We start from the raw sequence: 112,772 nt of genomic DNA, 5'->3' as shown, positions 1-112,772 counted from the left end.
AATGCGAATTGCTAGCAGAGTATCACTTTTATGTGTTTCATTGGGGACTTCAAATGGCTGTATAAATAGAAGTGATACACCGCTACTATTGCACTTATGTCAACGCGCCTTAAGCAGCAAGTTCCCCTTCTTTCAATGAGGGTTTCTTTTTATTTCTAACCATTGGATTACCTCCATCTGCAGTGACTTGAAGAACAGGATCCCCTCTGGGCCCCAGGAGTTAGGTGAGCAGTCAATTTGTGTGTGTCTCTAAGGGGGTGTTTATTATTTGTAATACAATTATTTTTAACATTTATTTTTTTTCTCAGCTTCATTCCAAGTTGCACTACAGCCATGGCCAAAAGTTTTGAGAATGACACAAGTAGTGGTTTTCACAAAGTTTGCTGCTTCAATGTTTTTAGACTTTTTTTGTTAGATGTTACTATGGTATACTGAAGTATAATTACTAGCATTTCATAAGTGTCAAAGGCTTTTATTGACAATTACATTAAGTTTATGCAAAGCGTCAATATTTGCAGTGTTGACCCTTCTTTTTCAAGACCTCTGCAGCAATTCGCCCTGACATACTGTCAATTAACTTCTGGACCACATACTGACTGATGGCCACCCATTCTTGCCTAATCAATGCTTGGAGTTTGTCAGAATTTGTGGGTTTTTGTTTGTCCACCCGCCTCTTGAGGATTGACCACAAGTTCTCAATGGGATTAAGGTCTGGGGAGTTTCCTGGCCATCGACTCAAAATTTCGATGTTTTCCGAGCCACTTAGTTATCACTTTTGCCTTATGGCAAGGTGCTCCATCATGCTGGAAAAGGCATTGTTCGTCACCAAACTGTTCTTGGATGGTTGGGAGAAGTTGCTCTTGGAGGATGTTTTGGTACCATTCTTTATTCATGGCTGTGTTCCAAAATTGTGAGTGATCCCACTCCCTTGGCTGAGAAGTAACCCCACACATGAATGGTCTCAGGATGCTTTACTGTTGGCATGACACAGAACGAAGACTTTTGGAGGATGGCCTGGTGTCAAGAAGGGCAGCAAAGAGGCCACTTCTCTCCAGGAAAAATATCAGGGACAGACTGATATTCAGCAAAAGGTACAGGGATTGGTCTGCTGAGGACTGGGGTATAGTTATTTTCTCTGATGAATTCTCTTTCAGATTGTTTGGGGCATCTGGAAAAACGCTTGTCTGGAGAAGGAAAGGTGAGTGCTACCATCAGTCCTGTGTCATGTCAACAGTAAAGCATCCACTGCAGATTAACAACTAGGCGTTTCCATGTTGTAGGGATGGTCATTAGTGGGATGTCCATCGATAGCACAAAAGCCATCTTTGCTGAACAGTCATTGGTTTGCTCCCCCTCGATGGGCACCGCTGCTGGGGGCACGGTGGGCCGCGGCCAATCAAAAATGGGGGTGGGGATAAGCAGCTGCGGGGGGCGGGGCTAGAACCATTGGTTCTCTGCCATCTATGGCAAAACTAGTTAACATTGGACGGCCGCCATCAATATTTTTAAAACATCGATGGACGATGGCCATCCCTACCCTGTTGAGTCTGGTGAAGATGTTGGCAGTTACTTAAAATATGGCACTTCACTGCCACAAACAATATTCAGCTCTAAGTTCCAACAGATAGGAAGGGTTATATAAAACTGGACTCTCTTATGGTTGCAGTCTTTGCAGAACACTCATTTCCTCTAAGATCAGACTCTATAATTGTGCAGTCCTTCACCTGACATGTATTACGATGCAAAGGGTACCTGACCAGATGGTAGCACTTGTATTTCAGCAATCATCACTTGATCTGCACAGCCTCTCCTCTCCTTTGGTGCTGCTGTAAGCTCACTGAAACTGAGTACTTTCAAGCGCTCTTGTCTTGCAGCCTGTCATGGAGGGGGTCTCCACCTCACAGCTGCTGGTCCCTGCTTTCTGTGCCCTCAGTCACTGCACACTGCAGCACACACACTCCTGGCAGTTGCTTCTTTCCGTCGGAACACAACACACAGCATCTGTTACACTCCACATGGCTGCTTCTCCTCTGCCTCTTCTAGGGTTGGCCATCGATGATTCTAAATCCTTGATGGTTTATTGCCGATGTTGAATACTTTTACCATCGATGACAGAGAACCAATGGTTCATTGCCATCAATGGACGTGCAGGAGCCAAGTTTTTCTTCTCCAGGACGGGACTGACGCCCACTAAGCTCCGCCCCTTTATTAATTGGGTTACGGTCCCCAGCTCCCCACCTCAGTGGTGGCCATCGAGGGGTACAAACAATCGATGGTTCACCATAGATGGTTTGTGTGCCATCGATGGTAACCACCGATGGACACCCCTCCTATGGCCATCCCTAGCCTCTTCTAGTTTCACTTTCAAATCTTGGGCTGTGCAGGGCTGCTCATAGTTGCCTGCTCCTGGGTCCTAGAGTGAATCCACTATAGTGTTTTTGTGATTTTTTTTTTCACCATTTTCTGACACCCCACCTCCTATATTTTTATTATTTTCTAATCACTCCCTAAATATTTTGTCATCTTATTTTATTTGATTTGTTTCATTAATCTCTCCTCTTCTTCTGTTCTTCTAATTCTTCTTCGCCTCCCCTGTCCTCCCTAGGCTGCATCTCTTCATGGCTGCTCTTGACTCTCAGCATAAAGACTTCATGGCGTCTTGTGCACTGCAACGTAAGCAGCTGGGAGCATGAAGAAAATGGAGGATGGTGCAAGCCGACCACTTGGTATCCTTCATTGCACGAATTCCAAATGGGTAACAATATCGTCAAGGCAGGGGCTGTGCCACTGCCAGGGCATCGTGCCCTGGGTGACTGCACCGGCCACCCTGCCCTTGGTTTGATCGGTAATGTCCTGACTTTTGGCACTTATGCTGATGCCCCCCCCCTTCATCATGCGCTCTCCGTCAGTGGATTTGGCTGTTTGCCCTAGTCAGTCGAACAGTCGTACCTGTACAATTTGGTTGCACATTCATACACCATTATCCGAATCAAACAGTGGGGGTGATGTATCAAAGCTTCTAAAGAGTGAACAAGTGGAGAAGTTGCCATAGCCTTCACTGGGATGTAGTCGGCATCCCGGCGTGCGGGATGCTAACTGTCTAAATACCGGCGCGGAAATCCCGACAGCGGTATCCTAACCGTCGGCATTCTGAAAGGAGGTATCCCCAGTTAGGCACTGGGGAGGGTTAGGGTTAGTGGTAGGATATACCCACCTATGGGTGTCGGGATTCTGACTGTCGGTATTCTGACCAGCAGTATCTTGACTGCCGGCAATCCATACCCAACCCCCTTCACTTCCATCAATCGTTCATACCGGTTCTTTATGACACTGTTGAATGCTCATGGTGAACAGATCCCCCTAAATCCAGTAGACTCTGCTGGTGGTGCATATAATATTTACTGCATTACTTTCAGTCATACATATATTGTACAATTTACTACTACATTTAAGCTTGGAAAACTACCAAGGCACGTGAAGCGGGCATGCATCCCATTTCCAAATGTTAAGCCAGAGAGGTGTGTTCATATTCTGGCATAATAATAAGGATAGATTCACGGTATTCAGTCTCTGTGTTATATAAACAGAAGTGACACCGTGGCACCTGAGGGAACTATAGGTGAGTACACACAGATATATAGGCACAATTACTCTGCAGCATGTGTTTCTCTTACATTCACTAAGGGCCTGATTCAGAGATGCATGCTAACCCGCTTGCAGTGTCTCTCAACTGTAGCCTGATTGGCAGGCTGCTACATTTTTGGGGGGCGTCACAGGGATGTTCCTGGGCAGCGTTCCCAGAAACGGAGGTATGGTGCCCCCCATTTTCTGGAAGGGACGAGGCCAGGGTGTGAATTGGGCCCTAATTGTTATTAGATTGGAATGTAAAGTTGGAAGCCTTAAAGATAGTGTCACAAATGTATTAAAATATGTTTGTGATATTGTGAAAGGGTGACGATATTGTAAAATCACTGTATATTATTAACTGTTTAGAAATGTGCTCTACTAAACTTTTTTGTTTTGTAAAATCAATCAACTAAGTTGATTTCTCACAAGTGGGAGAGATAAAGGACCTCATCAGAGTCTCTCGCTAGGGCACGCTCGCTCGCTGGGAGCGATAATCGCACATCTGTGCATGCATATAATTCGCAGTGCGCGTGCGCAAGTCACTCGTTGCGATCTGATTTTTCTAGCTCGCAAGCCACTTTCAGGTCGCTGCTTTGAGTGACAGTACCATTTGTGGGTGGTAACGGGAAGGTGCTTGTGAACGGGGGTGTGGATGTGCGAACGTAGGCGTGCACGACCGTCAGAACGGCGTTTAAGGGGTGTGCATAATTAGCAAATTAGCGTCATTGCACATGTGACTTGGTTGTTTTTTAGCCTGAACTGCTCACAATGCTTGGGGTAGGTTAGGTCAACCCCAAGCACTGTGAGCAGCTCCGATGGCCCTCGATGTTCACGATTAATCAGACTCTTCCCGGAGACGACGTGTGCTGCGAGTGACAGGTGGGAGATTTTATAGTCCAGCGTACGCTAACTGCCGTCGCTCACTAAGACATAGAGGGTGTCCTTACAGCACAAAGAGCGATCGCTTGATTTGCATAAATGGCCCCTTTTTGCAAGCGAGCGATTGCATCTTGCAAGAGACTCTGAATGAGGTCCAAAGTACCAACCAATTTGCTCCTTACTGTCATATTTCAAACACTGCCTGTAAAATGACAGAAGCTGATTAGAACTTTACCTCTCTCCACTTTATCTCTTCCCAAGGTTTTCTTACTCTCACCCTTGGGCAACCTAGGTAATTGTTTAACTTCAGCTTCCTACATGCTCTGCCAGTCAGCTATGTAACTGGAGGAACATATGTTCTATAGCCCTGTGTATAGTCTATGAACTCTCTCAAGTTCTCAGAAGCTCTTGTACATTGTAATGTTTGTCTATTACAGCACGTATTGCACTGTAGAGTCTGGTGATACTCACCTAGTTTTCATACCTTGCTTCTGAGAGGTGCAAAAAGAAGCAGTGGGCATGACTTTAAGAAGTCATTAATGTCATCAGATCAGCAGGGCAAGACACACAAAGAACACTCATTTCACTGCCACATCCTTGCCCGCTCAGTGATGTAGGTGGGGCTTGATGATGCCAATTGAGTCATAGAGTGGGAGTGACAAGGTGAATCATGACACAGTTTGCATTGTCCTAGCATGTTGCACTCATCTTAAAGGAGGTAAGTACCCTTGCAGGACAATTGCCTGCTCTCTTGCGATTCTTACCCTAACATGGGAGTCTTTCAGACATTCTAGAAGAGTAGGAAACTATGGGCCTGATTCAGGGATGTACTCAATGTCGATAATTATGCAGTTGAGTGATTATCGGTGAACTGTGCAGGCACCTAAGTCGCACATCCTGGTAAAGTACTTGATGCCTCAATGAAGAAGCAACATGGAGACTGCACAGTGGTGGTCTCCAGTTTTCAACAGTAGCAACCGTTATTGGGTCAACACTGCATGCAGTGGAAAAAACTATTTGCAGTCAAAGCTGCAAATATCCCGGCACTCAATACAAAGATTGTTTAATTGTAATCAGTGCCAGCTGCAAGTAATAAAGGTTTGGTCAGAAACCTAGAGACAAAGGCCCTCATTCAGAGCCGTACGCTCTGAGCAGAGCGCACGCTCTGAATGGGGGCCGCCCTCCATAATTATGGAGCGTCCTCCTGGACGCTCGTATAGCTGTGGGTCACCACCCACAGCCTATACGAGCGTGCAGTTTGATGGCCGCGATGGTCTTGACCATCGCCACTGCGAGCCGGAGCCTGCGGTTGAGGTTTTCAACCGCAAGGCCCGGAGTGATTTTGGCTCTATCAGAGCCAAAATCACTCCCACTGACATCACTAGTGATGTCAGTGGGCCGGCTTCTGACGGTCGGCGTTCCCTTGGGAACGCCCCCATCAGGGAGGCACGCCCACCAAAGGGGGCGTGCTGTCAATCAACATCGACAGCACGCCCCCTTTGATCAGACACAACAAGCGAAGGAAAGTCCTTCGCTCGTCGCGTCTGGCGCATGTGCACGACGGAGCTCCCGCCGTCGTGCGCATGCGCAGTGCACAACATCGACCCACTTGCGAGCGGACAGCCGCTCGCGAGTGGGTCTGAATCAGGCCCAAAGGTCTCCACAAAAACAGAAAAATATAGAATTTTTTACTGCGCTATGCACTGTTGGATTTTCAAATTGAAAAAACTGTATAAGGTTTGCTGTCTGTTTAATTAAACAGGAGGCTTTAAATAAAATAAATCTGATGTTTTAATACAATATAATCCACAAATAAACACTAATACTTGCAATCAAATGTACATAATTAAAATCAATCATATAAAAAATGTCAATAATATATAGAAATGCAGAGATCATATAACTCTCTAACTTTGATGCATTGATGAGAGAGTGTGACTTCATACTATATCACTGAGGTTTCTACAGCACAGCGTTCTAATGTTCCACTCCTGCACCAATGTGGCTATAAATGTAACAAATTTGTTTCCAATGGTCAGGCAGCTCAATTCCACTGCTTGAATTGCAATCACTACTGGCGTCCCAGTGTGAAATGCAGTCACGCTGGAGAATGTATAGGTGGGTATGGACAACTGGAGTATCTCACCCCTGTAAATCTGTGATCACACTCGTGTCCGTCCCAGCTCAGCCCGTCTGGACGCTGTGATGCCGCGGCTGGATGGAGCCAACTGCCGTGCAGCCGGAGACCAATGCTGCTAGTGGAGCGGTAGCTGTGTGTCGGCTGGCGGTAGGCTCACTGGATGAATCGGCATCTGTCACCTTGCAGAGATCCTCCAAAATAGCGTGCGGCAGGTGGTAATGTGCTGTGAAACAATCTCAGGTGCCTGGGTGATGACGTCAAAGCGTTTCGTCCCGTGGAAACCGGGACTTTCTCAAGACTGTCAGTCTTGAGAAAGTCCCAATTTCCACGGCATGAAACGCGTTGACGCGTTATTTAAAGCCTCCTGTTTAATTAAACAGACAGCAAACCTTATATAGAGTTTTCAATTTGAGAATCCAACAGTGCATAGCGCAGTAAAAAATTCTATAATTTTTTCATCACTGCATCCAGCTGCGATCCCGTAGTCAATAAAAATGTCTGTTGTCTCAGTTCCCTCTGCCATTCTCAGCAGCCATAAGGTTACTCAGAACTGCAATAATGACCTGCGCCCGATGCTGCGTCTTTGTACGCAGATGCTTGGATTTGCAAAGCCGCAGGTTGGCGTCTCCATACATTCCTCAGCGTCTCCGACATTTCCATATTTTTGCACAGCTTATAGATGCGTACATCTTTGAAACAGGCTCTATGTTGAGAATAATAAGAGCAAATTTGTGTATAGGGATTAGTGTTATCCATATGTACGCAGGGACAGGGGGGGGACTACGGGTACACCCGTACCAAGCCCCGAGGTCCAGAGGGGCCCCGATGTCCATACGGGCACAAAGCGGGCCGCGGACGGCAGATAGCTCCGGCCAGCGTGCCAGGACCGCCATTATTCGCCGCCCAGCTTCCTTGTAGGCTGGCCCAGGCAGCGTTGGGCTCTTCCATGTGGCTCAGATGTGGCCCAGGCCGGACATGACCTTCAGCAACGCGGCGGCGTCACGTCATGGGTCACGTAGCCGCACATCGTCCCCACCTGTCAAGTAGGCTGCAGTGGAGAGGGGAAGGGGGCAGGGGTTTAGGGCTGAAGAAAGTGAAGGAGGTTGGGGGCTGGGGAAGGTGATAGGAGTCATGGGACTAGGGGATGGTGATAGGAGTCATGGAAGTAAAGGCTGGGGAAGGTGAAGGTTGTTGGGGGCTAAGGAAGGTGATGGTGGTCTGAGGAAGGTTATGAGTAGCTTTTGGGCTGAGAATGGTGATGAGAGGCTGAATTTGAGGAAGGTGATAAGGGGCTGAGGACTGAGGATGGCTGGCTGCAGACACCATCCCTCCTACCCCTGAGGCATCCACAGCACTGTCATCGAGAAGACCATGGAAGAGACGGCATACAAGAAATACAGCTGCATCATCAGTGACAGTGTGGTAAGACATAGTGTATGTTTACTATTTATTTAAAGGCTGGTATATCTTTCAGTTAACATTATCTTGCTTCACATATCACACATGCAGGGGAGGTATGTACGAGATCTGGGGTGGTGGTGAGAAAGTGGGGCCCCCAGAGACATCAGTGTACCGGGCCCCGAGATTTCTGTTGCCGGCACTGTATGTACGTACAGTTGTCTTTGTTAAAAAAATCTTGTTCCTGCCATACGGTTAATCACTATAATCAAACACCTGAATTGTTATATGATTGTGTATGTAATGCACTCAGTGGTGAGTTTGATGTGAATATTTGTAACCTAGTGCCACAGAAAGTGGCACATAAAGCTAATATAGCATAAATCTCCTCAAACTTATTTTATGATTATCTTTTATTTATACAGTACTATGCCACAAGCATTCTGTAGCGCACCACATAGGGTAATAAAAAGTAATTTGACTTTATACTGAATGTCATACTCCGGAGATTTCATATAAAAATGATTCGAATAATACAAAGAAGATATTTATAACTTATAAACATCATCTTTATTGTCATTTTTATAGTTCAATGCCCCCCACACGGAGCGATATAGAGGATGATCCGATGGTTTGGAGTGATATCGCAGCTATATTGTTCAGCGTGTGGGCATGATATTGGCCACTGCACACTCCCATGAGATTGTCTGTCGCTTCTCCAGATCTTTCTGCATGCAAAAGAGGTCTGGAGAATCGACAGACGATGTCATGCTAGTCTATGCAGGGAGGGGGAGGGGGGGTAGGCGGCATGTCGGGCAGCGGATCGCTCTTCCTGTGAATCCGCCCCTGATATGTTGGATCGTGCATTGCATCGCTGGGTGCACATCGCACCGTGTATAGAGATGAGGCAGCAACAGCTCAGCGCCACTTCTGTATAGTCGGGCACTGTTTGCAGAGCTGGGACAGAAAGCTGCAAAGAAAGAGAGCTAATAGAAGCATGCCTCTGAGTATGTGGGTGTGCCTTGAACACTGATGGACACTTTGGATGTGTCAGGTGACCATGAAGTGCACGGCAGTATTTAGAGATCGGAACTCAGTTAGCAGTAGCAGGAGAAGACACAGTGGTACAGGTAGGAGTATCAATGGACACTGAAGCTTAGTGTAGCATACTTGCCTACCTTTTTTTTCTCCTCCACGGGAGAAGCCCGGGGAGGAGAAGCAGGTGGCATGCGACGGGGACGGGGCATGACGGTTCGCATCATTAAGCCCCACCCCCTTAACAGTAAATTGGTGCGATTTGTGCAAAATGAAATGGGGGCAGGGCTAAATGACACGATTCATGAAGAATCACATCATTAAGCCCCGCCCCCTACACGGGGACCCGCGATCGCTGTAGAAATTCTCCCCATTCTGCCCACTTCACTAGGAAGTGGGCAGAATGCGGGAGAAGTGCCTACCCTTCGGGGGGTGCAGGGGGTTACCCGAAAAATCGGGAGCCTCCTGCAAATTCCGGAAGGGTAGACAAGTATGTAGTGTAGTGAGATGAGTTACAGTGAGCAGAGGGTGAGACATGCTCCCAGCACTCAGACCCATCTCCATGTGTGCCTCCCCAGCCATTCACCTCACCGCACATCACTGCTTACCTGTGACCAAACTACTACTGATAATCTCTCTGCACTGTTTCCTTCCTGTACACAGTGAGTTCATTGTCTGCTCTCGCACCATTAGAACAATCTCACACAATTTGAATTGCAGGAAAAGTAAAATGCAGATGCACACTCTACGCACTAACTTAATTAGACTCTATTAGGGGTATTCAATATGGGAGCGAAAACATCGTTTTTGCGTTAATATCGCACTTTTGACGTCATTATCGCAGGTTTTACTTTTACACTGTATTCAATTTCAAAGACTTATCGCAGGTTCGAAAAGTCTTTGATAAAAAACGGGGATAACTTTTCACCATTGAATAGGTGTTGAAAAAAAGTGCAGAATTGGGGTTTAGGGGTGCAGGCTTAAAAAAAATAGCCTGCACCCCTGGGAATGACATTTAAAAAAGAACTGTGTCAAAAAAAGTTTAAAAAAAAAAAATAGGGACACCCCAAAAAATTAATTAAAAAATTGGGGTGAAAAAAAAAAAGTGGGAAAAAATTGTTTAACAATAGGGAAATAAGGGCCTGATTCAGAGCTGAACGCTCTGACCAGAGCGCTCGCTCTGAATCAGTGCCCTCCTACCTGAAAATGGAGTGGCCTCCTGGCCGCTCGCATAGCTGTGGGTGACCACCCACAGCATGTACGAGCAGCCAAAATGATGGTCGCGATGGTCTTTGACCATCGCGACCATCGGGCTTGCGACGAGACCCTGCGGTAGGGTCTCGCTGCCGCAAGCCCAGGAGTGATTTTGGCTCTATCAGAGCCAAAATCACTCCCACTGACATCACTAGTGATGTCAGTGGGGCCGGCTTCAGACGGTAGGCGTTCCCATGGGATCGCCTCCATCTGGCAGCCACGCCCCTGGCATGCCCACCAAAGGGGGCGTGCTATCAATCAACATCGACAGCACGCCCCCTTTGGTGCGAGACCCGGAGCGACGGAGAGCCCGTCGCTATCCGGGTCTCGCGCATGCGCACGACGGAGCTCCCTCCGTCGTGCGCATGCGCAGTGGGGCAACATCGACCCGCTTGCGAGCGTCCTTTGCTCGCGAGCGGGTCTGAATGACCCCTTAAGTTCAGGGCTATTCTGCAAGTATGCGGCAGGTGTTTTCTAGAATAGATTTATAGCGGCAGGTGCACAATTGCAGAATTTTAAAAAACTTACTTTAGGGACTTAAAAATATGCTAGTACCCATTTTCATGTACCCCAAATTTGATGGGACCACTTAAAAAAATGAAAAAAATAACCTAAGTGCTCTTCTGCAACACTTCTTCAATGTCGGGAAAAAACACCTGCTGCGGCTATTTAAATCCCCGACTTTCATTTAAAGGCTAAAACGGGAGTACCCATAGTGATCCCCCATGTTTTTACAACTTTAGGGGGGTCCTACAATTTTTTTAAGGAAAAATTCGTAACTTTACGCAAATCCAACTTCGCAGGCTCCCGTTTTCGTTAATTTCATATTGAATACGGGAATAAGCAGGCGCGCGCCCAATACTTTAACATAGGTAAAATCTCCGATATGAAACGTAAACTTCGACAGCGAAGTTTACGTTTCATATTGAATTCCCCTCTTTGTATGTAGTGGATGTACAAAAATATGCAAATGCGTAGATGCCACCAACTGCTTCCCAAATTTAAGCGTCCGCATCGAAAGACGCAGCATCAGTCACAAATCCTTCGATAATCAACCTTCTGAATAACCTGTGAACTAAGGGCCTGATTCAGACCCAGTCGCAAGGCTGCGTTCGCACGCAGCCTGTCGATGTTTGCATACCGCACAGGCTTATGCATCGCAGTGTGCGTGTGCAAACCGGCGGCTGCGATCGGGAATCGACCGCAGCGAGCACGCAGAGGCTTCATACAGTGATTGACAGGAAGTGACTGTTTGAGGGTGGTGACGGGGTGGTCAGAGAAATCAGGCATTTCAGGGGCGTGCATAATTAGGCCCCAGTGACAGCTTACGCATCCTAATGTCTACAGTAGTTACACACACAAACATTAGCAATGTCTGCGGTAGGGTCAGATCAACCACAAATTGTGCGTATGGTTCCCGATGTTTTCTCTGTCTTGCCAGAACGTAAGTGAAGGAAAGTAGGCGGCATTACGTATTGTCGGGTGTCTACTTATTGTTCTGTGGTCATTAGCATATTTTCGCCTCGACAGGCTGTGTGTGACCAGGTTTGAATCAGGCCCTAAAATGCCAGAGCCATGTTTTCTGCGTATAGGATCACTGTTGCTGTCTCCGACATGCCCCAAAACCGGTAGCAACTCCCCTGTTACCTCCCGCAAATACTCCCTGACTGTCAAACACACTGCAGGAAGAAAGCCGCTGTGACCGCCCACGATAATGTACCTGGTCTATTATGGCATTGTGAGGCGGCGCAGGACTGTATTAACCGACAGACGTAAAAGAATTAAAGATAGAGATTTAATGACATGTCATTAATGTAGTTTGTTATAGGGCTAATAAAGAAGCAATGTTCCACATGATAAATACAGGATGCAGAAATACTGTGATCTGCTGAATGTGTTATTATTTCATTGCTGATACCATAAGAAAATATATTAAGCAAGTCATCATTATTATGAACATAGTTGAAGACTAAGGCCCTGATTCAGAGCCGCTCGTAAGCAGCTGCTCGTTCGTTCTGACCGATGTTCGCACATCTGCGCATGCGTACGGATTTTAATACGCATGCGCGAACCAGTCAGTGCGGCCGAAAATCGTTTGTTCGCTATATAGCGAATGCCTGCTATTTTGAGTGACAGAAGGAGGCGTATGTGGGTGGTAACAGGGGAAGGTGTTTGAAAACGGGGGTGTGGAATTAGATCGCAGGCGTGCTTAAAGGTCAAAACGGGCGTTTTAAGGGAGTGCATAATTAATACAGCAGTGTCATTGACCACGTCACTTGGTTTTTTTTTACTCCGAACTGCTCGCAAAATAGCGGTTGAAAAAACCAGCCACAAGAATAGCGAGCATTTCATACGCTGTTCGATGTACTCGATTAATGTAATAAATAGCGGACATGACGTATGGTGCGAGCGGCAAGGGGGCGTATTTTCCCTAATTACAAACGCAAGTTTTGCTCGCACGTTCAGACTTAGAGGCGTGAACAGACCGCAATTAGCGAACAGTTCATTTGAATAGCCACCCCTTGTTTTAGAACGAACGACCGCAAATAGCGAGCGGCTCTGAATGAGGGCCTAAGTTCACCCTTTCCTTCTAAATAAAGCTGTTGGCAAACTATTTGACAGGTTGAGGAGATGCAAATATACCACAGTGAGCATACTAGCAGCTGTACAGGGAGGTGACTCTGTAAGGTAATTTCAGTTGTGAAACTGATTTATTTACTTCCCTATGCAGGAATGCATTTCTGTACAAATGAGAGGTCTAGATATACTTTATGTATTAATAACCTCATCACGTGTAGAAAATTATATTTTGCCAGAAAATAATCTTATATGTCAAAGAGGTTCCTAGAATTTTGGGGTTCCCTGATTACACATTTTGCAGTTATACTGGTTGGAATGTGCTGTATGTCTCTCTGTAGAGGTGGTGACTGGCCATACATCGGCCTATCCTACTCTGCTTGAGTGGCAAATAGCAGAACAGGGTTGCCGACTTTTAGCTCCCTTCCGGGCTTAATCATCGGGGGGGCGTGGGCGGGTAAATTACACGAAAATGGGGGTGGAGCTTAGGCGTGACAGCGTGATCGCGGCCCCGCTCCCTCTTCACAATGCCAAGAATAATGACATTGTGAAGCAGGGGGCGGGGGCCACAATGAGGCGATTCAGCGCAAATTGCGTCACCGGCCCCTCCGCTGCTGGGGTTTATATGGTAATTGTGTGGGGGGGAGAGACCAGACAGGTTGGCAATTCTCGGAAGGCTCCTGGCCGAATCGGGAGGGTAGGCAAGTATGCAGCAGAATTACTTTCAGGCATCATTGTGGCTGGATCAATTTCAATTAGAGATGAGCGAGTCCAGTTCTCAGAGAACCAGACCCACCTGAACTTCCAGATCCGAGGCAAGAACTGAGCTAGGCTCGGGTTTTCCCGCTTGACTCGGATCTCAAAACGAGGCAAAACATCATCCTCCCGCTGTTGGATTCTCGCGGGTTTTGGATTATATAAAGGTCCCCGCGATCGGCGCCATTTTCACTCCGGCTGTGGAGAGTGTAGTGATCGGATGTGCTGGGTCCATCCAAGAGCTGCTGTATCTGTCCAGGGCAGTAGCTGCTGTGTCCATCCAGGGGCAGTAGCTGCTGTGTCCATCCAGGGCAGTAGCTGCTGTGTCCATCCAGGGGCTGCTATGTCCATCCAGGGGTTGCTGTGTCCATCCAGGGGCAGTGCCTGCTGTGTCCATCCAGGGGTTGCTGTGTCTACCAGTGTACTATATTATATATTTTTTTTACTGTGACGCTACCGGTCAGATCCATATTGTTTGTGACACTAAGTGGTAGCGCAGTGTATAATAAATATTGTGACACCGTTAGTGGATATGCAGTGTATTCGTAAAAAATATTGCAACACTGTTAGTGGAAACGCAGTGTATTTGTTTATGTTCGTAAAAAATATTGTGACACTGTAAGTGGCACCACAGTGTTTTATACTTATTGATAAATAATTTCGGGGCAGAAGTGGGAATTCAGGTAAGTGTTTTTTTTTTACATGTGTGTTTGTCTGCACTGCTGGGGGGACGGACTACTGCTGGGGGCACTGCATCTGGGGGATGACTACTACTTGGGACACTGGTGGGGGGCACTACTTGGGGCACTGCATCAGGGGATTACTACTGGGGAGCACTGCATCAGGGGGGACCACTAGTTGGGGCACTACATCGTGGGACTACTACTGGGGGCACTGTATAGGGGGGGCTACTGCTGAGGGCACTATGTAAAGGGCACTACTGGGGGCACTGCATAGGGGGGGACCACTACTGAGGGCACTGCATAGGGGGTGTACTGAATAGGGAGGACCACTACAGGGGGAACTGCATAGGGGAGACCACTACTGGGGGCACTGTATAATGGGCACTGCATAGGAGGCATCACTACTGGGGGCCTGCATAAGGGGGACCACTACTGGGGGCACTGCATAAGGGGGACCACTACTTGGGACACTGCATAGGGGGGACTACTACTGGGGGCATTATATAAGGGGCAGTGCATAGGGGGGATTACTACTGGGGGTGCAGCAGGGGGGACTACTACTGGGGGAACTGCATAATAGGGACCACTACTGGGGGCGCTGTATAAGGGGCACTACTGAGAGCACTGCAGAGGGGGGCAGTTATGGGACATAATGAAAATTGTAGGAGGGAGCAGTTATGGGTCATAATTGTGTGAGGAGGGGGCAGAGTTTAAATACTGCAGTATAGCTTAGTGGCCCTCGGCTTCATTGAATTTTGTAATGTGGCCCACACTGCCTTAAAGGTTGAAGACCCCTGCTATAAGTGGTAGTGCAGTGTATTCTTATTCATAAATAATCTTGTGACACTGTAAGTGGTAGTGCACTGTTATTTTTTCCTATTCATAAATAATCTTGTGACACTGTAAGTGGCAGTGCAGTGTGTTATTCTTTTCTTATTCATAAAAAATCTTATGACACTGTAGGTCATTGATATTTAAAATTGGCACAAATTGACGTGTGTGCTGTACCCCACTTCATTTGTATTTGTTCATATGGAGAATGATCAGTTGAGACTTGAAAAGAGAGCAGGAACTACTAGTGTTGGAGCTGCTGCCAGTGCCACCAGTCATGACGATACTAGTCCATCTACATCATCTACTAAAGCCGATGCCCAAGGGCATACAGGGCTTAAGTTAGGGCATCTAAAATCAAGAACCAATCTTTTACAGTGGTAAAGAAGAAACAGCAAATGGAAAGTTAGCTGCAGAAAGTCATAAAATTGGCAATATGCCATTTTCACCACATTAAGTGGCAAGGAAAGGCTAAGGCCTTGGCCTTTTATTTATGACTGGTGGTTCTGCCTCTTCTGATGATGTAAGCACAAGTGAACATGCTGACATAGAAATCGAGGATGCTTCTGTGGAAGTGCACCAGGATGAGGATATTTGTGTAGCTGACGCTAATGAGGATGTTGTTTGTGTAAATTAGGCACCAGTGGATGAATCAGTTGTTGCCCATTGTCATGCCTGGGCACAAGACAAAAAAAATTGGTTATGTTGAGTCATCTGCATAACCAGTGTTTTTTTTGGGGAAAGTTTTGTTTTTTCTCGGCAGATGCACTTGCTGGCAAAACTGAAGTAGAATCCACCACTGCATCATGTGCCATTTGAGCTGACAATTTGCCTACCAAAAGCTCTTTTCATCTCTTCAGATCTGTGTCCATTGGAAAGAAAGACACAATGCATTCATCCCTTCTGGGATGAAAATCCACTCCCATCAGCAGCAGCAGGCATAGCGCTCAAGGATTCTCAAGAAAGACACAATGTAAGACTTAAACCTTAAACCTTAAATCTTGCATTTGCTCTGTTCGGCTTGTCCACATATCTGTGGTTAAGTGGACAGTGGGTACAACGGCATTTTGGAGGCCACTAATTACGTTTTTTTTAATGTCCCTGTATAGGTTGGGAAATGCTTTTCTAGTAAAGTGGAATCTTTGCAAAGGATTGTTTAACAGTCAATTGTTTTTGAAAACACTAGTAGTAGTCTTCCTGGACCTTTTCTGCAATAAAAATCCACTCCCAGCAGCAGTAGGCATAGCACTGAAGGATTCTTCTGGGGCAAGGAATGTGAATGAGAAAAATATTTTTTGTAAATGCCTGCCCTACTAAATTTACTTCAGAATCAAATTTTTTTTATTAAATTTACTACCAATCAACCCTTCCTGTCCCTGCCTTCCACTAAATACATACTCCAACTCCCTTGGGCCTCTTGAATAATAAAAACATTTGTTTCCTGATGTGCCATGTTGGAAGTTGAACTGCAACGTGGTTGTGCCGCCCATTGCTGCCACTTAGCTTAGTCAGCCAGCAAGCTTGGTGCAAATTTTGGCACTAAACCAGATGAAAATAATATTGTGAGGTGGTCAAAATTGCCTGGAAACGAGTGGAAAATGTTATTGAAGTTAATAATACAGTAGGAACAAAACAAAAAAAAACAATTATGTGATTTTAGCAGATTTTATAAGTTAAAAAATTAAAAATACAGATCCAAAACCAAATCACGCCAGGGGCGGTTTTGGCAAAACCAAATCCAGATCCAAAACACAAGGAGATACAGATCCAAAACCAAAACACGGGGATCGGCTCACATCTCTAGTTTCAATATGATCATTATTGGGCATCACTTGTTTGTTAGTCCATACATGATGCGATGTCGGCTTTATCCCTAACCCAATGTCCTTGGAAGACAAGAAAATATTTGATTCAAAGAGTAAGGGGCCTATTCATCATATGAAAAATGGCCCGTTAACCATGCAGAAACTTTAGTTTCCACATATTTAAGTTACCGGGTCATTAATCATCAGGGGTCCGAATAGGACCATGTGATATTCAGCAAACTCTGAAAACTGAAAGTTTTAGGAGTTTGCCTGCGAGGACAAGCACCATCTTCCTATCGGAAGGAGTTCCAGGGATGCAAAGAGGGGTCCAAGTGGATCCCTACGCCGCCTCCTCACTGGCTCCCCGGCTGCTTTGGGCTTGCGAGACCACAGGTCACGAATGCGCAGAAGCCGGCCTCTGGGACAGGTAAATAATGCAGCTACTTTTGGAGCTGCGCTACTAATCCTGGGCACAGCTGCTTTTCAGAGCAACTGTCTCCGCACCTGAGCAATGATGAATTGCTCCGGGGTCAAGTATCTCCCGCGGCCCCGATGATGAATAGGCCCCTATGTCTCCTCTTTTAACTTGCTTGGAAACGATGATCCTAATGGACCACATTATCTTGCTTCTCCAAACCCTAGAAATGTAAGCAGCAATGTAAGGATTGATATTCTGTTCTGCGCTCTTAAGAAAAATGTAATGAATGTTTATATTGTATTCAAGGAAAATATATAACCCTTGGTTATGTAATTTCCTTGAATAGGTAAATACCCCCTAAACTACCAATCAGCTTCAAACTGTCATTTTTCAAACGCAGCCTGTAAAACAACAGTTAGAAGCTGATTGGTTGGTACTTTAGATCTCTCCACTTTATCTTTCTCCAAGGCTTAGTACATCTCCCCCCTTAATCACAGATGTGGTTTCCTAGAACACATCCTAGTGATGTTAGAATTTACATGTAAATCACGAAAGGTATTGGGCAAATGAGAAGGACTACAATGGTTGCACTATACAAAAAAAAATACAGGTTAGCCCAAATATACTTAAAAGTTCACATATCAAGTTAGATAAAAATATGAATTCAAATATAAATATATATCTAAAATCTAATAGTAATAACAAGAACATATCCTGAGGTGTTTGCATTGCAGGGCCCTGTATTTGTTATTTGACTCACTGGGCCCTTTCTACCAGGAACAAGCAGCACCCTCGATTACAGACCTAACGTAAATATATTTTGTTCTGACAAGTTCATGCAACAGACCTACATTACTGAGCTTATTATGCAGCTGTATGTAGTTGTATGTCTCCTTTAAGCCATTTTACGCTAAACTGCATAATTTCAAAATTCTCAATGACCGTTGACCTGAATTGCTCCATTTATCTATTAATCAATAATGTTCCCAGCATTGCTGTGCATTACACTATATGCAGAAGATTGAGATCTTTCATAAAAAGACGTTCTCCGATCCAACAACACTGTGAGATGCATGTGGTCACATTAAATAAATTTATTTACTTTTCAGTCTGTCTGTGTTTACAATGTGTTACAACAGGGCAGACTTTAGTCTCTGAGGTATAGAATGCCGACACTCCTACTGTTCCCTACTGAGCTGATCAGTTACTAGGAGTGACAGCACTTACCCCAGGGATCCATTTCCAGAGAAGCTAAACAGTCTAATGCTGGGTACACACTTAAAAATGTGTATACCCAGCCAGGGCCGGTTCTAGACATTTTGGAGCTCAGGGTGAAAGTTTCCAGTTGCGCCCTCCCCCAAAAATAAAGAAATAACTTTTTTTAGATGGCGTTCCTCTGCGCGCGCTGAAAGCACGCACGCTTCCGGAAAGGGGGCGTGTCCTTGTGGAACATCCCCAATTCATCACACTGTGGGGCGTGCCTGGCACTTACGAAAGTGCTGGGCTTCCCCCAAGCTCTCCCCTTGTGGCGAATAATTGCCATGTGCAGTAATGCGCCTTAAACAGTAATGCCTTTTATAACACATTATGCGACACACATTAATGCCCTTTATAACACATTTATAATACCTTATGCCACATGCAGTAATGCCCTGTATAACACATTATGCCACACGCAGTAATGCCCTGTATAACACATTGGGGCAGATGTATGAAGCTCTGAGAAGTGATAAAGTGCAGAGTGATAAACGACCAACCAATTAGCTTTCATCTGTCATTTTTCAAACACAGCCTGTAACATGACAGTTAGAAGCTGAGTGGCTGAACGTTTATCAAGCTCTAATTTATCACTTTCCAGAGCTTCATACATCTGCCCCATTATGCCATACGCAGTATTGCCCTGTATAACACATTATGCTACATGAAGTAATAACCTGTATAACACATTATGACACATACAGTAATGTCCTATATAATACATTATGCCACACGCAGTAATGCCTTGTATTATACATTGTGCCACACACAGTAATTCTCTTTATAATACATTATCCCCAATTCAAATTACGCCACACAGCAGTCCCTTATTCACGTTATGACACACAGTGGTGCCCCTTTTACACAATGCCCAAATTAGTGCCCCTTATACTCAAGGCCCACAGTAGTAGTGCCCCTTATACAATAACCACAGCAGTGGTGCCCCTTACACAATGGCCCCGGTAGTGGTGCCCCCCATGCAGTGCCCTCATTAGTAATGCCCCCAGTGGTAATGCCCACAGTAGTAGTACCCCATTGGTAATGTCCCCTATAGTAGTGACCACATTGGTAGTGCCCACAGTAGTAGTGCCTCCAGGAGTAATGCTCCCTATAGTAGTGCCCACAGTAGTAATGCCCCGAGTTGTAATGCCCCCATTAGTAGTGCCCCAAGTAGTAATGCTCCCTATAGTAGTGTCCACAGTAGTAATGCCCCCTATAGTAGTGCACCCAGTAGTAATGCCTCCTATAGTAGTGCCCCCATTAGTAGTGCCACAAGTTGTAATGCCCCCATTATTAGTGCCCCCAGTAGTAATGCCCCCCTATAGTAATGCCCCCCTATAGTAGTGCTGTAGCTTCTGAAAAAAAAAATACAATTAAAATACAAACACAATACTTACCTTAAGCGCCGGTCCTGCGTCCAGTCCGACACCAGCTCCATGGATCTATGGGAGAGACATCATGATGTCCTTCCCATAGTGCTCTTTGCGGGAGCCGGAGCTCAAGCTTCCCCAACCTTTTTCCTGTTATTATTATCTTTCTCCATCATATGGTTTTCACTGCCATTCCCATCTGTCCTTTGGTTTTATGACTATCATAAGGTATATTCTTGGAATGTCATGGGTGTAAATTCCCCCATAAAAAGAAAATGTATACTAACATTTTTGAATAAAGCCTGCGCAGATGTTGCTCTCCTACAAGAAACTCATCTTACTGAAGCTGAGCATGCTAAACTGGGGATGCTTAGGCATAAGGTTTTAGCTTCAGCATCATACTCTTCCAAATGAAGGGGTGTAGCTATATTGGCCCGTAAAGACCTACCAGTCGAGGTCCACCACACTACAGTGGACCCAGAAGGCAGGTTTGTTTTACTAGATGCTACACTTGCCAGTCATCGATATGTTATCGCAAATGTTTATGCCCCTAATTCATACTCTAAATCCTATTTCTTGAAACTTATTAATAACCTACTGTATATCCTCATGTGGGATCTCATATTTTTTGGGAGGTGATTTTAATATAGTGGCATCTAAAACTATAGATAGGAAATCCACTGTTTCCCTCCTGAACCACTCCTATAAAATTGGCATTCAGTATATTTGTGATCAATTGTCTCTGATTGATGTGTGGAGACTACACCACCCTACAGACAGGGAATACACCTTTTTCTCCACCCCTCACCTCTCTTTCTCCAGACTTGACTATTTACTTTTCTCCAATACATTAATGTCCCAAGTACTCGGTACTGGCATTGCACCCATATCGGTCTCCGAACATGACCCCATCTGTATGACTTTACAAAATTTTAGTAATGTGGGGTCTTACAAGCAGTGGCATTTCCCTTCTTCCTTAGCCAACTCACAAAAGTTTAGGGATATGTTAACAGAAGCTTGGGATGACTTTGCTTTCACAAACTCATCTCATGCTGAGGACCCGATATTATTCTGGCAGAAGGCTAAGGCTGCCATTAGAGGCACCATTATCACTTATACATCTAAATTAAAAAAAGAGCTAGCAGCCACCCTTATAGAGTCCCAACAAATTTTAACATCTGCATATCAGACTATGAAGTCTTGTTCGTCTCCCTCTAATGTACAGGCCTATAACTCAGTAAAAACCCATTATGATAATATCCTTACTTAAATCAGCGATCGACATGTAAATAAACTAGAACAGCAAAATTGTGAACATCAACACGTGCGCTAAGCAGCCAATGGATTCTTAAAGGTGTCGAAGTGACACCTCACACTCCCCAGCATGTAAATACAAAAATATATCACCAAATAAATCCTGCGGCGCTAGATTACAACAAATGGCTGGGGTTTCTTCTTATCCAGATGTTCTACACCTTTCTCCTTTACCCTGAGTACCCTCAATGAAAAGAAACAAACACAATGGTGTGGTATTGTCTGATTTATAAGTGCTGGTGAAACTTGAATTAAGGATCTCCTACCAGAAGGAATGGTCTACATTCAAAGGTAGACATTCAGGCATGTGAGGTTTGAGCGTCTTGTACCATTTCCTGTCACGTTGTGCAACCCTTTCTCAATCACCCAATTCGTCATCGATCCGGTGAATATGTAAATAAATATATAATGTTCAATAGTGTAATACTGTATTTTATTTACATCGAACAACAACACATAAAAACAAATAGGTAAAGAGAAGGTGGACTCTCACCAGATGGTGTTGTCTACCTGATAAAATAGTAGACAGGCAACGCATTAAACAGACCATTGTAGCTAGTAAAAGAGTTAGTGATACGACACAAATATTGGCCAAGAAGGAAATTAATTTTATATATAATCATAAGACCCTTATACTGTCAGGTCTTAATAAACACTTTGAGGTTAAGTGGTTTTTATGATTTTTTATTCTCCTTTTTATGTTTTTTTATTCTCTTTTTTGTTTTGTATCCACAAACTGATCCTGTGTGTTATATTTATATATTGATTAGGTGTTGTCTTTAACTCTATTCGATTTTAATTGTGAATATTGTTTTTTTACATTTATCAGTTCCAATTACATATGGACATTACACAGTTCTACGACAAAATGGCCCCCGTTAACCACAAAAGTCTTTCCCAAAATGGTGGCTTGAAACACTTCCGCTTTTAGAAAGGAGAGGAAATTAATGCTAAAAACTATTCATTATTTATTTATTACCAGGTATTTATATAGCACACACATATTCCGCAGCGCTTTACAGAGAATAGTTGGCCATATGTTCCCTATCACATGCACACACACATACACACTAGGGTTAATTTTTGTTGGTAGTCAATTAACCTACCAGTATATTTTTGGAGTGTGGGAGGAAACCGGAGTACCCGGAGGAAACCCACGCAAGCACAGGGAGAATATACAAACTCCACTCGTGAGAATGGATCCATTATAAAGTTTACTACAGCGACATATGGAAGGATTTCATGATTGGCTGATAATTTCCCCGAACCAGAGATACGTACTTTTTAACTTCCGGTATGGGCTGTGGTACACATAGAGGAACCCCGTGTTACACAACGTCACTTCCGACGGAAGTGACATATGACTACTCGAGAACGGAATAGGGAAAGCATGGAAGGAAGAACCTCTTTCTGAGTTACACGCGCACCACTTCCGACGGAAGTGACATAGGATTATTTAAGAGTGGGAACACGTGATAAACCAGCAATAACGGAATGGTACAAATGGATCAAGAACATTGTATGTATCTGTATGGATAGGAAAGTAGTTGGTCTATGTCTGGTATTAGGGATTATCTATATCTAATTGAAAGGGGTATAAATAATAGCCCCCAGTACACCACCTTAGATGCCTTGAGGAAGATGTACACTTATATAACGAAATGCGTTTGCAGAGAAGGAGGATGGAGGTGAAGGGGATTCCGGGACACTATCCAGTGGTGGAACGAGTTTTATCGCTTGGGGATGCCTATTGCTTGGTAAAACTTGCGTTGCCTGTCTACTATTTCATCAGGTAGACAACAACATGTGGTGAGAGTCCACCTTCTCTTTACCTATTTGTTTTTCTGTGTTGTTGTTCGATATAAATAAAATACAGTATTACACTATCGAACATTATATATTTATTTACATATTCAATGGATGGATGACGAATTGGGCGATTGAGAAAGGGTTGCACAATGTGACAGGAAACGGTACAAGCCGCTCAAACCTCACATGCCTGAATGTCTACCTTTGAATGTAGAACATTCCTTCTGGTAGGAGATTTTGTGAAAATCTCTCCTTACCCCAGATCACGCCTGAACAGATCGCCTCATTGCTTACTCCTGTGACCTCTGAAGAAGTTGAGGCAATTATCAAAGCCGCAAAAACTCTTAAGGCCCCTGGTCCAGATGGACTGACTAACGAGTTTTATAAATTACTATTGTCAAAAATATCACCTACTCTCACATCATTCTTTAATAATAATCTCTCTCTTCATTTTAACACTGCCGTGACATAGATAATTCTTAAGCCCAGTTGTGACCCTCTACTGCCCTCCTCATATAGACCAATATCATTGCTTAACATGGATTACAAATTCTTTACAAAAATCCTCGCTGAGCGTTTGAAACACATCCTCCCTAGTATTGTACACAGGGATCAAACAGGGTTTATATGGGGAAGGCACTCAGTCACTAATACCTGTAAGGTTTTGGCAGCTGTGTCTCATATAGGCAGCTCTTGTGGGGTGTTCCCAGGTTTTTATTATCACTCGATGCAGAAAAAGCTTTTGACCTGGTGACCTGGGATCACCTCTATGAGACTCTTCGGAGATTTGGCTTCCCCGTCCAATTTATTAATTTGATACAATCTCTCTACGCGTCCCCTTCATCTTATGTCTTAGCCAATGGTTTCTTATCTTCCTCTTTCCTCATACAGAGGGGGACTAGGCAGGGATGTCCCCTTTCCCCCTTACTGTTTGCTTTAGCACTAGAACCCCTTGCAGTAACCTTACGCAACCTTCCTTTGTACTCAGGGATACGTATCAGGCAGTTGGAGCTAAAGGTTTCGTTATTTGCTGACAATATGATGTTAGTCATATCAAATCCAGCTACGTCTATTCCTGTTATAATGGAATCTATTGCCATATTTAGCTCTTTTTCTGGGTACCATATTAATATACAAAAATCTGAGATACTCCCACTATCCCCCTCTTGTCAACCACTCTTGTCGCTACCTGTCCTATCACAATTTCATATTGCACGTCAATCTATCAAATACTTGGGCATTCATATCTCCGCCTCTTTACCTCAGCTTTATAATCTAAACTTCTCACTGGTTGTCAGGAAGATATTAACCCAATTGGAGAACTGGCTACATTTACCTCTTTCACTGCTTAGGAGAATTGCTCTGATTAAAAGTGTAATATTTCCCAAACTCTCCTACTGTATTCAGATGCTACCACTAGCTTTGTCTAAAGGTCCCCATACACGATGCGGTGGCAACTGCGAGGCAACAGGGGATCCGTCGTCTCACATATCGGGCGGTCCACACACATGGTGCGATTGGGTGGCCGACCGCCCGATATGCCAGCTGCCCCCTCCCTCACCCGCATAGCAATCTTGGGATTGCACATCACATCCCCTGATCAATTGGTCCTGCAGAAAGATCAGGGGATGCGATGTACGATCCCACGGGGGCTCGCGCAGCCCGACATCAGGGCTGTACATGGTGTGATATAGCAGGTAAATCGCACCAATCTTTAGGCAGACATTAATATATGCTCCAAAGCGTTCACTAAAGTTATCTGGCAATATAAAAAACATAAGATTTCCTGGCTTCGTTTGATTCAAACACTGAAATCTGGGGGCTTGGGTCTTCCTGACATCCGCGCACTTTCACAGGCAGCTTTTTTCCGTTATGTGTCTGATTGGCTTCTAAACTGTGAACATTTTAAAATTTGCTCATTAGACGAAGCCTTATTGCTCCCTTTGCCCCTTTCCCCCTATGCCTAACCCTAACCTCCCCCCGGAGGTGCCTAACCCTAACCCCCCCTTCCCCTAGCCTAAACCCCACCCTCCCGGGGGGTGCCTAACCCTGAGTCCCCCCCGGGAGCCCCTAACCTAACCCTCCCCCCCTTGCGACTGTCTGCGCCCAGCTTACCTTTGATCGGTAAGCCGGGTGTCGGGCTCCCGGCATAGGTAAAAAGATAGGCGTTGGGATCTCGACACCTGTCATTTAACCCTTGCCGGGATTAGACAGTCGGGATTTCGTCTGTCAGCTTCCCGTTACTGTCTCATATGGACAGTTCTCCTGTCTTTTTCTCTTCCACGGCCCAAGTCCCTGTTCTTCCAGCCACTTTATGTGTATTTATCCTCCATACTGCCCTCTTTATTTCTGTAATCCTACGTTATGAATTTTCATTCCTAAATTACTCATCCCTTCCAGTACTTCTGCTAATTATGTGTTCTTGTACATACGTATATTACCTGTCCTATCTTGTCCTGCCTTTCACCCTAATATCTAATATACTGCACTCTGCTTTCCTTACCCACCTCCATCATACCCTGCTATGTAGGACTTACCTTCCTCCTTCCTGGCTGGTAACTGGAGACTGCAACAACTGTAGATAGAATGTTACAGGATGAAGCACTGTGATGTCACAGGATAGGTGTATGATGTCACCGCAACCATAGCAATGCTGCTGTGATACAGCTATCATACATATACATTTTATACATCAATTATAACTGGGTTTACATGAACTTGTAGTAACATAAAGTGTCTCAATATAGGAAAGGAAAGGAAAAATATAAGTGAAATAAACATCTAGATTATATCACTACTTATTTAAGAAGAAAATAAAGCTATTTATTTAACAGGTTGAGTGAATCATTTTGCATTTATATATACTATATATATATATATATATATATATATATATACATGTAATTTATTTATTTCACCTGTATGATGGGGTTTACAAAATAAGGAGATGCTAGAGAATTGCTTTACCTCTGTGTTACCCTGCAGCCGTGGATGCGTGGTATCAGTTAATACCTCACTATTGCAAACTTTTACTTTACATGTGAGTCTGACGACAGCTATCTCATAAGAGATGAGATCCCACTAAAATAAGGCCATTTTGGAATGGAGAGTATAGGCCAGTGCCATTTATAATAAAGTAAATTTTCCGCCTCCTTCGCCTGTTTCAGAGCCAAAAACTCGCCTTGTGCGTCCCCGCTTTTCTCCGTATTCAATTCCTAAACAGGCAAAAATGGAAAGCGGCAAATGTGGAAGAAGCGGAAAGTACTGTCAGAATTGGGGAAATCAGTCTGTACCCCCCAAAAAGATGCACTAACATAGAGAATTAATCTAGATGTGTACTAATAGCCCTAATAAGAGTGTTTGGGGTATTTAAGTAGTTTAAATTAAATAAGTAGTCCTGTCAAATTTGGGGTGCTTGAAAATGGGTGCTAGGATATTTTTTGTCTCTAAAGTGAACTTTTTAAAAATGTGAAAAACCACCCTCATACATGTACCTGCAATTCAAAAAACACTTGGCCCCTCCTTACAGTACCCCAAGAAGTCTATTTCGCTAGTTTTTATAGTTGTCCCCCCACTTTTTCGCCCCCACAACGAAAGTACTTTTTTGGGGTTTTTTGAGGTTTTATTTTTTGGTTGATTTGTCTTTTGGGGGGCTGTCCCAAGGGTTCTGAGTTGTTTTCCAATGTTTGCACCCCAAAACAACGATTTTGCACTTTTTTTCTCCTGCTATTCATAGGAGATACCTTTCCGCCTATTACAATGCATTGACTTTCCGCTTAGGCGAAATCATCCTGGAATTGAATATGGAGATACTTTGAAAACAGGCGGAATGTCCGAATCAGTGGGAACTTTTCTCCAAATGGCACTTTTCACCTGTAATTGAATCCGGCCCTAAGCTGTGCCTACCTTCCAGAGGTATTTAGATATTTAGATCCTGCATCAGATTTAGAGGGGTATTTATGGAAGCTTGGAGAGAGAGAAAATTGTGAAAGATAAAGTACCAACCAATCAGCTCCTATCATTTTTCAAACATAGGGGCTTATGTAAGCAGTGAAAAGTGAGGAGAAGTAGACCAGTGGAAAAGTTGCCCATATAATATCTGCGGTCCCATACCTAGGACTGCAGATATTATAGTCAATGTTAATTAAGTCTGTAGGAATATTGTTATTTTAGATTGATTGTGCAGAACCAGATAATTCATAATTAAAGTGACATTGTGCGTATAAAAACTTGTATTGAACGTTATGTGTGAACTACTTATCATTGAATAATTTAAGTCAAATCAGAGCCAGCCCTAGGCATAGACAAATTGTGCAAATGCCTAGGGGCATACATTCCAAGCCTAGGGCCAACTCAGCTTGACAGCGGGCAATGATGAGACCGGGACAGGCGGACGCACCTCTGCTCTTGCTGTCCTAGCACGATCGGTGGTCTCAGCTCAGCTCTGATCGGGCGGCAGCTCATACAGCCAGCAACAGCGGGACTGGGGAGCAGAGACTGCGGGCAGTAACAAAAATTGCCACTAGAGTAGGGCTGTTGGGCATGCCCAGCCACAGCAGCTCCTCCTCTCATGGACCTTTGCGGAGTCCAGTAGGCTGGGCCTGTCTTCTGAAAGACAAACAGGGGGGTGGGGGCGCCAATGCTCTTGCTGGCACAGGGCACTAAAATGTCGTTACAGCTCTGTGGATTGCAATGAGTGAGGGGTGTTGGATGTTGCTGGCAGCTGCTGTGATCTGTACTGCTGGTTTATTGGTGCTATGCTTGGAGAGGGTTGCTGGGTCAGAGGCGGAACTAGCGATGGTGCTAGGGGCACCACCCAAAATCTTGCCTAGGGCATCAAACTGGTTCGGGCCAGCTATGAGTCAAATTGACCCATTCCAATAATCATTTGGTGTCATTATTAATAATTACCAAAACCCTCCTCAGTCATCTTTCCTGCTGTCTCCCTTGACCACACCCCCTGCTCTACCCCCAACTCCGACGTCACAGGGTCGTACCTGCGACTCCCCACAGGTCGTCAGTTGAAACATGCGAAAATGATCAGGCGATTTGGGCCAGGGGAAACAAGTTTCTTCTCTGCCCAGTGGCACTGGTGAGCCCCTGAGTGACTTGCTGCACTACCAGTAGCTCTGCCCGTGATAGTGGTAGCTGGGATGCTTTGTGTATTGTATTGAATATCTGTCACTAGAATGGTAGACAGATGCATTATCATTTTACATTTATACTGCAGGGAAAAATATGAAACAAGTGGGTGCTTAAAAGTGGATGAGACCCCAGTAAGAATGATCTATGTTATGGTGACAGGGCTTCATCCAGGGCTTTTTCTATTAGCATTAAAATGTGTGCACACCCCCTGATGTACTGATTCCGCCTACCATGTTGCACTGGTTTCAGCCATACTAATTACTTACATCTTGGGCTGCTAAGCCAGGGCTGCGTTTGCAAGAGTACTTAATGTTGAAGTGCTTAATTTAAAGTGTAAGTAGAATTTTTAAATTGAAGCCGGAGTTATTCAGAAGTTAAACAGGAGGAGAACAGTAGGAGAAACTAACTAATCAACTATTCCTGCTATTAAGGACTGTTTTTAAAAACCAACATGCCTATGGGTTGTGCCTGTACCTGGATCCACAATGTTGCTCACATCCCTCCTGACCTCCTCATGCAATCTGCTTATCCACTCCAACTATGCCATACCAAACGACGCAGCAAGTTGACCCCTCTAATGGACCTTGGTTGTGCCCCCAAAATCTTGAGGCTTGGTGAAATTTGCATCAACTCATTCTCCTTTCCTCTTAAGTCTAAACTAACCTTTCCATAAATGTTATATTACTGTCACCCTTGTATCCAGCCCATCTGTGTCACCCCTGTCTGTCTGCCCCCTCCCCTTAGAATGTAAGCTCTCACAAGCAGGGCCCTCTTCCCTCATGTGCTTCTCCTTCACTTGATTATACTTTAATATACAACAGTACCCCACCCTTGGTTGCCGACACCATGCTGCTTATCTAAGTGTTATTCAGCAATGTATTAATTATGTATCTCTCCTGCATTGTTTGTACTGTTAACAACTGTTTTCTTGTGTGTTCATTTGTTTATGTACATTGTAAGGCGCTGCGGAACCCTTGTGGCGCCATATAAATAAAGGATAATAATAATTGCCCTTGCTTACTGCCATTGTGGCTAGGGCTAACGATTTACCTACTTTGTGTTGGGACAGGCCAACAGCCTGCAGCAACAGGAGAAATGCGGTCAAACCGCATTTCTCATATGCACCAAGCCCCGGAATGCTATACACCCCGGGCCGTGGACGCGGTGGGTAACGCCATCGTTTGATGGTGTTAACCTATAGAAGCCTTTGGGCTTCTATTTGGAGAGTGCTGCGAGAGGAATCCAAAATGAATCCCTCCCAGCACCTCCTGCACATGCAGAATCCCAGCATCAAGTAGCTTTCTCGTGTGAACGTCACCGATAAAGCCATCACTCAAGCTTGACAATGAAAATCACCTTCAATTAGTTTTTCTAGCAGAACAAGACATGTCTCACAGGAACATTACAAAGAAAATGAGTTAGACTCAATCTACAGTGTTCATGGGATCTCACATGATCAAGATCAACTTCTTCAGCGCATTTTGCGGAGGTGCACCTCACTTCCCCTGAACTTCTGTCACAATATACAAAGGAAACTACTGATGTCTGCACGTGTCAATCAATCACGCCGTAACATCTGTAACGTAACATCTGTTATGACTCTGAATAGCTTTTTTCCACAGCTATAAAATATTGTTAGACCCCTAAATGTTCGTTTATATCCCTGAGACTTTGGAATAGGAGGGCGTTTGCAATTTTTATGTTTATGTAGAAATGGGCAAAGTTGCTGCTGAATTATTTCAAATTTGAGTTGGAACATGACGTTATACAGAGGTGTCAAATCCAGCATTATTGACTGTACTCGTAAGTTCTACATTCTGCAGAAGTTGTAGTCTATAAATAGAGCAGCAGTGACAATGGCGTGGAATAATTCTGCTCTACGCTGTGATTGAGATATATAATAAGGGAAAAGTCTGGTGGAACCAAAGTGTTAAGCAGAATCCTGTACAGAGTATTTAAGGTAAAATTCTACATGATAAATAGTAAGGCAAATGCTCCACAGAACAGTTTGGCAAATTTTGTTGATGTCAAGTGTACAATGGGCTTAGAAAATCTATAAAATCTAAAACTAATGCATTAGTTTCTGAGAAAAATATATTCAAAATCATATCTGTCTTACAGCAAATCAGACATAATTTAGAGGCATATATAGGCATATAGGTATCTATCACAATCCGTAAAAAGTTTGGTGGGTGCTGGGTGCCCTAATAGGCTGACAGTTACGATTGATTCCATTCAGGAGCTGCTTTGTGGGTGAAGTCACCTACTTCACAAATGGATAAATAAAATTATATTCAGAGTTCCCCTATAGTGGAGTGTAAGGGTATATGTCCGTATTTATGGGGTGAGACGTCTAATGCCAAACTTATAGCTGCAAATGACCTTAATTGTTCAGTAATTAATTATGCTGATCCCCAAAATGTGTGTGTGTCAGTATTAGGGGTGTGCACCGGCCACTTTTCGTGTTTTGGTTTTGGATCTGGATCTTTCTTCGTGTTTTGGATCTGGATTGGTTTTGCCAAAAACACCCTTCGGTGTTTTGGGTTCTGGGTTTTGTGTTTTGGATCTGTATTTTTTTTTAAAAAAGCATAAAAACAGCTAAAATCACAGAATGTGTTGATTTCTCTGCTCCTATGCTATTATTAACCTCAAAAACCTTAATTTCCACTCATTTCCAGTTTATTCTGAACACCTCACAATAGTGTTTTTATGTCCAAAAGGTTGCACCGAGGTAGATGGATGACTATGCTAAGCGACACGAGTGGGCGGCACAAACACGTGGCCCATCTAGGAGTGATACTGCAGTGGCAGACAGGATGGCAGTTTGAAAAACTAGGCCCCAAACAGTACATAATGCAAAGAAAAAAAAGAGGTGCAAGATGGAATTGTCCTTGGGCCCTCCCTCCCACCCTTATGTTGTATAAACAGGACATGCACACTTTAACAAAGCAATCATTTCAGCGCCAGGGTCTGCCACACGACTGTGGCTGAAATGATTGGTTCGTTTGGGCCCCCACAAAACAAGCTGGCAATTAATCTGGCCCTGCACAAACTGGCTCTACGGAGGCAAGATGTCATCCTCATCCTCCTCATTCACCGATTCCTCACCCTCTTCAGTGTTGTGTACATCCTCATCCTCACAGAGTATTAATTCGTCCCCGCTGGAATCCACCACCACAGGTCCCTCTGTACGTTCTGGAGGCTGGTCTCCCTGGAAAAGTTGATAATTCATTTTTATGAACATCATCTTCTCCACATTTTGTGGAAGCAACCTCATACGTCTTTTGCTGACAAGGTTCCCGGCTGCACTAAACACTCTTTCGAAGTGCACACTGGAGGGGGGGCAAAGCAGGTAAAATAGAGCCAGTTTGTACAGGGGCCTCCAAATTGCCTCTTTTTCCTGCCAGTACATGTACGGACTGTCTGACATGCCTACTTGGATGCTGTCACCGATGTAATCCTTTAACAGACAGACGCACGCTTGTCGCTGCTGCTTTGAGGATGCAGGTGCGGCTACAGCCCACACAATTCACAAAGACAGGAAAAAAAATAATTTTTTTATTGTTTGTGGAGCTCACTTTGAGGGTTACACCACCCTTTAATAGACAGATGCACGCTTGTCGCTGCTGCTTTGAGGACAGTATCATATGCAGTGACAGTAGACTTGTCAGAAATTGTTGGCATGTCCTTCAGTCCGGACCAGATGTCCAAACCGGCCCTTGACTTATGACACAGGCGCACGCTTGGTGCTGCAACTGTGTTGATGCACGTGCGGCTACATCGCACACAAGTCACAAACACATAAAAAAAATAGTTTTTTATTTTTTGGAGCACTTTGAGGGTTACACCACCCTTTAACAGACAGATGCACGCTTGTCGCTGCTGCTTTGAGGATGCAGGTGGAATCTAGACGGGATTTGGAACCGGGGACACACTACCTCCATCAATTGTCTAAATCCCACTGCACTAATGGTGGATACCGGATGCACTTCTAACACCAACATAGCAGTCAAGGCCTCAGTTATACGTTTTGCTTCAGGATGACTGCTGTCGTACTTCATCCTCATCGCTAGGGACTGTTGGAGGGTCAATTGTTTAGTAAAAGTAGTGGTGTTCCTACTTCCTCTCTGGGATGATGAACAACTCCCAGCAGCAGCAACAGCACTAGGAGGAAGTGGTTCTTGATCTTTCCCTATTTTATTTTTATCGGAGAAAGTTTGGTCCTCCATTTATGTTATATTGATATATACGTGCGGCTAAGGCGCACACAAACACAGAAAATATTTTTTTATTTTTGCTGGAGAGTAGGGCACTTTGTGGGTTACACCACCCTTTAAGAAATGAGCCAGCCGGCCCTTTACTTATGACACAGGCGCACGCTTGGCACTACTTTGTTGATGCACGTGCGGCTACTGCGCACACAATTCACAAACACAGAAAATATTTTTTTATTTGGTTTGGAGTGTACTTTGGGGGTTACATCACCCTTTAACGGTCAAGCCAGCCGGCCCTTTACATATGACACAGGCGCACGCTTGGCACTACTTTGTTGATGCACGTGCGGCTACTGCGCACACAATTCACAAAGACAGAAAATATTTTTGTATTTGGTTTGGAGTGTACTTTGGGGGTTACAGCACCCTTTAACGGTCAAGCCAGCCGGCCCTTTACTTATGACACAGGCGCACGCTTGGCACTACTTTGTTGATGCACGTGCGGCTACTGAGCACACAATTCACAAACACAGAAAATATTTTTTTATTTGGTTTGGAGTGTACTTTGGGGGTTACAGCACCCTTTAACGGTCAAGCCAGCCGGCCCTTTACTTATGACACAGGCGCACGCTTGGCACTACTTTGTTGATGCACGTGCGGCTACTGCGCACACAATTCACAAACACAGAAAATATTTTTTTATTTGGTTTGGAGTGTACTTTGGGGGTTACAGCACCCTTTAACGGTCAAGCCAGCCGGCCCTTTACTTATGACACAGGCGCACGCTTGGCACTACTTTGTTGATGCACGTGCGGCTACTGTTCACACAATTCACAAACACAGAAAAAATATATATTTTTTTAGCACTTGGGGGGAGCACCCCTGACGGACAGAGCACCCCCTGGACAACACTACAGCACCCCTTTAGGACTGGGACACTGCACAGGACTTTGGAGTGGACACAGCCCCTATGGACAACTGACTGCACAACACAGTCCAGCCAGCCCCTATGGACTTTGAAGTAGTGGACACAGCCCCTATGGACAACAGCAGCACAGCACAACACAGCCAGCCCCTATGGACTTTGAAGTAGTGGACACAGCCCCTATGGACAACAGCAGCGCAGCACAGCACAGCACAGCACAACACTACTCTGCACTACACTACACTACACTACACAGCCCAGCAGGCCCTAACTCCCACCCTCTCTCTTCACTGTCCACAGCCGAGTGAGAAAATGGCGCCGACGCGGGTACCTTATATAGGATCCAAAACCCGCGAGACCCGGAAGGCGGGATGATGACGTTTTTGCCTCGATTTCATATCCGAGTCAGGCGGGAAAAGTCGAGCCTGGCTCGGATCGGCCTCGGATTGGCGGGGCTTGGGGGGGTTCGGATTTCAGAAATCCGAACCCGCTCACCCCTAGTCAGTATGTGGCTAGATGACAGTATTCCAATTAAAGGCAGTTGATAATAATAGTAAATGCTTTATTGAAATAGAAAATAAAAATAGAGAGAAGATGAAAGTGAATTGTAAGATTGATTCTTATCAGTGGCACTGAATGACTAATACTAAACAGCATCAGTTATTACAAACAATATATTCTCAAGACAGACACTGGATGGGGAGGTGAAGGAGGTGCGCTTGAGAAGAGAGTCCGCTGGTATGAGTATTAGTTCACTTGGGTGGGTAGCTTTTTCAAATGTTGTTTTGCTGCCCTCTAGGGATGAAGTGGTATCAGTGCAGCATATGTCCTTCCAGAAATGGATAGGTCTCCTAGGCAGCTCTGCAGTAGCCGCAGGGACCTCTCTGCTATACCGGTGATCCCGGCAGGTGACAAGCTCAGTAAATCTGACAGCTTTGCAGCCCCCATAGAAACCTATGAGGGATGACGTTGCTGTTGGATATGAAAGGATCGCAGCAGTTATCTGCTGCAGTCCCCCCATGGTACATTTGGGGGTTACTGAATATTTACAGGTATCCCCCGAAAATGGCTGTTTTTGGGGGGGACTATTCTGCAAATATTATTTGATACATAGGCCCCTTAGTCCTATTTAAGATCATAATAATTAGCTGCTTATGTTTTAATTTGCATAAAAGGCTCAACTGATCCCTTCAGCTGAATAATAAAAATTATGATCTAGAAACTATATCTACACCCCAGCAAGCAAATGACAATATACAAACAACATATGTTTGTCTGCCATAGTTAGTTTTGGCAGTGTCCCCAGGGAGAAGCAAAATAAAAAAAAAGTTCATTTTCGCTTGAATGATAACATGGCCAAAGTTCAGAACAAAGTCTCTCTTCACTTTCTCCATTTGCACAGTGTTGGTCCTAGGCGAGTGAGTGGCTGCAGCACCAATGGCACAACAACGAGAATATGAGGAGCCTGTGGAGAGGAAAGGGGTGAGTGACGGCAGAACAGGGGGTGCTCCCAATTCTGGTGTCTGTATATCTATTGTACTATACCAACCAGCATGATCCAGTTCACCCAGTACGCAATTCTCCGTATCCGTTCTCCCAATTCGTTTCCACTCACCTGTTCTGGTATAAAAACAAAGTTGATTCTAATATCCATTAATTCATTCTGTTGTGTAGTTGCAAACCAAACAAAAACAGCGCTGCATTCTCTATAAGGTGAAGGTGAAACGCTATTACAAATTCCAAAAAACAGCACTTGCTAATAACAAAAAAGTCTATATAGTCCAGTGACAGATAACATTGTAAAGTTACTTTTGTTGCAACACGTGGCATTGCACTGACCACTTCCAGCCCTGGGTAAATATAAACAATATATATATATATATATATATATATAGGCTGCAGGTAAACAACGGACAGATACAAGGGAAGATTGGGGTAACTGCTGCAGCTGCTTAAATAGTGATCATATAAGGCCTGATTCTGACTCGTACGTAATGTAAACGCATCTCTGGCTGCCTGAAGCAAACGGAATGCTACTGCGACTATTTGCACATCCAAATGCAAATCCAATGTATCCCTCTCCATCCCCCTGATGATTGGGCATGCGCAGGCCAATGGCTGTGCAGGTGTAATAGGACTCCTGGGTCATAAACCCGGAAGTCTTTACATCGCAAGGGACAGATCTTGTCGGCAATCACTGTAGCAAATACAGAATGTGAAAACCTTAGGCAGCAGCAGCAGCAGCCATTCTAATGATAGTAATAGCATCAGTGACCAATCAGAAGCGGCTCATAATAAGTGTGGGTTGTGCACCACAGGAGAAGAGCTGCACATTATATACCTCCTGACATGCACCTATGTGTCTTTGCCTGAACACGCCTGGTCAGTATAAGTTACAGTTTGAGAACACTGGGCTTGATTCAGAGATGGACGCTAATGCAATTTTCACCCAGATTGAGCGATTGTTTCCATTGCGCATGTCAATGCACTGCACTGCGCGTGCGCTGCAATCGCATTGCGATCACGCATGCATAAAGGAATCCATCGCTAAGTGAGCGACCGACTGCCAGCGTTTGGGTGTGGTATTGGTGAGTGGTCACAAAAACGCAGCATACTTTTGCAGCTGCATTGCGTGCGAAAACGCAGTTTGCAATTGCAGTTGTGTCCATTTCTAAATCAGGCCCACTGTACTTAGCTTACCCTTGCAGACCCCCTCTCTCCTCTGTCCGTCTCCCTAAATGAGTAATGAGTCGTGAGCGCAAGACACGATCTGAATCTGCATATGGAGGGAAGTATAATACTTTTTTGTGTCTGTGCACAGTACAAAGATGTCTATTTTACACAAAACAAAGATGCAAATATCCAATTCTATAGCCCCATAGTATGTAACTTTAATCTAAAAGTACAGGAGTAGTAAATGTTTTATTGACACCTGGCTCATTTTACATTTTGAGCCATTTATAAATTGCTAATTCGCCTTACAATACTGTAACATAACTGTCTAAGCTTAGCTTCTAACAATGCCTGCTCCATGCAGATGTTTTTCATATGTCACGTCTTCTATTTGTTCCTCTCTTCCCTATCCCCCTTGTGTAGCCACTTTGGGCTAAATGTACTAAGCCTTGGTGAGAGATAAAGTGGACGTAGATAAAGCACCAATCGACCAGATCCTATCTCATTTTCAAATACTGCTTGTGAAGTGACAGTTAGGCAGTGATATGCGGGCAGGCAGAGCCTTTCCTGTCATACTTAGGTATACTCCAAAGTTCTGACTGTAAAATGATAAGAAAAAATATATATATATATTATTAATGTCTTCTCTGTATTACTCTAATTATTTTTATAGTCAAAACTCTGAAGTAAAAAGTGTATGGCAGGTGAGGCACTGCCTCCCCTGTCTACCTTTTACACACACTCCTGATCAAAACACACCAAATTTCCAGCACTATATACTGCTGCACCTTTATATAATGTATAATGAAAACATGAACCCTCGGGTTCATATATGTATCTGTAAAATCTGTCTCTGAAACTAGCCAGTGCCTCCCCAACCATTTACCTACACCCTACGTCACTGCAGTTAGGAGCTGATTGGTTGGTACTTTATCTCTCTCCAAGGCTTAGTACATCTCCCCCAATTTTAGGTGGTAATACAGCTTTAAATGCTTAATCCAGAGCACACATATCAAGCCCGGGGCTATTGGAGACTTTCCTGCTCTGGATTAATCTATCAATTTTTCTTTCATTTTGTTGAAATACATTTGATTTAAGATCATCGGATGTTTCTTAAATTTCTTCAAAGGAAGGCGTATATTGCCTTTTATTACCTATAGGAAACAGAGGACCTCATTCAGAGCCGGACGCTATTTGCGCTCGCTCGTTCAGAAAAAAGGGGTGGCTATTCAAATGAACCGTTCGCTCTTTGCGGTCTGTTCACGCCTCTAGGTCTGAACGAGCGAACCAAACATGCGGTCGTTTTTTGGAAAACTACGCCCCCTGGCCGCTCGCATCCTACGTCATGTCCGCTATTTATTAGATTAATCGAGTACATTGACCAGCGTATGAACTGCTAGCTATTCTTGTGGTTGGTTTTTCCTACCGCAATCTTGCGAGCAGTTCTGACTATAAAATAACCCAGTGACGTGGTCAATGACGCTGCTGTATTAATTATGCACACCCATAAAACGCCCGTTTTGACCTTTAAGCACGCCTGCGTTCGGATCTCCACTCCCCGTTTTCAAGCACCTTCCCCTGTTACCATCCACATACGCCTCCTCCTGTCACTGAAAATAGCAGGCATTCGCTATTTAGCGAACAAACGATTTTCGGCCGCAATGACTGGTTTGCGCATGCGTATTACGATCCGTACGCATGTGCAGTTGTGCAAACATCTTCGAAACGAACGAGCGGCCGCTTACGAGCGGCTCTGAATCAGGCCCAGAGGTGGAACACAACTTCTCCGGCCTCATAGTAGCCACACCCCCTGTACCCCTTATATTTCCGCAAATGCTTGTGTCACAATCACTTATTGGCGACAGGCAAACATACTGAATAAATCCTCCTTAATCCCATCAGTTACTGGCAACTGCATATGTGTAATGTCATGTAGCCCAGCTCGAATGACGCAGAAAATATTAGGGTCACTGTTCTGTTTGGGATAACATTGATCACTATATTTATTCTCACTGGTTTACAGCGATTGACAGCAACACTCGTTCTGGTGACTTTGGTGGCCACCATTGGGTCATCATTCCAGTATGGATACAATGTGGCATCAGTCAACTCTCCTACCATTGTAAGTACCATATGTAGCATTGCAGGTACAGGTTGAGTCTCCCATATCCAAATTTTTCGAAATACGGATTTTTCGTGACTGAGATAGAAAACCCTTTGCTCTTTGACGGTTCAATGTAAACAAACTTTGTTTAAGGCACAACATTAGGGCTGTGCGCCGACCACCATATTTTGGTTTTGGGTCTGGATCTGTATCTCCTTCAAGGTTTTGGATCTGGATTTGGTTTTGCAAAACCACCCTCAAGAGTTTGGGTTTGGGTTTTGGATCTAGATTAAAAAAAAAAATAATAGATAAGTTTTAAAAACAGCTAAAATCATGTAATTTATGCAATCCAAAACCCGAAATTCGGATTTAAAATATGAATTCTGAACCACAAAAAGATCAGAAACGCGACCCGGATTTACCCAAATCTCCTCAGGAAATCACAACCGCGACTAGGATTTATCCGGATTCACGAAATTTGGGTGGATTCGGATTTCTGAAAATCCGAACTGCACATCTCTATTAAAAATATTGTATAAAATTACCTTCAGGCTTTGTGTATAGGGTGTATATAAACCATAAATGTATTCTGTGTTTAGATTGGGTCCCATTCCCAAGATATCTCATTATGGTATGCAAATATTCCAAAATACGGAATATTCCCGAAATCCAAAATACCCCTGGTCCCAAGTATTTTGGATATGGGAGACTCAAACTGTACTCCTGTCATACATACATGTGATTTTTTTTTTTTTTTTTTTTTTTTTTTGGGGGGGGATATGTTTTGCTTTAAATGACTCTTATTTCTCTTTGAAAAATTATTTAGTATACATTAAATAGTGAGCAAAAACCTGTTCTGTCCAATTAGCAAATGGGATGTAAATAACATTATTTAGAGATTTCTGTATTAGGGAGCATACTGTATGAGAGAGATGTCAGGAGAGTAGCTATTTTAGTTATGGTCTACTGAAATCTGGCAGAAGAGGAGTTATTAAGTGCATGGCATTGCTCCAGATTCATGTATATTACACTGAGACATATAGGAGGAAAGAGTGTTCCAGCCTAATTTTCATCATCTTCATCCACCGAGCACTTGTCCTTTTAAAAAGTGCTTTTTAAAAAAAAAAATCTTCTGTCTCCTCCAAACTTTCCCATACATTATTCCCTCATATAGGGATCTATTCATGATGTTAATTATTTATTATTCATTTTAATAATTTACAATCTAACTCTACGCAATTGCCACATTGCTTCGGCACGGAGACAGCTGATCCAAAAATCAGTTGTCTTCCCAAAGTGTTTCACAAGTGAATCTTTTCACTGCTCCTATCGGAGCAGTGAGACAAGAGCCCCGACGTCCAGTGGAAGGAGCCGGACAGGGGCGGAGTGATCCAAAATGAAGATGGCGAATGCTAGTGTATCTGTGATATCTCCTGCTTTACCTTATCGATGAATGGTCCGATAACTTAATTTCTACAACTGCAGATGAAAAAATTCATTTTCACCTGCTTTTGTAGAAATTGAGTGATGATGAATAGTCCCCATACAGTCTAGCACAGTGGTGCCCCATTTGTGCTTCCAGGTCTGAAGAAGAGCAGATGGGTCAGCAGATGGGTCAGCATCACTGGGCCTGCTCACCCCCAGGCAGGGCCGGTTCTGCCCCACTTGCTTGCTGGATTGATAGCCAGCTCAGATACTGCCCCACTTCCTGGCTAAACAGAAGGCCCCCACAGTAACAAACAAGTGGTCGCCATGCACCCTTCCTTTACTGAGGAAGGGATCTGCTATGCCCTCCAGTTTCATGCCGCCTGGCATGCTGACGTGGCCGGCAAGTCACTCTGCACCTATGTTTCTATATGAAATATCCGTGCAGCGTGACTTTCAACCTTATCACACTATCAGGGTTTGGGCAGCAGGGGACTGAGAAATGTGGTGAGAACTGTGGGGGTCATTCAGACCCGCTCGCGAGTGCAGGACGCTCGCAAGCGGGTCGATATTCCCCCACTGCGCATGAGCACGTCGGAGGGAGCTCCGTCGTGCGCATGCGCGAGACCCGGCGAGCGACGGGCTCTCCATCGCTGCGGGTCTCGCACCAAAGGGGGCGTGCTGTGGATGTTGATTGACAGCACGCCCCCTTTGGTGGGCATGCTGGGGGCGTGCCTGCCAGACGGAGGCATTCCCATGGGAACGCCTACCGTCTGAAGCCGGCCCCACTGACATCACTAGTGAAGTCAGTGGGAGTGATTTTGGCTCTGATAGAGCCAAAATCACTCCAGGGCTTGCGGCAGCGAGACCCTACCGCAGGGTCTCCGTCGCAAGCCCGATGGTCGCGATGGTGAAGACCATCGCGACCATCATCATGGACGCTCGCATATGCTGTGGGTGGTCACCTACAGCTATGTGAGCGGCCAGGAGGCCGCTCCATTTTCATGGAGGAGGGCCCTGATTCAGAGCGAGCGCTCTGGTCAGAGCGTTCGGCTCTGAATCAGGCCCTGTGTGTGTATATATATTATGTATGTATGTATATACTGTATATATACATATATATATATATATATATATATATATATATACATACATACACTGTATTTATTTATTTTCTTGAAAATCCATGGAGTTCCATTCATTACAGCTTTATTGTTAAGATACCTGCGGGTTTTCTCCAGAATGTGAACCCTGGCATGTGAAATCTATTTGGAGTGCCGGTCCCTCTCTCAGTTATATATACACATAAATATATATATATATATATATATATATATATAATACATACACACTAATATACTGTGTATATATGTACATACTAGGGGTGTGCACCGGCCACTTTTCGTGTTTTGGTTTTGGATCTGGATCTTTCTTCGTGTTTTGGATCTGGATTGGTTTTGCCAAAACCACCCTTCCGTGTTTTGGGTTCTGGGTTTTGTGTTTTGGATCTGTATTTTTTTGAAAAAAAGCATAAAAACAGCTAAAATCACAGAATTTGTAGGTTTTTCTGCTCCTATGCTATTATTAACCTCAATAACCTTAATTTCCACTCATTTCCAGTCTATTCTGAACACCTCACACCTCACAATAGTGTTTTTATGTCCAAAAGGTTGCACCGAGGTAGCTGGATGACTATGCTAAGCGACACGAGTGGGCGGCACAAACACGTGACCCATCTAGGAGTGACACTGCAGTGGCAGACAGGATGGCAGTTAGAAAAACTAGGCCCCAAACTGTACATAATGCAAAGAAAAAAAAGAGGTGCAAGATGGAATTGTCCTTTTCTGAAATCCGAACCCCCCCCCGATCCGAGGCAGATCCGAGTCAGACTCGACTTTTCCCGCCTGACTCGTATCTGAAATCGAGGCAAAAATGTCATCATCCCGCCTTCCGAGTGTCGTGGGTTTTGGATTCTATATAAGGTACCCGCGTCGGCGCCATTTTCTCACTCGGCTATGGACAGTGAAGAGGGAGGGTGGAAGTTAGGGCTGGCTGGGCTGTGTAGTGTAGTGTAGTGTTGTGCTGTGTTGCTGTTGTCCATAGGGGCTGTGTCCACTCCTCCAAAGTCCATAGGGGCTGGCTGTGTTGTGCTGCTGTTGTCCATAGGGGCTGTGTCCACTCCTCCAAAGTCCATAGGGGCTGGTTGTGTTGTGCTGTGCTGCTGTTGTCCATAGGGGCTGTATCCACTCCTCCAAAGTCCATAGGGGCTGGCTGGACTGTGTTGTGCAGTCAGTTGTCCATAGGGGCTGTGTCCACTCCAAAGTCCTGTGCAGTGTCCCAAAGGGGTGCTGTAGTGTTTTTTTTTTTTGAGTGCTCTGTTCATCAGGGGTGCTCCCCCCAAGTGCAAAAAAAATTAATATTTTTTCTGTTTTGTGAATTGTGTGCGCAGTAGCCGCACGTGCATCAACAAAGTAGTGCCAATCGTGTGCCTGTGTCATAAGTAAAGGGCCAGCTGGCTTGACTGTTAAAGGGTGCTGTAACCCCCAAAGTGTACTCCAAACCAAATAAAAAATATTTTCTGTTTTTGTGAATTGTGTACACTGTGACTGCACGTGCATCAACAAAGGAGCAGCGCCAAGCGTGCACCTGTGTCCAGTAAGTAAAGGGCCAGCTGGCTTGTCCGTTAAAGGGTGCTGTAACCCCCAAAGTGCACTCCAAAAAAAAAATATATATATTTTTTTGTGTTTGTGAATTGTGTGCGCAGTAGCCGCACATGCATCAACAAAGTAGTGCCAAGCATGCGCCTGTGTCATAGGTAAAGGGCCAGATGGCTTGACCATTAAAGGGTGCTGTAACCCCCAAAGTGCACTCCAAAAAACCAAAATATATATATTTTTTTGTGTTTGTGAATTGTGTGCGCAGTAGCCGCACGTGCATCAACAAAGGAGCAGCGCCAAGCGTGCGCCTGTGTCCCATAAGTAAAGGGCCGGCTGGCTTGTCTGTTAAAGGGTGCTGTAATCCCCAAAGTGCACTCCAAAAAATAAAAAATATCTTTTCTTTTGTGTTTGTGAATAGTGTGCGCAGTAGCTGCACGTGCATCTACAAAGTAGCGCCAAGCGTGCGCCTGTGTCATAAGTAAAGAGCCGGCTGGCTTGACCATTAAAGGGTGGTGTAACCCTCAAAGTGCGCTCCACAAAAAATTAAAAATTCTCCTTTTTTTTCTGTCTTTGTGAATTGTGTGAGATGTAGCTGCACCTGCATCCTCAAACCAGCAGCAACAAGCGTGCATCTGTCTGTTAAAGGTTGGTGTAACCCCCAAAGTGCACTCCAACAAAAATAAAATATTTTCTTCTGTGTTTGTGAAATGTCTGCACTGTACGTGCATCCTGAAAGCAGCAGCGCCAAGCATGCGTCTGTCTGTTAAAGGGTGGTGTAACCCTCAAAGTGCACTCCAACAAAAATAAAACATTTTCTTCTGTGTTTGTGAATTGCCTGCACTGTACGTGCATCCTCAAAGCAGCAGCGCCAAGCGTGCGTCTGTCTGTTAAAGGGTGGTGTAACTCCCAAAGTGCACTCCAAACCAAATAAAGAAATATTTTCTGTGTTTGTGAATTGTGTGCACTGTGGCTGCACATGCATCAACAAAGGAGCAGTGCCAAGCGTGCGCCTGTGTCCCATAAGTAAAGGGCCGGCTGGATTGTCCGTTAAAGGGTGCTGTAACCCCCAAAGTGCACTCCAAAAAAATAAAAAATATATATTTTTTTGTGTTTGTGAATAGTGGGCCTGATTGAGACCCGCTCATGAGCGCAGGATGCTCGCAAGCGGGTCGATGGTGCCCTACTGCTCATGCGCACGATGGAGGGAGCTCCGTTGTGCGATTGCGCGAGACCCGGCGAGCAATGGGCTCTCCATCGCTCCGGGTCTCGCACCAAAGGGGGCGTGCTGTCCATGTTGATTGACAGCACGCCACCTTTGGTGGGCATGCCAGGGGCGTGGCTGCCAGACAGAGGAGTTCCCATGGGAACGCCTACCGTCTGAAGCCGGCCCCACTGACATCAGTAGTGATGTCAGTGGGAGTGATTTTGGCTCTGATAGAGCCAAAATCACTCCAGGGCTTGCGGCAGCGAGACCCTACCGCAGGGTCTCAGTCGCAAGCCTGATGGTCGCAATGGTCTTGACCATCGCGACCATCATCATGGACGCTCGCATAAGCTGTGGGTGGTAACCCACAGCTATGCGAGTGTCCATCAGGCCGCTCCAAGTTGAGGGAGGAGGGTCCTGATTCAGAGCGAGCGCTCTGGACAGAGCGGTCGGCTCTGAATCAGGCCCAGTGTGCGCTGTAGCCGCATGTGCATCTACAAAGTAGCGCCAAGCGTGCGCCTGTGTCATAGGTAAAGGGCCGGCTGGCTTGACCATTAAAGGGTGCTGTAACCTCCAAAGTGCAGTCCAAAAAAAATAAAAAAATATATTTTTTTGTGTTTGTGAATTGTGTGCGCAGTAGCCGCACGTGCATCAACAAAGTAGCGCCAAGCGTGCGCCTGTTTCATAAGTAAAGGGCCGGATGGCTTGACCATTAAAGGGTGCTGTAACCCCCAAAGTGCGCTCCAAACCAAATAAAAAAATATTTTCTGTGTTTGTGAATTGTGTGCACTGTGGCTGCACGTGCATCAACAAAGGAGCAGCACCAAGCGTGTGCCTGTGTCCCATAAGTAAAGGGCCGGCAGGATTGTCCGTTAAAGGGTGCTGTAACCCCCAAATTGCACTCCAAAAAAAAATAAAAAATATATATTTTTTTGTGTTTGTGAATAGTGGGCCTGATTCAGACCCGCTCGCGAGCGCAGGACGCTCGCAAGCGGGTCGATGGTGCCCTACTGCGCATGTGCTCTCCATCGCTCCGGGTCTCGCACCAAAGGGGGCGTGCTGTCCATGTTGATTGACAGGACGCCACCTTTGGTGGGCGTGCCAGGGGCGTGGCTGCCAGACGGAGGAGTTCCCATGGGAACGCCTACCGTCTGAAGCCGGCCCCACTGACATCAGGAGTGATGTCAGTGGGAGTAATTTTGGCTCTGATAGAGCCAAAATCACTCCAGGGCTTGCGGCAGTGAGACCCTACCGCAGGGTCTCCGTCGCAAGCCTGATGGTTGCAATGGTCTTGACCATCGCGACCATCATCATGGACGCTCGCTATAGCTGTGGGTGGTAACCCACAGCTATGCGAGCGTCCATGAGGCCACTCCAAGTTGAGGGAGGAGGGTCCTGATTCAGAGCGAGCGCTCTGGACAGAGCGTTCGGCTCTGAATCAGGCCCAGTGTGCGCTGTAGCCGCACGTGCATCTACAAAGTAGCGCCAATCGTGCGCCTGTGTCATAAGTAAAGGGCCGGCTGGCTTGACCATTAAAGGTTGGTGTAACCCTCAAAGTGCGCTCCACAAAAAATTAAAAATTCTCCTTTTTTTTCTGTCTTTGTGAATTGTGTGGGCTGTAGCTGCACCTGCATCCTCAAAGCAGTAGCGACAAGCATGCATCTGTCTGTTAAAGGGTGGTGTAGCCCCCAGAGTGCACTCCAACAAAAATAAAACATTTTCTTCTGTGTTTGTGAATTGTCTGCACTGTACGTGCATCCTCAAAGCAGCAGCGCCAAGCGTGCGTCTGTCTGTTAAAGGGTGGTGTAACCCCCAAAGTGCACTCCAACAAAAATAAAACATTTTCTTCTGTGTTTGTGAATTGTCTGCACTGTACGTGCATCCTCAAAGCAGCAGCGCCAAGCGTGCATCTGTCTGTTAAAGGGTGGTGTAACCCTCAAAGTGTGCTCCACAAAGAATAAAAAATTCTTCTTTTTTTTTCTGTCTTTGTGAATTGTGTGGGCTGTAGCTGCACGTGCATCAACAAAGGAGCAGCGCCAAACGTGCGCCTGTGTCCCATAAGTAAAGAGCCGGCTGGCTCATTTCTTAAAGGGTGGTGTAACCCACAAAGTGCACGAGTCTCCAACAAAAATAAAAAATTATTTTCTGTTTGTGTGCGCCTTAGTTGCACATATATATCAATATAACATAGATGGAGGACCAAACTTTCTCCGATAAAAATAAAATAGGGAAAGATCAAGAACCACTTCCTCCTAGTGCTGAAGCTTCTGCTACTGGTCATGACATAGACGATAACATGCCATCAACGTCGTCTGCCAAGGCCGATGCCCAATGTCATAGTAGAGGGCACATGCAATCCCAAATGACAAAGTTCAGGAAAATGACCTTAAAAAAAACATTTAAATCATCTGAAGAGAAACGTAAACTTGCCAATATGCCATTTACGACACGGAGTGGCAAGGAACGGCTAAGGTCTTTCCCTATGTTCATGACTAGTGGTTCAGCTTCACATGACGATGGAAGCCCTCCTCCCGCTAAAAAAATCAAACGAGTTAAGCTGGCAAAAGCACAGCAAAGAACTGTGCGTTCTAAGAAGATATCACAAATCCCCAAGGAGAATCCAAGTGTGGTGGCGGTTGTGATGCCTGACCTTCCCAGCACTGAACGGGAAGAGGTGGCTCTTTCCACTATTTGCACGCCACCTGCAAGTGCTGAAAGGAGCACCCACAGTCCACTTGCTGATATGCAAATTGAAGATGTCACTGTTGAAGTACAACAGGATGAGGATACTGGTGTAGCTGGCGCTGAGGAGGAAGTTGGCGAGGAGGATTCTGATGGTGATGTGGTTTGTTTAAATCAGGCTCCGGGGGAGACAGTTGTTGTCCGTTGGATGAAAAAGCCCATCACGGTCATGCCTGGGCAGAAGACCAAACATTCCACCTCTTTGGTCTGGCAATATTTCTATCCAAATCCGGACAACAACTGTCTTGCCATATGTACCATATGTAAAGGTGAAATAAGTAGGGGTAGGGACATTAACCACCTAGCAACATCCTCCCTTATACGGCACCTGCAGCGCGTTCATAAAAAGTTACTGTCAAGTTCAGAAACTTTGGCATTTGACCGTAAGCAGTCCAGGGACACCTAAATCCCGTTGCCCTGTTGTATCCAAGCGCCTGCAAACCACACCGTCAACTCCCTCCTCATCAATTTCCTCCTTAGTCAGGATCAGAAGTAGTCCTGCAGGCCATGTCACTGGCATGACTGACGCTCCTATCCGGGATTCCTCCGGAGGATCCTGCATTGCTACGCCTACTGCTGCCACTGCTGCTGTTGCTGCTGCTGGGAGTCGTTCATCATCCCAGAGAGGAAGTAGGAACACCACTACTTTTACTAAACAATTGACCCTCCAACAGTCCTTAGCGAGGAGGATGAAGTACGACAGCAGTCATCCTGAAGCAAAACGTATAACTGAGGCCTTGACTGCTATGTTGGTGTTAGATTTGCGTCCGGTATCCGCCATTAGTGCAGTGGGATTTAGACAATTGATGGAGGTAGTGTGTCCCGGGTTCCAAATCCCGTCTAGATTCCACTTCACTAGGCAGGCGATACCGAGACTGTACAGAAACGTCAGAAAAAGTGTCCTCAGTGTCCTGAAAAATGCGGTTTTACCCACTGTCCACTTAACCACGGACATGTGGACAAGTGGAACAGGGCAGACTAAGGACTATATGACTGTGACAGCCCACTGGGTAGATGTACCACCTTATGCAGCAACAACAGCAGCGTCACCAGTAGCAGCATCTCAGAAACGCCAGCTCGTTCCAAGGCAGACTGTGTATCACCAGTTTCAGTAAGAGGCACACCGCCGACAACCTCTTAGAGAAACTGAGGGAAATCATCGCCCAGTGGCTTACCCCACTTAGACTCTCCTGGGGATTTGTGATATCTGACAACGCCACCAATATTGTGTGGGCATTACATCTGGGCAAATTCCAGCACGTCCCATGTTTTGCTCACACAATAAACTTGGTGGTGCAGAATTTTATGAAAAGCGACAGGGGCGTGCAGGAGACGCTTTGGGTGGCCCGAAAAATTTCTGGCCACTTTCGCCATTCAGCGACTGCCTGCCGAAGACTGGAGCGCCAGCGGTGCAGAATTTTATGAAAAGCGACAGGGGCGTGCAGGAGACGCTTTGGGTGGCCCGAAAAATTTCTGGCCACTTTCGCCATTCAGCGACTGCCTGCCGAAGACTGGAGCGCCAGCAAACACTCTTGAACCTGCCCTGCCATCACCTGAAGCAAGAGGTTGTGACGCGGTGGAACTCAACGCTCTATATGCTTCAGGGGATTGAGGAGCAGCAAAAGGCCATTCAAGCCTATACATTGACCTATGACATAGGCAAAGGAGGGGGGTATGCACCTGACTCAAGCGCAGTGGAGAATGATTTCCATGTTGTGCAAGGTTCTCCAGCCCTTCGAACTTGCCACACGTGAAGTCAGTTGAGACACTGCCAGCTTGAGTCAGGTCATTCCCCTCATCAGGCTTTTGCAGAAGCAGCTGGAGAAAGTGAAGGAGGAGCTAAGATGGAGCGATTCCGCTCGGCATGTGGGACTTGTGGATGAAGCCCTTCATTCGCTTTGCCAGGATTCCAGGGTGGTCAATCTGTTGAAATCAGACCTCTACATCTTGGCCACCGTGCTCGATCCTAGGTTTAAAGCCTATGTGGTGTCTCTCTTTCCAGCCAACACTAGCCTGCAGAGGTGCAAAGACCTGCTGGTGAAAACACTGTCAGCTGAAGCGGAACGTGATACGTCAACAGCTCCTTCATTTTCTCCCGCAACTGGGGCTGCCAGGAAAAAACTTAGGTATCCTAAGCAACCCGCTGGCGGTGATGCAGGGCAGGCAGGACCAAGTTTGGACATCTGGTCCGGACTGAAGTACCTGGCAACAATTTCTGACATGTCTACTGTCACTGCATATGATACTGTCACCATTGACAGAATGGTGGAGGATTACATCGGTGACAGCATCCAAGTAGGCATGTCAGACAGTCCGTACCTGTACTGGCAGGAAAAAGAGGCAATTTGGAGGACCCTGTACAAACTGGCTGTATTTTACCTGAGTTGCCCCCCCCTCCAGTTTGTACTCCGAAAGAGTGTTTAGTGCAGCCGGGAACCTTGTCAGCGAAAGGCGTAGGATGTTGCTTCCACAAAATGTGGAGAAGATGATGTTCATAAAAATGAATTATCAACTCTTCCAGGGAGACAAGCCTCCAGAACATACAGAGGGACCTGTGGTGGTGGATTCCAGCGGGGACGAATTAATACTGTGTGAGGATGAGGATGTACACAACAGGGTGAGGAATCGGTGGATGAGGAGGATGAGGACGACATCTTGCCTCTGTAGAGCCAGTTTGTGCAGGGACAGATTAATTGCCAGCTTGTTTTGTGGGGGCCCAAACGAACCAATCATTTCTTGTGGCAGACCCTGGCGCTGAAATGATTGGTTTGTTAAAGTGTGCATGTCCTGTTTATACAACATAAGGGTGGGTGGGAGGGCCCAAGTAAAATTCCATCTTGCACCTCTTTTTTTACTTTGCATTATGTACTGTTTGGGGCCTAGTTTTTCAAACTGCCATCCTGTCTGCCACTGCAGTGTCACTCCTAGATGGGCCACGTGTTTGTGCCGCCCACTCGTGTCGCTTAGCATAGTCATCCAGCTACCTCGGTGCAACCTTTTGGACATAAAAACACTATTGTGAGGTGTGAGGTGTTCAGAATAGACTGGAAATGAGTGGAAATTAAGGTTATTGAGGTTAATAATAGCATAGGAGCAGAAAAACCCACAAATTCTGTGATTTTAGCTGTTTTTATGCTTTTTTTCAAAAAAATACAGATCCAAAACACAAAACCCAGAACCCAAAACACGGAAGGGTGGTTTTGGCAAAACCAATCCAGATCCAAAACACGAAGAAAGATCCAGATCCAAAACCAAAACACAAAACACGAAAAGTGGCCGTTGCACACCCCTAATATATATATACACACACACACATATACACAGTATATAGTAGTAGTAGTAGTAGTAGTGTGTAGGGGTGCAGGGGCGTCTTAAGAGAGGAGGGTGCCCGTGTGCACTCACCGTGCGGGGCCCCCTCCTCTCTCTCTGGTAGACTCCGGGCAATAGAGTGTGCTTGGAGTCTACTGCGCATGCGCAGAACGCCGGAAAAGACCGCGGCGGACATTTTTCGGTGTTCTACCCAGCGCTGACACCCGACGCGGGACCACGGACAGGTAAGTTTATAAAAAAAATGGGTGCAGTGTGTGCGGTGAGGGGCCCCCCTGGACCCGGGGGCCTGTGTGCCCCACACACACTGCACCCGTTATAAATATGCCACTGTGTGTGTGTATATATATATCTTTTTCAAGATCATACATTAACATATTTATCACAAAAAAAAGGTTAGGGAGCTAAAAAAAAATGTAAAACTTATTTAAATATACTAGTATGGTGATGTTAGAGGCAGTCTTTTACACCTACATGCCTCTTAACAACTATGTTTTTTCACAAATTAATGATGAAATATAGACATTTCTACCATTTACAAATTAAAAACAATGCATCCATCTCCCCCTCCCCTGCTGGCGGAAGCATCAAAAATGTACTTACTAACAACAATATTCTGATCTTTAACCTGGCTAACAGCCCCCCTCCTCTGCATCAGGCAGCTGTCTGCCTTACTCCGCCGGACATTGGGGAACAGCTCCTCCATCGCTCATCTCAGGCAGCGGCACAGAAAGGGAGGGCGCGTGCGGCGTGGCGTCATGACATCATGTCCCGCACATACCATGTGATATTTCTCATTGCTCCGACCAAGTCCGAAGACAGAGGAGGCGGAGCTAAGCAATAATAGTAGGAAGACCAGGTCCTCCCATGGCGGAGTCACCACATTACTGTCTTTAACGGTGCTGCGGGCAAGAGAGGGCAGGCGCCATCAAATTAGATGGTGCCGGCGGGGTTACTGTGGTGGCGCCCTCAGGCCACAGTGCCCCCGGGCAATAGCCCTGCTTGCCCGCTCCTAGAACCGCCACTGCCCCCAGGCCTCATAGCTGTTATAGCCCCTGCAACAACTATAGTTCCGAGTCAGACCCTCTCTCTACTCTTTGAATCTCATTTAAATGTCACAATACATGTGTTTGTAAAACAGGGTTGGACAAACCCTTGTTGCTGACTGAAATCAGCAAATGCGTTGCAGAGAAAGGAGAAACATTTGGGTGCCACAGTCTGGAACTGTATGCCAGTGGCATCATGAGGGGAGTGAAGGTGGTGCGCGCATCAGAGACTAGGCCAGTGTACTACTGCAGGTGTACTAATCATGCAGTGTGCTATAGCAGGTCACAGACTGGTGTATTGTCCTAAGGCAGCATAGGCTAGGCCAGTGTACTATTGCAGGTGTACAAATCATGCAGTATGTTATGGAGCCAGTATCTGATGCAGTGTGCTATAGCAGGTCACAGACTATTGTATTGTACTAAGACAGCAGAGGCTAGGCCAGTGTACTATTGCAGGTGTACAGTACAACTCATGCAGTATGTTATGGAGGACACTAACTGATGCAGTGTGCTATAGCAAGTCACAGATTGGTGTATTGTCCTAAGGCAGCAGATGTTAGGCCAGTGTACTATTGCATGTGTACAAATTAGGGGTGAGCGGGTTCGGATTTCTGAAATCCGAACCCCCCCGAGCCCCCCCGATCCGAGTCCGATCCGAGTCAGGCTCGACTTTTCCCGCCTGACTCGGATCTGAAATCGAGGCAAAACGTCATCTTCCCGCCTTCCGAGTCTCGCGGGTTTTGGATCCTATATAAGGTACACACGTCGGCGCCATTTTCTCACTCGGCTGTGGACAGTGAAGAGGGAGGGTGGGAGTTAGGGCTGTGTAGTGTAGTGTAGTGTAGTGCTGCTGTTGTCCACTACTTCAAAGTCCATAGGGGCTGGCTGTGTTGTGCTGTGCTGCTGTTGTTAATAGGGGCTGTGTCCACTACTTCAAAGTCCATAGGGGCTGGCTGGACTGTGTTGTGCAGTCAGTTCTCCATAGGGGCTGTGTCCACTCCAAAGTCCTGTGCAGTGTCCCAGTCCTAAAGGAGTGCTGTAGTGTTGTCCAGGGGGTGCTCTGTCCATCAGGGGTGCTCCCCCCAAGTGCTAAAAAAATAATATATTTTCTGTGTTTGTGAATTGTGTGCGCAGTAGCCGCACGTGCATCAACAAAGTAGTGCCAAGCGTGCGCCTGTGTCATAAGTAAAGGGCCGGCTGGCTTGACCGTTAAGGGTGCTGTAACCCCCGAAAGTACACTCCAGTCCAAACCAAAAAAAAAATTATTTTCTGTGTTTGTGAATTGTGTGCGCAGTAGCCGCACGTGCATCAACAAAGTAGTGCCAAGCGTGCGCCTGTGTCATAAGTAAAGGGCCGGCTGGCTTGACCGTTAAGGGTGCTGTAACCCCCGAAAGTACACTCCAGTCCAAACCAAAAAAAAAATTATTTTCTGTGTTTGTGAATTGTGTGCGCAGTAGCCGCACGTGCATCAACAAAGTAGTGCCAAGCGTGCGCCTGTGTCATAAGTAAAGGGCCGGCTGGCTTGACCGTTAAGGGTGCTGTAACCCCCGAAAGTACACTCCAGTCCAAACCAAAAAAAATATTATTTTCTGTGCTTGTGAATTGTGTGCGCAGTAGTCGCACGTGCATCAACAAAGTAGTGCCAAGCGTGCGCCTGTGTCATAAGTAAAGGGCCGGCTGGCTTGACCGTTAAGGGTGCTGTAACCCCCGAAAGTACACTCCAGTCCAAACCAAAAAAAAAATTATTTTCTGTGTTTGTGAATTGTGTGCGCAGTAGTCGCACGTGCATCAACAAAGTAGTGCCAAGCGTGCGCCTGTGTCATAAGTAAAGGGCCGGCTGGCTTGACCGTTAAGGGTGCTGTAACCCCCGAAAGTACACTCCAGTCCAAACCAAAAAAAAAATTATTTTCTGTGTTTGTGAATTGTGTGCGCAGTAGCCGCACGTGCATCAACAAAGTAGTGCCAAGCGTGCGCCTGTGTCATAAGTAAAGGGCCGGCTGGCTTGACCGTTAAGGGTGCTGTAACCCCCGAAAGTACACTCCAGTCCAAACCAAAAAAAATATTATTTTCTGTGTTTGTGAATTGTGTGCGCAGTAGTCGCACGTGCATCAACAAAGTAGTGCCAAGCGTGCGCCTGTGTCATAAGTAAAGGGCCGGCTGGCTTGACCGTTAAGGGTGCTGTAACCCCCGAAAGTACACTCCAGTCCAAACCAAAAAAAAAATTATTTTCTGTGTTTGTGAATTGTGTGCGCAGTAGCCGCACGTGCATCAACAAAGTAGTGCCAAGCGTGCGCCTGTGTCATAAGTAAAGGGCCGGCTGGCTTGACCGTTAAGGGTGCTGTAACCCCCGAAAGTACACTCCAGTCCAAACCAAAAAAAATATTATTTTCTGTGTTTGTGAATTGTGTGCGCAGTAGTCGCACGTGCATCAACAAAGTAGTGCCAAGCGTGCGCCTGTGTCATAAGTAAAGGGCCGGCTGGCTTGACCGTTAAAGGGTGCTGTAACCCCCAAGTACACTCCAGTCCAAACCAAAAAAAAAATTATTTTCTGTGTTTGTGAATTGTGTGCGCAGTAGCCGCACGTGCATCAACAAAGTAGTGCCAAGCGTGCGCCTGTGTCATAAGTAAAGGGCCGGCTGGCTTGACCGTTAAGGGTGCTGTAACCCCCGAAAGTACACTCCAGTCCAAACCAAAAAAAAAATTATTTTCTGTGTTTGTGAATTGTGTGCGCAGTAGCCGCACGTGCATCAACAAAGTAGTGCCAAGCGTGCGCCTGTGTCATAAGTAAAGGGCCGGCTGGCTTGACCGTTAAAGGGTGCTGTAACCCCCGAAAGTACACTCCAGTCCTAACCAAAAAAAAATTATTTTCTGTGTTTGTGAATTGTGTGCGCAGTAGCCGCACGTGCATCAACAAAGTAGTGCCAAGCGTGCGCCTGTGTCATAAGTAAAGGGCCGGCTGGCTTGACCGTTAAGGGTGCTGTAACCCCCGAAAGTACACTCCAGTCCAAACCAAAAAAAAAATTATTTTCTGTGTTTGTGAATTGTGTGCGCAGTAGCCGCACGTGCATCAACAAAGTAGTGCCAAGCGTGCGCCTGTGTCATAAGTAAAGGGCCGGCTGGCTTGACCGTTAAGGGTGCTGTAACCCCCGAAAGTACACTCCAGTCCAAACCAAAAAAAATATTATTTTCTGTGTTTGTGAATTGTGTGCGCAGTAGTCGCACGTGCATCAACAAAGTAGTGCCAAGCGTGCGCCTGTGTCATAAGTAAAGGGCCGGCTGGCTTGACCGTTAAGGGTGCTGTAACCCCCGAAAGTACACTCCAGTCCAAACCAAAAAAAAAATTATTTTCTGTGTTTGTGAATTGTGTGCGCAGTAGCCGCACGTGCATCAACAAAGTAGTGCCAAGCGTGCGCCTGTGTCATAAGTAAAGGGCCGGCTGGCTTGACCGTTAAGGGTGCTGTAACCCCCGAAAGTACACTCCAGTCCAAACCAAAAAAAATATTATTTTCTGTGTTTGTGAATTGTGTGCGCAGTAGCCGCACGTGCATCAACAAAGTAGTGCCAAGCGTGCGCCTGTGTCATAAGTAAAGGGCCGGCTGGCTTGACCGTTAAGGGTGCTGTAACCCCCGAAAGTACACTCCAGTCCAAACCAAAAAAAAAATTATTTTCTGTGTTTGTGAATTGTGTGCGCAGTAGCCGCACGTGCATCAACAAAGTAGTGCCAAGCGTGCGCCTGTGTCATAAGTAAAGGGCCGGCTGGCTTGACCGTTAAGGGTGCTGTAACCCCCGAAAGTACACTCCAGTCCAAACCAAAAAAAATATTATTTTCTGTGTTTGTGAATTGTGTGCGCAGTAGTCGCACGTGCATCAACAAAGTAGTGCCAAGCGTGCGCCTGTGTCATAAGTAAAGGGCCGGCTGGCTTGACCGTTAAGGGTGCTGTAACCCCCGAAAGTACACTCCAGTCCAAACCAAAAAAAAAATTATTTTCTGTGTTTGTGAATTGTGTGCGCAGTAGCCGCACGTGCATCAACAAAGTAGTGCCAAGCGTGCGCCTGTGTCATAAGTAAAGGGCCGGCTGGCTTGACCGTTAAGGGTGCTGTAACCCCCGAAAGTACACTCCAGTCCAAACCAAAAAAAATATTATTTTCTGTGTTTGTGAATTGTGTGCGCAGTAGTCGCACGTGCATCAACAAAGTAGTGCCAAGCGTGCGCCTGTGTCATAAGTAAAGGGCCGGCTGGCTTGACCGTTAAGGGTGCTGTAACCCCCGAAAGTACACTCCAGTCCAAACCAAAAAAAAAATTATTTTCTGTGTTTGTGAATTGTGTGCGCAGTAGCCGCACGTGCATCAACAAAGTAGTGCCAAGCGTGCGCCTGTGTCATAAGTAAAGGGCCGGCTGGCTTGACCGTTAAGGGTGCTGTAACCCCCGAAAGTACACTCCAGTCCAAACCAAAAAAAATATTATTTTCTGTGTTTGTGAATTGTGTGCGCAGTAGTCGCACGTGCATCAACAAAGTAGTGCCAAGCGTGCGCCTGTGTCATAAGTAAAGGGCCGGCTGGCTTGACCGTTAAAGGGTGCTGTAACCCCCAAGTACACTCCAGTCCAAACCAAAAAAAAAATTATTTTCTGTGTTTGTGAATTGTGTGCGCAGTAGCCGCACGTGCATCAACAAAGTAGTGCCAAGCGTGCGCCTGTGTCATAAGTAAAGGGCCGGCTGGCTTGACCGTTAAGGGTGCTGTAACCCCCGAAAGTACACTCCAGTCCAAACCAAAAAAAATATTATTTTCTGTGTTTGTGAATTGTGTGCGCAGTAGCCGCACGTGCATCAACAAAGTAGTGCCAAGCGTGCGCCTGTGTCATAAGTAAAGGGCCGGCTGGCTTGACCGTTAAAGGGTGCTGTAACCCCCGAAAGTACACTCCAGTCCTAACCAAAAAAAAATTATTTTCTGTGTTTGTGAATTGTGTGCGCAGTAGCCGCACGTGCATCAACAAAGTAGTGCCAAGCGTGCGCCTGTGTCATAAGTAAAGGGCCGGCTGGCTTGACCGTTAAGGGTGCTGTAACCCCCGAAAGTACACTCCAGTCCAAACCAAAAAAAAAATTATTTTCTGTGTTTGTGAATTGTGTGCGCAGTAGCCGCACGTGCATCAACAAAGTAGTGCCAAGCGTGCGCCTGTGTCATAAGTAAAGGGCCGGCTGGCTTGACCGTTAAGGGTGCTGTAACCCCCGAAAGTACACTCCAGTCCAAACCAAAAAAAATATTATTTTCTGTGTTTGTGAATTGTGTGCGCAGTAGTCGCACGTGCATCAACAAAGTAGTGCCAAGCGTGCGCCTGTGTCATAAGTAAAGGGCCGGCTGGCTTGACCGTTAAGGGTGCTGTAACCCCCGAAAGTACACTCCAGTCCAAACCAAAAAAAAAATTATTTTCTGTGTTTGTGAATTGTGTGCGCAGTAGCCGCACGTGCATCAACAAAGTAGTGCCAAGCGTGCGCCTGTGTCATAAGTAAAGGGCCGGCTGGCTTGACCGTTAAGGGTGCTGTAACCCCCGAAAGTACACTCCAGTCCAAACCAAAAAAAATATTATTTTCTGTGTTTGTGAATTGTGTGCGCAGTAGCCGCACGTGCATCAACAAAGTAGTGCCAAGCGTGCGCCTGTGTCATAAGTAAAGGGCCGGCTGGCTTGACCGTTAAAGGGTGCTGTAACCCCCGAAAGTACACTCCAGTCCAAACCAAAAAAAAATTATTTTCTGTGTTTGTGAATTGTGTGCGCAGTAGCCGCACGTGCATCAACAACAAAAGCACAGCGAAGAACTGTGCTTTCTAAGAAGATATCACAAATCCCCAAGGAGAGTCCAAGTGTGGTGGTGGTTGCGATGCCTGACCTTCCCAGCACTGGACGGGAAGAGGTGGCTCTTTCCACCATTTGCACGCCCCCTGCAAGTGCTGAAAGGAGCACCCACAGTCCACTTGCTGATATGCAAATTGAAGATGTCACTGTTGAAGTACAACAGGATGAGGATACTGGTGTAGCTGGCGCTGAGGAGGAAGTTGGCGAGGAGGATTCTGATGGTGATGTGGTTTGTTTAAATCAGGCTCCGGGGGAGACAGTTGTTGTCTGTGGGATGAAAAAGCCCATCACGGTCATGCCTGGGCAGAAGACCAAACATTCCACCTCTTTGGTCTGGCAATATTTCTATCCAAATCCGGACAACAACTGTCTTGCCATATGTACCATATGTAAAGGTGAAATAAGTAGGGGTAGGGACGTCAACCACCTAGGAACATCCTCCCTTATACGGCACCTGCAGCGCGTTCATAAAAAGTTACTGTCAAGTTCAGAAACTTTGGCTCAGACCGTAAGCAGTCCAGGGACACCTAAATCCCGTTGTCCTGTTGTATCCAAGCGCCTGCAAACCACACCGTCAACTCCCTCCTCGTCAATTTCCTCCTTAGTCAGGATCGGAAGTAGTCCTGCAGGCCATATCACTGGCATGACTGACTCTCCTATCCGGGATTCCTCCGGAGGATCCTGCATTGCTACGCCTACTGCTGCCGCTGCTGCTGTTGCTGCTGCTGCTGGGAGTCGTTCATCATCCCAGAGAGGAAGTAGGAACACCACTACTTTTACTAAACAATTGACCCTCCAACAGTCCTTAGCGAGGAGGATGAAGTACGACAGCAGTCATCCTGAAGCAAAACGTATAACTGAGGCCTTGACTGCTATGTTGGTGTTAGACGTGCGTCCGGTATCCGCCATTAGTGCAGTGGGATTTAGACAATTGATGGAGGTAGTGTGTCCCCGGTTCCAAATCCCGTCTAGATTCCACTTCACTAGGCAGGCGATACCGAGACTGTACAGAAACGTCAGAAAAAGTGTCCTCAGTGTCCTGAAAAATGCCGTTGTACACAATGTCCACTTAACCACGGACATGTGGACAAGTGGAAAAGGGCAGACTAAGGACTATATGACTGTGACAGCCCACTGGGTAGATGTATCACCTTACGCAGCAACAGCAGCAGCGTCACCAGTAGCAGCATCTCAGAAACGCCAGCTCGTTACAAGGCAGGCTACGCTGTGTATCACCGGTTTCAGTAAGAGGCACACCGCCGACAACCTCTTAGAGAAACTGAGGGAAATCATCGCCCAGTGGCTTACCCCACTTAGACTCTCCTGGGGATTTGTGATATCTGACAACGCCACCAATATTGTGCGGGCATTACATCTGGGCAAATTCCAGCACGTCCCATGTTTTGCTCACACAATAAACTTGGTGGTGCAGAATTTTCTGAAAAGCGACAGGGGCGTGCAGGAGACGCTTTGGGTGGCCCGAAAAATTTCTGGCCACTTTCGCCATTCAGCGACTGCGTGCCGAAGACTGGAGCGCCAGCAAACACTCTTGAACCTGCCCCGCCATCACCTGAAGCAAGAGGTTGTGACGCGGTGGAACTCAACCCTCTATATGCTTCAGAGGATGGAGGAGCAGCAAAAGGCCATACAAGCCTATACATCCACCTATGACATAGGCAAAGGAGGGGGTATGCACCTGACTCAAGCGCAGTGGAGAATGATTTCCGTGTTGTGCAAGGTTCTTCAGCCCTTCGAACTTGCCACACGTGAAGTCAGTTCAGACACTGCCAGCTTGAGTCAGGTCATTCCCCTCATCAGGCTTTTGCAGAAGCAGCTGGAGAAAGTGAAGGAGGAGCTAAGACGGAGCGATTCCGCTCGGCATGTGGGACTTGTGGATGAAGCCCTTCATTCGCTTTGCCAGGATTCCAGGGTGGTCAATCTGTTGAAATCAGACCACTACATTTTGGCCACCGTGCTCGATCCTAGGTTTAAAGCCTATGTGGTGTCTCTCTTTCCGGCCGACACAAGCCTGCAGAGGTGCAAAGACCTGCTGGTGAACACACTGTCAGCTGAAGCGGAACGTGACACGTCAACGGCTCCTTCTTCATTTTCTCCCGCAACTGGGGCTGCCAGGAAAAAACTTAGGTATCCTAAGCAACCCGCTGGCGGTGATGCAGGGCAGGCAGGACCAAGTTTGGACATCTGGTCCGGACTGAAGGACCTGGCAACAATTTCTGACATGTCTACTGTCACTGCATATGATACTGTCACCATTGACAGAATGGTGGAGGATTACATCGGTGACAGCATCCAAGTAGGCATGTCAGACAGTCCATACCTGTACTGGCAGGAAAAAGAGGCAATTTGGAGGCCCCTGTACAAACTGGCTCTATTTTACCTGAGTTGCCCCCCCTCCAGTGTGTACTCCGAAAGAGTGTTTAGTGCAGCCGGGAACCTTGTCAGCGAAAGGCGTAGGAGGTTGCTTCCACAGAATGTGGAGAAGATGATGTTCATCAAAATGAATTATCAGCTCTTCCAGGGAGACCAGCCTCCAGAACGTACAGAGGGACCTGTGGTGGTGGATTCAAGTGGGGACGAGTTAATACTTTGTGAGGATGAGGATGTACACACTGAAGAGGGTGAGGAATCGGTGGATGAGGAGGATGAGGATGACATCTTGCCTCCGTAGAGCCAGTTTGTGCAGGGACACATTAATTGCCAGCTTGTTTTGTGGGGGCCCAAACGAACCAATCATTTCAGCCACAGTTGTGTGGCAGACCCTGGCGCTGAAATGATTGATTTGTTAAAGTGTGCATGTCCTGTTTATACAACATAAGGGTGGGTGGGAGGGCCCAAGGACAATTCCATCTTGCACCTCTTTTTTTCTTTGCATTATGTACAGTTTGGGGCCTAGTTTTTCTAACTGCCATCCTGTCTGCCACTGCAGTGTCACTCCTAGATGGGTCACGTGTTTGTGCCGCCCACTCGTGTCGCTTAGCATAGTCATCCAGCTACCTCGGTGCAACCTTTTGGACATAAAAACACTATTGTGAGGTGTGAGGTGTTCAGAATAGACTGGAAATGAGTGGAAATTAAGGTTATTGAGGTTAATAATAGCATAGGAGCAGAAAAACCTACAAATTCTGTGATTTTAGCTGTTTTTATGCTTTTTTTCAAAAAAATACAGATCCAAAACACAAAACCCAGAACCCAAAACACGGAAGGGTGGTTTTGGCAAAACCAATCCAGATCCAAAACACGAAGAAAGATCCAGATCCAAAACCAAAACACAAAACACGAAAAGTGGCCGGTGCACACCCCTAGTACAAATGCAGTATGTTATGGAGCCAGTATCTGATGTAGTGTGCTATAGCAGGTCACAGACTGTTGTATTGTAAGGCAGCAGAGGCTAGGCCAGTGTACTCTTGCAGGTGTACAAATTATGCAGTATGTTATGGAGGAAACTATCTGATGCAGTGTGCTATAGCAGGTCACACACTGGTGTATTGTCCTAAGGCAGCCAAGACTAGCCCAGTGTACTGTTGCAGGTGTACAAATCATGCAGTGTGTTATGGAGGACACTATCTGATCCGATGCAGTGTGCTATAGCAGGTCACAGACTGTTGTAATGTACTAAGGCAGCAGAGGCTAGCCCAGTGTACTATTGCGGGTGTACAAATCATGCAGTGTGTTATGGAGCCAGTATCTGATGCAGTGTGCTATAGGAGGTCACACACTGGTGTATTGTACTAAGACAGCAGAGGCTAGGCCAGTGTACTATTGCGGGTGTACAAATCATGCAGTGTGTTATGGAGCCAGTATCTGATGCAGTGTGCTATAGCAGGTCACAGACTATTGTAATGTACTAAGGCAGCAGAGGCTAGCCCAGTGTACTATTGCGGGTGTACAAATCATGCAGTGTGTTATGGAGCCAGTATCTGATGCAGTGTGCTATAGCAGGTCACAGACTATTGTATTGTACTAAGACAGCAGAGGCTAGGCCAGTGTACTATTGCAGGCAGGGGCGGATTGGGAATTAAAAGTGGCCCTGGAAAAAAATGTGGAAGAGGCCCTATGTGCGCACGCCGTAGGCGTGCTCCCGGAAAAGTGGGTATGGCCTAATTACAAGAGGTGTGGTCTAATGAGAAATGCCATGCCCACAAGCCACTCCCCCCATTATTTCATGCTAGGGGCATGCCCACAGCTCCAGGAGATGATAGCCATGCCCCCAATCCCTCTCTCCAGTGAATAAGCACAGCGAGCAGGTGAATGAGTATTTTCTTACCTATATGATCTCTCTGCAGCGGAGAACCTCTGAAGAAATTGATCCTTCTTGGACAGGCAGTTTCTTGAGTCGGTGATCACTATTCATGCTGAGATCACATGGTCCGGAAGCGGCCTGTTTGTGTAGCAATAAAGCCAATGTCATCATCATGCAACAGAGGTTTAACCAGATAATACATAGTAACAGATGTTTTGGGGCAGGACAAAATGGGAGTTTCCTATATTGAACAATTTAATATTAATAAAATATATTTGCTCATTTGGTACCATTTGCATTAGAATATAGTTTCATTAGAATTGTTATCTTACTGAAGATTACTGTGCCCCAGTGTTTTCTTCTAATAGTACCAGTGGTCCTACCGTCCTCTATGTGTGTGTCCAGCATCATCACCTTGGTGTGTCTCCAGCCTATCCCCTTACGTGTTTCTTCAGCGCTATCCCCCTGCGCCTCTCCAGTGCCACCCCCAATTCTCTCTGGCACCATCCGCCTGTGTCTCCCCACAGTGCCATCATCCTGCGCCTCCCCGGTGCCATCATCCTGCATCTCCTCAGTGGCGTCTTCCTGCCCTAGTACAGAATAGCCCTTCTTTCTCACACACAGGTCATCTCCCCTTAGCACAGAATACCCCCCTCCCCACAGATCATCATCTCCAGCAACCCTAGTGTAGCAGAGCCCCTCCCCACAGACAGATCATCTCCACCTAGTACAGCAGACCCCTTCCCACAGAAATATCATCTCCCCTTAGAACAGAGCATCTCAGTATAGCATTCCCCTCCCCCACAGAAATATCATATCTCCTTAGAACAAAATGAGCCCACCCCACAGACAGATCATCTCAGTATAGCAGATCCCCTCCCCCACAGAAAGTCCATCTCCCCCAGTTCAGCAGATCTCCCCTCACCCCCTCCCCCTTAGACACATCATCTCCCCTCACCCCCCCTTAGACACATCATCTCCCCTCCCTTAGACACATTATCTCCCCTCCCCCTTAGACACATCATCTCCCCTCCCTTAGAAACATCATCTCCCCTCCCCCCTCCCCCTTAGACACATCATCTCCCCTCCCTTAGACACATCATCTCCCCTCCCCCCCTCCCCCTTAGACACAGCATCTCCCCTCACCCCCTCCCCCTTTGACACTTAGACAGATCATCTCCAGTCACCCTCTCCCCCTTAGACAGATCATCTCCCCTCACCCTCTCCCCCTTAGACAGATCATCTCCCCTCACCCTTAGACACATCATCTCCCCTCACCCCCTCCCCCTTGGACACATCATCTCCCCTCCCCCTTAGACAGCTCATCTCCCCTCACCCCCTCCCCCTTAGACACATCATCTCCCCTCACCCCCCCACCCTTAAACACATCATCTCCCCTCACCCTCTCACCCTTAAACACATCATCTCCCCTCACCCTCTCACCCTTAAACACATCATCTCCCCTCACCCTCTCACCCTTAAACACATCATCTCCCCTCACCCTCTCACCCTTAAACACATCATCTCCCCTCACCCTTAAACACATCATCTCCCCTCACCCCCTCCCCCTTAGACAGATCATCTCCCCTCACCACCTCCCCCTTAGACAGATCATCTCCCCTCACCACCTCCCCCTTTGACAGATCATCTCCCCTCACCACCTCCCCCTTAGACAGATCATCTCCGCTCACCACCTCCCCCATAGACAGATCATCTCCCAATTCTCTCTGGCACCATCCGCCTGTGTCTCCCCACAGTGCCATCATCCTGCGCCTCCCCGGCACCATCATCCTGCATCTCCTCAGTGGCGTCTTCCTGCCCTAGCACAGAATAGCCCTTCTTTCTCACACACAGGTCATCTCCCCTTAGCACAGAATACCCCCCTCCCCACAGATCATCATCTCCCGCATCCCTAGTGTAGCAGAGCCCCTCCCCACAGACAGATCATCTCCACCTAGTACAGCAGACCCCTTCCCACAGAAATATCATCTCCCCTTAGAACAGATCATCTCAGTATAGCATCCCCCCTCCCCCACAGAAATATCATATCTCCTTAGAACAAAATGAGCCCACCCCACAGACAGATCATCTCAGTATAGCAGATCCCCTCCCCCACAGAAAGTCCATCTCCCCCCAGTTCAGCAGATCTCCCCTCACCCCCTCCCCCTTAGACACAACATCTCCCCTCACCCCCCCCCTTAGACACATCATCTCCCCTCCCTTAGACACATCATCTCCCCTCCCCCCTCCCCCTTAGACACATCATCTCCCCTCCCTTAGACACATCATCTCCCCTCCCCCCCTCCCCCTTAGACACATCATCTCCCCTCCCCCCTCCCCCTTAGACACATCATCTCCCCTCCCTTAGACACATCATCTCCCCTCCCCCTTAGACACATCATCTCCCCTCACCCCCTCCCCCTTTGACACTTAGACAGATCATCTCCAGTCACCCTCTCCCCCTTAGACAGATCATCTCCCCTCACCCTCTCCCCCTTAGACAGATCATCTCCCCTCCCCCTTAGACACATCATCTCCCCTCACCCCCTCCCCCTTAGACACATCATCTCCCCTCCCCCTTAGACAGCTCATCTCCCCTCACCCCCTCCCCCTTAGACACATCATCTCCCCTCACCCCCTCACCCTTAAACACATCATCTCCCCTCACCCTCTCACCCTTAAACACATCATCTCCCCTCACCCTCTCACCCTTAAACACATCATCTCCCCTCACCCTCTCACCCTTAAACACATCATCTCCCCTCACCCTTAAACACATCATCTCCCCTCACCCCCTCCCCCTTAGACAGATCATCTCCCCTCACCACCTCCCCCTTAGACAGATCATCTCCCCTCACCACCTCCCCCTTAGACAGATCATCTCCCCTCACCACCTCCCCCTTAGACAGATCATCTCCCCTCACCACCTCCCCCATAGACAGATCATCTCCCCTCACCACCTCCCCCATAGACAGATCATCTAACCCTCACCACCTCCCCCTTAGACAGATCATCTCCCCTCACCCCCTCCCCCTTAGACACATCATCCCCCTTTCCCCTTAGACAGATCATCTCCTCTCCCCCTTAGAAGGGCCCCCACCCCAGACATTCCGAGTCTCTCCTGATGGACCTAGCCCCAATGTCCTGCACTGCAGCTAGCCAGAATCTCTCCTCTCTGCCCTCTCCCCAGGCTGTGAAATTAAACTTGACACTTCACAGCCTGGGGACCGAAGAGTAGAGAGGAGACAGACTGCCTGGGCGTCCTCCCATTCCCGCCGGTGCCGCAACTTACCTCTGCCGCAGGCCACTCCACTTCTTTCCTTCTTCACTCCTCTGCGGCGTGTGACGACAAAGGCATGCTGGGCGGGGTTTAAATAGGCCGCGCTGGCCTCGAGAGAGAGGCTCAGGCGCGGCAAGGCAGAGGCAGAGCTGACACTCAGCCGGCCCGGGTGCCTGTAAAAAAATAGTAAGTCTGTGTCAAGACCCAGCGGCCGCGGGTGACGGGGATAAGGGGGCGGGGCCTCAATGGAAAAGCGGCCCCACAACCAATCGGCCCACCGGGATTTTCCCTGCAGAATGTAACTGCCAATCCGCCCCTGATTGCAGGTGTACAGTACAACTCATGCAGTATGTTATGGAGCCAGTATCTGATGCAGTGTGATATAGCAGGTCACAGACTGTTGTATTGTCCTAAGGCAGCCGAGACTAGCCCAGTGTACTGTTGCAGGTGTACAAATCATGCAATGTGTTATGGAGCCACTATCTGATGCAGTGTGCTCTAGGAGGTCACACACTGGTGTATTGTCCTAAGGCAGCAGAGGCTAGCCCAGTGTACTGTTGCAGGTGTACAAATGCAGTATGTTATGGAGCCACTATCTGATGCAGTGTGCTATAGGAGGTCACACACTGGTGTATTGTCCTAAGACAGCAGAGGCTAGGCCAGTGTACTATTGCAGGTGTACAAATCATGCAGTGTGTTATGGAGCCACTATCTGATGCAGTGTGCTATAGCAGGTCACACACTGCTATATTGGACTAAGGCAGCAGAGGCTAGGCCAGTGTACTATTGCAGGTGTACAAATCATGTAGTATGGTATGGAGGACACTATATGGTAAGTCACAGACTGGTGTATCTGGAAGGGCGGTTACTCTGCCAGGAGTCTGGGGGAACTCACCAAAATTCAGGAGTCTCCCGGACATTCTGGGAGATTAGTATCAGTAATCTCCAGTTTAAAGATTCCCCAATCCAGCAGCTTGTGCCCATACTGTACAGTACAGATATTTTTCATTGATTATCAGATAATTCTCAGCAAATCACAGCTCTGCAGTAGCAGTCGGCAAATTGGCTGATTGGTAGTGTGTGGAGACAATCTATAGCCCCAATTGACCACTGAAATTCAACATGTTGGACAACCTGATTTAGTTATTCTGATCATTTTTTGATCGGAATCGGCAATCAGTGAATCCCATACATTGCCATTTTTTTTGTGACAATCATCTGCAAAATGCCAAATTGACCCAATTAATAGCAGATGTATGGGGGCCTTAAAGTAAGCTTTTGAGCATGGCCTTTTATCTCATCTAGTTTTATTACTGTTTTGTTACCAATTGTACAGTGCAACGGAATATACTGGCGCTATATAAATAACTATAATTAAATAGCACCATCCAAGCTGAGATCACAGGCTGCAGCCGCGGCTCCTGCCTACACCAGTCATGCTGTGTCTGATTACTGTGGTCACTGGATAATCTCACTGAGATAGCGGTTTGGACTGTTATATTGGCCATCAATCATGGCTGCTGAGATTGTGGCTACTCTGGCACTTATATTAATAGCACACTGATTGTATGTGGAATGGATTTTGATGGTCTGCACTCTGCATGTAATATTTATACCTCTGCATCAATGGAGGTTCTTTGTAATTAGCAGCAAGAGCCACTGCAGTCTGATAGTTTTCTATGAGATTTAAATAAAATAAAGAATTGGCTGGTTTAGGGCTCTATTTATTAACATTATTTTTACTAAAATAAAGTGAAAAAGGGTGTTTTCACACCCTTTTCACATTATTTTAGTATCACCTATAGTTATTACAAGGCAATTGGAGTAGAATTCGTAAAATTCTACTCCAACCCCTAAGTATCACTTATTTTTAGTAATCAGATCGCATTTCCCATAATTGTAATGGGAAATATGATCCGCCCATAGTTACTAAAAATAAATTGTAAAAAAATATCGGGGAAAGCCCTGTGATAATAACGCCACCTGGAGGTGGCGTTATCCAGGGTCTCCCCCGGTTACCGGCCTCCTGCCCTGCTCTAACGGGGAGAGTAGAGCCGGGAGTCGGTCCCAGTAATCAGCTGTGTGGTCTAAACAGGGCCGCCTTCAGAAATTGTGGGGCCTGGGATGTACCAAATAGGTAGGGCCCCCCCAGCCCCCATTATACAGAACACAGCAACCCCCCCCCAGTAATCTCCCTTCCCCCTCACAACGAGGGGCCCACGGGCACCCACCCACTACTTTTTCCCTGCCAAATTTACACTCCCTGACGGGCTCAGCCGGTGGTCCGCTTCTACCAGCGCGCGGCCACCTGTGCCCAGTACTATATCCCCTCCCTACCTCTCCAACCGCCCGCCGCTGCTATCGTGTTTGTGGCTGCTTGTGGGAGGCAGGCAGAGAGGATGCTCCCGGCTGCTCGATTGTGCTATAGGCTAGCAGCACAGAGCAGGCTGGGAGCATCCACTCTGCCTGCCTCCCACAGCCAGCCACATACACGGCAGCAGCGTCGCGCAGTCAGAGATGTCAGAGAGATAGTGAGAGGATATAGGAGTGGGCGCTGGCAGCCGCGGCCCCCCGGCCGAGAGTCTGAGACTGTCAGTGAACGTAAGTTTAGCAGGGGTCGAAGTAGTAGTGGACAGGCGTTAGGAGGAGTGGACAGGCCCCCAGAGTGTCCGGGCCCGAGACTACAGGCCCGGCAGTCCCCCCCCTGATGGCGGCCCTGGGTCTAAACAGACCGCAAGCTAATTCACTGCAAAAAAAAATAATTGGTAAAAAAAAAATGTACTTACCTGACTCCAGGGACCGGTGATCGGGCCTCCGGTGATGACTCCCCTCCGGTCAGCTGGGGGGGTCGCGGGGGTGGGGCTTAGCGCCGGGGGGTAGCAGCGACGGTCGGCGCATGCGAGTGCACTAAGTCACAGTATTTTTTGTGAAAATACCGTGATAAGACTCCGGAGGTGATTCGCAGGGACAGAGCTTTATCGCAAGCTCTGTCCCTGCAAGGGATTTGTGGTAAATCCCTGTGATATTGCCTGAAATCGCAATGCGAATTCAGTCGATAATATCACACTACAATCTGCATTTAATATGCGGATTGTAGTAAATAGAGCCCACAGTCTTTAACTTTTGATTATATATTATTATCCTAAAATTGGAACTAGTGGATTTATAATACCAGTGTTGATATTACTCTGCTGAATGATTGGATACAAAAAATGTTTTTGTCAGAATTGATTATGGGGTCTATTTACTAATACTCCACATACCGTGGAGTCAATGCCACTCCTGCTTCGCCCGCTACGAAGCAGTAGCCGGCTACCACAGCTGTTACTAATAATAGACCTGCTGAGGAGTCCCTCTGCGGTAACATCTGAGACCCTTTGCCATAGGTGTCTATGGCAGCGCTAAGTGACCCAGGTGTAGTGCGATATTGAAGCCTGCACTTAGCGCTGGCAGGCTGCAGGCAGAGAAAATCCCTTCAGTACATACTGAGAAGCGGTATGTACAGGGATTTTCTCTGCCTTTAGAGTCTCTAACAACCCCTTATTTCCCCATAGTTCATAGATCCCTTAATACATTACATATTGGGCCTAATTCAGAGGTGGATACAGGAGTGCAAACAGTAGTATTTATTGTCCCATCTGCAACTTTATGCAAATGCCACTACAAAGCCCTTCCCTTGTGTACATCTGTGCGGCCGAGTGTGCAAGGACTGAGATGCTCATTTTTAGGTCTTAGCACACAGTAATACAAACATAGTCATGCTCCAAAGCTGGCAGAGAGGGTGCCGCTTCTGCACTTTCCCCTCCTCCCAGGGGTGCAGAGAGGGGGGGGGAGCGGGTACTATTTACCTGGGCTCAGGTTTGCCGGAGGGGCCCGGCGCCACCCCCCCCTCCCTGTTACGTCACAGGAGTCCAGCACACGCTGCTGTGTGCTGGGAGCAGTGGGAGACTGTTCGCGGCTGTTGAAAAGCAGCCACAGCAGTCTCTTATGCCTGTGGGGGGGAGCGATCACACTGATCGCGCTCCCCCTGATCACGCCCCCCTCTCCAGCACGCAGCACCGCAAAAGTTATTATTTACAGGTTTTTTTTTATTACTGAGTGGGCATGGCCTCACCTGCTCAACTAAGCCATGCCCCCTTCACCCGGGCCCCGCATGGCTCAGGGGGCATGGCTCTCTACGGCCCTGCATCCTCCCATCGGGACATACACAACTGGAAAACCACATGGTGCTGTTGTTGGTGGTGATGATGTACTGTTACCGGTCATCTGTAGCTGGTACTGCGGTGGTTCCTCACATGGTGCCGTTGTCAGTAGTGATGATGTACTGTTACCTGTCATCTGTAGCTGGTACTGTGGTGGTTCCTCACATGGTGCAGTTGTCAGTGGTGATTATGTACTGTTACCGGTCATCTGTAGCTGGTACTGTGGTGGTTCCTCACATGGTGCCGTTGTCAGTGGTGATGATGTACTGTTACCGGTCATCTGTAGCTGGTACTGTGGTGGTTCCTCACATGGTGCCGTTGTCAGTGGTTCCTAAAGTGGTACAGAAAAAAAGTGGGGTAGATACCCACGGTGATCAATATGAATGTATACATACAACTATGTTATTTAATGGTATATATATATATATATATATATATATATATAAATGAAACTCAGAAAATTTATATAATGTCAGATTATTTAGTGGAAGTAATCAAGTTATTTCTGCTGCTAGAGCTAGAATATCAGGTCTATCAACCCTGGGTAATGACAAAAAGGAAAGAAGCAGGAGGTATACCAGCACTCCAAACTATATTACTATTAAGAATATATTTTCAACTCAGAATGTCAGAATGTAAATTGTAAATGAATTAAAAAAAAGTGTGAAAAGAATTGTATCTATCTCTATTTTGTTATATTCTGTACTTTGATTTTATTTGTTGCTGTTAATTTTAAGAATAAATGTGATTAATTGTTAATAGCGATCAACATTACCTTCCCTATCAACCTTTTTTTAAATTAATTTGCAATTTACATTTTGATATTCTTAATAGTAATATAGTAGGAAGCACTGGAATACCCCCTTCTCAGGCTCCACACATGGTGCTGCTGTCAGTGTTGATGATCCACCTGTCCTCTGTAAATAAAATTGAGGCTGATCACATTAGAGGATCTGACTCCGAAATAGTCCTGACTTCTCAGAACAGAGCATGGGCCTCAGGTTGGCGACCTGACATTGCAGCGCCTAGTCCCTTCCATACAACTACATTTCCTACAATGGCTGTACTGCACACTGCCCTCTGTGTAGCTGGCTGGGCCCTATATATACTTACAATTAAAGATGAGTGGTTCGATTTTTGCCTGGATCTTGCCGCAAAGTTCATCTCTCATCGACATGTCATTGAAAGATGACATTTTGCCTCGTTTTGAAATCCGAACTTGGAAGGAAGAAACCCGAGCCAAAACCGAACCACTCATCTCTATTTATATTTATAATAAAGGCAAAGGCAATCTTAGAGCCTCTAATGGAGCATACACACGGTCAGATTTGTCAGACTTGTCAGATTTGTCAGATGAACGACTGAACGATTGAACGATTTGAACGATTTGAACGATTTTACCAAAGTTTTGAACGATTTGAACGATTTGAACGATTGAACGATTTTTAAATCGTTATCGTTCATATCTGAAGGAAAAATCTGATCGTGTGTATGCACCATAACTCCCCATTTTGGACAGTTTGCACTAGAAATTGATGCAAAATACTCATGTGCTACAACAGGTACACTATAGCATTTGCAAGTAATGTCTGCATACATTTCCATGATTGTGATAAGCAGTCACTGTAACTTAGCACATGCAAGAACACATGTAACCATAACTGTCTGCATAAGTTAACTTACATTGACCGATTAACACAATCATGGATATTAATAGTTATTAACTTGGTATTAACAGCTATACGGCATAATTGTTAATACCAAGTTAATAACTATTAATATCCAAGATAATGGATAACCTTCATCCACATATTTTAGCTATATTATTCATTTTAAATCAAGGATATCTTTAGTTTTCATTGAAGGTAGCAATTATATACTTCTCAAACGTTAACTAATTTCAAACTTTCAGGCGCTGTTAAACACTATTTTACAGACATCAGTGCCACCCAGTGGAAACATAGAAAAGTAGCAGTTCCATAGGATTGTGAATTCTTTTTTTCTTGTTGAATGCTCCCATAATAAAGTAACTTTCACTCATTTGACCCAAAAACATTTTTTGTACTAAGAAATGTATTTATTTTCCATAACTTGTCTGTATGTTTAATCCTTTGTAGTTTATGAAAAAGTTTTACAATGAAACATACATTGAACGTTACAGCTCCATCCTGAGTGTCAGCTTAGAGACTGTGCTCTGGTCTCTTACTGTCTCTTTGTATCCACTGGGCGGATTCTTCGGGTCTTTATTGGTGGGACCCCTGGTCATGAAAATTGGCAGGTAAGTATAACAGTACTTCGCAAGGTTTTTAGGTGTGATACAGTAAGTAATTCTTCTTTCCATTATTTTAGTAATTTCCAGGGACAGTCCTAGTCTTTAAAGATTTGCACAGTACTTACATTTCTATGGGCCGTATTCAATTAGTTTTGCAACCGCGATACTTTTTCACATGTCGGAGTTTTCGCCTAAATCACTTGTTTTGCATGCGGAAAAGTATCGAGCGCGGACCCACTATTCGCAATATTCAATTAGAAAGGACGTGAAAACAGCGCCCGGCGAAACTGAAACAGGCGAAAAGTCCTGTCAAAAATGGGGAACTCAGCCTGACACCCCCCAAAAGATGCACTAACATTGGGGATCACTCTAGATACCCCCGATTAGCCCTAATGAAGGTATTTGGGCTACTTAAGTTGTGTCATTTGGTGCCAATTAGCGCATTAACACAAGTGGTGAAGAATAGTATAAAGCAGTATTTTTTTGTGAAAATAAGTACACACAGCAAATGTGGGGTACTTGAAAATGGGTGCTAGCATATTTTTAAGTTGCTAAAGTGAAGTTTTAAATTACGATAAAAATCCACCTTCTGCAAGCACCTGCAATAAAAAAATAATCTGCCCCATACTTGGGGACCCCCCTGAAGTCTATTTAGCTAGTTTTTAAGTTTGTCCCCCAACTTTGCACTTTTTCATCCCCAAAATGAAAGTACTTTTTTGATGTGTTCTAAAGTCTTTTTTAATTTTTTTTTAAACAGTTTATCTTTGGGGGACTGTCCCAAGGGTGCAGGGGGGTTTCCCGAAGTTTGCACCCCAAAACCGCAATTCTGTACTTTTTTGTACCTGCTATTCATAGGAAAAACTTTTCCGCTGGTTACATCGCATTGACTTTTCGCGTAGGTGGAAAGTCTTTGGAATTTAATACGGCAGAAAGTTTGAATACAGGCCCATGTGTGCTATGTGAATAAGTAATCTGTAAGCATATGATTAAGAGACTGGGTTGAGGTACCATTAGCCTGTCTAGAGTATACCTACCTGCCAAGCTCCTGACCTAATGAGACAAGCATACAGTGCTACACGCCAATATAAGAGCAAAACAATTGGGTTCAACATTACTAGCCCCTTTCACAATTCTCCTGCCTTCACCAAGCAGTGCCAAGCAGGTGGTTGCCCAACATGTGCTTACTGCCAATCCTGCCAATCTTATAATCTTGATACAAATCTGTATTGTGAGTACCAGGAGCAAAGCCAAGTTGACTTGAACTGCAGGGATCAGTTGTGAAGTACGGGATCACATTAAACAATACTGTGAAAACAGGGAACTGTACATATATTGTAGGAGGGATTGTAGAGCTAGCTTTGCAGAATTAACCAATTCTCAAGACAGCAACAATAGTGAAATAACAAACCACCAGCCTGTAGCCCCTCTCACGACCTTGTCTAGCCTGTCTTGTGGTTAGCTAGGCCTCAATCATGGGAAGATATTGCTAGGACTGTTGAATATACACACTGGGGGTACATAATGCCATAATATAATCCTTCAGAAACAGGAATGTTTTACTACAATTAACATTCAAAAGGAAGTAAGGTGGCATTAATGGGAAAAGCAAACCAGTGGGACAGTACAGATACAATGCCCTTGATCAGGGTTTCTCCATTCCACTGGGACCTTCTTATATAAAAAATGCAGTTAACACAGATGATGAAGCAAAAGCTTGGCGAAGTGTGCCAGTGGAGAAGTTGCCTATAGCAACCAATTAGCTTCTACCTATCATATTATAGAATGTACTTGGTAAATGCAACCTCAATGCTTATTGGTTGCAGTGGGCAACTTCTCCACTGGCACACTTCTCCATTCTTTTCACAGCTCCATACATCTACCTGATATTTCATTATCCATCTCTCCATGGGCACATTGTGCGGGGACAGAATTAGGATCTGTAACTGTCTGATGAGGCCTAGTACAAGAAACACCTTCCTCAGCACCCGTTATACAGTGACTCATGGACATAATCTCTGTATTCTCAGGAAAGGCACGCTGCTGCTGAACAACATCTTTTCCATTGTCCCAGCCATTTTAATGGGGACCAGTGTCCTGGCCAAATCTTTTGAGGTCATCATCGCCAGCCGCTTGGTGATAGGAATTTGTGCAGGTAAAGAATCCACCACATGTGTGCGTGTCCATGTACTCTGTACCGCTGAAAGTGGAATTAAACGGTCAAAAATTTGCATCATGTACAAATAGACTAATTTGTTACATCCCGATTTCAGCAGGACAGCACTGTCCCGTTGTTCAACCCGTGGGCCGAAGTGGCCTGCGGGTGGTCTGGTAGGGAGGTTGGGTACCCCCAACACCACAGCTGTTCGGTGGTGCTGGACCCTGGAGGCTGAATGGATGCTGTGCATATGCGTGCGGCATCCATTCAGTGCCGGGAGAGGGCTGGGGGTAGCCCAGCTAGTGACGAGTGTTGGGCTTCCCCCAGCCTGACGTTACACGGGAGGCATGCCAAGTGGACATGCCCCCAAATAACATCACTTAAGGGGCGTGACCTGTGGTAATTAGGCCATGCCCCCATTTTTCGGCCCTGGAGCCGGCCCTGAGTATAATACCAGTCTTTTTCATGATTCCAGGGCTGATCAGATATGTATGCAAAGTAAACCCAATGGTTTGTGTACATCTCAGATGGTTTTCGATCTGCGCTTGTACAGGGTCTGTACTGGGCATGTGCCAATTCTTGTACTGCGAGATCGCTCGCAGTGTCCTCTAGGCTGCAGCATGATTGATATTCTGCGGGCATTTGGGGGTGAGGAGGGGGCAGTGATGGGGACTGTGTCCAAAAATGGAAGCATGATCTCTGTTTTGTGGGAGTGTCGAGGCCAGTGTCTGCCTCTTCTGATGCAGATTTACTGGCCTCGGCTATGGAGATGAGAAAACCATTTTGAGTAGCCGTAGGCTCACCCAGATGGGCGATACGGTGACTGATGGTCGCAGTGGTGATCGATGCTGCATCTTCGGACGATGACGGCAGTTGGCGTCTTTTGTCCTCAGACGTCTCCTGTGGCATTAGCATAATATTTCAGACAGTTTTACTTTTTGAGATTATTTTTATAATTTGCATGGAATTTGGACTTTATTTCAATAAACCTTTTCTTTCTTCTAGAGGATGGGGCTCATTTCACATCATTTTAAACATGAGTTAAATCCATTTCAGCATTACTCTATGTTTAAAGGACACCCACCATTACCTTGTTAAAACAACCACTGATTCTGAATAATGTTTCTTTCATAGGTCTCTCCTCCAATGTTGTCCCAATGTACCTCGGTGAAATGTCTCCTAAAAATCTTCGAGGAGGTATTGGTGTGATGCCCCAACTATTGATCACTGTTGGTATCCTTATGGCACAGATCTTTGGAATCCGTTTCATCCTTGGAAATACAAAAGGTGGGATACTCTTATATAAAGAAAGCATTATGAATATTTATATATATGTATTGATATATACAGTATCTTTATAGTCTTGTGCTAAGTTATTAAGGCATAAAAACTACAGAAGGAAAGATGAAAGCATTTCTTTTATAACTCCATGTATGGGGTTTGTTATTCATATATACATTGCTTTATAGTTTATACTGAAGTAAATCAGTTTTGCAATCTCAGCCTCACCAGGCCAGAGGCTGTAATAGTCTATTTTTGTGAAAGAAATTTGGAAGCGAATGGCAGACAAAGAAAGCAAAAATGAAAGTCTGCTGCAACATTTATTGATGCTCACAGTCCTGGCAATTCACTAGTTACAGTTCATGTGTAAGATGCTCTCAGAAATATGGCAACATGCAGTGAGGACAACTTTTGATTTGCTTCTAATTAGCCAGATAACCAGACTTGTTTTGGTATGTGATAAATTGCATAGAAATACAGTTTACTGTCCTGTGCAACACAGCAAAATATTTTTTTCTGCCTTCACTTCCACTTTAATCAACATTTAGGATGTACCTGTTAATGGACTTTGCAGGTTGGCCCATACTGCTAGCCCTCACTGGAATTCCAGCTGTGCTAGAGCTGATTTTTCTGCCTTTTTTTCCTGAGAGTCCAAGATACACGTTGCTGCACAAGGAACAGGAGGAACAAGCCAAGAAAGGTGCGTTGTCTAATACAGGATGCAGAAAATGAATGGGTTTAGCACGGGGGGTTAAATGAAAGACCACAAAGTTACAAAGCGGAGGTGGGGTAATTATGAGGCAATCTGAGACTGTCTCATGCATGTCTGGTATTAATGGTACAGCAAACTGTTGGTGAATTATTTAAAGATACCATTTAGTAGTACTGTAACAACCCAACCACAGAACTGATTAGAGATGTAGAAAGCCCCCACAAATTACTTTTTTCTTGTGTTAAAATTCACTGGATCCCAATGGTGATTCACCTTTCCCAATTCCTGTCAGACATCTCTGTAGGGGGAATAGATAGCAGAACACATTAAAGCAAATGAAGGTGCTTGTATGGGGATTTCTTAATGTTATAGGTTTGGTTATATATGTTTATGTTTAGAATAGTGTATTGATTTTTTTGGTATGATTTTGGTAAGTTCGGTAATTCACTTGTTAGTTTTCCTTTGGTAGTTTTTCCATCCCTCTGCAATGAGATGACTGTCTGAGGTCCCTATACCTGACAGGTTGCTCCTCAGGCATGAATACTGTAAGTATATTTTGGAGGGAATCAGTATGATTCAAATCCCGACAGCAGCAGCCGGCAGGGTGAAAATCCCGATCGTCAAAAGGTAAGTATTCACTAACCTAACCCTAACACTCCCTTAGGGGTGCCTAACCCTAATCCCCCCCTAACTGCCTAAACGTAACCCCCCCTTCCCCGCCGCCTAAACCTAAGCCCCCTGGGGGGGTGCCTAACCCCCTTCCCCTAGCCTAAACCTAACCTCCTGGGGGGGGTGCCTAACCCTAAGTCCCCCCCCCCGGGAGTCCCTAACCCAACTCCACCTCCCCGGGTGGCTGTACGCACCCGGCTCACCTTCGATCAGTAAGCCGGGTGTCAGGCTCCCGTCGTAGGTCTAATGACAGGCGTAAGGATTTCGACGTCTATCATCAGTGCCTTGCCAGGATTAGACAGTCGGCAAGCTGGTGGCCGGGATTATGTCCGTCGGCTTCCCGACTGCTTCCCTTTTGGAGAACATGCTGCTACAATGTCACACAGAACCAATACGCATTGCTCTCCCTGAATGATCTCAGGTTATGGAACATGACAATAAACATATTTGTGCTCTGCACAAATCCAGTTAATACTCTTTGGAGTAGAAGCAAACAATTAAGCTTCTGCATCCTTTGTATCGTATGTTTTTATTTTACTAGATTAATTAAGCTTCTCACAATGTTCAGTGCGTATGTGCGGAAGGACAGTAATGATACAAGCATTCCCCTGGCTGCTACTCACTTTGGACACAACTCCTGTAAGAGATTGTAATATGGGCTGTGAGTGATAGAAGTAAGAGCATGTGGTGGGGTGAGGTACCATGGAAGAATATCCAAGAGCATCCCAAATATTGTAACACATAAAATCTTTATTTGCAGGTTTTTCTGTAAATGTACAATACCATTATTATTACTACATTAAGCAAGTGATAACAAACTTCCTATCAGCCTACATTCATACACCAGGTGAACAGAGATAAACCGTAATTACAATAAAGACACAGAGGGCTGATTCAGAAGTGGACGGAGACAAATGCCTCTCCAAAACCCTTCCCTTGCATGCATCCAATCGTCCGAATGTGCAAGGACTGAGGGGGTCATTCAGAGTCGGTCGCAAGCGCTGAGCACTCGCAACCGACTCGATGTTGCCCCTCTGGGCATGCGCACAACGGAGCTGGCTCCATCGTGCGCATGCGCGAGACCCGGCTAGCGACGGACGCTCCATCGCTAGGGTTCTCGCAGCAGACGGGGCGAGCTGTCGATGGTGAGTGACAGCTCGCCACGTTTGGGAGGCGGGCAGGGGGGTGCCTGCCCAAACTGAGGCGTTCCCGCCGGAACGCTTGCCGTTTGGTGGCGGCCCCAGTGAGGAGCTTCCTGTTCGATCAGAGCAGGAAGCTCCGTGGGGCTTACGAGTGCCCAGACCCAACCTTAGGGTCTGGTCGTAAGCCCCGATGGTCGCGATGGTCTTGACCATCGCGACCATCATCCATGTTGGTCGCTAGAGCTGTGGGTGTTAACCCACAGCTTAGCGATCGACAAGGAGGCAGTCGTTCAGGATGCAAGCGACTGCCCTGATTGAGTGCGACCGCTTGCAACTAACGACCGCCTCTGAATGAGGTCCTGAGACTCCCACTGTCAGCATCCGCAGGTGATGAAATACAGATTTGTGCGTCTTTAGATGCGTTATCGGTCGCACTATAGAAACTTGCACCAGCCCTATGGCAGATGCAGTTTTACCATCCGAGTATGTGGCCCTCAGTGTGAGTGGTTGAGCGTCTCTGTACACAACCGCTTTCACTTACACGCCTGCAACAACCTATAAAATGGCCATAAGACGGACCATCTCACTGTGTATGTTTAGCCACCTCCTAGTCCCTGTCCAGCTCTTTTACGAGATATATCTGATACCGTGCGTCACACTGCAGCATTGCCTTTGTAGGTACAGTCTGTCTATCGAATGCACCATAGAAGTTTTTAGGGATTTTTGTACATGCACAGTAGCAAAAAAAAAATCACTCAACTACGTGAACATTGGCATTGCATGTGCCTCTGAATCAGGCCCAGAGACGTATTGGCCGAGAAAGTGTCAGCAGAATTTCATTATTTATTGAAAGGTGGGAAAAGGTATGGTGGCGATACGCACACAGTATCAAAATCATGAGAAATAATAAAATAAAAGGTGTAGATGTGGGCCAACTGCCAGCCCATTGGCAACAACTCAATGCCTAGATGGGGGCCAACTGCCAGCTCATTGGCAACAACTCAATGCCTAGATTGGGGCCAACTGCCAGTCCATTGGCAACAACTCAATGCCTAGATGGGGGCCAACTGCCAGCCCATTGGCAACAACTCAATGCCTAGATGGGGGCCTACTGTCAACCCATCAACTGCAACTCAAGGCTTAGATGTGGGCCAACTGCCAGCCCATTGCCAACAACTCAATGCCTAGATGGGGGCCAACTGCCAGCCAATTACCAACAACTCAAGGCTTAGATCGGTACCAACCAGGGCCGACTCTAGGCTTCTCTGCGCCGAGCGTCATCCTGTGCTGCACTGCCATGCCCCTTCCCTCCCCATGAGCATATACCCAATAACGCCAGCAGGAGAGCAGTGGGCGGGATTATCCTGAGGCGGGCGATGGTGAGTTCAGACAGGGAGCAGGGCTGCATCCTTTAGGCTATGACACTACGGCCGACGGCTCTGCTAACCCATGCTTTGAGCCACCACTGGTACCAACTGCCAGCACATTGCCAACAACTTAAGGTGTCCAAACTATGACACACAAAAAGGCCTACCGGGATCATTGTTGTTGCTAATTCCAGTAGTGTAACTCCAGTAGGGTAAAATCAACCTAAATCCATGTATTGGTGGGGAGAGCACCTCAAGACCTACGGCAAGACAGCCACTGTGACTGTTCTTTCAGAGAAAACAATTAAGTCAACAATCACAATAAGCAGGGATGTGTGTATGTGTGTGTGTGGGGGTGGGTACTTCCAAAGAGGCAAGAGACCTCCCACCCAGGAAATCACTATACTGCCAACTAGTGGGACGACTCTAAGGTTGCAGGTTTCTGATTTATCCGCTCACTCACGCCCTCTCTCTGCAACTCAAGGCTTAGATGTGGGCCAACTGCCAGCCCATTGCCAACAACTCTTTGCAGAGTTATTCCTGGGCCTCCAGTAAATGACACCATAGGTCTGATGAATGTCTCATTTCATCTTACTGAGAAAGATGTTTAAGATAAGATGGCAAACATGTGACTTTGTGTAGAATACGCTTTACTCCAAGACTAAATTACCATGTAAGAAAGACGCTTGTTGAGGAGGACATTAAAAGGTCTAAGGAACCTCTGACAAGAGATGGGGAAGACTGGCCATGGGATAATAGTAATTTGTGCAATTCTCAGATCTGTGCTTTATGGATTCGTGGAAAGCCAGGAAACATGTAGGGTATCATTATACCAAGTGGAAGAAGATTATTTGGTCTGATGACACCAATGGGAAACATATAGAAATCCAGCGGAAGAACAGTCCTCAGGGGCAGATTTAGGTTTCAGGCCCCTGCTAGGCACATTATTGGCCACCCACCCCCCTTCACCCACCAATTTTATTATTTTCGCTATTAACTTAATGTGATTGTTTTTCCCTGCCTGGAACAGCAGATGAATAAACAGTGAATGTCTGTGTCTAACAGTGCCAGGTGCCACTGTGTGGGAGGTGTTGGTTGGACATGGGTCTGTCTGTCACAAACACTAAGGTAGTCCCCAGGTGACAGCTCGCACAAGGCAGCTCCCGCTCATTGTACATGCTGGAGCTTCTATATGTTAGTGTGCTTTGCCCTCAACGATCTGTCAGGCCAGCGGCCTATGGGAACTCTGATGCAAGTGGCGCCCCTAGGTATGTTTCTCACGTGGCTAGTAGGAAATCCACTGCTGGCTGTCCCAATTTACTCCCCAAAAATTAAGGTACAGCAACACTACAGATTTTTGGTAACAGCGAGGTGCTGAATAAATTATTGGAACACCAGCACCTCGTGAATTGCCCCACAAGAATAGTTTTCATATTGTGAAACATAGTGCCAGGATTATAATGGGGATGTTACTGTGATATTAGGAACTAGGAAATCACCAAAATAATGCGCAAATAATTGAGGCAAGATGCAGACAAATCGTGAAGCACAATCTACTACAGTAATGACCTAGGACTTGGAAGAACTATATTCCAGCAGGACAATGAACCAAAACAAAAAAGCCACATTAAAGAGGCCTTGATAAAAAAAGTAATTATGTCAATGGAATGGTTTTATATTATTTGCCAGCCATATTCATGATAAAACATACCACTTGCCAACTATTTCATTCTACCCTGACAAATGAACTAGTGTTAGCTTCTTTTCATGCTATATATACAGTATCTATCATATATATATATATATATATATATATATTGTGACACAGTCAGAGTAGGGGTCCCTCTCCTGGGTAGAGGACTCCTTCCTTACACACACAGCAGCTGGGAAACAGTACGCCAATCTGGATTCGAGTACAAGCTGGTCGGCGCCAGTCTTTATTGTGCAGAACAGAAACAACATAAAGAAACCATAAACATAAATCCTAGCCCTGGCTGGGCTCTAACTTTACAGGTGGTTCCCTCACTACAAGAACCTGGCAGGGCCTAATGCCCTCACCAGCAACAAAGGCACAGCACAGCACTTACAGATAGGTTTTTCAAGAGTTGTCTGAGCAAACTCCCTGCCTGCTCTCCCAGGTGAGACACTCAGCCTTAAACAAACTAGGCTTATATTGGCCACTCTCAGGTGGAAATCCTAACAAGCCTGTTACCAGGCTGCAAGACCCAAAAACCTGGAGTGGCCGTGGGTGGAGCCCTCCCTCTCCTCTCACCCACAACCCCCAGGTCCCAAACCGGCTTTTCAAAAAGCCGAGACTCAAGCCTGCTACACTGCAGACTTTCTCCTGGGGGTTTAAAACCCATAAGACAGGAATCTGGGACAAATGTACCTGCCACAGACCACTTTACCAGTGATCCTATCACATATCCCCCCCCTTTGTTTCGACCTGTGGGGCGGAACAACTGAAGCCCCCAAACAATGAACGCGTGACAACGCGTCTGCATTGGCCAGCTGGCTTCCTGGCCTGTGTTCCACTGAAAATGTAAAAGTTTGTAATGCCAAGAACCATCTCGTAATTCTCGCATTACTGTTCTTATTTTCGGACATCCACTTCAAAGGGGCATGGTCAGTGATCAATTTGAACTTTCTTCCAACCAAGTAGTACCTCTAACGCCCACTTTATGGCCAATGCCTCCTTCTCCACTGTGGTATACTTTCTCTCATGTACATTCAACTTTCTGCTTAGATAGAAAATAGGGTTTTCCTCCTTGTTCTGGGACAGGACCGCTCCTATACCTACTTCTGATGCATCGGTTTGTACTATGAATTCCCTGTCAAAATTAGGAGTCATCAGGACTGGTTGGGAACACAACGCTACGTTCAACTCCTGAAAAGCTTTTTCTGCCTCGGGACTCCATTCTACCATGACTTTTTGTTTGTCTTTGGTCAGGTCAGTCAGTGGGACTGCCATGGTGGCAAAGTTGGGTATAAACCTCCTGTAGTACCCCATAATTCCCAAGAAGGCTCTCACCTGCTTCTTATTCAGAGGCCGTGGCCAGTTTTGTATGGCATCAACCTTATTGAGCTGAGGCTTTATCAGGCCTCTGCCAATGGTGTATCCCAGATATTTTACTTCCTCCATGCCTAGACAACACTTTTTTGGGTTGGCTGTCAAACTTGCCTTATAGATGGAGTCCAACACTGCTTGTACCTTGGGTAAGTGAGACTGCCAATCAGGACTATGAATGACCACGTCATCCAGATAAGCAGCCGCATACCGTCTATGGGGCCTTAGAATCCTGTCCATCATTCTTTGGAAGGTAGCAGGTGCCCCATGTAGCCCGAAGGGCAACATCTTGTACTGAAACAAGCCCTCTGGCGCTGAAAAAGCTGTCTTTTGTTTGGCGCTCTCGGTTAACGGTACTTGCCAATACCCTTTGGTTAGGTCAAGAGTGGTTAAATACCTTGCCGTCCCTAGTCTCTCAATCAGTTCATCCACTCTTGGCATCGGGTAGGCATCGAATTTTGAAACACTGTTCAACTTTCGGAAGTCATTGCAGAAACGCACACTCCCGTCGGGCTTTGGAATCAACACAATGGGACTTGACCATTCACTATGTGATTCTTCAATAACCCCTAACTCTAGCATATTTTTAATTTCTTTTGACACCGATTCTCTTTGTGTTTCTGGTAACCTATAGGGCTTTAGATTAACTTCAACCCCTGGGTCAGTGATTATGTCATGTTTAATGACCGAGGTTTTCCCAGGTACGTCAGAGAACAGCACCCTATTTCTGATCAGAAACTCCTTAACCTCTTGTTGTTGAATTGCCGACAGGGTTTTTGCCACTGTCACTACGGGAACTAAGGGCCCTGGATTTACTGGAGGGGCTCGGAAGGCCGACATTACCGTTCTATTTTTCCAGTGCTCTAACAGATTTATATGGTATATCTGTTCCAGCTTTCTTTTCCCCGGCTGGTAAACTTTGCAATTGACCTGTCTCACTCTTTCTAAGATTTCAAAGGTCCCTTGCCATTTAGCCAAAAGTTTATTTTCCACAGTGGGAACCAACACTAAAACTCTGTCCCCAGGAGCAAAGCTGCATAACCGAGCATTGTGGATGTATACCCTCTGCTGTGCCTGTTGAGCCTGTTCCAGGTGCTCTCTCACTATCGGCACTACCGCAGCAATTCTCTCCTGCATTTGAGAAACATGCTCAATCACCGTTTTGTAAGGACTAGACTGCCCCTCCCATGTCTCTTTGGCAATGTCTAGTAACCCCCTTGGGTGTCTCCCATACAACAAGTCGAAGGGTGAAAACCCGGTGGAGGACTGGGGAACCTCCCTTATGGCCAACAATAAATACGGCAATAAGTAATCCCAATCCCTACCATCCTTGTCGACCACTTTCCTAAGCATGTGTTTTAACGTCTTGTTAAACCTCTCGACCAGCCCATCGGTTTGGGGGTGATAAACCAAAGGTCTTAACTGTTCTATTTTGAACAGGCGGCATAACTCTTTCATGACTTTTGACATAAACGGTGTACCCTGGTCAGTTAGTATCTCCTTAGGTATACCCAGCCTGCTAAAGACATGAACTAGCTCTCTGGCAATGGTCTTGGTTGAAGTATTGCGCAACGGGATCGCTTCCGGGTACCTGGTAGCGTAATCCATTATGACCAGAATATACTGGTGTCCCCTGGCAGACTTCATTAAGGGTCCAACCAAATCCATCGCTATTCTTTCAAACGGCACCTCTATAATAGGCAATGGAACTAGTGGACCCTTAAAATGTGGTCTGGGAGCATGATACTGACACTCAGGGCAGGATGCGCAAAAGTCAGATACCTCTTTATGAAGCCCGAGCCAGAAAAACCTCTGCATTATTCGCTCAGTGGTTTTCTCTACCCCTAGATGGCCTGCCGTTATAGGACCATGGGCCAGATCCAACACTGTTCTTCTGTAGGCTTTGGGAACTATTAGTTGTTCCACAACATCTTCCCCCTTCTTAGTCACCTGATATAACAAATCCTGACACATTCCCATGTGGGGATAGGACAAAGCACTATCAGGGTCTACGGGTTTACCATAAACTACTTTTACATTCTCCCTGGCTTTTACCAAAGTAGGGTCATTCAACTGCTCCACGGCAAAGACCTCTCTTCTGACCTCTAAATCAGGCAGACGATCAATTGGCCCAACAACACTTTCCACCTCAGTGGGAGGCACATCAGTTGGCGAGCCACCCTCACGCTCCGCATTCTCTACTTCGCCAATCATAGTAGAAAAAGGGAATAACTCTGCCTCAGAAGAAACTCCCTCCTCCACTACATCGACAACCTTCTCAAATGGGTCGGGGTTCTTCACTTCTGGAACAAAACGGCTTTCCCACAACTTCCAGAAGTGAGCAAAGTCTCTCCCCAATATTGCATCGTACAGACCATGCACCAAACCCACAGAAACTATAGCAGAACCACATGGTGTCTCGATGTTCACCTCGGCAGTAACATAATATCGATTATCCCCATGTATGCAGGTCACACCAACAGTTTTCCCCTTACGCCTCAAGGGGTTCACCAGCTCAGCTTTCATAAGTGTCACCAAGCTACCAGAGTCTAACAGTGCCTCTACTCGGTTGCCATCTACAGTGAGTACACACATGTGCTTATCAGTCTCAGTCTGCCGGTCAGCCATACAGGCTGTCTGTGCAAAGAAAGACCCCCTGCAGTAGACATGAGCAGTATCACATTGCATAGGTTCAGTTGTAAGTGAACAATTAGCGGCAATATGGCCGAAGCCACCACATCGGAAACACTGAGTCATATTAATGTCTAGTCGTTTACGGGGCAAGAACCTTCCCGGCCTGGCAGGCCTGTCTCCAGGTTCTACACCCTCAGTCTTAGGTACATTCCACTGCCCAGCACCCTTCTCCCCTGGAACAGTCTTACCAGTGTCTGTGGGAGTTCGCCGGTGCGCCATCGGGGCTTGGTGGGGCATACTCATCAGCTCCTCCGCCGCCACGTACCTCTCCACCAGCTCGACCAACTGGTCCGTGGACTTAGGGTCTGCATGGCTCACCCACTTGCGCAGAGTCGTAGGTAACGATCGCAGGTACCGGTCCATCACGACCCTTTCCACGATCTGTGGTCCCGTCAGCGTCTCAGGCTGTAGCCATTTTGAGGACAGATGGACGAGGTCATGCATCTGTGAACGTGGAGGCTGGTCCATATGGAACTCCCAGCGGTGGACCCGTTGGGCACAAGCAAAGGTGGTGACTCCCAAGCGAGTTAGGATCTCCTGTTTTAGTTTTTTATAGTCCTTGGCATCAGCCAGGCATAAGTCGTAATAGGCCTTTTGTGGCTCCCCAGACAGAAAAGGTGCCACCAGACTTGCCCACTGCTCCTGGGGCCAACTCTCCCTTTCGGTCGTTCTTTCAAATGCGGTGAGATAGGCCTCCACATCATCGCCCGAAGTCATCTTTTGGAGGAAGTGACTGGCTCGTATGGAGTGAGTGGTGGTGGGAGGACCAGTAGTAACATCTCTGGGCCGGGTGACCAGGTGCTGTACCACCTCTTTTATGGCCTGGCTGTTTTCCGCTAAGGCCTGGCGGGTTTCTTCAATGGCGACCTGTTGTTGCCTCTGGGCTGTCTCCAGGGCCAACAGTTGCACCCTGGTGGATTCCTGCTGAGCCCTGGTAGATTCCTGCTGAAGTTTGTTCGTCTCCTGCTGAGCTGCTGTAGCTAATGTCCTCCATTTTGTCCTGGGGTGTAGGTTGGAAGCTGAACCTTGCCTCTCTGAGCATTGGCTGACGCCTCCTCTATGGGACTCCAAGGACTCCAGCGTTATTTCCACACTCACAAATTGGGTGTCTGTCCCTTTAATATTTAAACGGAAAGTTTTCCTCTCGCTGCAACTTCAGTGTGTGTGGGTGCCCGCATTCTCCACCATATTGTGACACAGTCAGAGTAGGGGTCCCTCTCCTGGGTAGAGGACTCCTTCCTTACACACACAGCAGCTGGGAAACAGTACGTCAGTCTGGATTCGAGTACAAGCTGGTCGGCGCCAGTCTTTATTGTGCAAAACAGAAACAACATAAAGAAACCATAAACATAAATCCTAGCCCTGGCTGGGCTCTAACTTTACAGGTGGTTCCCTCACTACAAGAACCTGGCAGGGCCTAATGCCCTCACCAGCAACAAAGGCACAGCACAGCACTTACAGATAGGTTTTTCAAGTGTCTCTGAGCAAACTCCCTGCCTGCTCTCCCAGGTGAGACACTCAGCCTTAAACAAACTAGGCTTATATTGGCCACTCTCAGGTGGAAACCCTAACAAGCCTGTTACCAGGCTGCAAGACCCAAAAACCTGGAGTGGCCGTGGGTGGAGCCCTCCCTCTCCTCTCACCCACAACCCCCAGGTCCCAAACCGGCTTTTCAAAAAGCCGAGACTCAAGCCTGCTACACTGCAGACTTTCTCCTGGGGGTTTAAAACACATAAGACAGGAATCTGGGACAAATGTACCTGCCACAGACCACTTTACCAGTGATCCTATCACAATATATATATATATATATATATATATACAGAGACATGCCTAACATGCAAAATAAATAGTGGCCTCATGATTTACTGCTCATTTATAGACAAATAATGTGAAAATAAACCATGCTTAAGATAAATAAGGTATGTGACAGGGATGTAGTAATGAGACCGGCGGCCGCGAGGCCCGACAAGGGACTTAAGTTAGGAAATACCGATGCCTATCTTAATACTGACGCCGGTACACAGAAGGACGCCTGCCCGAACGAGGTAAGTCCGGGGCGTACTTAGTGTTAGCCGCAGAGGTGTGAGGGGGTTATGTTTAGGTTACATAGCGGGGTTAGCGTTAGGTTTTTTGGGGGCATTAGGGTTCGGTACCCCTAGGGGGGAGAGTTAAGGTTAAGCAACACTGGGGCAGTTAGGGTTAGGCACTAAAGGGGGAGGGTTAGGTTTAGGCGCGAAGGGGGGAGACATAGGTTTAGGTACTAACGTGGAGGGTTAGGGTGTGGGATGGGGAGGGTTAAGTTTAGGCTACAAGAAGGGAGGGTTAGGGGGAGAAGGGGGGAGGGTAAGTATACTTACCTGACCCTTGTCGGGATACCAACCATCGGGATGCCGCTGTCAGTATTGTGACAGGAGGCATCCAGACAGCCGGCATTACATACCGATTCCCTCCCATCTTGGCTGTTTAGCTTTTGCATATACCAGCATTTTATTTTGTATACAGTAGCTTTAGGAATGGTTGATGGATAAGGTAGATATTACCATGGAAGTTCATGATACTGGGTAGCTAAATCCACCGTCTATTTGTTTTCCTTCAAAGACCTACGACGCTTAAGAGGCTGGGAAGATGTGGATAGTGAAATTAAGGAAATATATCAAGAAGATCAATCAGAGAAAACAGAGGGACGTCTTTCAGTGAAAAACCTGTGCTCTTTCCGCCCACTTCGCTGGCAGCTAATCTGTATTATTGTCATGAACATGGGACAACAGCTGTCTGGGATAAATGCGGTGAGCTGGAAACTTTATAATGTAGTAATGGGCCTTATTAACTGTACTTCCACCATTATAATTGTAAAAGTAAGGAGTAGTAATATTCTGCAGAGCTCTTGCAAGATGAGCACAGCAAAGCACACGATGTGTGAGATGTGGGTGACAGTGACATTTTCATTGCTATGACTATATAAGTGACAGTGGTGCTGTTGTTGTAACAATGCGGAAGCTTGCTGCGACATGTATGTGAGCATTGCCCAGATGGCATGTTCTCTGTAGAGAAAAAAACTCATGACAGAAATCATCACAGGTTGTGGTGTAATACATAAATAGCAATATCAACTTAGTGAGGAATTAGGACTGTAAAAAGTAAAAAAAAAATGTATCTGTAAAAGTGTGAATATAATTGCACATGCTACATATTAAATTGTATGATGTATTTCTGTACCCTGTGTCCATAAATACGGATAAAACTTTGCTCTTAAATAAACCACTGTCCATGGGGCTCATTCAGAGATATACGCTTTGGCGATATTTATGCAGTTGGCCGATGTTTTTATTACATCGCACGTGTCAGTCGCATGGTGCATGCGTCTTGGTGCCTCTGCGATGTCGCTCACAGAGAGGATTTAGATACAGAGTGATTGACAGTTAGAGGGCCTGATTCACTATTGTACGCAACTGCGCTTACGCACACAATCTGGCAATTGTTTCGCACTGTGCGTGCATGCGCGAAACAGCCACTGCGATCGGGACTGCGATCGCAGCAGCTACGCAGACCCATTGCAGAGTGATTGACAGGAAGTGCCGTTTGTGGGTGGTGACGGGGGTGGTCTGCGATATGCAGGCGTCCCAATGCAATGCATAAATTATCCACTGCGATGCCATACTCAGTCTGAGGTCTCATAGCGTGCGCAGAAGTTAGCAATTTCTGGCTTGTGTGAGTGAGGCTGTGATGGTACCCGACTGTACCGATGGTTTCGCTATTCTGCTAAGTATTACGGATGTGTGCAATGTAAAGTGGGCGTCCTTATGTAGTGCTGAGTTTGCATTGAGATCGCAATGGATTACCATGCTATCGCAGTTGAACTGCGTGCATACACAATATTGCGTACCGTAGTTAATCAGGCCCAGATACAGGTTATGTGTGGTAACTGAGGGGTGGTTAGAAAAACGCAGGTGTTTCGCAACCATTGTATAGGCGTGTCACAGACGTTTTATAGGGAATCGGTATGACATACCGCCAGACGTGAGCCCGGCGGATGTAATACTCACGCCGGAAGACAGAAGAGTGAAGATCCCAACAAGGTAAGTAACTATACTAAAACTAACCTTCCCCCCCCCCTAACCCTCCCTTAGGGGCGCCTAACCCTAACCTCCCCCCCTAGTGCCTAACCCTAACCTCCCCCCAGGGGTGCCTAAACCTAACCCCCTCCTCAACCTAACCCTCCCAGGGTGTGCCTAACCATAACCTCCCCCGGTGGTGCCTAACCCTAACCCCCCTTCCCCTAGCCTAACCCTCCCGGGGGGTTGCCTAACCCTAAGTCCACCCAGGAGCCCCCTAAACGTAACCCCTCCACGGCTGTCCACTCCTGACGCCCGGCTTACATTCGTTCGTTATGCCGGGCGTCGAGGTTTCGGTAGGTCGATAATGATAGGCGTCGGGATTTTGATGTCTATCATTAGTCCCATGCTGGGATTTGACAGTCAGGAAGCTGGCGGTCGGCATTTCGACCGCTGGCTTCCTGACCGCATACCATTTTATAGGTGTGAGGGATCCAGCAACTGCGTCTTTGTATGCAGTTTCACTGGTGCATGTGTCTTTGTTCTGTTGGTCATTCTGAGTAGCCATAGGGTCATCTGATCTGAGTCCGATGCTTCGTATTGGGGTTTGGTACGCGAACCCGATGCTAATAATGCCGACAGCGTAATCCTGACGGTTGAAATCCCAATGCATGCAGGTAAGTATTCTAACCCTTCCCCTAACCCTACCTACACCCACAGTTCCCGCAGCCTAACCTTAACCCTCCACCCCCAGCAGCCAAATTCTAACACCCCCCGAAGCCTGACCCTACCTTCCCCTTCCGCAGCCTAACCCTCCCCCTAGTGCCTACCCCTAACCCTAATATTCACCATCGGGGTCGCAGCATTCGGAATTCTGAAGTTCAGATTCTGACTGCTGTCGAGATTCCGGCGCCTGAATTCTGTCTGCTGGGCTGGTGACTACATGCCAGGTCTTTGTACGCAGATGTTGTAACTTTTTACGCAGCCACTTGGATTTGCAAAGCATCCTGTCGGTGCCTCAATACAAAACCTGACGGCTGTTACATTTGCATAATAATTCTCAGTATCTGCGTAAAACGCTTTAGCGACAAGATTAGCGTACAACTCTTAGCAGGCACAATGATAATTAATAAATGCATGCTTGCCGACATTCTGACAGCCCCTCCCGGGAAGGGTCTGCCAGGTCGGCCAAGCAGGGGGACATGACGCTGCATATTGGGCGTGGCCAAGCATATTACCCGGTAATGGGGACGTAGTCACGGAATCACATAATTTTGGCCCCGCCCCACCCCTGCTACACAATATTGAGATTATCAGCATTGTGAAGCAGGGGGTGGGGTCATGATGACAGGATTCAGCGTGAATTGCATCATCGCCACCCACCCGCTGTGGGGGGGGGTTTGTCTAGTAATTGCGGGGGGGGGGGTGAAGTGGGGCCCGGGGGGTCGGCAGCCGGTCTGGAGGCTTGCCTACTTTTCCTGGGGGCTGGGAGCGGCACCTGATTTTCGGGAGGCTCCCGGCCGAATCGAGAGAGTAGGTAAGTATGATAAAATGTATACATTTAAACATGCTTTAGAACTCCCTCCCACAGAAAATGGAGTAGTCAGATGAAGATCAGGGCTGTTATAGCTATATACAGATTAGGTGGATGCCAATTTCACTTGATACAATCTGAATTGCAGATTGTGTAAATGTTTGAAAATCTTTTCAGATTCATTTCTTGTTTTACCACTTTATGTCTCATCATTGTTGAGGTTAATATAGCATAAACTAAAACATTCTCATGTAATTTGATATATTAATTAATAGATCACTTCTTTAGGGCATTTACAGAGCTGACGCGCAGTCAGGGCCAGACAAGGTAGCTGCTTTAAGGACAACACAGCATATGGGCACAGGTCCAGCTCCGCAAAGTGCTGTGTAGTTGTATTTCTGTGCTGTAACTTTGGTAGGAAAACTTCATCCTCAGATTGAGGCCTAACCAACAACAGCCAGGTTTTCCCATGATAGTGTTATGTAAGGTCATCAAAAAGACATTAGGATGACATTAACAGCGATGAATGGATTATGCCAGGTGTACAGTTTGGGGCTAATTCATGAACATGACCCATTTGTTGAATGCATCCTACAGTTTGTAATTTTGGGCATGCTCAGTAGCCAAGGAACTATTCACAGTTCAGTGTTGTACACATCTCAGTTGTATCTCCATTTGTGGCTGACTGGGTGTAACTGAGGGCCGCTATATTTCTACTATCTACTTTCATACTATATTTCTCTTTAAATTTTGCGTCTTAGTTGTATCGCAGACGCAGAGAAATGTTGCTCACAGTGTACTGCAGACGCTGGGTTGTGACTTTAACCACATGGCATGAGGAAAAACTGCGGCTGCTCTCATCAATTTTACACAGATTCAGACTCAGTGCACACAGATGTACAAATGTCGTGCACCCCATTGATCAGTGTACACTAGCAATGCATTTTTGTTGCTTCTATGTGTTTTAATTATGCAAATAAGACGCACATATTGAGCAGAAGAAGACGCTCAGCATGCCAAGTCCCTTAGGACCTGGCGCGTTGAGGGGTCCGAGTGGGGGCAACAGTAAAAAAAGGACACATCTGCATTCGCACGTATGCTAACTGTACTGGGGGCTTATCATGGGCGTACAGGAGGAATTGCAAGCTGTGCTGAATGGAGTTTACCAACAGATTATTTGCACCTGGTGCAGGGATAGTGCAATTTCACACTGATAGTGAAGACTGCTAATAGATGAATAGGAGCTATACGGCCACATAGACATGTGAAATGCTACATTTGGGTGAATATCTACATTTATTACAGTAGTAACATGCAACCCTGATACAGTCCTTATGTCTGGAAGCCAAGAGGAGTGGACTACGTTTAGCATCTTTGCATTTTGTCATTTTTGTGTCACCATTTCCACCACTGCAATAAAGTGATTAATTGTTGATTTTTTAATAATAAAATGCTACCATTTTCTTATACATGTAATAAGTACATAAGTACAAGCTAAACGCCATTTTGTCCAATAAATACACAAACAATGATAATAAGTGGCACATCTGTCCCATCTACTTATATGATACGAAATCAGAAAGGATTGTACAAGGATAAGTGCAAAATATATTTAATGGCTTTGGATCAGTGTCAATGCAATTCTGTATTTGAAGTTGAACTCTTTATTGAAAACATGCTTTAACTTGAACCTTATTCCTTCATAGGTTTATTACTATGCAGACACTATATACAGAACAGCTGGAGTTCCGGATGACACAGTTCAGTATGTAACCGTAGCAACGGGAGCTGTCAATGTTGTGATGACTTTGGCTGCAGTAAGTCCTATGTGTGTAGTCAGAGCATTGAACTGGTCAGTAACATTGTACACAAGCGCTCAGTATTCATCTAAATCATTTGTAGACAATAGGCTGCCCACTGGCTGCCTCTGTCCCAGCGAGGCTTCACCTGCCTGCTGCCGATCTAACTTATTATCTGCTTTTCTATGAAGCTTAAGCACTGCTTGATTAGTGCAGATGACCCTGTGGATGGATGAGAGGAGGAGCGATGTATGGAGACGACCTCCATTCACAGCATGAAGTTGGCTGAACAACGGTTGGGTAGATTGAACCGTTTGATTGCAATGAGGGAGATGTACTAAACTCTGGAAAGTGATAAATTGGAAAGTGATAAAACTACCAGCCACTCAGCTCCTAACTGTCATGTTACAGGCTGTGTTTGAAAAATGACAGATAGGAGCTGTTTGGGTGTTAGTTTATCACTCTCCAGTTTATCACTCTCCAGAGCTTAGTATCGACGGTATAGACCGGATTTCAGTTGTTTTCAGGTCCATACACTGGTGTAAAAAAACAAAAACAAATTACTTCAGCGCTAATCTAGCTTTTAAGAATCTTTATAGTTATTTTATTGTGTCACCAAATCTAAAAAAAATTCTATAATTACCGTATCAGCTGCAAGTCCACAATTACAGGGTGTGTGTACACCCAGAGAAAGACAAACTATATACTAAGAATGGGACTGCACTTATTTATTAGAACCAAGTTGTGAAATGACAGAAAAATTATATAGCAGTCAGGTTTCCCAATAATAATAATTTAATCACATATAAGAATAAAATACACATATATAACAAAACATTTCAACATATATTATTAGGAATAACTATAAATCTTAGATCACAAATTGTATAAAACGATCTGTATAATTTCAACATTCAATACATTGAATAGAATAGACCAGGGGTCTTCAAACTTGGCCCTCCAGCTGCTGTGGAACTACACATCCCAGCATGCACTGCCACCTTTTTGATATAACAGCATGCTAAAACTATGTGCAGTGCATGCTGGGATGTGTAGTTCCACAGCATCTGGAGGGCCAAGTTTGAAGACCCCTGGAATAGACCCATAAAAGCACCTATTGAGAGAACAAAATATTTTTTTATCTAATGTTCACTGATGGTTAGGTAGTATTCCACTTGCATGTGTATAAATAGAATATCCCGTGCAGAATGCTCTGTGAGGATCACATATGATTTAATAGTCCCAAATAGGAAGAAACCGCGAGGTAATGTTTATAAAGCTTAATTGATGTCACAAGCTTTGACCGCACTAGGTGTACCTGAACCGCGGGTTTGCTTTGGGAAATAGCCTGATTCGGGCAGCCCTGCTCCAGCAATCTTGTTTGGCTCCCGTGTGTTCCAGCTCAGGTTGGTCACTTAGCATCCACCGGGGTCTAGTGTAAACACCACAATGATATCTTGTGCGCTATGCTTCCTACATAAGGTTTGTATTCGGCACGACACTCCAGTGTCTTTAGCTCAGATCAAAGTGCTGTATATGGGATCTGACGCGTTTCGCCCTAATAGATTAGCGCTTTATCAGAACTATGATAAAGCCCTTATATATTAGGGTGAAATGCCCTCACCACGAAACGCGTGGTGAGGGCAGTTTTGGTAGAAGAGAGCAGCAGCCCAACTGAGGAAGGTCAGTAAGAGAGTGGGAGTAGAAATGTTTTACACATGACCACATCCTTGATAGTTCAATTTATGTCCCCTATTGCAGAGTCATGTGTGCCTCTCCTAATGTGGGTATAAATGTTGCTCTTGTTCAGCATCTGTTATGTAAAATCGCTTATCTCTAGATTAATGTCTATACAGATATTCCCAATGTATCATATCCTTTAAATCTCTCTTTCTTCAGATTTTCATTGTGGACTCCTGGGGTAGACGGTTACTTCTGCTCCTAGGTTTCGGGACATGCTGCATTGCTTGTATTGTTTTAACCATCGCACTTGTATATCAGGTGGGCACATCTTTTATTCTGATAAACACTCAGGGGCTTATGGGGTATATTTATCAAGCAGTGAAAAGCGTGGAGAAGTGGATCAGTGGAGAAGTTGCCCATAGCAACCAATCCTACCTATTATTTGATAGACTGTACTTGATAAATGCTATTTCAAAACTGATTGGTTGCTATGGGCAACTTCTCCACTAGCACACTTCTCCACGCTTTTCACTGCTTGATAAATAGACCCCTATGCGAGATGCCAGCTCTGACAAGATTCTGGCGAGTCTGCCTGTATTATTAAAGTGGCAGTCATTTAAGAGGCAACACCAACCTGGCCAGAGCCTGTATCCTGCAGCCTATTACATACGCCCCTCCGTCCCTGTACATTCCACAGCAATGTTCTCTTATGGTTTGTTTACATATCTGTCTGTGTGAATTAAACATTGTATTGCTCTCTGTGAATTGCTCATTGGCCCTGATTCAGAGCCGGACGCTCTGACCAGAGCGCTGGCTCTGAATCAGGGCCCACCTCCATAAATATGGAGCGTCCTCCTGGACGCTCGTATAGCTGTGGGCCACCACCCACAGCATATACGAGCGTGCAGGATGATGGTCGCGATGGTCTTGACCATCGCGACCATCGCCACTGCGAGCAGAAGCCTGCCAGGAGTGATTTTGGCTCTATCAGAGCCAAAATCACTCCCACTGACATCACTAGTGATGTCAGTGGGGCCAGCTTCTGACGGTAGGCATTCCCTTGGGAACGCCTCTGTCTGGCAGGCACGCCCCCGGCATGCCCACCAAAGGGGGCATGCTGTCAATCAACATCGACAGCACGCCCCATTTGATCAGACACTACGAGCGAAGGAAAGTCCTTCGCTCGTTGCATCTCGCGCATGCGCAGTGCAGACCATCGAACCACTTGCGAGCGGACAGCCGCTCGCGAGTGGGTCTGAATCAGGGCCATTGTTCCTTAGTAGACCTTCAGAAAAAAAGCTTGGACTGCTGTAACTATGTGGTGATGAATAATGTGGCATAACCGGGGGTTAAAGTGGGCCTGAATGGGCCAGAACTGCGTTCATCACTTCTATTTGGAGACGGAACCAGTACCGCCTCCTCCAACCCACCTAACCCCGGTGCCACAGGGAGGCTTCATTTGCCGGGCGCCCGCTGAGGTTTTGTTACCAGCAGGCGCCTGGCTCCCTCCCACAGCACCAGCCGTAGACTGGAGCTCACTCATGAGCTCCGGCTTCCGGGTCCCGCTGTGTGCAGTGCACTATGGGATAGACGTCATGACGTCTCTCCCATAGTTCAGATTGAGGAGCAGCCAGGGAGATCAGACGGGGAGTGGGGCTTAAGGGAAGTATTAGTTGTTTTTTGTTGTTGTGTAAGTGGCTTCACAATAGGGTACATTACTACAGGGGGCACTACTACTGGGGGCATTACTAAAGAGGGGCATTACTATTGGGGCACTACTACTGGGGGAACTACTACAGGGGCACTACTACTGGGGGAACTACTACAGGGGCATTACTACTAGGGGCACTACTATTGGGGGTACTATTACAGGGGGATTACTAATGGGGGCAATGCATAGGGGGCACTACTCCTGGGGGCACTGCATAAAGGGGGCTCTGTATAAGGGACACCACTACGGGGGGCACTGCATAAGGGGCATCATTACTGATGGCACTGCATAAGGGGCACTACTACAGTGGGCATTATGTGTAAGGGGCACCACTACAGTGGGCATTTTATGTAAGGGGCACTACTGCTGTGGGCATTGTATAAGGGGCACTACTGCTATGGGCATTGTATAAGGGACACTACTACTGTGGGCATTGTGTATAAGGCACACAAATGTGGGCATTGTGTAAAAGGGGCACTGCAGTGTGTCATACATGAATAAGATGCACTACTATGTGGTGTAATGTGAATCAAGAATGTGTTAGTGTGTGGCGTAATTTGTTTCGGGAATACTATTATGTGATCACGCCCCTTTCTTTTGTGAGCATGCCCCCTTTTTAACGGCACGCACGCGGTCCCTTTATTGACATTGCACTGAGGGGGGGGGGGGGGGCGGTGAGTTCCAGCACTTCCCTAGGACCCCTTTAAGTACTGGGCATAACCAACGTGGTTTAGGCCAGTGGTGCCAAATCTTTGTGTGAATTTGTTCTGGAACGCCACGTGCAGTTTGATCCTGGATCTTAAATCCCAAAACAGATTCCACATATCTTCTTGGGGTCCTGTCCCAGAGCTGGCACATTACTGATCTACAGATGCAAATAATATAATACATTTATTTTTGGAAAAACAGGTACTTGCAAATCTATGAACTCTGATGCATGTGTTAAAGCTATGTATATGTAGTCATGTCATTTTTCTTCAAAAACACATAATCTATACCTCAAACTAATGAGGGTGAAAAGACATAAAATGTGTTAGGTCCCACGCCTTCCACTAACTACATTATACACAGCAACCCGGGCTGGCAGAACATAGTAAGACTGGTATTCCAGCCTGCCTGCCTGCCTGCCTGCCTGCCTGCCTGTCCTGAAAAAAATATATTTTCCTGTGTCGGCAGGTTGGCGGCTGCTGTTTCACACTCCTCATACCCAGGTGCTTATCATTCCCCTGCCTCATCCACCAAGAAATAATCCTTTATTTTTCTTTTTGAAAGGGAGAGAGAGGTGGTCATAAATGTATGTATTGAGGCCATTTACTTGTGTTAATCATAACTCATTTCCTTTCAGAGCACCGTGCATTGGATGCCCTACCTTAGCATTGCCTGTGTCATCATCTATGTCATTGGTCATGCCATAGGACCCAGTAAGTAGATTGTGGTAAAGGCATATTTGAGATCTTTCATTTTAATTTTACTGAGTGTGAGAGAGGTTAGTGTGAGAGAGAGATGAGTGTGTGAGAGAGAGGTGAGTGTGAGAGAGGTCAGTGTGAGAGAGAGAGGTAAGTGTGAGAGAGAGAGGTGAGTGTGTGAGAGAGGTGAGTGTGAGGTAAAACAGTAAAGGGAGAGATTCATTCTCTGACTAGAAAGTCCTATAACTTTTCATTATTGCCCATCTATCTGTATCATTACTGGGCCACTGTCAATTAATAAACAGTTTGGGGGCTATAGTACATTTACTATGCAGCTTTTTTCAAAACCGCTGCGTCCTCAAACGCTTAATTTAAAGGTGCAGTTGTATTCAATATAAAACATGCCTGGTTTTGTACTTAATAAAATTGCCTCTTTAAACCCAGTGGTGGAAACCGCTAAGGGCACAGTGGCTTTAAAAAGTGCTGCATAGTAAATTTAGTATTAAAAGCAGGCCGGGATTTCAAGATTTTCTGCCCAATTTCTGCACCTCTGCCCAATTTAATATAAAACCTTAAGAGCGCTCTCACAAACACGCGCTGAGAAAAAGGACGAAACACATGACGACTATCGTGCGTTCTACTGATGCATTTAGAATGTGCTTTCTATGCGGTATTACCAATACGATCTGTTATACTGGTGGCACTCATTCATAGCTTTGAGAAATACAGCAGGTCATGGTAAGTTTTTAAACACTGTATTAACATTTTACAATGAGCATCGGACATGGGGCCTTATTCAGAGATGTACATAAACCCAATGTTCACACAGATCTGTGTATGCGCATAAACCGCACTTTGCAGGACCAGATCTGGGCTGTGATGTCGCTTCCAGTGTGCCAAATACTGCAGCATGACTGACCTGCTGCTGGCGTTTGGGGTGGTGACAGAGCGGCGACATGAAGTGTTACAGAAAACAGGGGCGTGTTGTACCCATTTTCTGGCCATGCAGAAGCCAATGGCTGCGTCCTTCCAAGACATCCTGAGTAACCTGAGGGTTACTCAGATGTCTGATGGTCACGCAGTTGATCCGATAACTGCATCTTCAGACACAGTATCTGATCAGGGAAGCCGGCAGTGGGCGTCTTTTTACGTAGACGCCTCCTACTGCTTTTGCATATTTTAGCCCAGCTGCTGTGTACACATATGCAGCGGATGTGCTACTGCGTTCATCTCTTAATCGGGCCCTTAATAGGTAAACCTTGAACGCAATCGGCATTTGCAAATTTTGAATCCAATAGGGGTTAAAGTGTGATTGTACTGTACTTCATACATGTTCATGGCCATCAAGCCAGGGATATTCAACCAAACTTGAACCAGTTCAAAAATTTTGAGCATCTCTACCTACAGCCATACAATATTCTCAGAAAATGGTAGAAAGTCATTATGAACAGACATACGAGGTGCAGTCTACAACCAGACTGGGACAATAAAGCTGCAATAGTGAGAATATTAATTATGATACTGTATTATGCTTCATATAAAGAGTTTTCAAAAGTATATATATATTATTATATTATATTTTAATAATATAAAAAACATGTTTCCCTCTCTCTGCCTTTAGGCCCTATACCATACGTGATCACCACTGAGATGTTTCGCCAAGCCTCCCGTCCTGCAGCTTTTATGGTGGCTGGCAGTGTACACTGGTTGTCAAACTTCATTGTTGGGCTAATCTTTGAATTTCTTAGGGTGAGTGCCTGGTATAGGCTGCCATGGGTTAGTGCCTGGTATAGGCTGCCATGGGTTAGTGCCTGCTATAGGCTGCCATGGGTTAGTGCCTGCTATAGGCTGCCATGGGTGAGTGCCTACTATAGGCTGCCATGGGTGAGTGCATGCTATAGGCTGCCATGGGTGAGTGCCTGCTATAGGCTGCCATGGGTGAGTGCCTGCTATAGGCTGCCATGGGTGAGTGCCTGCTATAGACTGCCATGGGTGAGTGCCTGCTATAGGTTGCCATGGGTTAGTGCCTGCTATAGGCTGCCATGGGTGAGTTCCTGGTGTAGGCTGCCATGGGTGAGTGCCTGCTATAGGCTGCCATGGGTGAGTGCCTGGTATAGGTTGCCATGGGTGAGTCCCTGGTATAGGCTACCATGGGTGAGTGCCTGGTATAGGCTGCCATGGGTTAGTGCCTGGTATAGGCTGCCATGGGTGAGTGCCTGGTATAGGCTGTCATGGGTGAGTGCCTGGTATAGGCTGCCATGGGTTAGTGTCTGGTATAGGCTGCCATGGGTTACTGTCTGGTATAGGCTGCCATGGGTGTCTGGTATAGGCTGCCATGGGTGAGTGTCTGGTATAGGCTGCCATGGGTGAGTGCCTGGTATAGGCTGCCATGGGTGAGTGCCTGGTATAGGCTGCCATGGGTTAGTGTCTGGTATAGGCTGCCATGGGTTAGTGTCTGGTATAGGCTGCCATGGGTGAGTGCCTGGTATAGGCTGCCATGGGTGAGTGCCTGGTATAGGCTGCCATGGGTTAGTGTCTGGTATAGGCTGCCATGGGTTAGTGTCTGGTATAGGCTGCCATGGGTTAGTGTCTGGTATAGGCTGCCGTGACTAAAGTAAAAAAAATAACTTAAAACCTTTTAAAAGCATATTAGTGTTCTGGTCCCGTCATTTGCCATGTCACTTGTTACTGTGCCCATTATTCAATGTCTACGTCTATCTTCCCATTTCTGCCCCCCTCCCATTCTCTCTCATCTCTGTCCGTCTTATCTTTCTCCATTTCTCTCTGTTCTCCTCCTGCTTCTGTCTCTCTGTAATCACTGTCCTCTCTCCCCATTTCTCTCTCTCTCTCTCTCTCTTATCTTTGTTCTCCCTTCCCACCTCTTTCTCCCACTTCCTCCTCCCACCCTCTATCTCTCTAATCTCTTTACCTGTCACCCTTCTCTTAGCTCTGTCCCCTTAAGCTGGCCATACAGTAGTACGATGCAATTCATTGTACGTTTTCCCTTGAATTCCCCGGCAGATCCCTGTCAGTCCCAACCACATGATTTGGTGCTTTTTTCACACACAGGATCTGCATACGATTATGATAGATAACATGGGCTGCACATCTGATCATACAATACGTTTTAAGAGCGGCGGGAGCACGCATCGGATCATATCCTACCTAAATACTACACAATTGCAACACATTGTACGATGCGTCTAAAATCGGGCAATCGGCCTGAAATCGCTGTAGTGTATGTCCAGCATTACTCCCCACCAGAAGGAGAGAGGCTCCTCCTCCCTGCTCACATGCACTGAGGACAAAGCATCAGGAACAGTGAAAGCTGACTGCGGATCTGTGCCCTCCTGTCAGTGCCACCTCTCCCCAGCATGGGATGATGGGTACAGACTTCCATTCTGCTACTACTGTTCCTGGTGCTCTGTCTAGGGATGGCCTTCAATCATTGATGGTTTGCCACCGATAGCGGAGATCCAGTGGTTCCCTGCCAACAAATTATTGTTGATTTTCTTTTTTGCTTTCCAGCGCAGTGGACATGGCACTTTGCCCCATTTCGAATGGGTCAATCAGCCCCCTTCTCTGATTGGTCCACCACCAGCTCCACTCCCCATTACACCACTAGGCCCATGCCTCTCTTACCTGATTAGCCCACAGGGATGTTTATCGATGGTGCAAATGTGCCAGTGTAAAATACTGATGGTAGCCACTAGACTGCCATTACGTAGATTATATTATAGATGTGCTGTGTTTGTGTTAAATTTGATCACATTTTCTCTTAATTTTCCCTTGCAGAATGGATTAGGACCGTACTGTTTTGTCCTGTTTGCTGCCATCTGTTTAGCTACATTCCTTTTCATATATTTTATTATTCCTGAAACCAAGGGCAAAACATTCCTGGAGATCAGTCAGCTGATGGCAAAGAGGAATGGACTTGAGGAGAGAACAGACTCCAAGGAATTTCAAGACCTGAACCCAGCGTTATGTGAAATGCCACTGGAAAAACAGGGGATAACTGTAACTAATAATACTCCACTGTGACCATTTATTTCCTTACTGGACTGTATTCTGCTGCTTGCACAGTTAAACTGCTATGAAAACTACTCATCACCCTTCATTTAAAGGTTTACAGAATAGCAGCTCCACCCAGCATTTTACAGATGGCTATGCAAGGTGGACTTCTGTTTGCCCGATTTCTACATAACGAGCTAGACATATGGAAGCTTCTTCTTTTATTGTCCATGGTGTTCCTCATTTAATAAACATTTTACTTTTTTATTATTCACATTTTTGAAGTGGTCATAAGATATTCTATTATTTAAATCATATATTATTAATATCATACTTTGCCTACTTTTGAAAATTAGTTTCAGGGAGATTATAGTCGGTTGTAGTATATGCCATCGAGGGGGTGTGCCATGCTCTGCCCTAAGGGCGTGTCTAGCTATTACTATGGCATACCTCCCAACATGACCCTCTCCAGGAGGGACACACTGCTCTGGTCCTGGACTTCCCTGGTAAGAGGTGGGGCTGCAGTGCTGTTCAAAATTCAAATAGGGGAACCTCACTAACTGTCATTTCACACGCTGCCAAACATCACTGGCTGGGACTCACTGGCAGTTGGTGTGACTCCCCTATTTGAATTTTGGAATGTACCGCAGCCCCACCTCTGGAGCCTCCACCAATCATAAATTACCAGGGAAGTCCAGGACCAGAGCATTGTGTCCCTCCTGGAGAGGGTCATGTTGGGAGGTATGCTATGGGCGTATCTATTTGGTAGTTGATAGATCCCATTCAGTAGATGTACCCAGACGTCACCCATATCTATATCTACTCAGGGGTGAGACACTGGCAATAACAGGAGATCAGGTTTAGATACTGCAAAATGCGGTTGTGGGTAAGAGTCACGGCTGTCCAGTTGCTGTGCGTTGGCCAGGGCCAGATTAACAATGGGGCGGATGGAGCTACAGCTCCAGGCCTCCACATAAAAATAGGCCCATTGTCATGACAACATGATGTTGACTGGCCATCTGCTCTCCACACAGTCAGCCTATTTACCTCACAAAATTAAGCATTTTTTTTCTTTTACATATTTAGGGAGACATTGGGTCTGAGAGAATAAGGGTGTACACGCCCACATGGCACTAGCCACACCCACACAGCACTGGTCACACCTCCTCTCTTCTCATCATAGGCCCTTGGTCATTTTCAGCTCCAGGCCCATGTGGCCCTCAATCCGGCCCTGGCGTTGGCTGGTGTCTCAATGCTGTTGCAGCGGTGCAGGATGTGTCATATGTACAGTCTTCTCCCATATATATATTAATACCACATATCAGTGTGTGCTGGAAGCTGTGTCCTCCTCCCCTCATATACCACTACACAGCCCCCTTTATTGTAATTAATAAAAATAATACTGTATGTCAGTGTTCTGGAAGCTGTGTTCCCTCCCCTTATATATCACTACACAGCACCCTCTATTGTAAATAATACTGTATGTCAGTGTTCTGTAAGCTGTGCTCCCTCTCCTTATATATCACTACACAGCCCCCTCTATTGTAAATAATAGAAATAATACCCCATGAAGTGTGTACTGGGAGTTAACTGACTCCCTCAACTATTCCTTCCTGGGCCAGTGTCCAGTCTCCACAGTTTTTTACTTACCAGGTATTCATGACTCTGCTGCTGCTGCTCAGTTCTCACTGTACCTGCAATGATAGCGTGGCTGCCGTGGAGCGAAGGAAAGAGCGGAGGGAGCAGGTCCCGCAGCAATGTCAAGACGAGGTAAGGGCACTGTGGCCGTACAGGCTGCGCTGCCAACCACCCGCCCTTCTACCGCTTATGATTTTACATACAGCCGTCCACGCTGTAATCGGGCTTTGGGGAAGCCAGTGACTGTGTGTCGGGCTAAGTGGCCGGCCACCGCTACTCACAAACCTGCGGTGGCCGGCCTATAGTATTAATTGTGACATCCTCAAGCCCCGCCCCCCGTCACATTCGGACTCGCACATGTGCAGTCTGGATTTTTGATGGGGTAGTGGAGAAAGCAGGGGATTCACTGTATATTTCGGGGTAGCGGGAGCTCCCACCTTAAAGCGGGAGTCTCCCATGGAATTCGGGAGGGTAGGCAAGTATGATTAATATTGCATTATAAATAAGAGCATCTAAACTTTCAAAGAGTTGTCCTACAAGCATTCGGGGCTTATGTATTTGTTTTCAAAACTCTCCAGGCTATCATAACTAAACTATCGTCCATTGCTGGTACGATGGTAGTGAATATCAGGGATGTGCAGTCAGGGTAGGCAGGAGAGGCAGAGCCTTCTCTGTCATACTCCTGAGATTTGATATAAAAATGATTAGAATAATACGAAAAAGATATTTATAACTTATAAACATCTTCTTTGTTTATTGTAATCATTTTTATAGTTAATACTCACCAGCTTTGTTGAACTACCTGGGACTGCAGGGAGACGAGAGATGAGACAGCAACAGCTCAGCCTCGCTTCTGTACAGTCAGACACGGCTTGCAGAGCTGGGGGCAGGGCCACACCATGGGCAGTAGGCTGCACAGAACGAGAGCTAATAGAGGCATGCCTCTGAGTATGTGCAGGTGCCTTGAGCACTGATGAACACCTTGCAGGTATCTGTGACCAGAAAGTGCACTGAAGGGTTTAGGGATCAAAAAGATACAGTGATGCAGGTAGGAGAATCAATGGACACTGAAGCTTAGTGCAGTGAGAGGAGAGTTACAGTGAGTAGGGGGTGAGACAGGCTCCCAGCACTCAGACCCATTTCCAAGTGTGGCTCCCCAGCCATTGACCTCACCGCACATCACTGTTGAATATGTCCCAAATATCAAATGTCCCAGGCAAGGGCATAACTACTGGTATAGCAGCCTGTGCCGCTGATATGTGGCATGGCAGTGACAGTGGGCTGCCAATACATGTCCATTCTCTGCAATGGCCGCAGCATGCATGCATAGTTGGGCCCCATTTGGACTTTCAGTTGAACTATGATAATTCTTAAGAACACCAAATGGGTCCCCACTGTGTATGTGGATGTAATAATTAGGGCGACAATAGCACAATGTCGACAGTTATGTTGTTGACATTGGTAAAATATTGACAGGCAACATGTTGACATGAAATACCGACATTGCCAGAATATTAACATTAGGAGTAGGCTGCTGGGCGGGAGGGTTACGGTTAGGCACTACAGGGAGGTTCGGGTTAGGCGTTAGTGTTAGGGCAGGTATACTCACCGGAATGCAGCTCCATCAGATGGCACAGCTGGTACTGACAGTCACATGACAGCCGGGACCCGGAAGATGGTAAAGGAGCCACTTTAGCCGTCAGGATCATGTAAGTCACCACTGGGTCACTAGGGACGATAGGTCAACATTCTAACATGTTGACTTTTTATCAGTTTCTACATGGTGAGAGTCGACACGACCAATAGCTATATTATGACCATGTCGACATTCTCATGGTGACATTATTAATGCCGACATACTCTGTGTATGTGCCTTCCCTGTGCATGCTCATGTGGTCAGAGGAGTTAAGCTGCCACCACCACTCGAATTACTGCTATGCCCACAGCAATTGTTAGTTATCTCCCTGGTTCCAACTATTTTTGGAGATGGGGAGACAGAATTTGGAACTAGAATGGATATTATATTATTACCTGGAGATTCCTTTTTAATTACATTCTTAGCCATACTTGCCTACCCTCCCGAATCGGCCAGGAGCCTCCCAAAAATCGTGTGCCACTCCTGGGCCCCCAGAAAGGCAGGCAAGCCTCCCGGCGGCCTCCGCCCCCCTCCCCCGCAATTATCTGTGAAACATGCAGCGGGGAGGGGGGGGGTGTAGAGATTCACTCTGAATCGTGTCATTTTGGCCCTGCCCCCTGCTGCACAATGCCAGTACAAAATGATGCGATCACGTGGCCCCGCCCCCCACCCTACCCACAAATGGCGATCATCTGTCCGGCCAGGGCCGGCGCTACCATTAGGCAAGTTTAGGCATGGGCCTAAGGGCGCCGGCCACTAGAGGGCGCCGCTGGATCCACGAAAAAATAAAAGGAGAAAGGGATGCCTGTTTCAGTCCCTGCAAGCCCCCGGATCTCCCCCAGCCCCTGGTACTGCAATCTCACCTGTCAGTCCGGTAGAGTCAGCACTCAGCAGCAGTGATGACAGCCCTTTTTCCTGCCTTCCCCCGGAGCTGCCAGCCTGTCACTCACATCGGAAGCTCCGCCCCCTAAGCAACACGAGGAACAGGCCTGCTGCTGCAGCTGAATGGAGCCAGGTAAGGGTTCTCTGTTATGTATGTATGAGTGCGCGCAGTGTTAGTGTGTATAAGGGCTGGCAGTATTAGTGTCTGTGTGTGTGTATGAGTGCTGGCAGTGTTAGTGTGTGTGTATATGAGTGCTGGCAGTGTTAGTGTGTATGTATGAGTGCTGGCAGTGTTAGTGTGTGTGTATGTATGTGTGCTGGCAGTGTTAGTGTGTGTGTATGAGTGCTGGCAGTGTCAGTGTGTGTGTGCATGAGTGCTGGCAGTGTTATTGTGTGTATGAGTTCTGGCAGTGTTAGTGTGTGTGTGCATGAGTGCTTGTAGTGTTAGTGTGTGTGTGTATGAGTGCTGGCAGTGTTAGTGTGTGTATGTATGAGTGCTGGCAGTGTTAGTGTGTGTGTGTATATGAGTGCTGGCAGTGTTAGTATGTATGTATGAGTGCTGGCAGTGTTAGTGTGTGTGTGTATGTATGTGTGCTGGCAGTGTTAGTGTGTGTGTATGAATGCTGGCAGTGTCAGTGTGTGTGTGCATGAGTGCTGGCAGTGTTATTGTGTGTATGTGTATGAGTGCTGGCAGTGTTAGTGTGTGTGTACATGAGTGCTGGCAGTGTTAATGTGTGTGTGTATGCGTGCTGGCAGTGTTAGTGTGTGTATGTATGAGTGCTGGCAGTGTTAGTGTGTGTGTGTATATGAGTGCTGGCAGTGTTAGTGTGTATGTATGAGTGCTGGCAGTGTTAGTGTGTGTGTATGTATGTGTGCTGGCAGTGTTAGTGTGTGTGTATGAGTGCTGGCAGTGTCAGTGTGTGTGTGCATGAGTGCTGGCAGTGTTATTGTGTGTATGTGTATGAGTGCTGGCAGTGTTAGTGTGTGTGTACATGAGTGCTGGCAGTGTTAATGTGTGTGTGTATGAGTGCTGGCAGTGTTAGTGTGTGTATGTATGAGTGCTGGCAGTGTTAGTGTGTGTGTGTATATGAGTGCTGGCAGTGTTAGTGTGTATGTATGAGTGCTGGCAGTGTTAGTGTGTGTGTATGTATGTGTGCTGGCAGTGTTAGTGTGTGTGTATGAGTGCTGGCAGTGTCAGTGTGTGTGTGCATGAGTGCTGGCAGTGTTATTGTGTGTATGTGTATGAGTGCTGGCAGTGTCAGTGTGTGTGTGCATGAGTGCTGGCAGTGTCAGTGTGTGTGTGCATGAGTGCTGGCAGTGTCAGTGTGTGTGTGCATGAGTGCTGGCAGTGTCAGTGTGTGTGTGCATGAGTGCTGGCAGTGTCAGTGTGTGTGTGCATGAGTGCTGGCAGTGTTATTGTGTGTATGTGTATGAGTGCTGGCAGTGTTAGTGTGTGTGTGTGTGTGTGTGTATATATGAGTGCTGGCAGTGTTAGTATGTATGTATGAGTGCTGGCAGTGTTAGTGTGTATGTATGAGTGCTGGCAGTGTTAATGTGTGTGTATGAGTGCTGGCAGTGTCAGTGTGTGTGTGTATGAGTGCTGGCAGTGTTATTGTGTGTATGTATATGAGTGCTGGCAGTGTTAGTGTGTGTGTGCATGAGTGCTGACAGTGTTAATGTGTGTGTGTATGAGTGCTGGCAGTGTTAGTGTGTGTGTGTATGAGTGCTGGCAGTGTTAGTGTGTGTGTGTATGAGTGCTGTCAGTGTTAATGTGTGTATGTGTATGAATGCTGGCAGTGTTAGTGTGTGTATGTGTATGAATGCTGGCAGTGTTAGTGTGTGTGTGTGCATGAGTGCTGGCAGTGTTAATGTGTGTTTGTGTGTGTATGAGTGCTGGCAGTGTTAGTGTGTATGTATGAGTGCTGGCAGTGTTAGTGTGTGTGTATGTATGTACAGTAGGAGTGCTGGCAGTGTTAGTGTGTGTGAGTCCTAGCAGGGTTAGTGTGTGTGTATGTATGTGTGCTGGCAGTGTTAGTGTGTGTGTATGAGTGCTGGCAGTCTTAGTGTGTGTGTATGAGTGCTGGCAGGGTTAGTGTATATGTATGAGTGCTGGCAGGGTTAGTGTATATGTATGAGTGCTGGCAGTGTTAGTGTGTGTGTGTGTGTGTATGTGTGACACTGCTGTGTATATTATAAACTGGGGACTCTGATGCGTGGTATATTATGAATTGTAGGGAGCAGGGGCAGTTGCTGAAATGTTGCCTAGTGTGCCCGGAAACCTTGCACCGGCCCTGTGTACGACCGTGCCCCCCTGCCCTGCCGATCTGGCTGCTCCCTCCCAGAAGGGGAAGCCAGAATGTCGGTAACCATATTCTTAGCACCTCTTAAAGGAGAGGTTGTGACACTGCTCCATAAGTACAACAACAGTAATGCTGTAGATTATAGGAAAGTATTCAGCCAATACACAGTCAATTTTGAAAAAGTTTCTGTTCTATTTTTGTATGTAACTGCTGTTTGCATGGATGTGTTTTGATTGTGTGCCCTCATGACACCTAACTGTGTGTGCAAAGGTCACTGTTTTCCAACTGCAGTCCTCAGGGACCCCTTAACAGTGCATGTCTTCCAGAACTCCTAGTTGGTGCATATGTGTAGTCCATACTTGCCTACTTTTGAAAAAGCATTTCAGGGAGACTGTGAAAGCAATACCTATGAGCGCTGCGGTATAGTGGGCGTGTACTGCTACATCTGAGAGGCGTGTCATAATACTGACTTACATCCAAATATAAATGAGCCAAAAAGCAGTTAGTAAGATCTATTTGTTGATGAAAATACTCTGATACTTCTCAGAAAATGCATGTAGCCACAGGGATCACTGATATCATGATACTAATGATCTCAATTGAATGTATATAGCTCAGTGTTTTTTAATAGAACAGCTTCATAATGGGGGTAAGGTGCAATCCAGGAGATTGCTAGGGGTAAATTTACTAAAGGTTGATTTAGATTTTGACATTTGATTTGCATTAAATTTTCATTCGATTTTGTATTTTTATATTAACTAAAGGCCAAATCAAATGTAAAATCGAACTTAAAAACGAATTTTACTCAAATCACACTCAAAATCGAAAATCGGAAAACATTGGTACTTTTACATAGACCAACACACAAATCCCTTATTTGCTATTATTCTATTTGAAATCGAACACAAAATCGAACTTCAAATTCCCAAATGAATAGACCTGCTTTATGCTTTCGATTTTAGCATGAGCAGGTCGGATTGACACAGTTACATGCATACATCAGTGAGATGCCTGCATGTATCTTCCTGTAAAGTGCTTAGAAAGAGTTAAGTTTAGAAAAAAAATTAGTTGCCCCCCCCTCCCCCTTAAAACAGAACCAGCCCTGGACTTTTCATAGCCAGTCCTGGTTGTGTAAGTGCAGTTAAATAATTGCATAGGGTTCCACTGAACTAAGCACAACCAGCACAGGGCTCTGAGTCGGTCATGGTTCTAGAATCACAGGGGAAAAAATTGCGTGGGGTTCCCCTGTAATTTCCAGAACCAGCACCGGACCCTTTCTAGCAGGGGGGGCTGATGCCACAGCCAGGGGAGCCCTTTCACCAGGCCCCCCAGCTGCAGCATCAACCCTGACCACTAGTCCTTTAATGGGGAGTTGGGGACCCCCCAATAAAGGGGTCCCCCTGGCCTAGGCCTAGCTGTTGTATAAAAAAAAGAAGTATAAACATTGTCTTTACAGTAGAACTGCAGGTCTCAGAAAGCCTCCCCCGCATGCTGGTACTTGGAGAACCACAAGTACCAGCATGCGGGGCATTAAGGGCCCACTGATACCTGTAGTTCACCTGTAAAGAAAGGCATAAATAAACACAATACACACCATGATAGTAAAAGTTTTAATACATACATACACACTCACACATACTCACCTACATTACCTGGACTGGTCCGCTTCTCCCCGTAGGCATCCATGGTCTTGGTAAAACAACAAAATTAATAAACAAGAACCATGAACTAGGTAACAACCATGATGGTTGTTACCTCCTGAATGAAGAGCCGTATCTGAGCGTTCATTGGCTGAGAGAGGTCAGCCCCCACCTCTCTCAGCCAATGAACGGCTCCCTCCATTGAAGTCAATGGAGAGCCGCAGGGTTATTAAAATTTATTCTGCGGTTCCCACCGGGGATAGCCCCGGGCTATCAGCCTAGGCCTGGGGTGCCCTGGAGAGGGGGACCCCTCCTCCTCCCGCTAGAAAAATGAAAAGAGTTAAGCTGGCAAAAGCACAGCAAAGAACTGTGCGTTCTAAGAGGATATCACAAATCCCCAAGGAGAGTCCAAGTGTGTCGGCGGTTGCGATGCCTGACCTTCCTAACACTGGATGGGATGAGGTGGCTCCTTCCACCATTTGCACGCCCTCTGCAAGTGCTGGAAGAAGCACCCACTGTCCAGTTGCTGATATTCAAATTGAAGATGTCACTGTTGAAGTACAACAAGATGAGGATATTGGTGTAGTTGGCACTGAGGAGGAAGTTGACGAGGAGGATTCTGGGGGTGATGTGGTTTGTTTAAATCAGGCACCGGGGGAGACAGTTGTTGTCCATGGGATAAAAAAGCCCATCGTCATGCCTGGGCAGAAGACCAAAAAATCCACCTCTTCGGTCTGGAATAATTTCTATCCAAATCCGGACAACAAGTGCCTTGCCATATATAGCTTATGTAAAGGTGTAATGAGTAGGGGTAAGGACATTAACCACCTAGGAACATCCTCCCTTATACGTCACCTGCATCACATTCATAAAAAGTCACTGTCAAGTTCAGAAACTGTGGCTAAGACCATAAGCAGTTCAGGGACACCTAAATCCCTTTGTCCTGTTGTATCCAAGCGCCTGCAAACCACACCAGCAACTCCCTCCTCATCAATTTCCTCCTCAATCAGGATCAGAAGTAGTCCTGCAGGCCATGTCACTGGCATGACTGACTCCTTTCCTATCTGGGATTCCTCCGGAGGATCCTGCATTGCTACGCCAACTGCTGCCGCTGCTGCTAGAAGTCGTTCATCATCCCAGAAAGGAAGTTGGAACACCACTACTTATTTTACTAAACAATTGACAGTCCAACAGTCCTTTGCGAGGATGAAGTACGACAGCAGTCATCCTGTTTCAAAGCGGATAACTGAGGCCTTCACAGCTATGTCTATGTCGGTGTTAAACGTGCGTCCGGTATCCGCCATTAGTGCAGTGGGATTTAGACAATTGATGGAGGTAGTGTGTCCCCGGTACCAAATCCCGTTTAGATTCCACTTCACTAGGCAGGCGATACAGAGAATGTACAGAGATGTCAGAAAAAGTGTCCTCAGTGTCCTAAAAAATGCGGTTGGACAAGTGGAACAGGGCAGACCAAGGACTATATGGCTGACAGCCCATTGGGTAGATGTATCACCATACGCAGCAACAACAGCAGTGTCACCAGTAGCAGCATCTCAGAAACGCCAGCTCATTCCAAGGCAGGCTACACTATGTATCACCAGTTTCAGTAAGAGGCACACCGCCGACAACCTCTTAGAGAAACTGAGGGAAATCATCGCCCAATGGCTTACCCCACTTAGGGGATTTGTGATATCTGACAACGCCACCAATATTGTGCAGGCATTACATCTGGGCAAATTCCCCCCATGTTTTGCTCACACAATAAATTTGGTGGTGCACAATTTTTTGAAAAACAACAGGGGCTTGCAGGAGACGCTTTCGGTGGCCCGAAAAATTTCTGGCCACTTTCGCCATTCAGCGACTGTGTGCCAAAGACTGGAGAGCCAGTAAACACTCTTGAACCTGCCCTGCCATCACCTGAAGCAAGAGGTTGTAATGCGGTGGAACTCAACCCTCTATATGCTTCAGAGGATGGAGGAGCAGCAAAAGGCCATTCAAGCCTATACATCCACCTATGACATGCAAAGACCTGCTGGTAAAAACACTGTCAGCTGAAGCAGAACGTGACACGGCAACAGCTCCTTCTTCATTTTCTCCCCCAACTGGGGCTGCCAGGAAACAACTTAAGATATCCTAACGAACCCGCTGGCAGTGATGCAGGGCAGGCAGGAACAAGTTTGGACATTTGGTCCAGACTGAAGGACCTGCCAACAATTTCTGACATGTCTACTGTCACTGCATATGATGCTGTCATCATTGAAAGAATGGTGGAGGATTACATCGGTGACAGCATCCAAGTAGGCATGTCAGACAGTCCATACCTGTACTGGCAGGAAAAAGAGGCAATTTGGAGGCCCCTGTACAAACTGGCTCTATTTTACCTAAGTTGACTCCCTCCAGTGTGTACCCCGAAAGAGTGTTTAGTGCAGCCGCCAGCGAAAGGCGTCGGAGGTTGCTTCCACAATATGTGGAGAAGATGATGTTCAGCAAAATGAATTATCAATTCTTCCGGGAAGACCAGCCTCTAGAAACTACAGAGGGACCTGCGGTGGCGGATTCCAGCAGGGATGAATTAATACTTTGTGAGGATGATAACAATATTGGATCAGAACCTCTATGTACCCCTGCCTGTACCTTCTAAAATCCTTCCTATAAACCTCTAAGGATGACGCTAATTTGCGTACGCAGTCACACCATAAATAAAGACTTAGACATAGAACCTGTGGTTCCAAAGCACAAGTGATATTCAGGTAAAAGTTCAGACAGTTACACGCAATTGATCAAGACACAATTTAGACGCAAAAGTAAATCATACAGACCACAAGTACAGTATACGTCCGCAGGCGCTTCTGGACCCAGAGATAGGCTTCAGCAAGAGACCCCTCATCATTCAGCATTCAGCACAAAAGACTCCCAAATAGTGTCCGTGCACCCATACTTATACCCCCCCAGTATAAACAAGACAATAGGTATGTCTGTTGCTGATGTCATTGGTTCTCAGAGGTGAAGCATCTGTTACAGTGCATCTAACAGGCTGGTTTAAACAGACTTTCCCTGCCTCTAACAGCTAGGGGTCTTCCTCCTCACGCCTTCTTCAGCATCCTAACAGTTGAATCTAAAATATACATTTTGGTTGCTTGTAGGTTCTGTGATCCATAACTCGAGAATGCATAATGCGATCTCCTCACCGATAGCACAGGGAAACTGTGGAAAGAGTACGCATCAGAACAACTCCAAGAATGACATGTTTATCTTGTATAATTCCTTAGTTAACAAATATCTTTATTTCTTAGCATTTAAACTAACTGAACCTTCTTGAATCATACACTTTAAAGCTTATTGAACCTTATGTATGAATATGAAATGTGTGGGTATTCAGGGTTTGGTATAAAGACATATTTAATGTGTGTATGAAAATGCATTTGTCTCTAACTGAGTGAACATTTTAGCAGTGTGGCATGCTGGGTTAGATAGTTCTACATGTCCTGTCAGCAGCCCCCCCTCCACCTTTCCTGTGTTCAAATGGAAAATACCTCTGTCAGTCTCTTGTGTGAAAATGCAAACTACAAGAGACATTCTAGCCAGACCACCCGTAGTGAGCAAACACTATGCAGGAAACTTATCTACACAAGCCAGTTGTCACCTGGCCACTTGCTTATCAATACTATAAAGCCATTTCTGGAATACATCCTTTATAATACGTAAAGTAATGAAATAGGCTTTTAGTGAATCACCGTAACATATGATAATGGTCACAGATGCATTCGCATGATGCTAATGGTATTATCGCCACATGTACTAAAATGTGAGTTTATCTAAAATGGCGCTTAGGCAGCCATTTCGCAAAATGGCGTCTTGCGGCCAGTCGCAAGATGGTGTCGCTGCGATTCAATTTTAAACTGAACTTGTCTCAGCCAATTATTCAGCTTCGACAATGAGGATGTACACAACACTGAAGAGGGTGAGGAATCAGTGGATGAGGATGAGGACGACATCCTGCCTCTGTAGAGCCAGTTTGTTTTGTGTGGGCCCAAACACACCAATAATTTCAGCCACAGTTGTGTGGCAGACCCTGGCGCTGAAATGATTGATTTGTTAAAGTGTGCATGTCCTGTTTCTACAACATAAGGACGGGTGGGAGGGCCCAAGGACAATTCCATTTTGCATCTCTTTTTTTTCTTTGCATTATGTACTCTTTGGGGCCTAGTTTTTCAAACTGCCATCCTGTCTGCCACTGCAGTGCCACTCCTAGATGGGCCACATGTTTGTACTGCCCACTTGTGTCGCTTAGCATAGTCATCCAGCTACCTCGGTGCAACCTTTTGGCCTAAAAACAATATTGTGAGGTGTTCAGAATAGGCTGAAAATTAATGTTATTGAGGTTGATAATAGTGTAGGAAAAAAAAAAAATTCTGTGATTTTTAGCAGTTTTTATGCATTTTTCCAAAAAAATACAGATACAAAACCAAAACCTGGAAGGGTGGTTTTGGCAAAACCAATCCAGATCCAAAACACAAAGAAAGATCCAGATCCAAAACCAAAACACAAAAAGTGGCCGGCGCACACTACTAGATTAAATAAATGCAAATGATGAGGCAGGCTAAGTGGTGCACAAACAGTTGCTGAGAAATTTGGTGTTCTTTGGTGAGAGGGTCTTTTTTTAGAATCTTTGTTGAAAAGTGTCTGAAATATTCACAGAAGATTGTTCAAAGAAAGGAGCACTTTCATCAATATCCAGTGTCAGGGACCTGGACCCAGTATCCCTGACGTGGGGGGGTGCACCTCTGCTATAGACAGAGCACCGTGATACAAATGCCTTACTTATGAAACTGCCACCACCGATGGAACAATTTAAAGAGGCCACCGGTCCTCTAAATCCCAATAATTGCACAGGCTCAGCAACAAGATCCCC

General features: G+C 46.2%; 1 protein-coding gene across 1 annotated transcript; it reads left to right on the top strand.

The window, feature by feature from the left end:
• Positions 1-34,874: 34,874 nt before the first annotated feature.
• Positions 34,875-99,794, top strand: SLC2A5 (solute carrier family 2 member 5). The gene is made up of 12 exons (XM_088468225.1): positions 34,875-34,919; positions 38,134-38,232; positions 70,324-70,484; positions 72,506-72,630; positions 73,768-73,920; positions 74,489-74,614; positions 86,167-86,354; positions 90,861-90,971; positions 92,853-92,954; positions 95,693-95,768; positions 97,375-97,502; positions 99,549-99,794. The coding sequence occupies exons 1-12, from the start codon at positions 34,875-34,877 to the stop codon at positions 99,792-99,794; spliced, it is 1,560 nt and encodes a 519-aa protein (XP_088324351.1).
• The last annotated feature ends 12,978 nt before the right edge of the window (positions 99,795-112,772 follow it).

Source organism: Taudactylus pleione, unplaced genomic scaffold (genome assembly GCF_031769625.1).
Source record: "Taudactylus pleione unplaced genomic scaffold, aTauple2 ptg000082l, whole genome shotgun sequence".
Taxonomy (NCBI): Eukaryota; Metazoa; Chordata; class Amphibia; order Anura; family Myobatrachidae; genus Taudactylus; species Taudactylus pleione.
The sequence above is the reverse complement of the archived record's forward strand: the minus strand, read 5'-3'. Positions and strand labels throughout refer to the sequence as shown.

Bases quoted from the DNA above. Each gene is read 5' to 3' on its own strand.
- SLC2A5 (XM_088468225.1), top strand. From the start codon at position 34,875: ATGGCACAACAACGAGAATATGAGGAGCCTGTGGAGAGGAAAGGG. The intron at 38,233-70,323 runs GTAAGTACCATA...AATCCTTTGTAG, and splicing joins CAGTCAACTCTCCTACCATT to TTTATGAAAAAGTTTTACAA. The intron at 70,485-72,505 runs GTAAGTATAACA...CTGTATTCTCAG, and splicing joins CTGGTCATGAAAATTGGCAG to GAAAGGCACGCTGCTGCTGA.